Here is a 144,179-nt window from a genome sequence, read left to right on the forward strand (position 1 = left end):
AAGGATATGAATTGAGCATGAGTACCAATAACAAAGCTCATTTGCTTCGAAGTGTAAACGCGGAAGCAAAAGCAAATGAGCATTCCACAAGTGATATGACATATAGATAAAGCAAAGTAGAAATCACACATGTCAAATATCACAATCACATAGATAGCACTATCACATATATATAATAGTATGCATGAAAGTAAACACACGAATGCATAAGTAATACTATAGATAGCTCTATCACATATATATAATAGTATGCATGAAAGTAAACACACGAATGCATAAGTAATACTAGATAACTAGCTCCCCCTGAAACTCGCTCCCCCTAAGTCTACATACTCAAACCCTCTCCCCCTTTGGCGTCAAACACCAAAACCTAGGGGTCGGACGGCGGGGCTGCAGCGGACGAGTCGGGCGCTGAATTACGTGGAGCAAGGTGGAACTGGGCGCCATCATCATCTGACCCTGAGCTCTGAACTGACTGACCCTCTGAAGCAGGAAGTGTCGCTGAAGCGGTCTGGGTCTGAGCTGGTGCTGCCTGTGAAGCTGTAAGTATGTCTGTCGTAGGATCTGACGAGGCGACAGACGAGGGGAGCCTCTGAGTAGTCATGATAGCTGGAGCGGCTGTAGATGGACCGGCAGTATGCATGTGAGGCGGGGTAGGCATACCAGTCAACTCACTGAAAGATGCTCCAAGACTCCTGGAGACTGATGACTCAGGCACGAATAGTGAGGACATCTGCTCTGGTGAGAAACCCATGTGATAAGGAGTGAACTGCGGGGCTACACCAGGTGAGGCTAACCACTGGGACACCTGTACAGGAGGTGACGAAAAGAGTTGGAGGCTGTCCCTGACTTTGAAGCCCGATGGGCTGTACTGCTGGAGTCGTCGAAGTGGTAGGAGGCTGTGCAAGCTGGGGCGAAGTCTGTGGCAGTGGGATCCCAATGGCTGTCACTACATGCTGCATGAATCCCATGAGCTGCTGTTGCATAAGTAACTGCTGGTGCTGAAGGAGCTGCTGCTGCCGCTGAAACTCGTCCTGATGAGCCTGAAACTGTGCGAAGTTTGTAGCTATCTCCTGTGCCTGTCGTGTCTGATCCTGCTGCATCCGCTCAAGAATAGCAATGAGAGCGGGGTCTGTCTATGGAGCAGGTGGAGCAGAGCTGGAGCTACCTGCCTCTGCATCGTGTCTACGTGGAGGCATCTGAGGTATAGGCTGGTAGTCGTCGTCGGAGCTGTCACTGTACTCACTCACCTCCTGCTGTGCCTCTAGCTTCGCCTCCTCAGTGGCTGCAATCCCTCTGATGATCTCGTCCTACTGAGCTGCGGACTCTAGCATGTTAGGACAACGGCTAGGCTGTCTGGGTGCCGGAGGAGTGGCGTGTCTGATCCTCTGTGACAGGTTGTAAGCTGGGAATTCCGTAGTGGCACCTGTATACTCATCCATCATGCCAGGGGGCTTATCAATCACAACTCTGCAGATGAGAAACGTGATCCAGTGAGCATAGGGAAGCTGCCTGCGACCCTTGAATCCCTCAGCTATAGTATCCTCCATCTCTGAAAGAAGGAGGTCCCAGATGTCAAACACTGTCATCTGTATAATGGCATTGAGAAGCCAGAGCTGTAAGTGAGTCAGGCCCTCCCTGTATCCCAACCTGGGAAGCAGTGTCCTCCTGATGATGGCCTCTAGTATCCTCGCTATAGGAGTCAAGTCACTGGGGTTCCTGCTCGACCCCTCACCAAACGGCTCCTTGAAGCAATGGCGCACTAAGTCTGTAGGGGGCACCAACCCTCTATGAGGACGCCTGGGAGGCTCCTGATGTCCATAGCAAACCTCATGCATTCTTACAGGCTGCTCCTGTAGTCTCAGTATCTCTTTGGCCCTGCTACTCGTCACTCTATAGTCTTTGCCGTTGAAGGCAAAGTGAATGAATCTGTGATGAGGATCGATGTAGAGCGAGGCATAAAACTGACGAACCCAAGAAGGTACATATATCCCTGTCCGTCCAATCAAATCTGACAGTCCTAGCAAATATGACAAATATTGTCGAATCCCCTCTCCGGCTGCTGCCACAATGGACTCTATCTGACAGACCCTCTGTGATCTAAATACTGCCCCACTGTTGAGATATGCATTGTAGAAATCCTCCTGCAGTGGCGTGTAGAACCCCTCAACTGCTCTCTCATCCCTCCTCGGAGGAAACCAAACCTCAAACTCAACAAACTGCAGCTGCTGAACCTGCCTGGCTGTAGCGGCCCTCAAGTCGAGGTGAACCACTAGAGGCGGACCCTGTGGTCTGGGTGGAGGGCGTGAACCCCTGCGCTGTGTAGCTGGCCTCGGTGGAACTGCAGCACTGGTACGACTCGATCGGCGTAGCTGAGGTGCCGGCTCAGTCTCCTAACTCTCCTGAGTCTCCTGGGCTGGCTGAGGCTCTGCTGGTGGAGGCTGCTGCTGTGCTGACGGACCCTCCTCAATGGCAACCCATCGTCCTGCAAGCGTGGCAGTCCCAGCTGGACTACCGTGACGACGCTCAACCTCCTCAATTGTAGCTCTAACTGCGGGTGAAACTAGCTGATCTGCAATGACAACTCCGCTGCGGGTGCCACCTCTCTCGGCACGCTCTGTGGCCTCTGCAACAGCTGCTACTCTAGCTGTCTCTGCGTCAGGATACTTCCGCTTCTTGGATGTTACCTGCTTGGTTGACTTGCCTTTAGATCCGGCTGGCTGGCGAGGCGGGGGCCTCCTATCATCATCACCTGGGCCACCACCAACATTCTTGGTGCGAGCCATCTGAACTGACAAGATGGTGAACTGACGCTGATGAAGATCAACTGTCAAACTGCCGCTTTCGAGGCTTGGCCTCGATCCTTACTCGCGAGCTTGGCTCCGAGTTAACTGTCAACTGCCAGACGAAACACAACGGAACCGACTCGCTGCACGATAGAATAGATGGATATACAAATAAATACCATATATCTAATAGATGCGAAATCCTAATAGAGAAAGCAATGTAGATGTGAAATTGAATCGAGTGGCTTTCTACCTGACGACCAGCGATCCGAGAAGAGATAAGATATCACGTGGGGGATCCTCGGAACCAGGCTAGGGTTAGGTCAAACGCCCTTAATGCAATGGGGAATCAGTGCATTTAGAATTGATCTAGATCACAATTGGAGATCAAGATTGAAACGCAAAACTCACCTTACCAAACAATGGGAGGATAGGGCAAGAGCACTTGGTGAAGATTTTCAGCCTTGGCACCGATGGAACGACGAGCTTGGGCGCGAGGAGGCCGGCGAGGAGCTGAGCAGGCTTGGATGGCCGGGGTGGCGAGCGTGGGCCGCGGAGGCGGCGGCTGGCGCAGTGGAGGCCAGGCGCGGAGGGGGCGCTGGGCGTGCGCTGCGGGCTGGCCGATGCACGGGCGCGGGTAGAGTGCGCGGGCGGCTGGCAGGGTGCGGCGGGCGGCTCGGGCGTAGGTCGAGGGGACGAGGGCGGCGTAGTAATCCCCAAACGTGACAGAAAGGAAACAGGAAAAGAGTCCTTAAGACGCGCGAGATCCACTGACCGGACGCTCCGGTGGTAGCGACCGGACGCTACCACCCAGCGTCGGTCGATTCCAGAGAGGTCCAAATCCTCTGGAATCGGACCGGACGCGTTCCGGTGGTCCATGACTGGAACACAGTTAGGGTCCGGTCAGTACAATTTGATCTTCCTCAGATCGACCGGACCACAGACCCTTTCTTCTGACCGGACGCACAGACGCAGCGTCCGGTCACTCCTTCAGCAGCAGTTCACCTCCTGTGGAACTGATACGAACGCTGGACAGCAGCATCCGGTGCAGCGTCCGGTGCACCTTTTCAAGCAAACCTTCAACCTTCCTTCGCGCTGCCTATTCCCAATCAAGTCCCAACTTAAATAAGATCCAAATAAACACCAATTAGGACTGATGTGAGTGACCTCTCTCAAACCCTCATATTTTTCAAAGTATTTTGCCTTAGGCTATAATTCTTTTTAAGAAAATAGGCAACAAGAGGGCAAATGGAACAAAACGACAAAACAACAATCATGCATATGTAATGCTTGTAAGTAAATCTAGTTGCTTGTCAAGTTTGATCCAAGGTTAAGCTTCTTCACATGCTTTTCGGCGGTTATCTTAACCATGTTAGACAAGCCCTATATGCATTTCCACAAATTAAACATGTTGTATATTACAATGAATGCAAGGGACAACACAAGCTCAATTTTTTGTGAAGTTACTAAAATCAAGTACATTGAGCTCGTTCCATAATCTACAAAATGTAGCTTCATCTAGCGGTTTAGTGAAGATATCCGCTAATTGATCTTCGGATCTTACACCTTCTAGTGATATATCATTTTTAGCTACATGATCTCTTAGAAAGTGATGGCAGATATCTATATGCTTGGTGCGAGAGTGTTGAACCGGATTATTTGCAAGTTTTACTGCACTTTCATTGTCACACAAAAGAGGTACTTTCTCTAGAACTACTCCATAGTCTAGTAAAGTTTGTTTCATGTATAATATTTGTGCACAACAAGCACCCGCGGCAATGTATTCCGCTTCGGCGGTGGACAAAGCCACACTATTTTGTTTCTTGGAGGACCAAGACACAAGTGATCTACCAAGCAAATGGCACCCTCCGGATGTGCTCTTTCTATCAACTTTGCATCCGGCGTAATCCGAATCGGAATAGCCAATTAATTCAAATAAAGCTCCTTTGGGATACCAAAGGCCAATGCTTGGAGTGTGCTTAAGATACCTAAGGATTCTTTTTACAGCAATTAAATGTGTTTCCTTAGGACTAGCTTGAAACCTAGCACACATACACACACTAAACATGATGTCGGGCCTAGATGCGGTTAAATATAACAAGCTACCAATCATAGAACGGTAGAGAGTTTGATCAACTGAGTTACCTCCCTCATCTAGGTCGAGATGTCCATTGGTAGGCATTGGGGTCTTGATTGGCTTACATTCATCCATCTTGAATCTCTTGAGAAGGTCTTTTGTGTATTTCTCTTGAGAGATGAAGATGCCTTCTTTCATTTGCTTGACTTGAAAACCAAAAAAGAATGTAAGCTCACTAATCATTGACATCTCGAACTCCTTAGACATCAATTCACCAAATTCTTTGCATGAGTCTTCATTTGATGATCCAAAGATAATATCATCAACATATACTTGACAAATGAAGATATGCCCATCAAGCTTCTTGGTGAATAGTGTGGTGTCGACCTTCCCAATGGTGAAGCCCTTCTCAATAAGGAAATCCTGAAGGCGCTCATACCAAGCTCTTGGGGCTTGCTTAAGCCCATATAGTGCCTTGGACAACCTATAAACATGATTAGGATATCTAGGGTCTTCAAACCCGGGAGGTTGATCAACATAGACTAGTTCATTAATAAAGCCATTTAAGAATGCACTTTTCACATCCATTTGATATAGTTTCATTTCATGATGTGATGCATATGCAAGAAGGATACGGATGGCTTCTAATCTTGCAACCGGTGCAAAGGTTTCTCCAAAATCTAAACCTTCAACTTGAGAGAACCCCTTTGCCACTAGTCTTGCCTTGTTCCTCACAACAACACCTTGATCATCTTGCTTGTTGCGGAACACCCACTTTGTTCCAATCACTCTTGCACCTTTTGGTCGCTCTTCAAGATTCCATACTTCATTGCGAGTGAAGTTGTTCAACTCTTCATGCATGGCATTGATCCAATCCGGATCTTTTAGAGCTTCTTATACCTTGGTAGGCTCATAGCAAGAGACAAAAGAGTGATGAGCAATAAATAAGGTAAGTTTTTGAGATCTAGTCATCACCCCCTTTGTTGGACTCCCTATGATGAGATCTTGTGGATGATCTTGTAGGAGAGGTGTATTTCTTCTATTGACCACTTGAGGAGGAGGTTGTGGAGCATCAACATCTTGTGCTTGTACCACCATTTGCTCATGGGAGACGTGAGTATCTTCATTTTCTACTCTCCCAACTTTATCACCATCTTGTGGTACATTTGATGAAGAGGGTTGGTTAATAACTTGTACATCATCTTCATCATCTTTTGGCTTGATGTTTCCCACCAGAATATTCTTCATAGCCTCCCTCAATGGTTCATCACCTACATCATCAAGATTCTCATGTGCTCCTTGGGAGCCGTTAGATTCATCAAATTCCACATCATATGTTTCTTCAACCAAGCCGGTGGCATGATTAAATACTCTATATGCTTTGGACTTCGATGAGTAACCAATAAGAAAACCTATATCACAACGCCTTTGAAACTTCCCTAGGTGTTGCCGCTTCTTGTAGATGTAGCACTTGCAACCAAACACCCTAAAGAAGGAGACGTCCGACTTCTTCCCATTGAGCAACTCATATGGTGTCTTGACAAGGAACTTTTGAAGAAATAGGCGGTTGGATGCATAATATGCGGTGTTGATTGCTTCCGCCCATAGAGCTTCGGGGGTGTTGTACTCATCTAGCATTGTCCTTGCAAGAGTGATCAAAGTTCGGTTCTTCCTCTCAACTACACCATTTTGTTGAGGAGTATAGGTTGCGGAGACTTCATGTTTGATTCCAACTTCATCACAATAAGCTTCTATGTTTGTGTTGTCAAACTCTTTGCCATTGTCACTTCTTATCTTCTTGAGCTTCACTTCAAATTCATTTTGTGCTCTCTTGGCAAACTTCTTGAAACAAGACGCAACTTCGGACTTGTCATGAAGGAAGAACACCCATGTATATCTTGAATAGTCATCCACAATCACAAGACAATAGAGATTTCCTCCCAAACTCTTGTATGTTGTTGGTCTGAATAAATCCATGTGTAGGAGTTCTAGCACTCTTGTGGTTGACATGAAAGCTTTGGTTGGATGAGTGTTTGCAACTTGCTTGCCAGCTTGACATGCACTACAAAGCTTGTCCTTCTCAAACTTCACATCCTTCAACCCTCTCACCAAATCATTCTTCATAAGTTTCTTGAGTGAGCTCATCCCAACATGAGCAAGCCTTCTATGCCATAGCCACCCAAGTGTTGTTTTGGTGAATAGGCAAGTCTTCAAGTTTGCATCTTCGGAGGTGAAGTCAACTAGATATAAGTTGTTGTATCTAAATCCATTGAATATCACTTGATTGTCATCTACCTTAGATACAACCACCTCCTTCTCGGTGAACAAACATTGGAAGCCAAGATCACACAATTGACCAACGGATAGCAAGTTGAAACTCAATGAAGCAACATAGAGCACATTTGAGATGGAATGATCATTTGATATTGCCACTTTGCCCAATCCTTTGACCTTGCCCTTTGAATTATCTCCAAATGTTATTTTCTCTTGTCCATCTACCTCTTCATCTAGTGAGGTGAAAATACAAGGATCACCGATCATATGTTGAGTGCAACCACTATTAATAACCCAATGACTTCCACCGGTCTTGTAGTTCACCTACACACAAGAGATTCAAGCTTTAGGGATCCAAGCTTGTTGAGAGCCCTTCACTTTCTCAACAAGTGACTTAGCCACCCAAATTTTCTTAGGCCTACTCTTGTTGGGGGGACCTAAGAACATGACTTTCATCTTTCCACTCGAATCTTTTCTAAGCATGTAGTGTGCATTGAAAGCAAAGGGTCTAGCATGCTTGGGCAAGGGTTGTGGTGGTGGAGTTTGATACTCATGAGCAAAATGGCCTTCTTGTCCATATTCAAAACATCTCTTTGGCTTTGGCTTTGGCTTTGATTGTTGGTGTTGAGCTTGAGCCTTCTTCTCTACACTTGCCATATATCCAATGCCACTTCTATCCATCTTCATGACGGTATTCATGAGTAGCTCACTTTGGAGATGCTTGCCTCTAGCAAACTTGCTCAATCCCACCTTGAGATGCTCTTTCTCCATCTTGAGCTTCTTGTTCTCTTCCTTGAGAATATCATTGTTCTTCTCCTCCTTGAGTTTCTTGATTTCTTCTTTTAACTTCTCATTCTCAAGGATCACCTCTTTGTCATGATCAAGAGTTTCTAGCACAATGGTGTTGTGACTTTTCATCTCTTCAAGATCTTTCATGAGCTTCTCATTGTTACTCTTGAGCTTGACATACTCATTATAGTCATTGCATTCAACCACTTGCTTGCCCTTGCTACTAGATCCATGCTCAATGCTTTCATCAATTAAATCATCACATGAGGTAGCTATATCAATCTTAACAACATGGTTAGTAGCATCATGTGGCTCATTTGGTAAGAATTCTTGTGCAATAATAAGGGTATCATAATTGATCTTTAGAGTTGCATATTCATCTTTTAGCTTATTGTGACTAGTGATAAGCTCATTGTGTACCCACTCAAGTTTATCATTTTTATCTTTAAGCTCTTTCTTAGAAGATTTGAGCTCCTTGAGTTTGGATGATATAGAATCATTTGTTTCCTTGAGCTCATCATTAGCCTTTTCTAATGTATCACACTTAGCTAAGAGTGAATCATTTTTAGCATCAAGCTTTTCATTTGTAGCTCTACTCTTTCTAATGATCTTAGTATATTTTCTAAATATTTTGACAAGATCATCATAAGTAGGTGAGCCATCATCATCGCTATCACTATCATCACTAGCATGTTCATCATCACTACTATCATCACTCTTAGTTACCTTGCGTTCACCTTTGGCCATAAGGCATAGGTGTGTAGAGGATGATGGCGATGGTGGTGGTGAAGATGCAAGATCAATAGCAATGGCGGCCACCTTTTCATCGTCACTATCATCATCGGATGATCCACTTGATGAATCAATGTCCGTGAGCCAATCACCGACAATATAGGCCTTGCCACTCTTCTTCTTCTTATAGAACTCCCTCTTTTTGCCATCTCTCTTCTTGTATGGCTTGTTCTTCTTTTCATCTTCATCACTTGAATCATCTTTCTTGCCCTTGTTCTTGAACTTGTCTTTCTTGGGATTTGTGCATTGATGAGCTAGATGACCAAGTTCGCCACAATTGTAGCAATCCATCTCAGAGATTGGCTTTCTTCTTGAGCTAGTGAAGAACTTCTTCTTTTTGCCATCAAATTTGATGCCACTCTTGTTTAGCCTTTTTAGCATCTTGGTGGTCTTTTTCACCATGAGGGCAAGGCTTTCTTCATCATCTTCATCACTTGAGCTCTCATACTCAAGTCTTGCTTTGCCCTTGTCTTGGCTAGCTTTGAATGCTAAGTCTTTCTCTTTCTTCTTTGTAGAGGATGAGCCATCTTGTGGTGTGATGTGCATGTACATCTCATGAGCATTGATCTTTCCCAAGATTTGTGTCGGTGTAGCGGCGGAAAGATCACCTTGATGTAGCACGGTCACAATGTGCCCATATTTGTCAATGGGGAGGACACTCAAGATTTTTCTCACAACGTCGGATGGTGACATTTGAGTGAGTCCAAGCCCATTGACTTCCTCTACAAGAATATTTAATCGAGAATACATCTCATTAGCACTTTCTTTGGGAAACATCTCAAAAGAATTTAGCTTTTTAATCACAAGATGATAGCGTTCCTCACGCTCACTCTTGGTTCCCTCATGAAGCGCACAAACATCCGACCATAGTGCATGGGCGTCTTTGTGGTTCCTTACATGATTGAACACATCTTTGCAAAGGCCTCTAAAGATGGTGTTGCGAGCCTTTGCATTTCATTTTTCATAATTTACTTCATCACCTTGAAGTTGTGCGGCATTCTTAGGTGCGGGGAACCCTTGAGAGGCGGCTCTAAGAATTCCAATATCTAGAGCTTCTAAGTAAGCCTCCATGTGGATTTTCCAATATGGAAAATCATCTCCCTCAAAGATAGGAGGAGGACCATCCTCGTGAGACATCTTGCTCTAAGCGATTAAGCTTAATAACGTGAGCACGAGGCTCTGATACCAATTGAAATGATCAAGATGCCCAAGAGGGGGGGTGAATTGGGCTAATTCTAAAATTTCTTGCAATAATCAAATCCTACGGATAGCCCAATTAACCCCTTGTGCCTAGAAAAGTGTTTATATCAAACTAATGCACAACAACCTCTCAACCTAAGTTCCAAACTTACTCTAGCAAGCAATTCTTATAGAAATAAAAATAAGTATTGAATTGCTCAAAGTAAATGCTCAAAGTAAGTGCTCAAAGTAAATAGAGAGAGAAAGGAACGCGGCGATGTTTTGCCGAGGTATCGGAGAGTCGCCACTCCCCACTAGTCCTCGTTGGAGCACCCGCGCAAGGGTGTAGCTCCCCCTTGATCCACGCAAGGATCAAGTGCTCTCTACGGGTTGATTCTTCGAAACTCCGTCGCGGCGAATCACCCAAAGCCGCTCACAACTTGAGTTGGGTCACCCACAAGTTCCGCCAGGTGAACACCAAACTCCTAATCACCACCAAGCCGTCTAGGTGATGGCGATCACCAAGAGTAACAAGCACGAACTCTCACTTGACCACGCGAAGCCTAATGAGAAGATGGATGCACACTTTGCTACTCTTGATTTGCTAGTGAGGCTACTCTCTTAGATTCTCGAATCACAAACACCTCACTAGGACCTTGCTCTTCTTGGCACTCACAAACGTGTTTCTCAGCTATTGGAATGAGCAAAAGATACTCCACTCACGAGTGGAGCTTCTATTTATAAGCCAGCCTGAAAAACGAACCGTTATGAGCTTCTGCGGGATGACCGGACGCTCCGGTCGTGATGACCGGACGCTCCGGTCAGTTCAACCCGCGAACCAGTTTTCAAGTGATGACCGGACGCTGTTAGGGTCCGATCAGTACCGACCGGACGCGTCCGGTCGCTCTTGGATGCTTACTGTAAACGACCGGACGCTGGATACACAGGGTCCGGTCACACTGACCGGACGCGTCCGGTCACTCTTTTCCAAGTCTGGACCCTTACTGGAGTCGACCGGACGCTGGCCCTCAGCGTCCGGTCACATGACCTTCCAGCGTCCGGTCACACCAGACTTGATCTTCATGGTCAAATGAACTGACCGGACCCTGCGGCCAGCGTCCGGTCGCACCGGAGCCAGCGTCCGGTCAGTGTTTGACCCTCCATTCACTTCCAACTTCCGAACATATGTGAATGAAGTTTGCTCCATAAGATCTTAGGCATTCATAGGAGCTACCTAGAGCTAGTTTTAACAAGTGTGCACCACACCTAACTCACTAGACTTAACTAGGTCAAGCTACCCGTTCATACCCCCCTTCATAGTACGGCCAAAGGAAAAAACAAAGTCCTAAACTACTCTAAGTGTCTCTCCAACTCCAGTTGACACTTAGAACTAGTTATCCTTAACCTTGTCGTCCAACCTTTGAAAACCGAAACGATTTCCATCGTAGGGGCATGACAACCTCGATTGCCCAATCGATCTCTATTACCATGACCTAACTTAATTGTCTCTGCAAAACACACGTTAGTCATAGTAATCTTGTATTGACATTAATCACCGAAATCCAACTAGGGGCCTAGATGCTTTCAATATTCATATATTGATGTGCAAAACACATTGTGTGCACACAAATAGATGAACTTTTCTTTAGATAACACATATATGAAGCATACAGATCAGTACGAACTAAGCAGATCATATAGAAGAGTGCATAATGATCAGATATGAAACTAAGGTCACACATAAGAACTTTTGTGTCAAAATATCCTACATCTCCTAGAAGCCAAGAAGACGACAAAATTAGGCAGCACGCTAAAAGGTTCATGCGCCTACCTGTTTACCTCATGAATGAAAAAAGGAATTTGGGCATAGCCTGTGAACCTATTTATCGAGCCATAAATCACAGAACAAACATCAAGGAAGCGAGAAACACACCAAACTATGGTTCTGTTTGGTTTCTGCAGTGTCTCATAAAATTCCTGTCACATTAAATGTTTGGACGCATGCATAGAGTATTAAATATAGACTAATTATGAAACTAATTGCACAACTTATGACTAATTTACGAGACGAATCTTTTAAGCCTAATTAGTCCATGATTTGGCAACATGTTGCTACAGTAAACATGCGCTAATGATAAATTAATTAGACTTAAAAAAACCGTCTCACAAATTAGCCTCTATCTATGTAATTGATTTTGTAATTAATCTATATTTAATACTCCTTATTAGTATCTAAACATTCGATATAACATGAATTTTAGGATCGACTGAAGAACCAAACACCCCTGTATAAGAATGCACGTTCCGCTCAGACAGTTAAAACAAAGGAACTAGAAATTTTAGATAACAGACCACTTGGTCCAGCTTTTATTGAAATCCAACATATGGTAGCTCAGAACTGGTGATACCAGCAGTTTACAGGAAATGAGTTCAAAACAGTCACACCGGTTTCAACCAACTCCAAGGACCACTAACAGCCATAGCTAAAACATTCCTCCGAAGAAATGACAACGACCCACCATGAGCTGTCCCTCTTTTTTTTTAAGTAAAGGCATCAAAACAAAACGTCAAAACGTCCGGACATAGAGCGCATCACACAAGAGCTGTCCCTCTAAAACAACACGACGACTAAAGCAAGTTTAGACGTCAAAACAAAACGTTGGCATGCCAGTAACTTCTCCACCGTCCGAAGGAACTAGAAATTACTGGCTAACTAAACGAACAGGCGACGTGTAGTCATCTCCATATTTGGGAAACGCCTACCCAATCGCATCAAAATCTGTTGCTGAGATCAGCAGGGCAAGGAGAGGGAGGAAGAACCCAGCGCCATACCAGAAGTAAGAAGAGATCCCGCTAGGTCTCTTTTGGGGCGGGCGGAGCCGGTTGTGCCGCTAGTAGGCAGGCGGCGGCGGCGCCATGAGCAGCAGAGAGAGCGCTACCGGACCGGGAGAAGAAGAGCACAAAACCCCCGGCTCGGGCTGGGCTGGGCTCCGCGGTAAGCAGAGAGGGAAAGTGTTCAGCCAGAATGGGCCTGGGCTTGGTCTTGTTCTGGGCCTGTCATTCGTTTCATTTCGCGGCCCAAACGAGAACTACCAGGCGAACGAACGAGAACGAGCTGCGCTGCGTGGCGTGTGTGTGATTGGCGCCACGCGGCTTATCTTGGGAAATCCCGGCGGCCAATCACAGCCACCACCTTTGCTTGCCCTGCACGGCTGCACCTCCATCATCGCCAGCCAGTCAGTCCCCCAGCGGCCGCTACTGTACCCTCCTCAGCTAGCTCCGCTCCGATCCGTTCACCAGCGAGTACGTACGGACCAGACCAATGGCCCTGCGCATACCCACCATCTCCTCGTCCCACGGGCTGGCCTCCTCGCCGGCGCCCATCTCCACGACGTGCCGGCCGGCTGTCTTGGCGGTTGGCAGCAGCTGGGCGGCGGCGGCGGTCCAGAAGAGGAGCCTGCTGCTGGCGATGACGGCCTCCGAGACGAGGGGAGTCGCGCCGTTGAGGTCGAGCGGGATCGAGACGACCTCGGTGGGAGCTGCGGCTGAGGCCGTCACCGGGCAGGTCACGGAGGTCAACAAGGACACCTTCTGGCCCATCGTCGAGGCCGCCGGCGACAAGGTCGTCGTCCTCGACATGTACACCGAGTGGTACGTGCAATTTTTTTTACTACTATAAGAATCTGAGACTGTAAATTGTAGAATCTGAGACAGTATTAATTCATTTGCAGGTGCGGGCCTTGCAAAATGATGGCTCCCAAGTTCCAGGAGATGTCTGAGAAGAACCTGGACGTTGTGTTCCTCAAGCTCGACTGCAACCAGGACAACAAGGTACGTCAGCTACCTACCTAGATTACTTAGCTTTGATTGACATCTATGATCTATCTCTTCTCTTCTGTGTCTGTATTTCATTCATCACTGCCACTGCTAGTTGTGTGGAATATGTAATGGCATGCATGAATACTGAAAAAAAAACCCTGCTGGCCACTGTATTTGTGTGGCACTTGCTTCTTGTTGCAGCCGCTTGCAAAGGAGCTGGGCATAAAGGTTGTTCCAACGTTCAAGATCCTCAAGGGTGGGAAGGTCGTCAAGGAGGTCACCGGCGCCAAGATCGAGGAGCTAGCGCATGCCATCGACACAGTCAAGTCAGGCTGATCAGAAGACAAACAAAATGGCCTGAAAGTTAAGCAAGATCGATCCATGTGCGCGAATGAACTAGCGTACGTGATGCATGTAACTAGTGTAGACTGTGAATGAATGAGCCCACCACATTGCACCGCCCCTTTTGTGGGAGTAGATACTCATCAAACATGCATGCAGAAAACAAGCTATTCTAGTTCTTCTGCTTATGATTTATCGATCGATCGGTCATCAAGACCGGGCAAATACACAATTAATCATTATTCATATGGATGGAGTACAGTGCTGCTAGCTCGTTGTAAATAACCATCATCAGGTTATCATCTTCTCGATTTCTTTTGTCTGTCTGATAACTGTCTGCTTCAGAGTTCAGAGCATTTGGTTTTCCGATCCTTGGACAAAAATTGGTGTGTGTGGTGCATGATCTGATTATCGATACATTGTTGCTCTGTTATGCGATGTCAGCTTCTAATGGAATCTGAAAAACATTTATCCTGACTCATGCATTGACTCTTGGGAACTGCAAGCATACTGCGCATATATGATCTTTTCATTCATCCAATAACAACTAATAACTTGTAGTAGGCACAACTAGAACGGTTGATGCAGCAGCGATAATCCCCCAAAACTTAATTCAGACAGCTTTTCCATATCATAGCTTCTAGTCTTCTACCATGCAAAAACCCCATCGTGCACTGAAGCTTGGCTTCAGATTCTAGTATCAAATTCACAAAAACAAGTTATTCCAGAGGCATATAAGCATATTCCTGCACCGAACTCGAAAAAACACTGTCATCCCACGATGCTCCACGTTGCAAAAGCACTATAGAGGTTTTGAACTTTTGAAGGTCCACGTAGAAAAAACACGTAGCGTGCAGGAAGGAGCACCAAAGCTTTTAAAAGAACCAATACACCAAGCCAACAAAGGTCCTGTTTTTTTTTTTTTGTCTTTACAAGCTGTCAGTGCACAAGCATCGCCTTCGTCCTCTCAGGTGGGTATCTGCAAATATTGACATCACAAAAAATCTAATAAATTCGGGATTCAGCAAGACATCAGTGGTTGCATCGACCGTGGAGAAAAAAGCAAGCCCATAATATGCCAATGGACGTCCACTAGGCCACCAGATGGACTCCAGTTGGAGTTCTTAATGTCCTGCTCAGGCCTAAGTCAACCTAAAAGACTAGTCTGAAATATGAGAGCTCCTTCATCATCAATTTTCAAAGTGGGCTAAACCTAACAAATGCAAAAAAACTCAAGCATCAACTATTGCAATGGTAAACCTCAATACTTAGAGGAGAATATGCTACAAGCTTGTGAATATTCTTTTAACGAATATGCTAGGAATACTTGTTGAGGCATCGATGAAAAAACAACTTTGTGGCTATTCTAAGAGCCTTTTTGTTTAGCTATGAGCTTTGAGATGTGGAAAAGCTATTATAAGTTATGTGTTGTGAAAAGGTTATAAGTTGTTTGGTTAAAACAATTATGAAACCTGCTCTCTCTCTCTCTCTCATTTGAAATAGCCGTAAAACATCTCTTTGTTTGCATTCATTTGGAAAAGTAGAAATTTAAAAGTTAAAAGGAGGGAGAGAAAATGATATTAGTATGCTCTATGCTGCGTAGAATCTTAGACCCAAGATATAACTCAAAACCACCTATCAACATATGTTCTAACTACAGAGAAAAAACTTGAGCAATTGTTCCTATCCTCCTGCACTACGGAGATAAGCCCATGAAACTATGTCATCCTCTTGCAAAAAGGTATTTAGAGCATCTCACATGTCACATAGAACAATAGTTGCATAGTTCCTCGTTTCATCGAGCGCCTTGGCTAGCAGGATTCCAGAAAGAAGGTGCCAGCCCACACCTTGGAAGACGCTCATGGTGAGCAGGTGTAGGTGGAATACATTGACTAATTGACATATCCTCCTCTTTTCCCTTAATGCATTGAGGCCCTTATTTTCGGGTTTCAGTGATTGGTGAACATATGGCTAACTTTTTGTTTTGCGGTGATAATGGCAAAGAGTTAGTCCAATTGAGGCCATTTTGTTTTCTTGGCCCTCCGAGTTTGGATTTGGCATATTTTGCAACTTGCAAGGTTTTGTGAAGGCTAAGTACATGATAGTGTGTCTTAAGTGCAATTTGGATTTGATGATGGGAGCACTTAGATGTAGTGCTACGAGACTAGTAGCTTATCAGTGTTGTAGTGAGAGCGCTTTGATGCACACATGACTCCTAGCAAAACTGATGAAGAGCGACCGGAACAGATGTTAGAATTTATGTAGGATCTCTGGTACGCCTAGAGGGGGGGTGAATAGGCCTGTAAAAATTCAACTCAAACCGAAGTCAAATTCACCCGCACCGCCACTCTGTGAGTGCGGCACTGCCAGTGCCGCACCTGCAAGAGAGATTAGTTCACAGTTCAAAATCTACCCAACAAAATTTAGATCGGATAAATTTCTTAGCTTCCTGCAGGGTAGTAGATCATAGATCGACAACTGAAAGTGGTGGGAACACCACACATAAGTAGATCGGCCTCAAACCCTATAAATCACCTCAACAACAACAACACAAGTGTAGCAATACAACCACAAGATGACACAAGGATTTATCCCGTGGTGCGGCAGTGCCTCTCTCCAAGTGCGACACTGCCGCACCTAGCAAGACAGCAAGGGTGAAGGAGTTGTTAAGTTGGTTGTCTTGGCTGAGGTGTGAAGATGTTTTGTGCAAAGATTGAGCATTTGGTTGCACACTTTTAACCAGTTGTAGTGTCTCCCTTTATAGTACGGCTTTTTTCCATACTCAATTCCAAAGACAAAAGAATTCAAAACTCCTTTGAGCGCGATGGCGTCCTTATTTATAATTGGGGGCTCCTCCTTTCCATGTGACATCTTCTATAATGAATTCCCTGCTTGTCATCTTAATAAATCTCATTAGTTCTTTAATTAGGTGGTCATCAACACCAAAACCCACATTAGGGCTTGATTGCACTTACAATCTCTCCCTTTTTGGTGATTGATGACAACCCAATTAGAGCTTACAAAAGATATGAAATGAATAACTGAGATTTTTTTTGAGCCATGGGTGTAGAGCCTCCCCTAAATATATGAATAGAGAATTGAATTCTCAACTTGGCATAAGAGGCCAAGATTCACACTTTAGTGAAGTGAAAATTGGGGCTCCCCCTACATCTATGCCTTTGTGGGGTGCTGCACATAGTGTCAAGAAAATATATACGTGATGCATATGACAGATCATGCACATATGTGCTTGCTGCTGCAGCTGAGTGCGGCACTGCCGCACCTGACTGTACGAGCAAGACAGAGTCAAGCACCACACAACTAGCTTAGATAAAAAAAAGATATTCAGCCTAGCACAATAAGATGACTTCTAATCCACACAAACGATACATGTCCATATCTGATACACAAAGAGTCAAATAGTAGCATTATTTCACAATTTAGAGTTTTGAGCGACTTTCAAACTTTCCACCTAGCGAAGACTAACACTCATCGAATAGGACATGAAGTGCAGCTGCTGACCATGGTGTCAAAAAGTTGTTGACCCCTCTAATTTTCTCCCCCTTTGGCATAAAGCACCAAAAAGAGAAAAAAAGAAGAAAGATCAACACCTACTCGTTATCTCTCAGGATGTCCATCCTATTACTATCATCATCTCCTGCTGCCCTAGCACCTCCTGCAGCAGTCCTAGCACCACCATCACCATCATCGTCGTTGGAGTCAATACGTGCATGGCCCTAACGGTGAGTAGTGGCGGTGTAGAGAGTGGAACGAGTGGAACATCTTGGCTCCTATCTCTGACAGTATCCCTCTAGGGTCTCATCCCAATCTGTTGCTTGTCCCTACTGCTCCTCTCATCATCATCCTCATCATCTAAATCTGTGTCGAAGAGTCTCGGAAGGTCATAATGTGGAGGAGGTGGAATAGGAGGAAGTGGTGGAAGGTCCTGTCCACGCTACGACACTGCTCAAGCTATGTCTCATATGCTCTATCAGCTGCATAGGTGCACTTGCCAAAGATTGCCTTCAACCACTTGCCAAACTTCTTCATCTTGCCTCCTCTATGAGACCTAGAGCGGGAAGACTCAGGGATATCTACATGAGAATGAGAGTTCCCCGCTCCCTAAGTAGCTATAGCTGGCTGGGTCTTCTCAATTTTGTAGACGGTGTGCATCCCATCCTTTGGAAAAATAAAATCCAGTGACCCTCTCAATCATGAACATGAGTTAAGGGGCATAGGGCAGCCCCCTCCTCCCATCCTCCACTGCAAATCTCAACTTAGTCCACATAAATCTAGGGACATTGAACCTATCCCCACCTGGAGCAAATCTAGCCAACACATTTCTCACATAGCCATTAATATCTGAGGCTGCTCCATCCTTTGGGTTGATGGTGTTCCTGATAAGGTTGTTGAGGATGTAATAGAAGTTGTGTAGACCACTCCTCTTGCCATATGCAATCCTTCTATCTCTCCACATGTAACTAATGTTATGGATTTCAGCTTGAGGCTCATCATGAATGTAAGTGTAACCTCTATGCTCCTCTCTAAAGCCAAGAATCCGGCTAAAAGTGACAAAGTAGACTCGATAGTGCTGACCATCAGTCATCCAGTGAATCTCATCAGAGGTCGGGTCATAGAAGTATGTGGCATGAAATTGTGCAAGGACCTCCTCATTCCAGTTATACTGGAAACCCATGATGTCTGAGAGCTAGAACCTATCACAAATTTTAATTACCTTGTCAAACTCAGGCTCCTTCTCCTACATCTCATCCCAATCAATATATTGCATCTTGATGATCTTGGTTTTCTTGGATGCAAGAATGGCAGTGGCATAAAAGTTGGAATGAAACTCATTCCAGAATCTGTAATCAATGCCCAAATCCTTACGCACTGCATAGGGATTGATCCCCCTTGCCTCTTCCACCAGCTTCCAACTTTTGGAATAGTTGACAACTGCATGCTGGCAGGAGTCATCTGGAGGTCTCATGATGATCTCACCCTCAAAATCTCTCATGTATCTGCCATCAAACTCAGAGAGATGTTGTGAGGTGTTAGGAATGACATCAGTGGTACAACCTATCATCTCCAGCCTCTCCTCATCTTCAATGTATTGCTCGCACCTCCCCCTATCACCAAGTCCCCTTGGAGCTGCACTACTGTGTGCTGCTGTTGACCTCCCTCGACCACGGTGAGGTGGATCCTTGTCTCTTTGCTCATTCATCTTCCTTTTTCCCCTTCGGTCACTATCTCCGTGCTCCATCTATGCATAGAATGAACTAGATAAGAAACTATGCAAATGGGACATAGAAAATCACTTGAAGAATAGTCTTGATAAGAAAAAGGACTTAGATCATGAACTTGAGAGACACTATGGACAGTGCTACCCAGGCAGTGCGACACTGCCACACCCTAAGAGCGGCACTGCCACACTCAGTATCTCCACAAGCTCATGACCTCCTTCTTCTTTCTTAGCAAATCCATTTTTCAAATGTCTTCCCACATCACCAAACAATTTCTAGAGCATAGTTCAAGATAAAAACACATGATGTCATGTAATAGATGGGAATAGTGATAACATTTTGAGTGGGAGAGAGCATGTGGTGAATAAATCCAACCAATACATCGATTTATCTAGGGAAAGTCACAACTAGACGCAGTCTCAAACTGCGGGGTGCGGTACTGTAGCACCTTACCGTGGCACTGCCACACGTGCTGTGTAGCGCCCCCAAATGAATCAACTTATTGATTTAATTTATCCATCAAATCTCCCTCCTACTCATTCATAGTACCACTAAGAACCCAAATCCATCACAGAAACACTCACATTGCATAGATCGAGTAGGTTTAGGGTTCTACCTTCTCAAACGAGGATTAGAGAGGAGAGGGAAGAAATTGCTCGGGCCAGGGGCAGTAGCAGCCATCAGCGACATTGAGGGAGGGCTGGCAGCTACCGTGGTACTGCCAGAGACTAGCAAAGCATGGCCAAGCGATGGCGATGGTGCGGGCGCGAGAGGAGAGAGAGGCACGGGTGTTGGTGTCGGGGGGAAGAGAGAGGGAAAGAAGTTACTATGGATCTGAGGATAAGAGGAAGAATATAATGGGCCCTGCAGTAAAACTATTTGGGTCGAATCTCAATTGAAATTCAAAGTGCGGCACTTCCGCATGCCTAGCCCGGCACTACCGCAGAGTGGCACTTCCGCACGGCAGGCGTAGCACTGCCGCACTCCCCAAAATAGTGGGAGTTAGCTATAATCTATATGACTCTCTCTGTATAAGATATGGACACATATCACATATATACCATGACCAGAAACAAATAATCAATACAAACCATGATCATGATACATAAGTTGCCTTTTATAAATCATTTTCGTGCACAATATGAAAATTTTCAACTCTTTTACCTAGATACTAGTTTTTCAAACAGAGGCATGCTAAAATTCAAACCATGTTATAAGAATCAAGTATATTTAGCTCACTATGTAAAGCACAAAACCTTGACTCATCGAGGGGTTTTGTGAAGATATTGGCTAGTTGCTTTTTGGTGCTCACATAGTGAATTTTGATATCTCCTTTGGTTTTGTGATCTCTTAAGAAATAATGATGAATGTCTATGTGCTTGATTCTAGAGTGGCTTACTAGATTGTTTGCAAGCTTAATGGCACTCTCATTATCACATAATAATGGAATTTTGGTAAAATAACATCTAAAATCACGAAGAGTTTGCCTCATCTAAAGTAGTTGCGCACAACATACACTGGCTGCAACGTACTCGGCCTTGGTAGTGGAAAGGGCTACACAATTTTGCTTTTTAGAACTCCAAGATACTAGGGATCATCCAAGGAATTGACATGTCCCCGAAGTGCTTTTTCGATCTACTTTGTAATCGACGTAATCGAAATCCAAATACCCAAGTAGATCAAACTTAGAGCCCTTAGGATACCACAAACCAAGGTTAGGAGTGTGTACTAAATATCTCAAGATTATCTTAACGGCCACCAAGTGACACTCTTTTGGGTTAGCTTGAAATCTAGCACGCATGCACACACTAAGCATAATATTAGGCATAGATGCACACAAATAAAGTAGAGAGCCGATCATGGAACGATATACCTTGGTATCCATGGCTTTCCCTTCAATGTTGAGATCAAGATGTCCATTGGTTGGCATGAGAGTTTTGATAGGCTTGACATTCACCATGTCAAACTTCTTGAGCATATCATGGGTGTACTTTGTTTGACTAATAAAAGTTCCATCCTTCACTTGCTTGATTCAAAATCTGAGGAAGAACTTCAACTCACCCATCATGGACATCTCAAATCTCTTCGTCACGATCCTACTAAATTCCTCACAAAAAGTATGATTAATACTACCAAATATTATGTCATCGACATATATTTGGCACACAAATATATCTTTACCAACTTTGTGAGTGAAAATGGTAGGGTCGGCTTTGCCTATTTTAAAGGCTTGTTTAAGCAAGAATTCCTTAAGACATTCATACCATGCTCTTGGTGCTTGCTTAAGCCCATAGAGCGCCTTTTGGAGTTTATAGACGTGGTTGGGAAACTTGGGATCTTTAAAACCTGATGGTTGCTCAACATAGACAAGTTCTTGAATGGGGCCATTGAGGAATACACTCTTTACGTCCATTTGATATAGATTGAAATTGTGATGAGTGGCATAGGCGAGAAGCATTCAGATTGCTTCAAGTCTTGCCACTGGTGCATATATTTCCTCAAAGTCCAAGCCCTCTACTAGAGTGAAACCTTGAGCAACTAATCTTGCCTTGTTTCTTGTCACCACGCCATTTCTCATCTTGCTTGTTGCGAAAGACCCACTTAGTGCCAATGATATTAGTGTTGGGTCTCTCCACCAAGGTCCACACTTGATTTCTTTTGAAATTGTTGAGCTCATCTTGCATGGCCATCACCCAATCTGGATCACCAAGTGCTTTCTCAACCTTAAGAGGTTCCAAAGAGGAAACAAATGACTAATATTGGCAAAAGTTTGCTAAATGTGAACGAGTTGTTACCCCCTTTCGAAGACTCCCAATGATGTTGTCAACGGGATGATCCTATTGTATTGTATGCCTTAGCCTTGGATGATCAATGGCCTTTTGTCCATCTTCTGGATCTTTATTATCTTCTTGCTCAAATATGGGTTGTAGGTTATGTCCTTGAATCGGAGTTGGACTTGCTGCTGCTGTCAGAGAGAGTGCGGCACTGCCGCTCTACTGATTTGCCACAGGGGTCTGCTCCCCCTCAGCATTAGGTACGTCAGTGAAACTTTGTTCATCAGCAGCTTGAGAAACCTCCACTTTAATGACTTCATCTTCTTGTGGTCTTATATCACCAATAGCCAATTGCTTGATTGCTTCACATAGTGGATCCTTCTTTCCTACAATACTTGAATCAACTTGCTCCACTTAAGAGCCATTAGATTCATCAAATGTCAAGTCTACCGCTATTTCAACTTTCCTAGAGGTTTTGTTAAAAACATGATAGGCATGCTCATTTGATCCATAACCAAGAACAAAACCTTCATCAACTTTAGATGCAAACTTAGAGGTTTTGAGTTTCTTATTAAGTATGAAACACTTGCACCCAAACACTCTAAAGTAGGACACCTTTGGTTTGTTATTGGTTAGAAGCTCATATGAAGTTTTCTTCAACTTCTTGTGTAGGTAGAGGCGGTTGATGGCATGGCAAGCGATGTTGACGGCTTCGCACCAAAAGAGGTCTGGCATCTTGTACTCATCTATCATTGTCCTTGCTATGTCAATTAGTGTATGATTCTTTCTCTCTACTACACCATTTTGTTGAGGGGTGTATGGAGTTGAGAACTTATGCTTGATGCCTTCTTCATCAAGAAACTCCTCAACTTGGGTGTTCTTGAATTCGGTCCCATTGTCGCTTCTCATTTTCTTGATGGGGAGACCGAACTCCTTTTGAGCTCTTCTAACAAAAGTTTTCACTTTGTCTCTAACTTGACACTTATCAAACAAGAAAAATACCTAAGTGAAATGGGAATAATCATCAACAATAACAAGACCATATTTGTTACCCCTGATACTTAGGTAGTCGACCGATCCAAAGAGATCCATGTGTATGAGCTCTTATGGTTGCGTCGTGGTCATAATGCTCTTTGGTGGGTGAGGTACGCCAACTTGTTTTCTGGCTTGTCAAGCGCTACATATCCTTTCTTTCTCAAAGTAAACATTTGTTAGCCCAAGGATGTGTTTGTCCTTTTAAAGTTTGGCCAAGTTCCTCATCACAACATGGGCTAGTCGATGATGCCAAAGCCACCCCATGCTAGATTTTGCCACTAAACAAATCTTAAGATTAGCTTTACTTTTGTTGAAATCAACTAGGTAAAGCTTATTCTTTAAATGACCTATAAAGATAATAGAGGAATCCTCCCTTGTAAAGACTTCCACACCCTTATCCGTAAAGAGACAATTGAAGCCCATCTTGCATAATTGAGAGACGAACAACAAATTATAAGCTAACGAATCAACATGTAAAACATTTGTAATTGAATACTCAAGGGTCATAGCAACTTTACCGAGACCAATCACATCCCCCTTAGAGTTGTCTCCAAAGAGAATATTTTCATTTGAGTCCATCTTTGGGGTATATGATGAGAACATACTCCTTTCTCCGGTCATATGATTTGTACATCCACTATCAAGCACCCAACTTGACCTATCGGAGGAGTATGCCTGCAAAACAGATTTAGTTACTTGATTTAGGTCCCCAATTAGACTTGGGGCCTTACATGTTAGTCACAAGAAATTTAGGAACCCAAATAGAAGTATTCCTATATGTGTTGGCTTCCTTTCCAACATATTTTGTAACCACTTTTCCACTACTATTGTTCCTTAAAAACAAAACACAAAGTCAAGCTTTGTCGAGGTGGTTGAAACTTTGGTTGGTAGGCATACTTGTTCATAGTGCCCCACACAGATTCCTTTAGCTTTTGTTGAACTTGTTTCTGCTAGGACACCTTCTTCTTGGGCTTAGTTTGATCAGGAACAGAATTGGTAGCCTTCCCATTTTTACGGGGAGCGGCACAACCAGCCTTCACTGCAGCACTGTCGCTCTAGACTATGGCACTGCCGCTGTCTGTGTAGGCTGATCTGTACCAACTCTTTCCTTCCTCTCAAACTTGACACACTTATAGCTATTTATGATCTTTCTTCCATTTGTCTTGGCTCCTGTAGTGTGCCCAAGCCCATGCTTAATTGAGGGGTGTCTCCCTTGCTTGAATTGAGGCACTTTTGAGTCATTTGCCTTCTTGTCACTTACTTGAGCCTTACCACTCAAGAAGCCCTTGCCAATGATCTCATTGAGTCTAGCAATTTCTTTTCTCATTGCCTCCATGTTTGCAAGGTTAGTGAAATAAGCATTCAAATCAATATTATAACATTTTCCACAACCTTGACTAGTGAAGGTAGTAGAGGCATCCTTTGTATTAGAGGGATGTGAGTTGCTATCCCAAAGAATGTTATATTGCAGCTCAAGTTCTTTGTGCTTTTCATCGAAGTCACAATACTTTTTCTTGAGAGCAATATTTTCTTTCTTTATGATAGCATGGTCCCCTTGTTCTTTGGCCAAGGCCTTGCTCAAGGATTCCACCTCACTTCTCTCTAATGCAAGAGCTTCCTTGCTAGCAATGTAGAGATCCTCTTATTGGATAAGAGTTTCCTCTCTAGATTCTAGCTCGGCTTGGACACTCTCTAAGTCCTCTATTAGTTTAGTGATGAATAATTTGGTCTTTTCATCTAAGTTCTTAGTTAATTTATCAATTTCTTCATCACTAGATTCATCCTCACTAGAGCTATCACTAATATCACTACTAGAGATATCACTAGGAGGTGGAGGTAGAGGAGCTTTGGCCTTGGATTTAGATTTTACCTTCTCACCCTTTGCCATAAGACAAATCTAAGGGGAGTAGTAGTCATCATCGGACATATTGGTGAAGAGTCTTGGTGAAGAAGATGGCTCATGGATAGCAATGGTTGCAACTTTCTCATCTTCTTCACTTGAGCTTTCAATAGATGTATCCCATTCATGCCCAATGTGAGCTTCTCCCATGTTTTTTCTTGCTCTTTCTTTGGTTGGCCTTGTCCTCCTTCTTCTCTTTCTTATACTTGTTCTCCTTGATCTCATGTGGGCACTTGGCAATGAAGTGATCAGTGCTTCCACAATTGTAGCATGTCCTCTTCTTCTTGTTTGGAAACTTCCTCTTTACTACCTTGTACCCTTGCTTCTTCAACCCTTTGTGAAACCTCCTCATAAAGAGAGCAACATCATCCACTTTCTCATATTGGTCATCATCATGTTCACTCTCACTAGAGGATGAGGTGATCTCTACTCTTTCTTGAACTTGCTTGATTGCTTTGGGCTTGCTAATTAAAGCTTGCTTGTTGGTCTTGGACTTGCTAATAGAGCCTTGCTTGCTTGATTTGTTGGCCTTGAGAGCTACATCCTGGTTAATCTTGATGCCTTCTAGCTTTGCTTGTAATTCTCCAAGCTTCTTCCTCTCATTTGCTTCTTCTCTTTGCATGTCAAAGGTCAAGATCCTCCCAAGTACATCATTTGGTGTGAAGTACTCAAACTTCTTCTTGTCTCTAATTAGAGTTACTATGATCTCATTTCTTTGTGAATAAGCTTCCAACATAATCTTGACAACTTTGTGATCATGTAGCTCATCACAACCATAGCCTCTAATCTTGCCCACCATGGTCATCAACCTATCAAACATCTCTTGTGGCCCTTCTCCATCCAAGATAACAAATCAATTGAGCTTGGACATCAACAAATCAATTCTTGCCTTTCTCACTTTGTTAACCCCTTCATGTACAAGATGCAAAGTATCCCAAATTTGGTTGCCAACATCCACACCAATCACTCTATTGTACTCATCACCATCCAAGGCACTAAGTAGCACACTAGTAGCTTGACCGCTGAGGTGGATGATTCTCATTTCTTCCATGGTTGGATTCTTGGGATCAACCGGTGGCTCAAATCCATTGCAAACCTCCCAAATGTCGGGATGAAGACCTATAAGATAGGCTCAAATCAAGTGCTTCCACTTGGCAAAGTTAGTCCCATCAAAATGAGGTAACTTGCCCACGAGCACATTGATGAAAGACTTGCGATCATGGTTAGTCATAGATATAGAAGAATAGTTAAATGATACGACGGCATATTTGTTGTTGTCGTTCTTCTTGCCCATTCCTTTCTTGTCCTTCTTGATATGCACTTTGTAGGATTCATCATCATCACCATCTTTGGAGCTGTTAGATAGCTCACTTGAAGATGCATTGGAGGCTTTTACTTCTTGTTCCTTCTACTTTCTTGCTTCTCTTCTTTTTCTTCTAGCTTCTCTCTTGAGTCTTCTTTCTTCTTTTCTTGCTTTCTTCTCTTCTAACCGCTGCTGCTCCTTCTTCTTCTTCTCTCTTGCTTCTTTTTTCTAGCTGCCCTTCTTCTTTCTTCTTCATTTTGAGCTTTTTCGGCATCGGTTGCCTCTAGCTGTAGGAGCGTGGAGTTGCTCGCTATAGAGGCGCTAAGCTCATTGTTGTCGGTGTCATGTAGCCCAATGTCCTTCGGATCGACGTTGATGGGCTTCACAACACCGGATCCTCCCCTAGGCTCCATACCTCATGTGGTGAAGCACACACGAGGTAACCCGCTCTGATACCACTTGTAGGATCTCTGGTACTCCTAGAGGGGGGTGAATAGGCCTATAAAAATTCAACTCAAACCAAAGTCAAATTCACCCGTGGCACTGCCGCTCTATGAGTGCAGCACTACCGCACCAAATAGCGGCACTACCACACCTGCAGGAGAGATGAGTTCACAATTAAAAATCTACCCAACGAAATTTAGATCGGGTAAATTTCTTAGCTTCCTACAGGGTAGTAGATCATAGATCAATAGCTGAAAGTGGTGGGAACACCACACACAAGTAGATTGGCCTTAAACCCTAGAAATCACCTCAACAACAATAAGAACACAAGTGTAGCAACACAAGCACAAGATGACACAAGGATTTATTTCATGGTTTAGCTCGCCACCAAGGCTTGCCTAAGTCCACGTTGTTGAGGTATACCACTAAGGCTTAGGGCTTTGCAACCCTACCTCGTTCTCAAGTCAAGAGAGTGAACTATTGAGATGGGGGGTGATTTTACTCGCTGGAAGAGGTGGTTACAAACCTTCCGATGCTGCCACAAACTTGACAAGCACACCGAGCGATGCTCTAGCTGGCTAGGAGCCAAGCTCCAAGAGTAACAAACACAACCGTTGGCCAAAACATGAACCAAATGCTCTTTAGGCTTTGGGAATCAGTAGAGCTGCTCTCTAATCACTTTTGGCACCTTTTTCTCTCAAGGATTGATGGGGAAGTCAAAGGGAAAGCTTGAGAGCTTGAAGGGCACCAATGGAGGAGAGAGAGGAGATGAGCACCTGCTGATTTTCATCGGTCTGAACCATTGGGGAAGAAGAGAAAGATGTTATGGAGGATAGGGAAAAGTATAAATACCCCTGCCTCCCAACGGTTACTTAAGTGCGGCAATGCCGCCCTAAGTGCGGTAGTGCCGCGGTGTGGCAGTGTCTCTCTCCAGGTGCGGCACTGCCACACCTAGCAAGACAACAAGGGTGAAGGAGTTGTTAAGTTGGTTGTCTTGGCTGAGGTGTGAGGATGTTTTGTGCAAAGATTGAGCATTTGGTTACACACTTTTAACCAGTTGTAGTGTCCCCCTTTATAGTATGACTTTTCCCATACTCAATTTCAAAAGACAAAATAATTCAAAACTCCTTTGAGCGCGATGCCGTCAATATTTGTAATTGGGGGCTACTTTCCATGTAACATCCTCTATAACTAATTCCCTGCTTGCCATCTTAATAAATCTCATTAGTTCTCTAATTAGGTGGTCATCAACAACAAAACCCACATTAGGGCTTGATTTCACTTACAATTTATATGGATAAACTTCCCTAAATCCATATGAATATATTCTAATAAATCTCAAAAGCCTAATATATATGTTCCTTAATGGGCTTTATTGTTTAAGTCCATGAGTAGAGGTGGAAGGTGCAACATCAATTAGTACCATATTGCTAGTCGATGTGGAGGTAGGGAGTTCTTCTCCCTATATATATGTACCAATCTTCCTAAGAAAAGACATAACAACAATAGAACTATCATTGGAAGTTCCTAGTTTGGCAAATCCTTATATAGTCAATTAATGTTTTCCACTTCTCACTACTACATTGCCTTCTAAGTTTCCCTGTCCCGATCCTCTATGCACATGGAGAGTTGGGAGAGCAGGCCTCCAAAACCACCATCTACATCTGTGACATCTGCTCGGGTGTGTGAGCAATCAGGTTTTTAGGGAGCGTCTTCGTGACTGCTTGCTTCTTCCTGGTGACGGCCGACGTCTTATTCTTCTTTCTCGGATCATCTACTTCTCAGTTGATGTTTGAGGGACTGCATTGCGTATATCTTCCTGCACCGACTGTGATCCATGACTTCGAGTAACTCACCATGAGTGGGACTAGAGCCACTGGTACTTTGAGCATGGGTCCCTCCACATGGTACATCTCTATTCTCAAATTGGTTAAATTCAATCTCATTTTTGCTATGATCAGTATGTTGTTTAAGAACATATTTGCTACTAATCCGAGCAGTAGTAAAATCACACACATGCACATATTTATCATCATAAATTTATTATTATTTTTCTAAATTAATTTTAACATAAAAATATCTAAATTTCTAACAATCCAAAAATATGATATTAGGCAATTTTTCTGTTAGTGGTTTTGCTACTGCTTTGAAGCCAAATGATTTTAATGGAACAAATTACAAGACATGGCGTGCTAATGGTGCTGTGGCTTACTGCTATGAACTGCTATCACGCCGCACATGGGAAATATGAACAATTTACTCCTGAGGAGGTGGAAAAGTTCAAGGTAGCCGATAACCTGTTTTGAGGCGCCATGATTAGTGCACTTCATAGCAAGTATGAGGACAGCTACCTTCATTACATGCCTAGCAAGTAATTATGGGATGCACTTGAACTATTGTTAAAATCTATTTTTGGTTATTTATATTGAGTAAAATAGTTAAATGGTGCTTAAATATTTTGCTCCTATGGGTTAGTATAAGGTATAGACTATTGCATGGAGTATTTATTGGTTGAAGTTAACAAGGTTTAGACCTATTAAAAATTGCGATAAAAGAGTTAATGTTTACTTAGCCCCAACTGAAATCCTTAACTTTTCTAAGTATGGAAAAGTAGTAAGACAATGCTATTTTGACATTTAAATTCTAGCTAAAATGTTTAAACACTAGCTGCATGTTTTGGTATTGTTGATTGCATCAAAGTGAGTATATGAGCATGGTGTAGGTTGAAGTTGTGTGGGATGTCACGTTGCTCTCGTAAAAATTGCCCAAACCTGATTAGAACACGCTGTAACCGCGTTGTTGGCACTCTGTTCGTGAACCGGCACTCCAGCGACGAGCCCATGTTGGCATCCTTTTATCTCCCTCTATGGTTACTCTATGGTCATGACGATTGTTTCGCTAGGTGGCTGGCAGTGTTGGCTCTGGGTCAGCGAAATTGGTTGAGTTTTAATCAAGGTAACCAGCCATCTTTGCTTTGCTTTAAAATTCATGAACGACCTCACCTCGGGCTGGCTGGTCCGGTGTGCATAGTCATTGTGCTCGGGAGTGCGGCATCATGCGCGGGTGCATGCACTATTGCACGTGTGCACCGCGTGTGACCTTGCCGGTGGCTATCTAGTCACCGCCCGTGCTATGCATTGGACCGAGCGGGTCGCGACCACCTTGTATCAGGCTGGCCGAGCCGTGCCTTGGTTCACGTGCTCACAAGCGCTACACCGCACCACTGTGCTATGCTGATGTGCTGCCACTGCGCTATGCACCACACCGCTGCGCTATGTCGACGTGCTGTGTGAGGCGCCATCGTCGTGTGGTTATCACGTGCATCCACTGTCGCTGCGAGCATGTGCCATCTTGACTACTGAGCCGCGTGTGGGGCTAGGCTGTGGCCGCGACCATTGTTGTTGTGAATACATGGTAGCCGCCCTACCCTACGATTCAACTACCGCAAGCCGTGCCACCGCCGTTGCATCTAGGTCAACCGACCCCAATCATAGGGTGACGGTGATGCCTCTCTGCTCACCCTAACTTGCTAGCCGCCATGGGAGGTCCTTGCTCGAGTGGGGCCACTCTAATTCAAAAGCATCATGCCAAATCTGTTGGTCTCATCGTCCTTGCACGTATGCTCGTACTGCTGCCATCAATCGGGGCTGCCTTGTCTTAATCCACTCGAGCTCACTTGTGTGACCTCCCCACAACCGCGCTGAGCGTAGAGTCACCGCTCCTCCTTTCCTCCTAGCGTCAGCGGCTTCACCGTTCAATTCCTTACTCTAGTGGGTAGCTTAGGAAGTAGGCTAATTGTCTCCTTCCCCTCAAGCTCAGCCATGCCCTACCGACTGATAATTTGGCCTTTTGCTCGTCGCCGGTCATGGGTGTCACCGAATCGGTAGGTTAGGAGGTAAGGCATGCAGGAGTAGTAGCAGTTCGATTGCTCGTAACCCTGAGCTCGCCTTGACTCCCTCTATCTGGTGCTCACGCCATTTTGCTAGGGCACTTGCCAAAGTCATGGTGATGCAAGGGTGTCCCTCTTGGGGCACCGCAGCCCCGATGGCTCGCACGTGGCCAGACCGTCGTAGTGCTCCCCTGCTTCCACCATCAGTAGGGCGTACACCACGGTAAGCCACTAATCCTTATCGACCACTTCTACTCTACCGAGCATATGTAGGTTCATTAGAACAAGCATGCCACCACTGTGGATAGCCGCTCGTCGCTGTAGCTCACGACAGTGCGCCTCTGAGTCACTAACCGCCACCCATCCTTGCGCGTTTAGCTGTAGATGCTGGTTGGCTCCTTACTCCTGTCAAAGCGAGCCTAGGTTGCTCGGTGTAGATGACTTATGCCATGGGCCACCACGCGTGGCGCGCGTGGGGTTTCTAGGGATCTCCTCGTGGTAAAGGCAAAAATTTCTGAGGGTTTGGTTGCAAAGTTACTAACGATAGGAATAGTGTGCATAGTAGTCGTATTAATCTTTGAAAAAGCTTGGGGGCCTTTTTGCAAAATAGCCAATGCACGTAGGCGCCCTCGGCCTTGGGTCATACTAGGCCACCGCGATGCGTGCGTAGCCACGCCACGCTGGGCTATCAGGCCAGAAGGAGTTGCTGCCGGCCCTTTCCTTTTTCGAATGCATTTTCTAATTTAATTTCTAAGATAAACTTGTAAATTCAATATAAAATTGTGTAGTTAACCAAAAATCGTGAAACCGATTTTGTTAAGTTCCTAAAATCATGATCTATCTACTAGTATATTTTGTTCACATAGTTTTATAATATTTTTAGGAGTTATCTAATTAATTTAAGATGCTTAATATTATAAGATATAAACTTGTAGGAATTTTTGTGATAAATTGGTGATAGTGTTGGCTCTGAAACTTTCACAGTAAATTCCTAACATTATTAGGTGCTCACTGTAATTTTTGTAGCTCCATAATAATTAGTTTGCTAAGGTAACTAAATGAGCCCTAGTTCAAAAATATATGTTTAATCAATAAAATACCGAAACACCTTGGGATTTTAAAACTAGAATATTTTTCTGGAGGCAAAGCCTTATTTGACGATGTGGATACGTAGACTAGTACGTTAGTCATTTAAGGTAGCTCATTAGCTTGAGTAGCGTAATATTATTTTTAAGAGTTACGGTTACCGTTGATTAACTACGTCTCTACGTTGCATCACGTATATCATAATAGGAACAATGATGGATCATGGAGTTGGCTGATGTAGCAAAAAAGATGGTGCCTTGATGATCGTGTCACCAGGAGAATGCTAATCCTTGGTTATATCTTACCCAGTCAAGCCCTGGTGCATAACCCCTATTATTCTGCACTTTATTTTATACTTGTGCCTTAAGTTTTAAGGAGTTGAATGAAACCACTTGCATATATATATATATATATATATATATATATAGAATGATAATTGGAGACCGGGCGAAATGGTACTTTAGATCTGAACATGGTTAGACATTCGAGCGAGGCTCGGATTGCACTTGTTCCGCCTATGTCGATTAAGGACCGTCCGTTGCTGTGGATGGTAGTCAGGTCACACACTTATTACCCTGAGCACATACTTGCTTATGGGGGTGGGAAGGCTCGTTATACTCTTGTCGTGGGTTCTGACTCTTTCTAGATCGACTGATTGGAGACAGGGAAAGGTGGAGGTCTAAGCATCATACTGAGATGGGTCTCAAGTGTGGGGGCTTGGAGTCCAAGTTTGGACGGGGACCTAGACCCTGTGACAGGAGTGAAATGGGTTGGTCTTGTTTATGCCTGGGGTACAAACAGGGCATGTGTTTCAGGGTACCCAGATGTGATACAATGATTCATGAATTGTTGTTTCCATGAGACGGTACGACTTAGCTATGGTTTAGCACCGTAGTAAGAATTGGAACTTGAAAGGTGATACAATGGTTTTGATTGCTCACCACCTGCTTGAAAGTAGCATAGGTGCTTACATAGAATGGTTAGTTAACGAACTAATGATGACTGCTAATAAAATTGACTATAAGGATGCACGTTTAGTAATGCTTTCTACAGATGCAATAACCCATAAGCCAGATAACCTTGCATATCCTTGGAGTCTTTTATTTTCCTCCTATAGGGTAAGTCTTGCTGAGTACAATCGAGTACTCAGGGTTTTATTTTCCATGTTGCATGTGATCGGAGGATACTTAGAGCTGACTCTTGTGTGTGGAAACCTCCTGGTGGGCTCAGAGAGGATTCCTTTTATGCTATGACCATAGTGTTTATTTATAACCCTCACTAAAGGTTTTTATAAGAAAAGATATAAAATCTACTAGTATCTCTTGTATAAAAATGTCTACTATGTTAATACTCTACCATGTTATTAAATTAATCATGCTTTTTCTGTAACTCTAATAACATTATTATATTTCGCTGTTATAATCAATTGAGGTAATATTCTGGTACTGTAATAAAGTGATGTAAGAAATGACTTAAGAATGTTGTAAGCTTTATTCTTTCATTTATGACCCTGATGGAAAAATATGGATTTTTAAGTTCTCCCTTGGGGTGTGCTCGATGGAACTACGTAGTTTAGTGTCCTCTCTTGGGTACTTAGTGTCTAATGGAAGATAAGTACTCCTGTGTGAGGCATTAGATTAGGCGGTTCTACCTCAACTTTTACGTCATTGTCATGTTAATTTTGGTTGTCTATCATAGCTTGTAAATCTGAATTTAATCCTAAAAATTAATTTGGTCAAAGGTTCTAAGTGCCATATATGTGTGCAATCTAAGCAACCTCGTAAGCCTCATAAGGCTGCAGAGGCGAGGAACTTGGCGCCATTAAAACTAGTCCATTCCGATCTATGCGAGATAAATGGTGAATTGACTAAAGGTAGCAAAAGATATTTCATGACTTTTATAGACGATTGTACTAGATTTTGCTATGTGTACCTGTTAAAAATAAAAGATGAAGCGTTGCATTACTTTAAGATCTATAAAGCTGAAGTAGAAAATCAACTTAAGAGGAAAGCTAAACGGTTAAGGTCTGATCATGGTGAAGAATACTTTTCAAGTGAAATTTCTAATTTCTGTGTAGAACATGGAATTATTTATGAGAGGACACCGCCATATTCACCACAATCCAATGGATTGCCGAAAGAAAGAACTGCACTCTAACTAAGTTGGTTAACGCCATGTTGGAGACAGCGGGTCTATCTAAGGAATGGTGGGGTGAGGCTATTTTGACAGCATGCCATGTCCTGGATAGAGTTCCTACAAAGAATAAAGAAATCACACCATTTGAGGAATGGGAAAAGAAAACATTAAATCTCTCATATTTGCGTACTTGGGGTTGTTTGGACAAAGTGAATGTGCCAATTAATAAAAAGCACAAACTTGGACCTAAAACTGTTGATTGTGTTTTCCTTGGTTATGCTATTCACAATGTTGGATATAGATTCTTGATTATAAATTCTAGGGTATCTGATATGCATGTTGGTACTATCATGGAGTCTAGAGACGCTACATTTTTTGAAAGTGATTTTCCTATGAAAAATGCGCCTAGCACGTCTAGTCATGAACCTATAATTCCCCATGAGCAATTTATTCTGATAGAACATTCTGAGGAACCTCATATGTAATCCTAAGGAGGATGACATTGTAGTCACTTGAAAGAGTAAGAGACAACGAACTGCAAAGTCTTTTGGTGATGACTACATTATGTACCTTGTGGATGACATACCAAGAATCATTGAAGAGGCATATTTCTCTCCTGATGCTGACTTATGGAAGGAAGTAGTACGGAGTGAGATGGATTTAATTATGTCTAATGGAACTTAGAAAATTGTTAAACGTCATTATGGATGTAAACCAATAGGATGCAAATGAGTGTTCAAGAAAAAGCTTAGGCCCGATGGTACAATTAAGAGGTATAAGGCAAGGCTTGTGGCCAAGGATTATACCCAGAAAGAAGGTGAAGATTTCTTTGATACTTATTCACCTATTGCTCGATTGACCACAATTCGAGTGTTACTTTCTCTGGCTGCCTCTCATGGTCTTATCATTCATCAGATGGATATAAAGATAATTTTCCTAAATGGAGAGTTAGAGGAGATCTATATGGATCAGCCAGATGGATTTGTAGCAAATGATCAAGAGGGCATGGTGTGTAAGTTATTGAAGTCCTTATATAGCCTGAAACAAGCTCCTAAGCAGTGGCATGAGAAGTTTGACATAACTTTGATATATGCCAGCTTTGTTGTAAATGAAGCTAATACATGTATGTACTATCGGTATGGTGGGGGCGAAGGAGTGATCTTGTGTTTATATGTTGATGACATATTGATCTTTGGAACTAGCCTTAATGTGATTAAGGAGGTTAAAGACCTGTTGTATAATAATTTTGAGATGAAAGACTTGGGAGAAGCTGATGTTATTCTTAATGTCAAGCCGTTAAGAGAAGGCAATGGTGGGTTTACACTTTTACAATGCCACTATGTGGAAAAGGTATTGAGTTGCTTTGGGTTCAGTGACTGTCAACATGCTCCTATGCCTTATGACCCTATTATGCTATTAAGGAAAAATCAAAGAATAGCAAGGGATTAATTAAGATACTCCTAAATTATTGGTCCGCTTATGTATCTGGCTAGCACTACGAGGCCTAATATCTCGTTTGCTATGAGCAAACTAAGTCGATTTGTGTCAAATTCGGGAGATAATCATTGGCGTGCTCTTGAGAGAGTACTGCTGAAAGGTCCTTGTTTAGTTTTGATAATTGAGTGATAACTTAGGTGGACTAATTGTGTTTATGTGAGATACACAGGTGATTAGTCTACAGGTACATGTGTATGAGCAACATATGCCATGGAGGTGAAAATGGCTTGGAAATGTTGCAAAGCTCACACATGTGATGATGAAGGAGCTTATTGCACATGAGACATGACATTGAGTCATGTGATCAAGGTGGAGAAGATCAAGACAAGACTTGGCTTGATGGACCGGTTGCAAGCGTGAAGGGCAAGTCGAAGGCTTTGGAGTGATGGACCGCGTGGCGGTGAAGCTTGAGCAAGACTTGGCGCCGATGGATGATGGCAACGGTGAAGAGCAAGTAAAGTCAAGATCGATGAACCAATATGATCACATGGTGATATAAAGTGGATCATATCATTGTTGATCGTGTTGGTGCATATGTTGCATCGACGTTGAAGGAGATGGAATGGAATGCGCAAAGCAAAGGTATAACCTAGGGCATTTCATTTCATCGGTCATAGGTGTGTAGAGAAGTTTATGACCGGATTTAGGATAGATGGCCGTACTATCAAGAGGGGCAAACTTGTTTGCATATCGGTCATCTAGTGCCACTCGAGTGATCTAACTTTGCATCGTCGCTAGGATCGAGTGGCGTGGCAAGTTGAGTGGCTAACATCCTTTGGGAAATGATTGTGAAAAGCTAACACACATACACATGGTGGTGTACACTTGGTGGTGTTGGCGCATTTACAAAGGAGGTGGTGTTTGCAGGGTTGAGATGGGTTTGGGTCGCTTTCGGGAAAATGGAATGCCTATTTTCTATTGCGCCGGATGCAAAATTCTTGTGGTTGGCACATTGGAGCAAGGGTGAAGAAGTTAGAAGTGAAAACAAGTTAATCACGAAGATGCTGGCGTCGGTCAACTGATCGAACGTTGGGTCTGAAAGCATCGGACGCTGGCAGGGTGCGTCCGGTCAAGCTGACGTATGGTGACGCAGAAGCTGGAGTGTGACTGGACGCTGGGCTGCGTCCGATCACGTGCGATCGGACGCGTCTGGTCGAAGAAATACGCCTTGGGTACCTTACTAGAAATGACTGGACGCTGGGGTCCAGCGTTCGGTCAGTTGAAGCTGCTGCGTCCGGTCAGGACAAGTGATCGTTGGAATCGGGACACGTGGCCGTCTGCGGGTGATCGGACGCTGAGGTCCAGCGTCCGGTCAACACGACCGGAGCGTCCGATCGGCCCGTTTTTTGCCCAGTGAAGGGGTAACGGCTAGTTTAGCCCTTGGGGCTATAAATAAAAGTGACCTTTGGCCATGGCTTGTGTTGAGCACCTTGGGGGACTTTGTGTCCATGCTTGAGAGTGCTTAGGAGCCCTCCATCTCACACATACTTGATAGCGATCATCTGATTGTGTGAGTGAGCGATTCTAGTGCGATTGCATTGTGAGGTTGCATCGAGTGGCACTAGGTGATCGAGTTGCAAGCTGGTGGTGCTTGTTACTCTTGGAGGTTGCCACCTCCTAGACGGCTTGGTGGTGGTCTCCATCAAAGCACGCAAGAAGCTTGTGCGATGCTCCAGAGAAGTGCTTGTGAGGGGCATTGTGCTCGCCCCACGGAAGCCGCGAAGAGCAACTCTAGTAAAGCGTGTCATTGAGCTACCCTCACTCAAGGGGTAGGTTCTTGCGGCGCCCGACGTGCGGGCTTAGCGGGTGATGCTAATTAGCCATCGAACCACCAAGTGAACGGTCGACACAACGGGGACTAGCGTGTTGGCAAACACGTGAACCTCGGGAGAAAATCATCGTGTCAACCTTATTCTTCCCATTGGTTTGCATCCCCGTTACATAAGCTTGCAATTACTTTTATACATATTAAGCTTGTGTAGTTGCTCTTGTAATTAGATAGCTTGTGTAGCTTGCTAATTACCTTCTTGCTTGTGTAGCATAGAAGTAGCTCCCTTGTGTGGCTAATTTGGTTTTAGTAACCTTGTTAGTCACATTGCTTAGTTTGTGTAGATAAGTTTTTGCGCTCTCTAATTAGGCATTGGTTGCCTTGTTATTGAGCATTGCTAGTGAGCTTAGTTAGCTTTGTGTTTTTGCTTACTAGCATGTGTAGGAGCTCCCTTGTTGCTTAAAGTACTAGTGGCAAGGTTTGTATAACTTTGCTCCTAGAATTGGTTAGGTGAGCTCTAGCTAGCCCGGCACCTTTGCTGCTTGATTAGTATCTTTGGAAGGTGCTAGAGAACATAGATAGAGGGGTGTAGTCTTGGCTAGACCAATAGTTATAATTCTGTACTTGTTTCGGTTAGCCGACGCGATTATTTTTAGAAAAGACTATTCACCCCCCTCTAGTCCGCCATCTCGACCCTTCAACTGCACTATCTCAAAGGTACTATGAGTTATGTCATTCACTATAATAGGTACCCAAAGGTACTAGAGAGTTTCTATGATGCTAACTGGATATCTGATACTAATGAGCTTTATGCCACAAGCGGATATGTGTTCTTGCTTGGAGGTGGCGTTGTTTCCTAGAAGTCTTGCAAGCAGATCGTTTTAACAAAGTTAACTATAGAAGCAGAACTCATAGCATTAGACACCACTAGCATTGAGGCCGAGTGGTTTCGTGAACTCTTATGGATTTATCGGTTGTAGAGAAACCTATACCGGCTATTTCTATGAACTGTGACAATCAAACTGTGATAACTAAGGTAAATAGTTTTAAGGATAACTTGAAGTCCACAAGGCATATTAAGCAGAGATTAAAATCTATCAAAAAATTGAGAAACTCCGGAGTGATAGCATTGGACTATGTCCACACATCTAAAAATTTGACAGATCAATTCACTAAGGGACTATCACATAATGTGATAGATAGTGCATCGAGTGAAATGGCCTTGAGACCCACATGAAGTCTATCATGGTGGTAACCTATTCTATGTGATCGGAGATCCCGTGAAGTAGGATGGTGAAATAAGCCACTGGTAGACTGTGAGGAAAGACCCTTAACTTGGCCCATGTCATATGCACATCTTTCCTTTACTATAAGGCATGTTGGTTTTTACTTTAATGTGTTCCAAGTGGCTTGTTGAAGCAAAGATATTGTCCTACAAAACATCTTTTGAGGAATACACCTATATGAGTTCGACTACTAGTCACAATCTATGAGATTTGGGTGATCTCTAGATACTCATCAAAGGCTCAGGAGTATGACTTATATGCTCCAACCAGAGAGGATGCTTTGGTAACCTAGTATCAGTAAAGAGTTTAGGTGAAACTCATTCACACAAAACTTGCAATTCAAGGCGTAGTCCATTGTTTAAGTTGTGGATAGGTGTAGCATGAAGCTCTAGGCGGATGTTCAACTTAACAGTCTCTGCTAAAAACACTAGTATATAAACAATAGTGGGAGAAAGAAAATATCTATACTAGGCTTTTGAGATCTGGTGGAGACTATTATAATTTATATGGATAAAATTCCCTAAATCCATATGAAGAAATTCTAATAAATCTCAAAGGCTCAATATATGTGTTCTTTAATGGGCTTTATTGTTTAAGTCCATGAGTAGGGTGGAAGGTACAATGTTAATTAGTACCATATTGCTAGTTGATGTGGATGTAGGAAGTTCTCCTCCCTATATATATGTACCAATCCTCCTAAAAAAGACATAACAACAATAGAACTATCATTGGACGTTTCTAGTTTGAAAATAATAAGATAGTCAATTAGTGTTTTTTTGAAAGGGACCGTGACGCCTAAGAGGGGGGTGAATTAGGCAACTTAAAAGTCTAACTCTAAACTATGGCCTCTTTTTCTATTCTTAGCAAATCCTATGTAAAAGATAAACTATCTAAATGTGCAACTATGGTTTTACTAGTGTGTTGCTATCTCTACCGTAAAAGGAGTTATGCAAACAATGTAAATGCAGAAGCTAAAGAGTAAAGTAGAGATATGCAAACTCTCGTCTATGACTCCGATATTTTTACCGAGGTATCGAGAAGCGCGCAAGTTTTCCCTTAGTCATCGTTGGAGTCCCTCGCAAAGAATCCCTCGCCAGGGCCAAGCTCCTGGTCGGGTAACTCCATGGATAGCCGATAGCCCCGGGCCTTTCCCACGCGTAAGTGGGTCTCCGGTATGCCTTTCTACAAGTTTTTCCTAGACCGCTCCCCGCCATCTTCACTATCAAGCTTGAGGCCAAACAACCGTGGGCCTTGTTCCCTTCGGTACACGGTGGCGGCCACACCACAAACGCGGTTGATATGATCTCGCAAGACTACAAGCCCCTCTAATATATAATAATGGTGTACACAAGCACCGAGTGGTAAGAGGTATGCAAACCTCACTAAACACTAGGCCTAAACCTAGAACAAGCGCATAAGCGGTGGTCTAATCAACATAAGCACTTCGCAAAGCACCTACGCTAATCACCTAATGAATCACTAAGCACTATGCAAGTGGAGATCACTAAAATGGTGTATTGACACCCTTGGTATGTTTTCTCAGCTCCACACTACTCAAATGACCAGTTATGGGGTTTATTTATAATCCCAACTGAGAAAGTAGCTGTTGGGAAAGAAACCCACTTTTCTGCTACTGATCGAATGTTGCTGTCGTCCTAACTGAACGCGTCTGGTCACTCAAAATGGTCACTTGGTCTTTGGCGCGATCAACTGATTGGACACTGATGACGTCCGGTCATATGTTACCGGACACGTCCGGTCGCAACTGCGCCGCTCTAGAACCTCTCAGGACTTGATCGGACACCACTGTTCCTGCGTCCAGTCGATCACCCTCCAGCGTCCAGTCAGTTCTCAGCTATTGTCGCGATAGTGAACAGTGTCATTGGCGCGTCCGGTCACTGCTACTTAGTGTCCGGTCAGTACTGTAGAGCTCGTTTCTTCGTGATCTTGCGTCCGGCTTGGTTCCTATCTTCGTGCTTAGACTTTACTTGATATCTTGGGTCTTCTCTTATGCTTCTAGGGTCTTGCTTATGATGTTGATCATCGGATCATCATGCCGCCTTCATCCAAGTCACGTCTTGCACCATATTGAACTACAAAACAATCACTTATAAATTCATTAGTCCAATTTAGTTGTGTTGGTCATCAAACACCAAAATCCAAAATAAATGAGCCTAGGGTCCATTTTTCTTATATTTTCCACTTCTCACTACTGCGTTGCCTTCTAAGTTTCTCCTTCCCGATCCTCTGTGCGCATGGAGAGTTGGGAGAGTAGGCCTCTGGGCATCTGTGACATCTGCTCGGGTGTACGGGCGATCAGATTTTTGGGGAGCGTCTTCGCGACCGCTCGCTTCTTCCTGGTGACTACCGACGTCTTCTTCTTCCTCGGATTGTCTACTTCCTGGTAGACGTTTGAGGGACTGCACTGCGTACATCTTCCTGCATCGACTGTGGACCACGACTTTGAGCAACTCACCATAAATAGGACTAGAGCCACCGGTGCTTTGAGCATGGATCCCTCCGTAGGGTACATCTCTATTTTCAAATTGGTTAAATTTAATCTCATTTTCGCTATAATCAGTATGTTGTTTATGAACATATTTGCTACTAATATGAGGAGTAGTAAAATCACACACGTGCACATATTTGTCATCATAAATTTGTTATTATTTTTCTGGATTAATTTTAACATAAAAATGTCTAAATTTCTAACAACAGATATACAATAAATCGTGGATTTCAAAGAAATTAAATTGGACAAGATCAAACTTCAAAATTCAAATGGAGCTTGAATTCAAGTTTTAAGTACGTTTATCGGATCAGTAGGAAAGAAACTATGCTATACTGTAAAAACATGGATCTGATTCTTAACAGAAAGAAACATGTATTCAGTAGGAAACTGTAAAAAGATCGTTCTCGTGGATTCTCTGAAAATTTATTCACTCTCGTGCGAGATACAGAAAAAAAAAAGGATGATAGCCCATCAAGACATATCGTCCATTCGTCCCGGCCGAGCTTACCACCCTGTTACCCGCCCGGCCCAGCCCAATACTCGAGAGCCCACCGAACCACCACAATGCAAGGCGATCTGGGCCGTCGGTCCGTTAGATCACGAGCCATCCATCCACCACCGCCGAGAGGGACTCCGAGGGAGGACGGGGGAGAAATGAGCGCGGCGGCGGGCCGGCTGCTGGCGGCGGCGGCGACGGCGGGGGCCGCGGAGGTGCGGGCGTCCATCTTCGGCCACGCGCTGAACCCGACGGGGAAGCGCGCGGCGACGAAGCTCCTGCGGAAGAAGATGGTCGGCGACCAGGTAGCGCAGTGGTACCCCTACGACATCAAGCGCGACGACCCACTCGTCATGGCGCGCGAGGAGAAGGAGTAAGTGCTCACATCCTCCTCCTCCCCCTCCTCGGCCTCCGCTGGGGGATTGGGTTTGTAGTGATTCGCATGTCTCGCTTGCTTTGCTACGTAATCCCTGTGCCGTTGCCCGTTGGTTGTTCGTGCTCGGTGTGTGTTCGTTGATATGCCTCCGAAGCAGTGTGTCATCTCGCTGACGCCCGGGGATGCATCTGTTGGCTTCAACTACCGACGCAAATTGATGGGCTCACCGACTTGATGTACTAGTCGTTACTTCTTAGTTGTTGCAACCAGGATGCCGTAGTGCCATTCCAGCATGGTGTTTCTAGGTATGGGAATACGGTGCTTTCACCTTCGATGTATATTTTCGCTGGAGGTTTAGATCAATTAGTATCTCTGGCACCTCTGGTGGCTGTCCAATTCATTTTCATTAATCTTCGGTGGTTGTTGATGACTTGATGTTGATCTGGCACGATGTTGTGTTGTGTTATTGTGAAGCAAATGAATGCCCTCAATTGCATGGCTGTTCATATTAAATTCTGATAGCAAACAGGCTAGGGTGAATTTTGTTGTTAGGGAGCTAGTGATGCTGGATGATAAGTTGGCAGCAGCAAGCTGGGTAGCAGATTCTGCTGATTGTGTTGTGGCACAAATGCATTTGTTTTTGTCAAAGTTCAAGAAGGCGCTTTCTAGGCGCTGACCCATAGCCTAGCGCCTAGGCTAGCCTAGGCCAGTCTAGGCGCTTCAAGGCGTTTTTCTAGGCGTTTTGCCAATTTAGCACACAACATATTATATATATATATATATATATATATATATATATATAGCAGAAAATGCTGAATAAATTAGTTAAATAGAAGTATAGAGTAGCTGAATACAATATATAAAAGAGAGGGCAGTAGACATACCTTAGTGGCTTACTGGCTTAGGCTCAATAATCAATAGACAACTTGTTCCTAGTTCCTACAGCAAGGATTGACAGCTTGTATACTCAATAGACAGCAAGCAGTTCATAAAAAAAAAGAAAATAGCAAGTTGACACTTATCTAAATGATTTCAGCCATCTCCCATCCATGAACAGACCATATCAGCAGCTAGTAATTACAAATTTTAAAGTACAAACAAGTGACAGGACAGCAATACAAGTGCACAACACAATTTATAAATAAAGGTCTTGTTCAGAGACCACATAGTTCTCACAAAAGAAGAAAAACACAGTCACACAACAGCAGTTCATAAGTTTCAGACATACATGAATGCATCATAAAAGATAAACCATGACATGATAAAAAGGCCCCACTACCATATCATCTTTCTTCTTCAATAGGGTTCCACATAATCATCCTCATCTTCATCAAACTATTCTTCTTCGGAGTCAAATTCTTCTCCTTCATAAAGTTGTCTCACTCTTGCACTTCTACACAGCTCAAGTTGTTCTTCTGCTTCCACTGCATCTCCAATAACAGACAAATGTATCCCTATACCTTCCATCTCATCTTCCTCATCTCTATAGACAACTAATGCACAATCATCTCCATTCTCATGCAGAAAACCTTGAGCTTCAGTTGTATCATTAGACAAGAGAGCACCACTGATCTTCTTTGACTTGATCTTTTCTTTCTTATTAATCAGCTTGGAGTTGAATTGAATATAGACCAATTTGTTCAGGCAGGCTGTAGTAAGCCTATTTCTCTTCTTAGTGTGTACCTATAAATTTAAAATAAGAGCATTTTCAGGTCTGCAATTTAATTGTAATGCTGCTGCAATTTTCAGGTAGACAGGTACTAACCCCTTCAAACCCGCTCCAATTTCTTTCGCAACCAGAAGAGCTTGATGTCAAAGATAGGATCCTTGTAGCCATCTTCTGTAAAGCTGGTGTTTCAGTTCCATACAGCCGCCACCATGATGCTGAAATAAATGAAAAACACCTCTATTAGTTAGTAGCCATTTATTGTTAGATGAAAACAGCAAACAACCATGTTGTAATCAAATTTATTGTAAATCCCTCCTTGCATCACCTTGTCACAGAGTTTGCACTTCACCTTGCCCTTGTTGTTAGCATCAACAAGAACCCCATATTCCCATCCCACATCATCCGAATTCCTTCTCAGGAGATTCGCTCCCTCAGTGTTCGCTAGGCATACATTCAGATCCAGAGCACAGATCAGGCTCTCTAACATTCAGGCATTCACAGTAGTTATTCAGAGCATTCAGGCATCCAGAGTATTCAGCTTCAGAGCAGGGGAGAGGAGCAGGGGAGGGGAGCAGCGAGCAGGGGAGGGGACTGACCTTGGGGCTGCCGCTTAGGGAGGACCGGAGGACACCGTCGGGGAGGGATGCGCCTGCGTGAGGGGTGCGCCGACGGGAAGACTGATATCCGGTGGGGAGGAGCTTCCAGGCGGGGAGCAGTGCGACCGGTGGGGAGGCGCTTCCAGGCTGGGAGGAGCTTAGGGACGGGCCATGGGGAGGAGCTTCCAGACGGGGAAGAGCGCAGCCTGCGGATCCACCTGCCCCGCGCTGGAAGGGAGGAGCGCGGCCGTTGGGAGCAGCTTCCCGGAGGGGTCGTAGGCGGAGGCGGGTGAGCGGCAGTGGCCGTTTGAGAGCGGGAGAAGCACGAAGCAGGCAGGCGTGCGTCCTTTCCCCCCCTTCTCCCTCTTATCCTTTTCGCACGAGGCTTCTTTTCCCATGCCTGAAGCCAGCTGCGCGCGCGCGCTTCCGCGGGGGCGGAAAATTTCGCGTGCTCGCCTGAGGCGTCCGCCTCCATGCCGCCTAGAGCGCCTGCGCGCCGCCGAGGCGCTGCACCCGCCTAGGGGTCCGCCTATCCCCGTAGGCCAGGCAAAGCCCGTCGCCTCCCGTCGCCTAAGGCGTCGCCTTTTTGAACTTTGGTTTTTGTCAGAGGGTAGTCTAGCAATCACCAAGTAAAATACGGAACTATGTCACTAATTTGCCTTCTCCAGCTAGTCTGGTGCTCCGATATCTGGATTTGGTGTCACCATAGGATATGTTGGCTTTTTTTCTGTCCTAAGAATGCATCTATTGTTTGATAAGGGGTCCTCTCGCACAACTTAATATTGGTTGAGAAATGTGAGATATTGTCTGGAATATCTGTATTGAGATGATTTGTACTACAGTAAATCTGATCATTCACTCTTTGACCATGTTGAACTTAGTTCTCTTTCGGTTTATCGCAAGGCTCATGCACATGGGCATATTTCCACTTAGTATCTAGGAATGGAAAACTGGTTGGCACAGACCCATCTATAATTTATTTATTTATTTTTGTAATTTTTCTGAGGTAATGCTGACAGTTGAAAAATGTGTGAAAAATATGCAAGAATCAGTGTGACTACTTGACCCTCTCTTTTTGTTTTCTGGGTTTCAGTTGAAACCATAAAAAATCATAATTTGATTCTTCTTTCCTGGGTTTGAGTTGAAATCATGAAAATGGTGCGAACTCCCAGATGTGTTTTGTTAATGGCATTAGGGTTGCATCAGGTTTGTGCTGTGCTGTTTAGCATAGGAGTTCAAGACTGCTTATCGAACCTTAGTTCAGCAGCGAGAACTACGTGAGGAACCTGTGGATTGCCTTGCATCTTTAGAAAGCCAGAAGTCATTATTTTATTCTTTATAAGTATACAAGTCTTTGGGTTTAGTATTCACCCTTGTAAGATAGTAAAGGTATTGCAGATTCCACTGGCATAGGAGTTCAAGACTGCTTCAACCTTAGTTACTGCGAGGACCAAAATGGAGTTTGTGATGTTGTTTATGTATAGTTACATGTCTTTGGTTTTAGACTTTTAGTATTCACCCTTGGAATACAGTAAAAGTATTGCAGATTTGGTAATGAGATGCAAAAAAAAGGAGCATGCTAGCTGAAAGATACTTAAGAAAAACATAGAGCAAGTGTGAATCAAGCATGATAGATATTAGTGTTTCTCATTCTGAACTGCAGCATTGAACATAGCCTGTTGTTTTCTGTTCTTTCTGCCCACATTATCATGAGTTCAAGAAGCAGACAAAATGCACAAGTTACAGAGTACTCAGTAATATTGTCTGATAGAACTTTCTCATTGCTATGACCTATGAGCATTTATCTTACTGGGACATGTCTACTTTCCGCAGGCGTCTGGCTAAGCTGGAAATGCTGAAGCGTCGTGGCAAGGGACCGCCAAAGAAGGGACAGGGAAGGCGTGCTGTCAAGAGAAGCAAATAGTCGTGCTACCAATGCTCAGCTCTGCTTCTGGCGTTTGCCTTGTTTGAATGCTGTAACGTAATGATTTGTTGGGTGACGAACTGACGATAGATGAAGAAACCCACGTTTGCTCTATCAAGTTTTATAGCTTACAACTGTTTTGCAATGAAACCGCCTTCCATGTTGGAAGAATGATAGGATGTGCTTCCAATAGAGTTCATGATCCTGACACCTAAGTGGCAGTTACAGTGTTTTGGTAAAACAATTTCAGGATGAATCAGGCGTCCTTCCGTTAAGAACTCAAGATTAGGATAACAAAAAATCCAAATCTGATTTTTTTTTTGACAAGACAAATCTGAATTAAAGATGATCAAAACTAATCTTGGCAATCGAAGCACATGCACAGCATTGTACAACAACATGGAGGACACGGATGAACCGAAGTCAAACATCGTCGGAGCATGCGTTTTCGTGGCGTGGCGTCTAGAACTCGGTGCGTACGGCGTCGATGCAACTGCCGCCATCGAACACCCCTGGGGCGGCGCCATTGCCAGCGCCACCACCGTCGCGCTTGTGAGGCACCGGAAAGCTCAGCACGCACGCGAAGTCGCTCTCCGTGCTGTCCTGCGCGGCGCGCACGGCGATCTTGACGCTGATCCATCCCTCGGCACGCTCCCGAGCGAGCGCCGCGGCCACGGCGCGAGCGCGCCGGCCAGGCGGCACGCGTTGCACGCCGGCCCACGCTACCGGCAGCGCGTTTCCTCCACCGCTGCGCTGCGTGAAACCCGGCAGCGCCACGGCGGCACCGAGCTCCTGCCCGGCGTAGAACGGCGCGGCCCTGATCCCCGTGTACCGGCGCGCGTACAGGTTCGGCGGGCCGTCGAACCGCAGCACGGCGGAGAGGTTGTACGTGACGGCTGAGGCCGCGGCGTCGAAGGCCAGGGCGCGGAGCTCGCCGGACGCGACGTAGGGGACGACGTGGTGCGGCCGGAGGAGCAGCCGCGGGATAAGGGACGGCACGAGGACGAGCACCGCCAGGAACACGACCAGAGGCGCGAGGCAAGCCGCGGCCGCGGCTGCCACTGCTGCCGCGCACTGCCGTCGCCGCTGGCTCGCCGGCGACGGCGTCTCCGTGGACATGGCTCGCAGGATGGGGAATGCAGCTGCTGGATCGTCACTCCTCAGTGTGTGATACAAGGCTCCGATCATTGCTGCGCTTAATAACCCTGGAAGCTGCTTTGGTACGCTTTTTGCTCCTAAAAGGAATAGACCACCACCATTGCTAAAGGAAAAAGGAAATCTAGCAATGCATATTTTTGTTGCAGTAGAGTTACCTGACGGAGAGCAAAGCATCCGATGACTCCATGATTAGCCCCTTTTGCTTTCACGAATAAACTAGCATTTAACAGAAAATAGAACTCAAAAGAAAGGATTACTGGATATTTTGATGAAAGTTCAATATTTTACAGGAAGATACCAAGCAAATGGCCATTAATAACAGCACGAAAAGTATATCAGGAGGGCTCTAGGGCCTCTGACGGCACAAAATCGGCAATAGAGCCTTGGATATTATGCATTTGCTAACTTTGTTTGCTAAGCTTCAGATCCAGTTGGACTCCCGTGGTTGCTTAAATCATCATCGAGAGCTCTCCTCGTCGCATCCCACAGCTGAGACTCGATTCCCAGCTTCTTCAGCTCGTGGAGTCCTCGCTCAACTTTTTACATGTTTGCAGGAAAAGAAAAGGATAATCAATAATGATCTCACTGACGTCAAGCTTGAAATTCAGCTTGCCAATTCCTCTATGTTTTTATACATGATTATGGGAAAAATCAATCACAATGAATTCATTGTGACTTCAAAATTTAAATTTAGCAAGGTTCAGGTGGAGAAAACCTGCATTAAACTAAAATAATTGATTTCGAGAAAAAAAAAACTATGGGAATGGATGAAAATTATCTACCTTCTATTACATCGCTTGTAGTAACTGGGTGATTGCTTTGTTCTATCCAAAAATGTAGTCGCTCATCAGCTATATCTTCTTCTACGTTGTGATTTTTGGCCCGCCTCCAGAAATAGGTCAACCATGCCTGTAGTGTGTTGGAAATCAAAATAAGAGGACACTAAACATGAAGCTTACCAGATAACGAAAAGCAAAGCCATGAAGTGTTTTCACATAATATTTATTTTACATTTCTCTTTACTAACGTAGTCAAGTTTGTTAAGCACATAATGGACACTAATATGGAATTAGGAGATTAGGTTCATGATTATATATAAACTGCACTAGCAATCCTTAAACTTGTACCATGGTGTCATTCATTTCCCTAAACTCTTAATATTGCAGATCACAGTCTGTGCCACTCAAGGTTCAAATCCCCCTATCAGCATGTGATTAGACGGACATCTCTCTTAGCCAAGAGTAGCACATAAACAAACACATGCTGATTTGGACCTAGAGTGACAAGGTATTTAAGAGTTTAGTTATCTTGATGATACCATAGAATAAGTTTATCGTTTGTTAGTGTATTTCATTCTATATTATTAACAATGGAACAAAAAAGAATATTAATGCTGGCCAGAGCGAAATAAAAATTGAGTAACATAACATAATCTGTTACCTGCTTGAAGCGTACATCTTCTCGCTCTTCCGCACTTAACTCTAGGACCAGGAAATATGTCAGACACATAACTAGGAAAGTGAATTGACATTGTGTTCGTCAAAGGTCATGGATACAAAAGTACTGACAGTGCCACTAACCTAATGACTCAGAAGGGCTCCGACCCTCAGAAGCTTGGCCTGTAATGGAAGTTCAATCCTTATCAAAAGGTAAAAATTATTCATCCAATGACATTAATTCATACAATAACACTTTTTACAGGCAAATTATGCATAATATTTCTCGGAAGTGGCTCAACATTGTGCAAGTTAAGCTACATGCTACACATGCAAATATTATCATCATCACAATGAGTTAAGATCTATTCCCTACTATGTTCTTGTTATAGTGAATAAGAGAAATCAAGATCATTACTTTTATGGTTTATCTTCGTTAACGAAAAGAACCAGTTATGGCTATCTATTGGTGGTCCAGGGAAATATTGTACATAAAATATTAGTAAGATGAAAGTATAAGAAATGAGTACATTTTCGAAAAGCCACCTGAGAGAGGTTTGATATGTCGATTTTCAGCCAAAGTAAGCATGATTGCATCCTCTACCTTCAAAGGAAATATGAAGTTATTATTACAGCACTATGAATAAAAGCAGACGAGTCGCGGTCTCCTCGCATTGCACAGGCGAGGGTAAGGCTTGCCACTGACACCCTTCCCCAGACCCCGCACAGAGCGGGAGCTCTCTGCACTGGGTATGCCCTATGAATAAAAGCAGAAATATAGTAATGCCATTTTCTGAGAATATGCAAAAGCTAACTCAATCTCATATATGTTGCATTTGCTATATACTTTACAGAGATGGACCAGTCACTCTAGTAGCAGTAGGATTCTGAAGTTGGATAATCCATTTTTCCATATCACCTGATGTGGCACAGCAAAATCCAAAATATTCTGAACAATTAACTAGAATAGAACTGTATGAGACGTGGCAGGCAATAGGTTTCACATTCTAGGAAATCATGTACATCAATTAATACACGCAAAGCGGATTTTAAACAGTGTGAATCATGTCTCTGAGTTAAATTGATCATGCTGACATGCAGTTGAAACTTTGAAGTAGCATATATGTCCCATACACACAATTCAAGTTTGAGAAAAACCTTGAGTGAAGCCAATTCACGCAATCCTTTCTCAACTGAAAGCATGGTCTCAATATTGCCATCACTAGATATATCGTTTACATCAGACATTTTGCTTCTGCTCTCCATGTCAGCATTATCTGTCACCACATGAACTATGAGAAAAGAACAGGGTTATGTGACTAAGGTCATGCATGAAATCTGATACACTTAGTAATCCTTCATCATCCGAGACTATTTTAAAAGCAGTAAAACTACTAACATTAGCCCTTCAGATGAGATTTTTTTAGTACACATAGCAAAAGGCTCCTTTTACACTGCACAGTACAAATGTAAAGTGCAAATGAATCCTATTTTGCAGCCAGAAGATGAGAATAGAGAGTCAAATCTGAGCAACTCAATTGAAGTTTCCAAATTTCTAGCATGTAGAAATTGGCCACGTTGTTTCATTTTGTTACAATCAAATCACTGCATAGAATAAGAATACTACTGAAGGTTTTTCATTTGTTACTTGTCAAATTGTGTCATGACCTGTGGGGAATCTGGGTCTCATCTCCATGATTAGCCAATAGAGATAATGAAGTACTTGCATAGTAAGTGGAACATATTATTCTTGTATCAACAGCTTCATAGAAGTAAAATATCAAAACAAGAAGAATTAAAGATAGCTTTTGATAACCTGATAAAGTTCCATCTCTTGCCTTTTGCCCAATTGATAGGACTGCTTCAAGTGCACGCGGTGCAAATGAGGACCAGTATTCTTTTTTTTCTTCAGCAATATCAGAATGTATCCCTGGGGGGGGGGGGGGGGGGGGGGGGGGGGTGCTCACCATTAGCCAAAACAAGACACTATATAACAATTTATATATTAAAAAATCGTCTGTTTGCTTATCGACAAGACACATTTTTTTCATGGAACATACAAAATTGGAAATTGGCATTGATCTTTTTAGGGGAAATATTGTGTGAATTTATTATGAAAAAGAACAAAAGAGAGATTACAAGTTCAAACTTTATGAATAATTGACAGCACTAGTGTTGAAACGCAAACTAAGTTAAACAGTAGGAAAAAAAATGTGTGGTGTGAACACGAAAGGACAAACAGGGTTGGATAATTATGCATCCTAGCCCATGGTCCTAAGGTTGACCTAGCAGTTACAGATTACAATGGTTACTAGTTGCTGTTCCAATATGTTAATTCAAGAACACATAATATTTGAAACATTATTTAGGCAACTGGGAATACTCCCTCATCGTAAAGGAGTACAAACAGTGCAAAAGTGATCTTGGTACCAAGTTTAGAACATAATGTCCAGTAGCGGGCCAGCCAACATCTCTTTAGCACCACCTCCTCCTGATTAAGGAATTTCATGAAAAATTACAATGATAAGCCAGACAAAAAGTGCTCATATTGTGATTATGTAACCAACGTACACACCAGCTCTTCCTGTGACAGCATCATTCTGTTGGCTGTTGCCTGAAGAGATCTCAGTTCTGATCTAGCACTTTTCACTCTCCGAGACACAGATGTAACCAAATTACTAGTAACCTATCACAAATTGCAAATAAGTTTATGATTGCAAAATATGACTCTGGAAAATTCGTTCAGCAATGGATAACCAGATTCATGGAAAAATCCAATACACCTTTGCTTCTGACTTAAGGGTTGCAATCTCATTACAGCTTGCACTGCTGGACCTTCGCGAAGCAATTCGCATAGCAATCTAAGAGCAAAACTGGCATCAAGCTCGAACAAAACTAGTATGCAAAAATTGATCACAAATAACTGTATAGTGCACACAGTAATAATCAAAAGTGACTCAAACAAAAGCAAACTTCTCTCTCTAGTGCTCCCTCAAAACTTTGAGCAGGAGAAGCTTTCTATGGGAACATACCTTTCTTTGTTCTAGTGCTGCGTCTTTCCTGAGAGCCAAATTGAAAATATGGCTTAAAATACAAAGCAGGCATCGACAATAAGTAGCATATTTTTAGTAACTGCCATACCTGCTAATCAAAATTGGCTCTGTTTCTACTGCATCACCAATATCAGAATCCTGAAGTCCGGAAATAAATATGGTAAATGCAAAACATGAAAATTTCCGCATGGTATCCAAACAAATCATACTAGCATACATCCAGTTGTCAAGTTAAAAACTAAAAAATAGGACAGTCAATCAAGTAATATCAGAAGCAAAGATTTAGTCAGCATTTTATCACAGAAAAGACCTCTCTCTCCATGTGCATGGATTTGGCATCTCCATCATCAGACCTTTCTTCTGCAAGCTGAAGATGGGAAGATGCAGGTAAGATAAAAACAAGGTTGATTGCTTCCAACATGTTAAACTATAAAAGAAAATAGAATCATGATATCTCACTTTGTCATACATGCTTTCATTTTCCACTTGAAGTGTGTTAATCTGCAAAGCATGGACATAAAAAATTAAGAACCACAGCTGCACTCCAGATTAAGAGAAAAACTAATTTAGGTAAATGATTGACAGCTGTTTTGACAGTGTCCATAACATTGGTTAGACAAGAATTGTAGCATGGAGGAGAGATAACTCATATTGAAGGTTAACCCCGCAAGCAGTAAACAGAATGTTACACAGATCGTAGAATTAAGATTCTATATAAAACTTGAATTCATGAAAGAAATTACCTCATCATTAAGAGAAGAAGATGTACGACGAGCTCTCAATGAGCTTCCAAGATCAACTGATCTCCTAAGAATGATGTAGCCTATATTACTTAACAAGTGATCATTGAGAACCAAGAATACAAAGGCAGCAAGTATCAAAAGGTTCTTTTAAACAAAAAGCAAATACTTACATAACTAACACCGATAGATAGAATAATTTTCTAAAAAATGTCTTAAGTCAAGTGTAATTCAATCAATGAGTGTTATTCAGTAATGTGGCATGTCAGTTGCAAAGGTTTGTACTTCTATTATCCTTAATATAATGATACACAGCTTTCCTATGCATTCGAAAAAAAAGTTGCGAAGGTATGCTTGCTATTTGCTAATCGTTGTAGACAAATGCTGTCTCAGAAAACCCCAGTTTTGGAGTTTCAGTTATCCAATGAAGACTTATCCTATTTACAAATGCTCAAATGATTAGTTCATATTAAACGTGGTGGTGCATTTGAATCCACCATATTATTGGACCTTTTGGTAAGTTTCAGAAGCAAGCAATGCCACATAAGCAGAATCATGATTTGCGACTTCTGTTGCAATGCTCATGGTAATATGGCACCAACATCTCAAATTTAGCATCAAGTTACTCCACTATCAAAGTTGCAGCATCACTAATAACTAGCTGAAGAATTAACACACAATTCTACTGCTTTGATATTTATTTAGCACAGTTTCTGCGTCTGGGAAACTAGAACACGCTGCATAGATAGTGTGTTATGTATGGCAGGACCTAAAGCCAGCACAACAAGAAGCCTATCGCGGCCTAAAATTTTGACTTCAGTTATCTTCAGTATTTTAGGTGATTATTACTTTGGAGTTTGCTTTGGATTTGGATTAGGCAATCCAGGTATATAGGCTTATTAGTTTAGCAAAACTAATAGGTGTTTCGGAAGGAGAACAGTCGGTGTTATATAAACCAAACTGATGTATTCCTAGTCCTCAAAGCCAGCAATGAGAACAAATATTCTTCCTATCTTCCTCTCTACCTCTCTCTCAAGTCCACCATAGCTCCAGCGAGGTGAGGCGAACAAACTCAGCCGACCGTCAGTCGCCACTATCAACTCCGCAGTCTTTGATCCACATCCACCATGCCACAACATAGTGCTTGGAAGATAAGTCGTAGCCTCAAAGCAAACTAGCAACCAAAAAACACGAAGAAACTAATCATCTGCCTCAAGCGCAGACATGGAATCCAGATAATACACTAAATTGAGATAGCAGAACTTTTGGATAACTGGAAAAACTCCACAGGCCCACAGTGAAGATGCTCGCAAAATGTATTAACGTATTGCACCACGAAATCTGTCTTCTGTCATGCATGGGGACATGGGGCACAATAATTAATACTTGAGAGCAGGACAGTCCTTACCTCTGCTCCCTTCGGTTCGGCATGGGCGACTCTGAACCAGCCCCGGCCCCCGCACCGCTGGTCGCCGGCCGCTTGATCGACGGGATCATGGGGACCGACTTCCCAGCCGTGTAGCGGTTGGTCAGCGACGGCGGCCGGCCCACCTGCGTCTGATCCGCAAGGTAACGGCCTATCTAAAATGCACAGAATTGCACGCCACCACTTAGCACATCGCACAGGTCGTATTGAGAATCGAGGAGCATTGCAGAGTATGCACTAAAAAATCACATGCAGAGCCAAATGCCACCGCATGGACACGATGGTTACCGAGGGGGAAGGGGATCGGGTGGAGGTGCGGCGCGGGGTGTTGGAGAGCTCGATGGGGGGACCAGAAAGCTCGTAGTCGTCGTCGTCGTCGCTCCCGCTGCCGGCGTCCCCGCCCGCGCCGCCGCCCATGACCCGCGCGAGACGCTGGGCGGCGGCGCGCGCGGCGCTGTTCTGCGCGCGGGCGCCGGCGCCGGCGCCGACCCCCGCGCGGCGGCCCGCGGTGGAGGCCGCGCCGGCGCCACCGAGGGACCCTGCCCGCGCGTGGCGGTGGACTGGGGACAGCTCCTTCGGGGATCCGCCGGGCGATGTCTGCGCGCTGCCGCCGCCGGCCTGGTGGTGATGCGACGCCGCCTGCACGTAGAGGCCCCGCCGCGACGCGTACCCCAGCCCGCCGCCGCCCGGGCTAGCCGGCCGCGACAAGCGATCCATGGGAGTGTGAGGGGGATTCGGTGGACGGATTCGGTGGGGGAGGAGGAGGAAGAACGGGAGAGATGAGCGGGCGCGCGGTTCGCTGGTTCGTCCGCTCCGAAGGCAGGGGAGGGGGAGAGGCGAGGCGGGGGTGTAACGGTCTCGTCTCTCGAGACTCGAAATGGTTGTGGTCAGGGGGACCGAGGATCTTCTGCGGCGTCTGTGCGCAGCCACTTCCGGGGTGCATTTCCAATGTTTTCCCTTTTTGATTTTCTTTCCCTTCTTTTTTTCGTAAATGCTTCCTGTAGCGTGTCTGCGGCGTCTGTGCGCAGCCACTTCCGGGGCGCATTTCCAATGTTTTCCCTTTTTTATCTTCTTTCCCTTCTTTTTTTCGTAAATGCTTCCTATAGCGTGTCCATCTGTCCGCACGCGGGCTTCTCCGGCCTGCATACGTTCGTGTTGATAGGCCACGACGTCCAACGGCTCAACACTCGTATCCACTCGTCCACTTGCTCCAATCACATCCGCTCGTCCAGTCCGCAACGCCGCGACCGTGCCACGACTGCCCTGCGTTCTCCAAGGCGTCTGGGTGCCGGCTAGCCATCCCGCTTGCTTTTTATGTCATCACTGTCGTCGCGTTGCCCCCACCTCACCCTCTATGCGCCGCCACCTAGCTCCACGACTGGGCTCCACCGCGACCGTGCTCCCTCGGTGTTCGGGCACCCACCGGTCATCCCATCCACCCTCTACTCGTCCGCCGTGCCGCGCCCACCTTGCCCTGTGTGCGCTGCCACCCAGCTTCGTGTTGCTGGCGAGCTCTACACCGGTGAACTCCACACGCTGACAAGCAGCAAGGTGATGTTGCGCTGAAAGCGCATGTTGCAAACATATGTTTTGAGTGTTTCAGGTGTTTTCAGATATATGTTGCATGTGTTTTATATGGATGTTGTAAAAATAGATCTAGATGGTGCATATGTTGCAATGGCTATACACGTATGTTTCAAAGTGTATGTTCTAAATATTTCATTTGTTTTAGACGCATACATTGCAAGTGTTTCATCTATGTGTTGCAAAATTAGATCTGGATATTACATTCTACAATGGCTTTACACGTATGTTACAAGTATATGTTCTAAATATTTTATCTATTTCAGACATATGTTGCAAGTGTTTTATCTGGGTGTTGCAAAAGTAGATCTGGGTGTTGCATATGTTGCAATGACTACATTGCAAGTGTATGTCCCAAATATTTTATCTGTTTCAGACGTATGTTGCAAGTGTTTCATCTAGGTGTTATAAAAGTAGATCTAGATGTTGCATATATTGCAATGGCTATGTTGCAAATGTATATTTCAAAATGTTTCATCTGTTTCAGACGTATGTTGTAATTGTTTCATCTGGGTGTTGCAAAAGGAGATCTAGATGTAGGCATGGAGGAAGCCCAAGCCCTCGGTGGTCGTGTTGATGCCCGAGCAGTGTCGTGACAGCTGCTGGTCTGCCACGACGGACGACCATAGAAAGCGGGAGAAGGGGACCTCTAGCGATGACGGCGGGTCGCCAGCAGGTAGAGGTTGGACTCCCACAGGGGAGTGAGAGGCACGGTAGACGCCTCGGTGAGGCCCGTGGATACTGAGAAGGTTGGCTGCTACGGCTCCCTATCGTATGGGCCGACGGCAAAGATAGAGGCCGTGGACCTGGGAGCGACGGGGACGGGATGCTGTGGGTGATGCGGGCACGGTGGGGATATGAAAGTGCAATCAAGCCCTAATTGTAGGTTTTGGTGATAGTGACCACGTAATTAGAGAACTAATGAGATTTATCGAGATGACAAGCAGGAAATCTATATTCAAGGATGTTGCACAAAATGAAGGAGCCCCCAATTACAAATGTTGATGGTTTCAAACTCAAAGGAGGTTTAAATTCTTTTATATTTAGAATTTGAGTATAAGAAAAGCCATACTATAAAGGGGGACACAATGCTTAAGCTAATATATGCTACCAAGTGCTCAATCTTATACATACATCCTTAGTTATTCAGCCAAGACAACCACTCTTACTCTTGCTGTCTTGCCTAGTGCGGTAGTGCCTCACTTGGAGAGAGGCACTACCATAGTGTGGCACTGTCGCACTTGAGCCGCGGCACTGCCGCGACTTAAGTAACCGTTGGGGCTGGGGTACTTATACCTTTCTCCTTCCTCCCCAACGTCTCTCTTCTCTCTCCCACTCATTTAGGTCGTCTAAGAACAGAAGAGTGCCCTTCTCTCTCTCCTCCATTGGTGACCTTGAGCTCCCAAGCATTCTCTCTTGATTTCCCCATCAATCTTTGAGAGAAAAAGGTCACAAAATCAATTAGAGAGCAGATCCTTTGATTCTCTAACTCAAAAGAGCACTTGGTTCACGTTTTGGTCGACGGTTGTGTTTATTACTCTTGGAGCTTTACTCCTAGCCGGCTAGAGCGTCGCCCGTGGAGCTTGCCAACTTGTGTGGCAGCTCCGGGAGATTTGTAACCACCTCTTGAAGCTAGTAAACTCACCCCTCATTTTAAGAGTTGAGTCTCTTAACTTGAGAACGAGGAAGTGTTGCAAAGCTCTAAGCCTTAATGGTTAACCTCAACAACGTGGACGTAGGCAAGCCTTGGTGGCGAGCTAAACCATAGGTTAAATCATCATGTCACCTTGTGCTTTAGTTACATCATTTGTATTTCATATTGTTGTTTAGGTGATTTCTAGGGTATGTGGTCGATCTACTTATGTGTTGTGTTTCTACCACTTCTAGCTCTCGATCTGTGAATCTCATACCTACAGGAAGCTAAGAAATTTCTCCAATTCAAGTTTACATTCACTGATTTTGAACTATGACTCGAAGTTGTCTACAGGTGCGGCAGTGCCGCTGTTATGGTCCAGCAGTGCCGCAAGGTCAGAGCGGCAGTGTCGCAGGTTAAATTTAATAAAAGTTTGAGTGTTTATTTTAATAGGCCTATTCACCTCCCCCTCTAGGCTAACTAGAGATCCTACAAGTGGTATCAAAGCAGGTTACCTCATGTGCGCTTCACCACGTGAGGTATGGAGCTCGGAGGAGGAACTAGTTTCATGAAGCCGGTGTATGTCGACACCAACAGCAGTGAGTTGAGCGCATCAACAGCAAGCAACACCACGCTACCACATCTTGAGGCTACCGATGCTGAAAGAGCTCTCAATGACAATGAGAGAAGAAGAAAGGAGACAAGAAAGTTCAAAAGAGAAGCAAGAGAGAGGAAGAAGGAGCAGCAGCGGTTAGAAGACAAGAAGCAAAGAAAGGAAGAAAGAAAGCTCATCAGAGAAGCAAGAAGAAGAAGGAGAGAAGCTAGGAACAAGAAGGAAGAAGAAGAGAAGGCAATAAATGCATCATCAAGTGACATATCAAATAGTTCCAAAGATGGAGATGATAATGAGTCCTACCAAGTGTCGAAGGGGGACAAGAAGGAGAAAAGAGGAAAGGGCAAAGCCAACAACAATAAATATGCCGCCATATCCTTTAACTACTCTTCTATACCTATAACTAACCATGATCGGAGCTCTTTCATCCAGGTGCCCATGGGCAAGCTACCCCATTTCAATGGGACTACCTTTCCTAAGTGGAAGTACTTGATGAGAGCCTATCTTATAGGTCTTCATCCTGGCATTTGGGAGATTGTTTGCAATGGATTTGAGCCACCGGTTGATCCCAAGAACCCAACACTAGAAGAGACAAGAATCATTCACCTCAATGGTCAAGCCACAAGTGTGTTGCTTAGTGCTTTGGATGGTGATGAGTACAATAGAGTGATTGGAGTTGATGTTGCCAAGCAAATATGGGACACTTTGCACCTAGCACATGAAGAGGTTGACAAAGTGAGAAAGGCAAGAATTGACTTAATGTCAAAGCTCAACCGGTTTGTAATCTTGGATGGAGAGGGCCACAAGAGATGTTTGATAGGTTGATGATAATGGTGGGCAAGATTAGAGGTTATGGTTGTGATGAGCTAGATGATCACAAAATTGTCAAGATTGTGTTGGAAGCTTATTCACCTAGAAATAAGACCATAGTCACTCTAATTAGAGACAAGAAGAAGTTTGAGTACTTCACACCAAATGATGTACTTGGGAGGATCTTGACCTTTGACATGTAAAGAGAAGAAGCAAATGAGAGGAAGAAACTTGGAGAATTGCAAGCAATGCTAGAGGGCATCAAGATCAAAGATGTAGCTCTCAAGGCCAACAAATCAAGCAAGCAAGGCTCTACAAGCAAGTCCAAGATCAACCAACAAGCTTCAACTAGCAAGACCAAAGCAAGCAAGCAAGCTCAAGAAAGAGTATAGACCACATCATCTTCAAGTGAAAGTGAAAATGATGATGATCAATATGAGAAGATTGATGATGTTGCTCTCTTTATGAGGAGGTTTCATAAGGGGCTAAAGAAGCAAGGCTACAAAGTAGCGAAGAGAAGCTTTCCAAAAAAGAAAAAAAGGACATGCTACAATTGTGGAAGCACTGATCACTTCATTGTCAAGTATCCATATGAGATCAAAGACAATAAATACAAGAAGGACAAGAAAGAGGACAAAGCCAAATGTAGGAAGAGCAAGAGAAACATGGGAGAGGCTCACATTGGGCATGAATGGGACTCAACTAAAGAGAGCACAAGTGAAGAGGATGAGAAAGTTGCAACCATTGCTATTCACAAGTCATCCCCTACACCAAGGCTCTTCAACAATATGTCCAACGATGACTACTACTCCCCTCACAATTGTCTCATGGCAAAGCGTGAGAAGGTAAAATCCAAATCAAAGGCCAAATCTCCTCCACCCCCTAGTGATCTCTAGTAGTGATATTACATATTAGTGATAGCTCTAGTGATGATGAATCTAGTGATGAAGAAATAAACATGATAACTAAAAATTTGTATGGAAAGACCAAATTATTCATCACTAACCTAATGGAGGATTTAGAGAGTGTCTAAACCGAGCTAGAATCTAGAGAAGAGACTCTTATTCGACAAGAGGATCTCTACATTGCTAGCAAAGAAGCTCTTGCATTAGAGAGAAGTGAGGTAGAATCCTTGCGCGAGGCCTTAGCCAAAGAGCAAGAGGACCATGCTATCACAAAGAAAGAAACTAAAGCTCTCAAGAAAAAAGTATTGTGACTTAGATGAAAAGCATAAAGAACTTGAGATGCAATATAGCATTCTTTGGGATAGCAACTCACATCTCACTATGGCAAAGGAAACCTCTACTCCCTCTACTAGTCAAGGTTGTGGAAAATGTTTTAATCTTGACTCGAATGCTTATTCCACTAACCTTGCAAACATGGAAGCTATGAGAAAGGAGATTACTAGTCTCAATAAAGTCATTGGAAAATGGTGAATAAGTGTGACCCAATCCAATGACAAGAAGGTTGATGAATCAAAAGGGCCACAATTCAAGCAAGAAAGGCATCCCTCAATCAAGCATGGGCTCAGTCACACAAAAGGAGCCAAGACAAATGGAAGATGGATAGTGAATGGCTATGAGTGTGTGCAGTTTGAGAGGAAGGGCAAAATTGTTATAGATCAGCCTGCACAGACCACGGTAGTGTAGCGTCCTAGAGTGATAGTGCCGCATAGCAGTAGGGCCATAGTGAAGGGCGGCAGTGCCGTGCCCCGCAAAAATGGGAAGTGTCAGGTTCATAAACCCAGGGTCCCTAATGGGCCTGCTGCACAGACCGCGGTAGTGCAGCATCCTAGAGTGACAGTGCCGCATAGCAGTAGTGCCATAGTGAAGGGCGGTAGTGCCGTGCCCTGCAAAAATGGGAAGTGTCAGGTTCATAAACCCGGGGTCCCTAATGGGCCTGCTTCTCAGTAAAAACTCGGCCCAGCAGACAGTGTAGCGACAACAGGTGCCTCTTGGGCCAGCCCAGTTACCTAATGATAGGCCAGGAGGCGATCCGGTTCCCGACCGGAAGGCTTGACCAAGGAGGGGACATAGTCCGACTCTGAGGTCCTTTTTCGACCGAGAATGCGTCGAAACCTCTACTTGTAGCTCTTCCCCGACTGACACGATCAGGGCCGGCCAGGAATGACCAACCAGGGATGCCTGCTCAGTAAGGGCCTGTGGATCAGGTGGAGTAGATAAGGTACGACACTCAAGTCAAACCGCAATACCGAGGACCATACCCTGTGCACCTGCAGGATGGTGCCACCAGGCCATACCAGATAGGCACTATGCAACCTTCTAGGCCTGTCAGAACCCAAACAGTATTGTGGGCATTGTCCTTTGCCACACCCTGCCATGCCCTGTGCACCTGTAGGACGGTGCCATCGGGGCATGCCAGGCAAACACGGTAGAGGCTGCCAGATGCGTCTAGGAATAAACAGTATTGTGGGGGCCGACAATCGTCTTGTACCCGATGGCGTGAGCAACAATACTAGGTAGCACACATACGCACTCTCTCTCTCTTTCTCTCTAATTTGCATGGCTATCCCCTTCACCTATAAAAGGGGATGCACTCTCTCCCAATAGAGAGAGACTCTCTCGAATCTAGCTCTAGAGAACCTGAGCATTCGAACAGCTTCACAGCTCTAGAACTCAATAGCTACAAAGAGCATACGCTCCAAAACTTAGCGCATGTTAGAGCACCTGTCACTCTTAGCCATTTGGTTTAGAGTCCGACCAGGTCTCTAACACCCCCTTCTCATTCCATACTCGTTTGTAACCCCACAACAAACTTTGAGCACCTGGGCTTAGGAATAAAGTCACCGATCGACTGAAATTGGACGTAGGGCATGTTGCCTGAACTAGTATAAATCCTATGTCATTGAGTGCTAGGCCACATCCAATCACAACGCATGACAAAACTATAAATATTTACTTGTTTGTCACTTTTCGCAACGATAGTTGGCGCTGTCCGTGGGGAAGACGCCGTGTGTTCACGCTTTTGGTCATCGGATGGCCCACCTTTCCACCATCTTCAGCATGGCGGGCTTGAGCAATATGATTTGCTTTGGCTCACTAGAGTTTCCTACACTCCCACCTATTGGGATGTGGGTTCCTCCCATCTTCCAGCTGCTCTAGACTTTCCTTTTTGGGAGTCTGGACTTCGTTGCCGACCGGCTCGGCGTACTGTGCCTCCATAAAGAGGCGCTCCTCCCAGCGTCCATCGGAGGAGAAGCGCTCTCCATCGGCCCTGGGCCACTCAACGACCTCAATGACAAGACACGCGCTTTGCCTCGAGCCCATGCTAGAATCAAACTCCATGGTGAGTAGCATACATATTGTTCTTTATTGACTATTTAACACTTTCCGCCGACTCTCTGGAAGGGCCTCGTTGTCCCCACTGCGACCGCCGTGCGACCGGTTCCCCTATGGCTTTGCGTCCTCTAGGGATGCATACGCCAGGGGGCTCTAAAGGATGCTAACACTGCCCCCTCTCACATTTGAATTTGTGGGGATGACAGGCTACGCTCCCGCCTCCTTTCATGACCTCGTAGATGACGAGGTCGAAAGCGATGGCTCTAGCATCGACAATGCCATGGCATATGGACACCCTCTGTCCTAGGAGTGCACTATGGCGAATGCCTTGGGATAGCCACCAGTGGTAGTGGAGTCTCTATAGACTCACACCCCTCCAGACCCTCGTGCAGAGGCCCTCGCGTGTGCGCAGAAGCATGGTGAGGAGTTGCGACAAAGGCGGTAGAGCCAGCCGCCACCTATGCTGGTGCACTCGGCGCAGCACGCTATGCCACATGCGCATAACCTAGTAAGTGGCTCCTAGGGTCATGCCCATTAGGTCCAGCGCAACATCCTATACGGAGGGAATGACCCCCCTCAGTTTGCTCGAGCTGGCCAAAACATCGCTGCTGCGGTGATGCTTCTGCGCGGCCTCCCCGAGCCGGCCGACCCCCAGGAGCAAGCAATCCACCGGAACCTCTGGGTGCTGGTGGAGACTACCGCCATTCAATAGGTGGAGAGCTCTACGTCATGACACCAGCTCGCGGCCTCTTGCCCAACCGGAGGACTAGGGCCTTATCAATCGAATTGCTCCATCCACTCACCACTACTATTGCTCGGAGTGGGGCAGGAGGCCATGGCTGCACCACAGCCTGACCCGGTGCCTGCTCCACACCGACTATCTATGCGCGAACATCTTAGGACAAACCATGATGCTCGCAGCAGCATCAACAATTGACGCCATGCCCGGCATGATGATGACGCCTATCGAGTGGCTGTGAGAGCAGGCGATACAGGCCTTGGCCTGACCATTGAGGAGTGCAGAGACACACACCCAGGCATGGTGGCTAACCAAATAGTAGGAGTCCTAGGCCAGATGACTTAGGACCATAGGCCTTTGGTTGTCGCATCTAGAAAGCATCGTTCTTGCAGCGCTTCCGACCACCCACCAACATAGCCAGATACACCAGGGAAATGAACCCTGGTATATGGCTCAAAGACTTCTAGCTTGTGAGCCAGAGGAGTGGATGATGACCACTTCATCATTCAGTATCTCCCCATCTACATGGGGGAGCATGTTTGAGCGTGGCACAAATTCCTCTCGCCTGACAACATCTGCGACTAGATGGATCTCAAGAGGGTCTTCGTCGGGAATTTCTAGGGGACATATGTTCGTCCTGGGAATTCCTAGGACCTCAAGAGCTACCATCAGGAGCCCAATGAGTCCCTATGGGATTACATCCGTAGGTTCTCAAAACGATGCAACTCCCTTCCTAATGTCATTGACATAGACATCATCAGCGCATTCCTCTCTGGGACAACCTATGAGTCCTTGATCCACAAGCTTTGCTGTCTGAAGCCCCGTATCACCCGTGACCTACTCAACATGGCCATGAACCATGCCTCCAGCAAGGAGGAGGTTGGGGCGGTCTTTAGCAATGGTCGAGACAAGGGCAAGGCCAAGCACAAGGGCCAAGACGAGGGCCCCTCCACGCAAAGGGGCAAGAAGAACAAGAAGGATTGGCGCCGACCGGCCAACCCAACTTTGGCCGCCGCAGTCAATCATGTGGGCAAGCAACCCTAGCAGGGCCAGCCCAACCACTTTGACAAGCTCATGGAGAGTCCATGCACCAATCATGCCTACCCCGTTAAGCACCTCTACAAGGACTACGAGCTCCTCAAGCGCTTTCTATGATAGGCCGGCAAGCCAAAGGAGGTGAAGGGCAAGGAGGCGGCTAAGAAAGGAGGCATGGCGGGCAAGGATAATGATGGCTTACTCGACCCCAAGCAATGCCTCATGATCTTTGGGGGATCCGATGCCATCCACTCTAAGCGCCAGCAAAAGGTACGCTACAGAGAGGCATGTGCCGCCGAGATGGCCGTCCCCTCTTTCCTTAGCTGGTCAGACTCTCCGATCACTTTTGATCAGAGAGACCATCCTTCCCACCTTGCCCGACCATGTCACTACCCGCTCATCATCGACCCCATCGTTCGCAAGAAGTGCCTCACTAGGGTGCTGATGGACGGAGGCAACGGCCTCAACATTCTCTACGTCGACACCCTCGACGCCATACGCATCCCCCGGTTGGAGCTCTACCTAGTGAGCTCTCCCTTCCACGGTGTGATCCTAGGGACACAGGCATACCTGCTCGGGTAGATTGACCTGCCCATCATGTTTGGTGACCGAGCCAACTTTTGCTCGGAGGTCCTCACCTTCGAGGTGGTGGACTTTTCGGGGTCCTACCATGCCATCTTGGGGCAGCCATGCTACGCCAAGTTCATGGTGATCCCCAACTACACCTACCTCAAGTTGAAGGTGTCAAGACCGAACGACATCATCACCATGGGTAGCACCTTTTCGCACGCCTACACGTGCGACCGCGAGCATTACGAGCTTGCCACGGCCGTCATCAACTTCGCTGAGCTCCTAGGGCTTAGGAATTCATTGACTCCAACAGTCCTAGACTATAACGAGCCGACCTCCTTGAGTGCCTTCCACCTGATTGAGGAAACCAAGGTGGTGGGGATCGATCCCACTGACCCGACCAAGACGGTACGGATTGGGACCAAGCTCCTAGCCAAATAGGAAAGCGAGCTCGCTGACTTTCTATGCACCAATCATGATGTCTTCATGTGGAAACCTTCTAACATGCCAGGCATACCAAGGGAGGTCACCGAGCATGCATTACGCCTCACCCCGGGCTCAAAGCCCACCAAACAACGCCTGCTTCACTTTGACGATGAGAGGAGCAGGGCCATAGGTGAAGAGATCACCAAACTTCTAGCGACTGGATTCATCAAAGAGGTATACCACTCTAACTGGCTAGCTAATCTAGTTCTTGTGAAAAAGAAGAATGGAAAATGGAGAATGTGTATTGATTATACTGGCCTCAACAAGGCGTGTCCAAAGGACCATTTTCCTTTGCCACACATTGACCAGATAGTCGACTCCACCTTAGGATGCAAAATCCTCTCCTTTCTGGATGCCTATTCAGGCTACCACCAGGCCACGATGAAAAAATCTAACCAGGTCACGACTTCATTCATCACCTCGTATGGTTCATACTGCTACATAACTATGCCTTTTGGTCTGAAGAATGCAGGTGCCACCTATCAACGGTGCATGCAACGATGCTTCACCGACCAAATAGACCCGCTCAACCAACCTAACCAAGTCGAGCGGCCAAAACCAACAATCATCATCTATGTAGATGATGTAGTGGTAAAAACGGCTCAAACTAGCGACCTGATCACAAACTTGGCCATAACATTCACGAACCTCCGAAGGTTAAGCGTCAAATTGAATCCTAAAAAATGTGTTTTTGGAGTTATGAAGGGGAAGCTGCTCGGATACATCGTGTTCGAGCGCGTCATCAAAGCCAACCCTAAAAAAATCTTGGCCATCTCCAACATGGGCCCTATATGCAATGTCAAGGGCGTATAGAGGCTCACCGACTGTTTGGCCGCCCTAAGCCAGTTCATCTCCTGACTATGGGAATGGGGGATGCCTCTCTATAAACTTCTCAAAAAGACAGACACATTCGTTTGGATAGAAGAGGCATAGTAGGCCTTAGAAAGACTCAAAGCTACACTAACATCGGCCCTAGTCCTCATCGCTCCCAAACAGGGAGAAACCCTCCTGCTCTACATTGTGGCAAACAACCATGTTGTGAGTGCCGCCCTCGTCATCGAAAGGGAGGAGCTAGGACACCCCCTAAAGGTTCAACGGCCGGTGTACTTTGTCGGTGAGGTACTCACCAACACCAAGGCTTGATACCCCCAGGTGTAGAAGCTTCTGTACGCCATACTGATGTCGACCCGAAAGCTCCTACACTACTCCACCAACCACGAGGTCATGGTCGTCACCTCGTACCCACTAGGAGACATCATCCGCAATCGCAACGTCATGGGATGAATCTCTAAGTGGGCTCCTCGAGCTCATGGGTAATGACATCAGGTATGTCCCTCGCACCGCCATCAAGTCTCAGGCTCTTGTCAACTTCATCGCCGAATGGATGGAAGTCCAGCTCCTGACCCCAGACATCACCCATGAGTACTGGACAATGTACTTCGATGGGTTGGTGATGGCACCTGGCTTGGGGGCTGGAGTAGTTCTAATCTCCCTGGATGGGAGCATGCTCCGCTACATGATCCGTCTTCATTTTTTGGCCTCAAACAATGCCACGGAGTACGAGGCCCTCATCAACGAACTCTGCATCGTCATCGAGCTTGACGCTACATGGCTGTACGTCCGTGGCAACTCGGAGTTGGTCGTAGACCAAGTCATGAAGGAGTACTCCTGCAAGAGCCCTCTCATGGCAACATATTTCTAGGAGGTGCGCAAGCTCGAGGGCTAGTTCCAAGGGATCGAACTGCATCATGTCTAATGGGGACGGGGATCCCGATCTTCCGTTAGGTAGAGGTAACTATCGTTGTGGTGGAGAATGACACACCGATTCGGCTTCAGATTGAAAGATTGAACCCTGCAACCTTAGCACCACAACTCCTCTAGTTATCAACCGAGACACGGATCTAGTTGACCTCACTAAGAAGGCTAATCCCTGCCTACGCAACGAAGAACACAAGCAAGAACAAGAAAGAAAGCAACCAAATTGCAGATGAATGATTAATCTCACAAAGTTGGGGTCTCACAAACCGATGAACGGTGAAACTGTTCTTGACAGATTAATCTAAGCAAAACCCAAAACCTAATGACGGCAGCGGTGTATGATTATAAAGGTCTTAGGGTCGTCGCCTACCCTAGATGCGCCACCTAATGGGCCTAAATACGATACATGGTCCAACAGACCAAAAAATAGTGTCACAGCACCCTAGTAGATTCTGGATGCTGACTTGTTTCAACGATTTCCATTGATTCTGAAGCGATTTTGATGTGATACCACTTGAATTGGCTTCCTTATCAAATTAGCTTTCCAACCATATATGGATCATCGAAAATGGAGTCTGGATGCGTCTTGGGTGACCAGTTTAAGGCAGACTGATCCTGGAGGCCGAGGCAGACTCGAACTTGAGTTGCTTTGGGCCTCCACCTCGGGGACTTGAACCGAATTAGCCTCGGGCCTCTTTCTTAACTTGGACACCCTTGCTAGCCTCCTACCCCTCCATACCATGCACCAAACATGGTCATATGCATGGGTGTCATGTCCTCATCAATGTTCCCCCAAAAGGACAACGGTGTCACTGATTTCCTCGCAAAATTGGCTGTCAGGCGGGTTCCATCTCCAGATGGGGTCTTCATCAACGATCTCCACGAGCTGTCTACCCACATTCTGGAGGATCCAATCTAGACACACTCTGATACCAATCTGGCACTCAGGGGCTCTGACCTCCCGATGTGCCCCGACCCCGATCAAGTGCGCGGGGGCTCCAACCTTGGCGCCTCCATGACAACGTTGCCTACCAACGTCGCCATGGTGGCACTCGATCAAACTGACTGGAGAACACCACTACTCGCCTACCTCCTCGAGGAGGTTCTCCCACCAGAAAGGACTAAAGCACGATGAATCGCTCGATGCATCAAGACGTTCATCGCCCTCGGTAACGAACTTTATAAACGAAGTCCGTCGGGAGTACTCATGAAGTGCATCCCGTCCGACCAAGGGAAATGGCTCCTCCTCGAGGTCTATACCGAAATCTGTGGACATCACGTGGCCCTGAGGTCACTGGTCGGGAAAACCTTTCACCAAGATTTTTACTGGCCCACTACACTACGAGATACAGAGGAGGTTGTCCGTAGGTGTGAAGGATGCTAGTTCTATGCTCAACAAACTCATCTGCCAGCACAAGAGCTTCAGACCATCCCCATCACCTAGCCATTTATAGTCTGGGGCCTCGACATGGTCGAACCCCTCAAAAAGGCCCTGGGCGGCTTCACCCACCTGCTCATAGCGGTGGACAAATTCACCAAGTGTATAGAGGTGAAGCCCATCACCAATATCCGCTTGGAAGAGGTGGTCAAGTTCTTCCTCGACATCATCTATCGGTTTGGTGTTCCAAACTGTATCATCACCGGCCATAGAACAAACTTCACTAGGAAGAAGTTCCTGGACTTCTATGATGGATATGGCATAAGGATCGATTGGGCCTCGGTCGGACACCCGCGTACCAACGGTCAGGTCGAGTGGCCCAATGGCATGGTCCTCCAAGGACTCAAGCCCCGCATCTTCGACCGACTCAAAAAGTATGCCGGGCGATGGGTTGCAGAGGTCCCAACAATCCTTTGGAGCCTAAGAACAACCCCAAACCAGTCCATGGGGTTCACCCCTTTGTTCCTTGCATACGGAGCTAAAGCAGTGTTGCCCTCCGACCTTGATCATGGTGCCCCAAGAGTAAAGGCCTTCGACCAAGACCGAGCCACGGAGGCTCAGTAGGATGCGGTCGACTTGCTCGAGGAGGCTCGTGAGACGACTGTCATTCCGCTCCGCTCATTACCAGCAAACTCTCCGCAAGTACCATGAAAGAAAAATCAGGGGGAGGATCCTCGAGGTTGGTGACCTTGTACTTCGAAGGACCCAGTCAACCAAAGAGAAACATAAACTCTCTCCACTATGGGAAGGACCCTACACGGTGACCGAGGTGATCTGGCCGGGCACCTACCGGCTGAAGGACAACAACGGCAACGTTCTCACCAACACATGGAACATCAAATAGTTATGTCGCTTCTTCCCTTAAAACTCTGTCTTACCATTTTTCTTTCCATTCAAACGTTTGCTCCTACAGCACCCTAGCCCGATCACTCTTGGCCTAGGATCGCTCGGGGGCTCCACGGGGGTGTGATACCACCCTCCTTTTTTACTATCATATAGTAATACTTTTTGCCCAAATGAAAGGGTGTCGCCCAAACGAAAGGGCATTATGTTCCTTTGATTACTCTATGTAACTTGCGTTTTAACCTCCTGATCAATCACATCCTGCCTCGACCTACGATTACGAGCAGCTAAGCCTCGCGGGCCACGCCCAAGTCCTAAAGGTTGCAGCCTATGGGTCAACGGGCAGGTGTGAAAAAGAAAGGACAAAAAACAAAGCTATACTAGGGTAAAAACAAGGATGGATGGGGCAAGCTTCCCCTCATGAGTGATTTCATCACAAAATGAACTTAGAATATTCACGAATGTAAAAGCTGTTCGCATGGGGGCTTCCCCACAAACTCATCAATTACATCAACTGACTATTTCTACTCTAAACTCTATTATGGCCATCTGGCGGCATTGGCTAATGGTACGGTCGACGAGGACGAAGGCAGCTCTCTTATGGCCGGGACGACATTTGGCTCTGTTGGGGGCAGGACGACGCTCGCCTCTAACCCAGTCTCCACTCCTTCCACAGGCAGGATGACATCTTCCCTGGTGCAAGTCTTTAGCCATGCTCGAACGATGAGCCTCCATCACCCACTATGCAGTGACCTGCTCGGCGACCATCTATGCATATGGCACCAAACTCTCCCCCATCACATGGATTTCATCTACGCTCCACCCATCGGCATATCCTCTGTAGATGGCCGTGAAGTCCTAGATCAGGGTGATGGGTCACCACTGAGGTCAGCACCCCCTGACATCCCATAGAACATGTCATCGGAAGATGAGCTGCCTAAACTTCATTCAGGACCTACACTAGCTGGACGACGGGCAGTACTAGCGCTCGGTCCTAACCCAAACACCTCAGAGACGACCACCTATGCGATATTGCGAATCTGGTCAAGCTACCCCTCGAGAGCATGTTCGCTCTTCAAGGGACTAGGCTAGCACCTCCTGTGCCCCTGACCAACTGCTGCTTTGACCATCTCTAGCTCATGCTCTAGAGAGCCAATCTTTCCACCCAGTTCTAGAAAAATACGACAAATTTAGAAGTAGAGGAAAGAAAAAATCAATGCATCAAACAAAGGCGGAATAGACACATACCATGGTGGGTGCTTTCGAGAATTGAAAGCCCTTCCTCTTGCTGGGCCACCCTCTCGAGTAGTCGAGCGTTCGACTCCTCTGCCCTGAGCATCTGCCCCTAGAGCACAACCACTTCTTGATCAGTGTCTAACCAGGACTTCCGCTCCACCTCTAGAGCCTCCAAGGACTTCTGAAGTGCCACCTTTGTCTCCGCCAAGTGGACCTTTGCTGCATCAAGTTCTTGCTCGGCAGTAGTTGCCCGCTCAACTGCAAGCAGTTCCGCCGCCGTGCTCCTGTCGTCTTGGCCGCCTGGTCTTGGGACTCACAATGGGTGAACTCTAGCTAGTGCCTGAGCTCATTGACCCACCATGACGCTGTTGCTTCCACCTCCATCTGACCATGCTCCTCTGAAAGAAATTAGGACTTATGGATCGACATCATCTCTAGATCCTATGAGGCAAGAAGCAGGCATGCTGAGACAACCATTAAAAGGCCAAGAAGTTAGGGACAACACCAAAAACGAAGAGAACTTACCTCCGCAACACATGGTAGGTCGACTGTCATGGCCTGATGGACGAGCTCAACCCTCTCCAAGACCTCCTTGAGCCTCGCCTTGGTAAGGGCGAGATCGGACTCCATCGATAGTCCTATCTCCCCAAGTAGGTGCCAGAGCTTTGCCTCCTCCTCATCATGAAGGACGAACCAAGCCTTTCTCGGCTCATCGGGGCAAGGCCACACCAGCTCGCAGGTCACCCCCGACCACCTGGAAGATCCAGCCATCATAGTATCATGCGATGACCAGATCATCACTAGCTCCTTGGACGACGGGATGGTCAGCGGCTCCACCCTAATATCTTCCTTGCCAGAGAAGGGGATGTCCACTGCTAGGACTCCATGGCTTGCCGGTAGATGTTCTACCTCTAGCCTAGCCGTGTCTCCTCCCGACCCCTCTAGCTCTGACCAGGAGGGCGAATCGTGTGCTCCTCCACCGAGCGAGGCAGGGAGCCCAGTTTCCCTCCACTCCTCCGCAACTATTGGGGAAGGGATCACGAGGGTCACCTCCAACCCAATCTTCGCTGTTACCATGAGGATCACTGCCATCACTGCCACCACCGCTGCCGCCGTGCTCACAACCAACTGAGAAGACGCAACCCCTAGTAAGGAAGGTCGCACCGCCGCTAGTGTGCTTCCTCCACCACTCATCGCAACCCACTGCAGGCTAGGTCTCCACTCTTCTTGCATGGGAGGTGGGGAGACTCCCAGTCCTACCAGCCCCTGGCTACTGTCAAACAAGCATAGGTTAGTCACACTCAAAAACTCTTCTATGAGAACAAGAGGGAGCATGAATGCTTACCTAGACAAAAGCGATAGAGCCCTGATGCCCTGACCCACTGATGGCGAGCCGACCGGACGAGGACCGCTCATGGGTCGCAACCTATGCCCCCTTACATCAGCTGAGGGAGGGGCTAACCCGGCCGATCCTCGATTGGCCCATGAACGGCCGTGATCTCCAGCCTATGGCGAAACCACCAGAGGAACTGCATGGGGCATCCCCCCGATGGGAGTCATGCACGTGCCCCGACCTAAAAAATGTAGGTGAACGATCATGTCCCCCTAACCGACCGGCGTGCTCCACCACACTCGAAGCAGGGTGGTGCGGAGCCAACGATGCCTCTAAAGGGCATGACGACCGTGCCCGCTTCACCTCTCATTCGATGGTGGTGTCTTTGCTTGTGGCACACTTCCTTGACTCAGGAACATCGCCGTGTGTCTCCATATCACGCCCGCCATTGACAGATGCGGCCGCAGGCTCACGGTGCTCCACCGAGGTCACGATAGCGCCCATGTCTCCTTCATCCTTAGAGGCACTCGCGTTGCCACCCATCTCCGTGGGCTCCTCTGACTCAAGCTCTACCTCCACATTGCTTCGGCTCTCACCCCCCCTAGACCCACCAGATGATCTCCTTCTCCTTTCGAACCTCCTCTAGGCCTTCTCGGCTTTTTTCTTCTTCTTGGCAAGCGCCACCTCACTCTAGGCAGCTTGTCAAGCCATGCCCTTTGGCCCCCTTGGAAGATGCGGCCGGGATTTATATCCCGAGAGTCCCTTCGAAATAGACAACTCAAAATCAATCAAAATATCAAAACAAGGAGGATAAGGTCATGGGAAAAGGGGGCATACCATATTGGACAGCTTCACGACGTGAAGAGGTCCGGGCATCCCTTCAAGGGAGTCTTTATCCCTCAGTTGCAGCACCCGATCAAGTCGACTCCAGACTTCATCCTTTGGCAACTCCTCCGGCGATGCGTGGCTGAGATCCATCGGGCCAGAGTACTCCCACATCGGCCGCCTTCTCTCTACCAACGGGGCGACCTGATGGCGGAAGAAAGTGTGTAAGACCCACAACCCATCGAGGCCATGCTACACAAGCCTCTGAAGCTCCGTCTCGATAACCTCCAGCTTGTTCTACCGACCAGCGGGACCCCATGACCAGCTCTCCCTCCTCTTCGGCCTTCTTTCGGTGAACGTCGGAAATGGTGCTTTCACCGGGTTCCTAATGTAGAACCACTCACCATGCCACCCCTAGTTGGAGTCACAGGGGGAGTATATAGGGTAGGGGACCGACAGTTTTGGCTTCTTCTACAAGGCGAATCCCCCAACCGATGTGATTCTAGGTGGCTTCCCCTCGGACAGGGCTCGCCCGCTGAAGATCCATCGGAAGCGGTCCACGTGCGGCTTCATCCCAAGGAAGGCCTCATAGATGGTGACAAAGCTGGCAATGTGTAGCACCCCAGTTCGGTTGAGGTGCTGCAGCTCTAGGCCCCACTCATTGAGGAGCCCACGCAAGAACCAGTGCATGGGATACCCAAGCCCACACTCATGGAAGGCGAGAAAGGAGACGACCTCATCGACCCGGGGTTGCGAAACAATTTCCCCTAGCTTAGGAGCCCTCCAATGCGCCACCTCCTTTGATGAGAGTAGCCCCTTCTTGGTGAAGACGGCCAGCACCTCCTCATCTACATTGGAAGGCCTCCAGTTCAACATCACGCTTCGGATTCACGAACGGTTCTGTGAGTCTTCTCCCTCGCTCTACCCTCCTCTCTCCTAGAAACCGCCATGACACATGAACAGATTTGGTGAAAGGGAGGAAGGAGGAAACGATAGTGGTTGAAGGAAGGTGAAAGAACAGGAGGAAAAACCTCTCCCTTCCCCCTATTTAATGGGGAAAAGCGTGCGGCGGGGCATGGCCCTAACTGATGGGACACGGCCTGCCCACCGAAACATCGCCCGGTTAGTGGGACATGGCCTAGGCAGGGCCCACCACTACTACAACCTAGGCACAGGAAATAAGGCACAACTACATGCAAATGATCCTTCGCCTTCCTGGGAAGGATTTGGAAGGGCCCACCAACAAAATCTCCATCGAGGAGAGACCAATAGGTCACCCGAGTTGATCGGATAGCTCGGGCGACTACCAAGAGATAGGTAAGGAGCAGCGGGATGCCACATGCAGGCTATACCGACCCTGTCATGATCGACAAACATGGACCCCATTTGGACATATCCGATAGGAGCTCTCTAGACCCATCACTCGAGCCATTGAGGTAACCTTACCAAAACCCTTTTTAGTTTTCTAGTGTATAATCATTCATCCATTCTCTTGCATACATTCATACATTCATCCCATACATTCAAGCATTGCATATGCAGTTGTTGCATCACAACGCTTCGTGTTGCGTCACGGAGCGCTAGTCACCTCATTCGATATGAGCAACGACCGACCGAGGTTCGAAGACTGGCCCACAAAGGGCTCGAGGCCGCCTCATGTCAAATAGAGCCAGGGGAGAAAACACAGATGAGCCCATGCAGCCCTTGCCCGGTCTGCTCAGAAGCAGATAGGGTCATCTCGACCTTCTCATTTGATCCTGACCTCGAGCCATGCCCACAGAATCTCCATCGAGGTGAGGCCAGTGGGCCACCTGAGTCGATCTCTAGAATAGCTCGGACATCTGTCGAGAGGCAAGTTAAGGAGCAGTAGAATGCTACATGAGGGCTATGCCAACCCCATTACGAATGATGGACCCGGATTCCACTCAGACATACCTGTTATTAAGCTCATCAGGCGCGTCACTCGAGCCATTGAGGCAAGCGACGTTAGCTCAACCCCTCCGGTTGTGGAAACCATGGATGGGGTAACACACGAAACTAGACTGACCCCTTGGCCATGCTCGATGCTTGGGTTGGCGCTCTGTCTCGCCCGACCCCTCGGCCCGATGCTTGGGTTGGCACTCCATCTCGTCCGACCCCTCGGCCACGCTCGACGCTTGGGTTGGTGCTGCATCTCGCCCGACCCCTTGTCTAGGCCTGACGCTTGGGTTGGTGCTCCGTCTCGCCCGAACCCTCGACCGGGCCTAACGCTTGGGTTGATGCTCCGTCTCGCTCGACCCCTCAACCAGACGCTTGGGTTGGTTCTCCGTCGCGCCCGACCCCTCAGCCATGCCTGATGCTTGGGTTGGTGCTCCATCTCACCTGACCCCTCGACCGCGCTCGACGCTTGGGTTGGCGCTCCGTCTCACCTGACCCCTCGGCCATGCTCGATGGCAACCCATGATCTGACACCCACCAGGTGCGCTTGTAAAACAAGTGTAAAACAACCCCTTCATGACTTCATAGAAATCCCAAAAGGGTTCGGGGGCTCCTATCAGGTTCATAAACCCGAGGTCCCCAGTGGGCCCACTTCTCAGCAAAGACTCAGCCCAGCAGATGGTGTAGCGACAACGCTTGCCTCTTGGGCTAGCCTAGTTACCTAACAACAAGCCAGGAGGTGATCCAGTTCCTAACCAGAAGGCCTAGCCAAGGAGGGGACATAGTCTGACTCCGACCTCCTTTTTCGACCGGGAATACGCCGAAACCTCTACTTGCAGCTCTTCCTCGACCGACACGGTCAGGGCCAACCAGGAACGACCTATCGGGGATGCTCGCTCGGTAAGGGCTCGTGGATCAGGTGGAGCAGATAAGGAAAGGCGCTCAAGTCAAACCACAATACCGAGGACCATACCCTACGCACCTGTAGGATGGTGCCACCAGGCCATACTAGATAGGCACTATGCAACCTTCAAGGTGTGTTAGAACCCAAACTGTGTTGTGGGCTCCGTCCTTTGCCGTACCTTGCCATGCCCTACGCACCTATAGGACGGTGCCATTGGGGTATGCCAGGCGAACATGGTAGAGCCTGCCAGACATGTCTGGGAATAAATAGTATTGTGGGCACCGACAATCATCTCGTACCCGATGACGTGAGCAACAAGACTAGGTAGCACATGTACGCACTCTCTCTCTTTCTATCTAATTTGTAAGGCCATCCCCTGCACCTATAAAATGGGATGCGCTCTCTCCTAACAAAGAGAGACTCTCTCAAATCTGGCTCTAGAGAACCTAAGCATTAGAATAGCTCCACAGCTCTAGAACTCAACAGCTACATAGAACATACGCTCCAATACTTAGCGCACATTAGAGCACCTGTCACTCTTAGCCACTTGGTTTAGAGTGCGACCAGGTCTCTAACACCCCCTTCTCATTCCATACTCGTTTGTAATCCCACAGCAAACTTCGAGCACCTGGGCTTAGGAATAAAGTCACTAACCGACTGAAACTCGACATAGGGCACATTGCCTGAACTAGTATAAATCCTATGTCATTGAGTGCTAGGCCACATCCAATCACAACGTACGACAAAATTACAAATATGTACTTGTTGGTCACTTTTTGCACCGATAGGAAGGCTACCAATTCTGTTCCTAATCAAACTAAGCCCAAGAAGGTGTACCAGGAGAAATAGGTTTTTCAAAAGCCTAAGGAATCAGTGTGGGCCACCAAGAATAAGTATGCCTACAAACTAAAGACTTATGCACCTCGACAAAGCTTGACATCATGCTTTGTTTTGACGAACAACAGCAATGGAAAAGTGGTGGCAAAATATGTTAGAAAGGAAACCAACATATATAGGAATACTTCTATTTGGGTTCCTAAGATTCTTGTGACTAACATGCAAGGCCCCAAGTCAAATTGGGGACATAAATCTAGCAACTAAACTTGTTTTGTAGGCATACTCCTCCGGTGGATCAAGTTGGGTGCTTGATAGTGGATGTACAAATCATATGACCGGAGAAAGGAGTATGTTCTCATCATATTCCCCGATGACGCACTCAAATGAAAAGATTATCTTTGGAGACAATTCAAAGGGGATGTGATTGGTCTCGATAAAGTTGCTATAACCCATGAGCATTCAATTACAAATGTATTACATGTTGATTCATTAAGTTACAACTTGTTGTCCATTTCTCAATTGTGTGAGATGGGCTACAATTGTCTCTTTACGAATAAGGGTGTGGAAGTCTTTAGAAGGGAGGATTCCACTATTGTCTTTATGGGTCAATTAAAGAACAAACTTTACTTAGTTGATTTCAACAAAAGTAAAGCTAAGCTTGAGACTTATTTAGTGGCAAAATCTAACATGGGTTGGCTTTGGCATCGTCGACTAGCCCATGTTGGGATGAGGAACTTGGCCAAACTTCTAAAAGATGAACACATCCTTGGACTAACAAATGTTCACTTTGAGAAATATAGGATTTGTAGCTTTTGTCAAGCCGAAAAGTAAGTTGGAGCACCTCACCCACCAAAGAGCATTATGACCACCAAGCAACCATTGGAGCTAATACATATGAATCTCTTTGGACCGGTTGCCTACCTAAGTATCGGGGGTAACAAATATGGACTTGTTATTGTTGATAACTATTTCCATTTCACTTGGGTATTTTTCCTACATGACAAGTGCCAAGTTTAAGAGAAGGTGAAGATATTTGTTAGAAGAGCTCAAAAGGAGTTTGGTCCTCCCATGAAGAAAGTGAGAAGCGACAATGGGACCGAATTCAAGAATACTCTAGTTGAGGAGTTTCCTGATGAAGAGGGCATCAAGCATGAGTTTTCAACTCCATACACCCCTCAACAAAATAGTGTAGTAGAGAGGAAGAACCATACACTCATTGACATGGCAAGGACAATGCTAAATGAGTACAAGATGCCAGACATCTTTTGGTATGACGCCGTCAACACCGCTTGCCATGCCATCAACCGCCTCTACCTACACAAGAAGGTGTGGTGTAGTGCTATAATTTGATTTAGGAGTTCCATATGCCATCTTGAGTGTAGTGAAGCTAGTTTAGGTTTAGGAGCAACGGTTTGGTCATGATCAGCGCTTTAAAATTCATGCGCGTACTTTTCTCATGTTCGTTGGCATTGGGTGCGCGGTCACCGCACAGCCTCCCCACGCTGCGCACATGGTCATGTCTCACGCTGTCACCCTGCGCTGCCACGCTAGGTCGGTCGGGCCACCTGGGCTTGGCCGAGGCCAGCCGTAGCGAGCTGTTGGCCCCATGCCCTGCTGTCCTACCTCGTGCTGCCGCCATTGGTGCCGTCGCGTCTGCCCACTGCTGCCTCACATCGTGATGCTACCGCTATCATTGTGTCACTCCCATACTCGCATCTGCTCGCCGCATCATGCTGCCCTCTCCCTAGCCCGGTTGGGTGCCATCTGCACAAGGTCGTGCACACCGTTGTCACACTATTAATGGAGCTGCGGCGTGCGGGCCATGGCCGATCGCAAACGCTCATGCTCGTCCCCTCGTGCTTGGATGCAGGTCCCTTGGCCACAACCACTCATGTCTTGCCAAGGCAAGGACGAACCGAGCCCACCTATCGGGCCCCATTTCTCTCTTTCTCCCTCTGCTTTCTGCCGCCATCGAGTCATAGTCATGATGAGCCAGAGAGTGAGCACCTATTATCAATTCCTCATGTCCATGTCTCCGCCTTTACATCCTCTTGCCAATCCACCCCACCCTGCCTTGATTACGGCTAGGCCGAGCTCTAATTTTGGAGCTTTGCTCCCGCCACCGCGCCATTAAGGCCTAGCCCGCCTCATCGTAGCTAGCTCCAACCTCGCCATCTCACGTTGAATTGACTGCACCACTAGCCCTGCCTAGAACCCCTCTTCATTGTGTGCACGCTAGTCATAGCCCTAGTGCTGCCTCCTCGCTGCTGACGCGTCTGTGCCTTTGTGGTCCTTCATTCACCTCACAGCACGCACATGGCCAGCCTTGCTCAGGTCATCTCTGGCTGAGCCAGCACCTCTGTTAGGTCACTGGTGAGTCATCGTTGCTCACCCACTACCCCTACTGCCTTGTTGTTGTTGTGGCTCACCTGAACACCATCGCCATTGTCGTAGGGTGCCCGCCGTTGTGGAGAGGTCCTTCTACGGCGTCCTGGCTCATGCAACCACCGCCCATCGCCTCGTGTTGACCCCTTGCTGAGATTTGGTCTCTTAGCTAGGTTAGCATGGGTCCCGGGTGGCCGGTGCTATCGCCAGTGCCACCACTCGCTGCGTGGGAGCACGCGGGGGAGGCCAGGGAACATGTTGTTGTAAAGAGGAGAGAGTACAAGGGTCTTTTTGTATAGGTGTTGTCTCTAGGAATAGTAACGTAGACTATGGGTTGTTTTGTTCATAGTCTAGGGGCGCTTTTGCTAATATGCCAGCACGCGCGAGATTCCCTCGCCGCGGACCGCCTCGCGCTGCAGGCCGGCCTCGCGTGGGTCGCGTCGCATGGGCCGCCACGCGCTCACACGCGCGCGCTGCGTTGCATGGGCCACGCGTGTGGGCCGCACGGGAGAATTCATTTTCTTTTTCATAAGGAATTAGAAATAGTTTTCTGATTTAATTTTAAGCTGATCTTTGGTAAATCATATAAAATCATGTAGGTATCCAAAAATTGTGCAACAAATTTTGTTAAGTTTCTAAAATTGTGCTCTATCTATTAGTACATTTAGTTCATATATATATGTGTTGATACTAGGAGCTATTAAATCATTTGAGAGTGATTAATATTATTAGGTTAAAAATTGTAGGATTTTTTGTGGTAAATTGGTGATAGCTTTAATCCTAAAATTTTTATGGTAGTTTTCTAGTATTAGTATGTGCTCACTGTAATTTTGTAGCCCTAGAATAGACTACTTAATATGGTAGCTAAATACCCATTAAGGCTAAAGGAATAATGGCATGATGTTGGTTTATAAAAGTTAAGCACTTGTAGGGTAAGCTTGAAATCTATTTGGTAGAGATAATGATTAGCTTAGTATCTTAGTGAATAGAGCTAGCTTAGTAGCTTAGCATGTGTATTCTTATTTTAAGAGTTGTTGTTGCCAAAATACTAAGTGTTGCATTATCATTGCATGCATGTAGAGAATGAGTTGGTGGAGTTCATGACCGCTGGAGAGCAGGAGTACGAAGAGGTGATCGAGGAGTACGAGGAGGAGGTCCTAGAGCCATCACTAACTGACTTAGCTGACACCCCACCTGCCCAAGGCAAGCCTCAGTGTATAACTCTTATTTTGAATGATCACTGGATATATATATGTGATGTGCATTTATGTTACAGGATTTATATTGAAACTACATACATAGATAACCTACCTATGAGTCCTACTAGCATAGGTCAAGTAGCCGCTATGCTTGGGCTATCAGTAGTGTGAGTAACCTACCGTTACTCACAATAGGTGATTATTATTACTCTCATGATAAAATGGTGAAAGGAAATGGAGACTGGGCAGGGATATGGTACGGGTATTGGTGGGTGTAATAGGTTGTGTCCTACGACCAACGGGGCATAGCTTGGTTACACTATTTTCCCTGTCCATGTCAGTTAAGGACCATCTATTGCTGTGGATTCTAGTCAGGTCACAGACTTATTATCCTGAGCACATACTTGCTTATGGGAGTGGGAAGGCTCATTGCTCTCTTGTCATGGGTTCTAGCTCTTTCTGGACCGACTGATTGGAGGCGGGGATGGTGGAGGTCTAAGCACCACACTGAGTCTGAGACTCAGGAGTGGGGGCTTAGAGTCCAAGTTTGGATGGGGACCTAGGCCCCTTGATAGGAGAGTGGTGGGTTGGTCTTGCTTGTGCCTGGGGTACAAGTGGGGCGTGTGTTGGGTACCCAGCTGGGATACATTGGTTCATGAATCGCCGTATGATACGGTATGACTTGGCTATGATCTAGCACCATAGTAAGAACTAGAAGATGAAAGGGGATGAATGGATCTGATTGCTCAACTCTTGCTTGAAAGTAGAACAGGTGCTTACATAGAAGGGTTAGCTAATGAACTAATCATGACTGCTAATAAAACACATACATAAGGATTCACTACTAGTAATGCTTTTCACAAAAAGGAAACCCAGCAAACCATAAAGCTTATCATATCCTTTGGAGTCGGAAAATTATTCCCACTAGTCAGATAAGTTTTGCGAGTACATTGTGTACTTAGGATTTATTTACCCCTATTTGCAGGTGTAGCTTGAGGAGTGGCTATTGTGTGGAGGATTCTTCTGGTGGGCATAGACGGATCCTTGTATCTTATTGTTAGATGTTTATTTCAATTCCGCTGTTTAAATTCCATACTCTAAACTTGGTATTGTTATAATGTATTTCCGAGAACTCTTGTTGTATGAAATGGACTAAGTATTGTAAACCCGTTCTCATTATTGGATTCTGGATGAAAAACATGGATTGTTCGAGTTCTCCCTTGGGGTGTGCTCGATGGAACCGCCTACTGTAGCTTACTTTCGAGGTACTTAGTGTCTAGTGGAAGACAAGCGCCTTCGAAGGTATGTTATTTTGGGCGGTTCTACCACACTAGTGTCTTGGAGTTCTAAAAAGCAAAATTATGTAGCTCTTTCCACCACCGAGGCCGAGTATGTTGCAGCCGGTGCATGTTGTGCTCAGCTACTTTGGATGAGGCAAACCCTTTAAGATTTCGGATGTCACTTCACTAAAATTCCACTCTTGTGTGACAATGAAAGTGCCATAAAGTTAGCCAACAATCCCATAAGACACTCAAGAACTAAGCACATAGACATCTGACATCATTTCTTGAGAGACCACGAAGCCAAAGGAGATATTGAAATTTGCCATGTGAGCACCAAAAAGCAACTGGCTGATATCTTCACTAAGCCCCTTAATGAGTCAAGGTTTTGTGCTTTGCGTAGTGAGCTAAATATTCTTGATTCTCGTAACGTGGATTGAATTATAGCACACCTTGATTGATAAACTAGCATGGATAAGAGAAATGAATTGCAAAAGTATAAGTATTGTGCTTAAAATGTTTTATCATAAGAAACAAGTGCATTATGATCATTGTTTGTATTGATTATTTGTTGCTGATCATAATGTGCTTGAGATGTGTCCATATCCTATATATATAGAGGTATTTAGTTAGTAGCTAAATTTGTTGTACTGGGGACTGCGGCAGTGCCGCGTGTAGACTACAGTAGTGCCGCACTTTGAATTTCAACTAGAAATTTGGCTCATATCAGCTGTTATCGTGTGGGCCATCTTTTCTACCTATTTTTACCTGGTCCCAGGTAACCCTCTCCTCTCCTATCTCCAGCCGCCGCCTCTCTTCTCCTCCACGCACGCACAGTGAGCCACCGCCGCTGCTCTGTCTAGCCGTGCTGCCACCTCTGGCATTGCCGTGGCCTGCTGCTGTTCTTCTACGTCGTCATCAGTAGTAGCCCTAGCTCGTGGATAGAGCCGATTCATCTCTTTCCTCCTCAATCCACGTGAATCAAGGTGAAACCCTAACCTAATCCCGATCTATGCCATGGAGTTCTATATTTATTGCAAGATGGTTTCTAGTGACTGCATGATTAGGGTAGAAACTAGTTTGATGGATGAACTGAATCAAAACAAATATTCATGGGTTGAACCTCATCTATACCTGCGGCAGTGCTGCACTCAACAGATTGAACATGCAAATACAGATGTTGTTCATCGATGACTCTCTGTTTCGGTTGAATTTGTGCACCAGATTTGTTTCTATCTTAAATATGTAGCTACTTTACCTACATTATAGACAACTCCATGTATTTGTTTAGGTCTACTCATTCTGAGATTGTCTAGTGGTTTAGGAGAATGATTAAGAAATAGTCTAAATAGTTGAGAACAAATGAATCGTGGGAGAAGTGAAGCACTAGGTGTGGTAGTGCCGCTCCTAGGGTGCGGTAGTGCCATACCCTCTGACCTGATTAGTTCAGAGTGCTTTCCTAACTAGAGATTTGAATCATCTCATCTACCCAGAGTGTTTTACAAGTATTCTTTTATACCCCTTATGTACAGTTTCTTATTTGGACCTATATTTATTTGCATAGATGTCCACTGGAGGTGATGATAACCCGAGGGGGAAGAGGAAGATGACCTAGCCTCGGGATAAGCAAATGCCTCATCATGGTCATGGTAGGACCACAGGGGGCAGCAACAGTGTAGTAGGCAGAGATGTTGCCAGAGATAGGGGGAGGAGAGATCAGATGATCTAGGATGAGGAGAACCTAGAGAGGGTTGGCCGCACCATTCCTCTAGGTGCTTGCCCAGATACTCCACCTCATCTTGAGGAGTTTGATAGGAGCTACATCAAAGAGTATTATGAGGATATAGTCATGAGGCATCCTATTGACACGCGTGCTCATCCCGTGCTCAATTATGCAAGAAAGCTGAAGATGGTGGAGGAAGCACGTGAGAATAATCCCTATGAGCAGCCAAAGGATTTAGAGATAGACTATAGGTTTTGGAATGAGTTTCATTCCAACTTCTATGCATCTGTGAACTTCAACTCTAAGAAATCCAAAGTTTTTCAAGATGCAGTATGTTGATTGGGAGGAGATGAAGGCAAAGAATGAGCTAGAATTCAATAAAGTGATCAAAGCTTGTGAGCTATTTGACCTCACTGATATTATGAGCTTCAGATATAATTGGAATGAGGAAGTGCTAGCCTAGTTCTATGCCACTTTCTTCTATAGTATCTACACTGATGAGATTCACTGGATGATTGAGGGACGGCATTATAGAGTTGATTTTGTGACTTTCAGCTGAATCCTTAGTTTTGGAGAGGAGGAGCGGGGCTTCACTTACATTCATGATGAGGCTAGAGCTGAGATACGTGACATTGCATATATGTGGATTGATAGGAGAAGTGCAGATGGAAAGGTCAGTGGCCTAAAGAGCTATTATTATATTCTGAACAATTTGATAAGGCACACTATCAATCCCAAGGATGGAGCAGCTTCTGATCTTAATGGATATGTGAGGAATGTGCTTGCTAGATTTGCTCCTAGAGGTGATAGGTTTAATGTCCCTCGCTTCATGTGACGTGAGCTAAGGAATGCCATGGAGGATGGGAGAAAGGGGAGCTAAGGTTTAATGTCCCTATGCCCCCTATCTCATGTTTATGATTGAGAGGGTCTCTGGCTATAGATTTGAGAAAGATGGTCTTCACATCGTCTACAAGATTGAGAAGACCCGAGGAGCAGGAGCTAGTAGAGCAGTGAGACGCTCTCCATCAGTTGAGGACATGCCTGAGTCATCCCGATCTAGGCCTCGCAAGGAAAAGAAGATGGAGAAGTTTGGGAAGTGGATCAAGGCTATTTTCACCACATGCACCTATGTAGCGAGGACCGCATATTAGGACCAGTTGGAGAACCATGAAGCCAACCGAGAGGCTAGAGAGCGTGCACGGCTGCCACCTCTTTCTCTAGTTCAGTCACCGCTAAGGTTTGATGACCTTCCTAGTCTTTTTGAGATAGATTCAGAGGATGAGGAGGAGGAGCAGGAGCAGCCAGAGCTTGATCCTCACACAAGTTTGAGGACCACCGTGCAGTCCATGAGGAGCACCAGGCATGAGCGCCACACTTGGACCACTCATCGCCAAGGGAGGAAGGTGGTGTCTTCTTCTTCCTCCTCCGATGACAATGATGGTGGAGAGGAGGACGTTGCATGTGCTAGTGGAGCTGCTAGTGGGGATGATGTCGATTGGGACACCATCCAAGAGGATGAGGAGTGAGTGTTGGTCTTTCTTTTCTTCTCTTTTCGGTGCTTTATGCCAAAGGGGGAGAAAATTAGAGGGGTTAACAACTTTTTCGTCGCCATGGAGAGGAGGTTGCTGCAGCTAGAGCTTCATGTTCTTATCCGTTTAGAGTAGACTTCGTTAGGTTGAGAGTTTGAGAGATAATTCAAAACTCTATTTATGTAATAATGCTACCTAAGTACTTTATATGTGTGGTATATGGACATGAATTAATCTATGCTGTAGCTCGTGATAAAATTATGCTAGAATGTATATCTTTATATGTGTTACATGATGTGTGGTGCCTATTCTTATTTGTGTTGTTACAGCAAATGCGGCAGTGCCGTACCCAGGAGCGCCAGTGCCACACCCAGCTGTTACAGCAAAACTTGTTATGCATGAACTGTCATTCGCATCACGTCTACATACCTGACACAGAATGCAGCACCCCGTAGGAGCATGGATGTAGGGGGAGCCCCATCACTTTCACTAAAATGTGAATCTTGGCTTCTTATGCCAATTTAAGAATTCAATTCTCTATTCACACATTTAGGGGGAGGCTCTACACCCATGGCTAAAAAATCTCAGTATTCATTTCATATCTTTTGTAAGCTCTAATTGGGTTGTCATCAATCACCAAAAAGTGGGAGATTGAAAGTGCAATCAAGCCCTAATTGTGGGTTTTGGTGATAATGACCACGCAATTAGAGAACTAATGAGATTTATCGAGATGACAAGCAGGGAATCTATATTCGAGGATGTTGCACGAAATGGAGGAGCCCCCAATTACAAATGTTGATGGCTTCAAACTCAAAGGAGGTTTAAATTCTTTTATATTTTGAATTTGAGTATAAGAAAAGTCATACTATAAAGGGGGGCACAATGCTTAAGCTAACATGTGCTACCAAGTGCTCAATCTTACACATACATCCTCAATTACTCAGCCAAGATAGCCAACACTTTACTCTTACCCTTGCTGTCTTGCCTGATGCGGTAGTGCCGCACTTGAGCCGCGGCACTGCCACGACTTAAGTGACCATGGGGGCTGGGGGTACTTATACATTTCCCCTTCCTCCCAACATCTCTTTTCTCTCTCCCACTCATTCAGCTCATCCAAAAATAGAAGAGTGCCCTTCTCTCTCTCCTCCATTAGTGACCTTGAGCTCCCAAGCATTCTCCTTTGATTTCCCCACCAATCCTTGAGAGAGAAAAGGTCCCAAACTCAATAAGTGAGCAGATCCTTTGATTCTCCAACTCAAAATAGCATTTGGTTCACGTTTTGGCCGATGGTTGTGTTTATTACTCTTGGAGCTTTGCTCCTAGCCGGCTAGAGCGTCGCCCGTGGAGCTTGCCAACTTGTGTGGCAGCCCCGGGAGGTTTATAACCACCTCTTGAAGCTAGTAAACTCACCACTCATCTCAAGAGTTGAGTCTCTTGACTTGAGAACGAGGAAGGGTTGCAAAGCCCTAAGCCTTAGTGGCTAACCTCAATAACGTGGACATAGATAAGCCTTGGTGGCGAGCTGAACCATAGGTTAAATCATCGTGTCACCTTGTGCTTGATTTACATCATTTGCATTTCATATTGTTGTTGAGGTGATTTCTAGGGTTTGTGGTCGATCTACTTGTGTGTTGTGTTCCTACCACTTCTAGCTCTCGATCTGTGAATCTCATACCTGCAGAAAGCTAAAAAATTTCTCCGATTCAAGTTTACATTAACTGATTTTGAACTGTGACTCGAAGTTGTCTATAGGTGCGGCAGTGCCGCTATTCTAGCCCAACAGTGCCGCTGTCCGGCAGTGCCGCAAGGTCAAAGCGGCAGTGCCACATGTTGAATTTGATGAAAGTTTGAGTGTTTGTTTTGACAGGCCTATTCAACCCCCCCTCTAGGCTAACCAGAGATCCTACAGGATGGGACCTCGTGGAAGCAGCCAGGGGCCGAACAATAACAGACACCGAGGATCGGGTGGGGCTCAGGATGGGTGCGGAGCTAGCCTGCGGCAATGTCCAAATGATTCAGCTACGACCTACAGCAGCGTCCGATGCTAGCTTCTCGGAACGGATGTCCAGACGCTAGTAACTCCTTTTTTCTCTCTTATTACTCCTTATTTGGGAATACACTTTCTTGATTTGGGTAGTGGGAGTCTAGAGATTTTCATGTAATGTTGCGAAATATATGTTCATAAGTCGCTTATACTTTTCTATGTAAGACGGTATTCCCAATAAATATGTCGCTTTCTATAAAGCAGGGTCAATAGTCTTTGATTAAAAGATACTTCCTATGTTCAAAAAAATGTCACTACGTGAATCGTGCTGGTCTATTTAATGATTTATCTAATGATACTGATTATGCATCATATTTTTTTGCCAAGGGAATGGGGATTATATTAAAACTCGGCATAGTATATCTCCAAATTACACATGAAAAAATCTTTAATAAAAAATACATAATATTCTATCCAGATTCTTCCATCGTCTTCCTCGAACGCCGAAGTCAAAGTGTAGTCTTTATGTCGAATCCAACGACCAATCCAAAGACATTGGACATGTCGCAAGATCCAACACTTTGAAACTAGTCCAAAACGCATTTGAATCCATGAAATAATATTGGTAGTTGCATCATCAGGAACAACATAGGATGCGGATACATCACCTCCAAACATTGATTTTCTCTCCACGACCATCGATGAAGAGATCGATGACCCAAAGTACCCGTCCTCATTGGGAGCGCCCAGAAGCACCCCTCCTCTTGCAAATAAAAACCACAAATTGGCCGCCCGTCGATGAATCGACGCCTGCAACGGCGATCTCGTCGTGGGAATCACCTAATTCATCGCAGGATCCCGACCTAAAATCATTTGATTTTGCTGAAGAATTTATTTGGACTAAACCCTAAGCAACTACATATGAAACTGCGGGAAAAAGAATGGGTCCCCTCCCTTCTTATCCCCGGCTGATGCATTGGAAAGGAAGGAGAGGGGACCTAGGCACGGCGGTGACGGCGGCGGTAGCTAGGGAAGAGTTGCCGTAAGCGGCGTATCGGTGGCGGTGGCTGCATAGGGTTAAGTCCTGTTTGATTATGCATCATAAATAAATATATATATATAATATATATATATATATATATATATATATATATATATATATATATATATATATATATATATATATATATATATATATGGAGAGGCTATTCAGTAGCCGGCTACAAAATAAGTTATTCTGTAGCCACATCCATTTACGATAATTTTATACACTAATTTACGATAATGTCAATACATATTTACGATAGTTGGGTTACTATAACACATGGGGATATTTACCATAACGTTATAGTAAACCATTTAGTAAATTAACATAGTAATTATCGTAACTCAAAGTTTCCTGTTTGCTGATGTTGAAAATTGGCTTATGCTGATATTTATGCTGAAATATTGTGAGAGAAAAATACTGTTCCATGGCTGAATAGCATTGTTGTTGCCTCGTAGAATAGTACGAAGAAACTTGATCACGGATGAAAGAGAACAGTATTAAGTGAGCTTAGCACGGTGAAGTGCATCGTGGCCAACTGAGGCGTGGACGTACTCGGTAGTCGGTACTCCCAAGCGGATGGTGCAGATACTGACTTGCTCTGGTTGATATTATAAATTGTTTTAGCTTTGTCTAAGTCGAATCTGTCCAATTTTTATAAAGTCTATAAAAAATACGTTAATAGATGTTTATGTATTTTTTTATAAATTTGGTCAAAACTAAATAAGTTTGACTTAGGACAGCTAAAACAACTTACCATCAAACTATAAATTTGGTCAAAACTAAATTATTTTTTTTTCATTTCATCGGCTGTTCCACCTTTTGCCAGTGGAGATGCACCAGATGTCAAACGAGATGGAGTTTGCTTCTCTGTGATCTGATGAACAGGCAACCAAGGCTCCTTTTTCACCGCATGCACAGTAAATCCAGGAGGATCTTCCATTTTAACAGACCTTGGAATATTTAGAGAGAACCTAATGAGAGGCTTCGTTTCAGTGCCATGGATAGAAACACCAGCTTCTGGTCTAGCAGAAGAAATTGCAGGGAGCTGGCGGTGAACTTCAGTAAAGCCAGGAGGAATATCAATAGGAAATCCTGGAGGACAGTCCAAGACTAGACTGGTAAAAGCATCGGCATAAGACACTGGAGTATCTTTGATCTGAAGCTGACGGTGGTGAACTTCAGTAAAGCCAGGAGGAATATCAATAGGAAATCCTGGAGGACAGTCCAAGACTAGACTGGTAAAAGCATCGGCATAAGACACTGGAGTATCTTTGATCTGAAGCTGACGGTGAGCTTTTGTGAAGCCAGGAGGCACATCTAGAGAAAACCCAGGGGGCATGTCCAGCATAAGCTCTGAGCTAGCCGAAGAACTGTCAGCAGGTTGACATGCAGAATCTGTAAAAAAAATGGAAAGTAAGAAGCTTAATCAGAAACTGAGGATTGATCAAAACAAGACTTAGAGCAATCAGTTGAATAGTGTAACCTTCTAAACTAAAATTGTTCTTGTTTGCAGAGTCATGACTGCAGCATCTGTTAAGAAGTGAAGCAGCAGGAGCTGTGCAACTGGATGCAGGGTTTGAATCAGGAGTTCTGAGCACTGCCACGCAGTCATTGTCCCTATCAGTCTCCTTGCCACCTGTTAAATCCAATGCCTCTGCAATCCCCTCATAATTGTCCCTCACTATAGCGCTGTCTTTTGCGACATGCATTGTATTGTCTATTTCTTCACCTTCTCGTGCATCCAATGTCACACCAATTTCAGATATGGCATTCTGTCTCTCCCTGCCTTTTATTGCATCCAATTTCATGCCTATCTCCTCAGATCTGTCACAAGAAATTTCATTTGGTGGACTGGAATTTCTGTTAACGTTTTGTATATGATTGTTGGGTTTACGCCACTTCTTCCTCAGATGTTTCCCGAAGACACCCCAAAAATACAATTCATCATTCTTCCCTATTATGGTAATAATTGTTTAGAAGTCAGATGACAAATTTATACCTGCACACTAGTTTTCCAAAGATATAATAAAAACTCTTTAATATTTTAAACAGGTCCATGCAAACTCCATGTGCTGTGCAAGTCAAGTGATAGAAACAAATCCACCAAGTACTATATTAGCAAAAAAAAAATGCAAGCAAGCAAGAAAGAAGCTTGGGAGAAGACAATAACAGATTTGCAAAAACACTCATCTTGTTAGAACAGTAAAAGGATGAGTGATGGAAACAGAGGTTTGCAAGAACATGCAGACATTCTCTTCAAAAAAGAACATGCATACATACTCTGATAGTCTGGTGCAAGCAGCTTGGATGAAAATATCGCCAATTCAGCATCACCAATGCAGGTCAACAGGCCAATATGAGAAGAAACTTTGTCAACAAGATGATTAAAACTCCTGTGTGGCCTGTAATAAACGATTGTTAAGCTAATCAGAGAGAAGATACATGCATGACATGTGCACAGGTTCAGAGAGATTCCTAAATACCAAGGTTTTGATTTTTTAAATATATAGACACTTGCATGATTTTTAAGACCAGATTAAACGTTTTACCATTTATTATAGATGTGATCACAAGCCTTAAGAAACTTAATCACTGACACAAGTGTAACTGGCATATATGCAACTTGAAAGTTACTTAACCAGAACTGTTCCTGGCGTTCCTTGCAAGTAGAAACTACACTTACTAGGGCATATATACCTTTGGTGACTGCTTATAAACCATAGTCTAATATCCTGATCGTCCGGGGGTTTCATCCTGAACTTTTTTGGCCACAGCTGGTCAAGAGGTACAGCCTCTAAATTTAAAATTTCAGGCATTTGCTTTGAAGCTTCATAAGCTCTGCAGTCCATCACAGCTGGGCAATGGGCTTCAAGTCCATCACAAGTATGTGTCAACTCTCCAGTCACATGAAATTTGCCCCTACATGAAACATGGAATCCTAATATTAGTGTTTGACTGAAAGAAAAGTATGCAGATAGTAAAATAGCATAATATTACAGATTTCATAACATATCACTATTAGAGCAAAAGGATTGACACTTACATATTACAGAAGAAAACATAATCGCATTGCTTCAACGTTCAGGTCATAGATTATTACATCTCCCTCTTGTTCAAAATAGATGTCATTTTAGAGTTAGGGCCTGTTCGGTAGTAGCCTAAGGATGCCTAACTTTATACCCTCATTTAATCCTTCCTAAAGTGTGCCTATTAATTTTGATGCATGCTTGGGATACATGGGAAAAGTAGTTAGTTAATGATGAAATCAAGGAGGGGCAAAGTAGGAAAAGTATACTAAAGTTATATAGAAGTTGTAGAGCCATATGTATTTTGAAAATTAAAAATAGCAAAAAAGCCTAAACAACATCTATTTTGAACCGAAGGAAGCATGATGTAGACAATTAATGTTCTAGGAATTAGCTTCTCCACCTGTTACAGTCATGAGATAGCTCCAAACAATCACTGAAAATCATGAGACAGCCCCAAACAGCTCAGTAATACTATAATATACAGTGACGTGTTACCCTCACTCAGTCAGTGATTATGTTCTTATTGAAAAGTATAAGAGTTTATGCCATTGGAATATCAAATTGTCTGTGGGTTAAATATTATTACTGAATGACTGGCTGGCTGGCTGCAAGATATACTCAGGGACTGCAACAAGTAACAGTGCAGTAGAGAAACGAAATTTGCCTATGCTCAGGTGAAAGGACAGATCAAACATGCATAACCATCCATAGAATAATTGTGGCTCCCCATACATATATGCATACACAAAGCAAGAAAGAAATGCACAATAAGCCAATTCCTTACATCCAACGGGCCTCTGATTGATAATGCTTCTTGTGCTCTCCTGCGTATTCTACAAAAAAAAAAGGATGAAATGAACCTCAACAACATAGCACGTTCAAATGTGCAAGTGAAAACTATAGGTGAGAGCGCATATCTTCACAAGAGTTACGCTCAATAACATATTAGGATCCTTAGTATACCTGAAGATCTGTCACAATTAGTTGAGGCTGCTGAAATCTCTTTTGACAGTGAAGTAAGTTGTGTATGAATCATGGACTGGCTGTGTGTCGGAGAAATGTTTTTGTCCACCATGTTTCTTTCTTTTGACAAAGCAGTATGCTCTGTAGAAGCCATAGACTGTGGCCTATGTACTGGAGAAATATCTTTGCGCTGCAGCGTGGCCAGATTGCTTTTCTTGTTCAACAAATTTGTGCTGGGATTAGGGCTTGATCTACTATTACAATATACATCGGTGGAAGTTTCACTGTGAACAGGTATTGGGGTCAGCAATACAGGCTTCACACTTGGTTCTTGCCTGATTGGAGCTGCAGCTCTTGTATCTGGATACACCTCCATGGGCTTTTGACTAAGCACAGATGTTGGGCTTAACAAAGCAGGCTCCACAGTTAATGCTTGCAAGACAGGACCTGCAGTACTTGCAGTTAAATTGATGATTCTATTACAGAACTTTCCACTATCAGGTGTGCCTACACTCTTAGAAGAAGGTTCTGCCTTTGTACCAAGAGGATCCTTAATTGGATGTGGAGCACGCACTTGCTTGGGACTAGGAGACACAGGATTTACCACTGCCTCTTTTGGTAAACTAGCAGGCAGCTTTTGACTACTCTGGTCTTGAGAATGAAAAATACTCGAACCATAACTCCCGGCGAGTGTCTTTGTAATGTCCATGCTGTCAATATTTCTAGGAGTAGCATCAGTATTCAAACTAGCACTGGAAGGTTGTGAAGATTTGCGATTTGGTGATGCAGGGTTCTTCAGAGATGCGATTCGGGGAGTGACAAAGCTACTTATGTGCTCCCCAGCAGATGGGTGTCCATTTTCAGTTTGCCCAAGTCTTTTAGGAGATAATAAACACGGGTTCTTGGATGAACCAGATGGCACAGGTTTTTGAGTGAGTGGTGTCGATCCCACAAGAGATACTTTACGTGAACTTGGCGGTGGTGTTACACTTCGTCTGCAATGCCTTTTTTGTGACCCAGCTGAGCCAACAGTTCTACCATATGGTTTCCGATGTTGTACATAAGTAATGGCTTCTGCAGGAATCAGCTTCACTCGTGCCTCGGGTTTTGAATATGTACCGCCAGAATATCTAGGAGTCTTCAGCTTATCAGAAGAGTCTGGTCTTAGAATTCCCTTGGCTCTGGAAGTCGACCCATTAGTGTGATGAATTTCTTCCTGTCTGGAATGAACCAAAACAGAAAAAAAAAAATCACCGTTCTCATATCGATACAGCTATAATTAAGATAACAGAATTCAAGATCTGCCAATGTACAAGAAATGCATGAAAATTTAACATAACTCAGGCCACAGAATTATTTGAATGATCCGCTTAGAGCCTACATAGAAGAAAGATGTGCACATGGCTACGATGCAACAGTTCCCAAGTTCGGATGTAATGCACTGAATTCCTCTACTTTTGGAGAAATATAGTATGAAGTATAAAAGCCGGAAGATGCTAATATTTCACATGTCAATATTCTATCTTCCAAAATAAGGAATCAGGTACATGTAGAGTTTTGGAGCTACATCCACAGATCTTTTCAGACTTATGCACCAAAAGAAAATGGCAGACATTCAGAAAACAATATAATAGTCGTCTTTGCACTTATATACAAGCATAAACACAAATCACAACTGATCAAGAGGATATCTTCGAGAAAATTGGCAACCAAACCGCAAACAAGCACCAATGAAATAATTAAATCGCCTGTGCAGAATACAAGCACGAAATTCAATAAGAAGAAAGGGACCTACGAATACCTTGGGTACTGCTTGCACTGACAACGGGTAAAGTTTCCTGAACCATCACCACATGTTGCACAAGGTGTGTCCTGAGTAGTAGAGCGAAGCAAATGAAAGGCCATCTCAATACAGGATAGGGTGTATGTGTTCAAAACATGATAGAAGATAACACAAATATTGACACCAAACATCTGTGTAATCGAGTCAAATCTAACTTTACGAGGTGAAAGTAGCACAGCATTTAATTCATCAGTTAAGTAGTACATGCTAAAAATCATATGGAGCGAACGAGTGAGACAGAGGCGCTCTGCAGGTAGACCTCATCAAGACAATAATGTGCGAGGGAAATCATCATAACATAAACGTGAGAACAGAATCACACCAGAGACGCTGTCTACCTAATGGAACAAATTATCTCGCATCAGTAAATTTCACAGCAACGAAAACAATCCACAGAAACTATTACAAATAAAAAAGATCAAGAACCCAACAGAAACTTGGTGAGCCACTCGATCGCAGCAAAACACCACTCCACTTGGTAGCTATTAGTAGTACACAGCACAACGTCACATAATAAAGCCAAGCGATACTGCGTGAAGTTTTGGCCGGGGCCATGACGAACAACAAGATGCTCTGCTTCTTTTCTTTTTAATTTTTTTCCCCTCAGAATACTAAACCCGCACGAGCAGGCGCCACAAAACCCGCCCGGAGCACAGAAACACCAAAATCATCTCAAGAAAAACCCCCATTTCGCTCCACCCCAACAAAACCCCATAATAGACTGCAACCGCGATCGCCAGGAAGATTTGGGGAAAAGCGGTGCCCTCACGCGGAGTGGGGAAAGAGCCGATCACCTGCGCCGCCCTCCGCGGCGTGTTGGGGCGGCGAGCAGCCGGCGCCGGCCGGAAGGTGCCGGCTAGGCTAGGGTTCGGTGGGTGCCACGACGGTGGCCTCGAAGCTTGCGCCATTGGATTCCCCGATCGGCAGGGGGAGGAAGCGGCGTGAGAGGGTTCTGCAGTGTGCGCGGCGTGGATGAGTTTTTTTATTATTATTTTAATTCAAACCTACGGCTCTAAGGCCCTGATATTAAACCGCGTGTTTGACAACATCGAAAGCCACGAAAGGAGGGGGTTAGTCCATATAAAAGACACACCCGAGTCCCAACTTAAACCAAGATAGCTGCGGATCCATGGAAAATTTCAGGGAACTGAACAAAAAATATGATAGTAACGTATCTTCAACTGCTGTTTGATCTTAAATCTTAGTTTCATCTATACGATAGAACTTTGTCTACGGGGCTCCGGTATCGGTAAGGAGCTCGAGCCCCCGTCCCACCCCACCGTTGAATCTGCCGCTGAACCAAAGCTAGCCAAATTATAGGCTACCGAATTACAAGTTGTTGGGACTTAAAAAGATATCGCTACATACAAAACAATCGCTAAGTAATTCACGAACATCTCTAGTCACCATACCGTAGGGAGCCAAATCCATACATGACGAAAGGAGAGCCTGTTGCAGCACCGAAGAATCAACTTCCTCTAAAATTCTTGATATACCAAGATCCGTCGCCGAGAGGAGGGCTTTGGCGCAAGCTATGGCTTCAGCTGACAAAGCATCGGGCACGGCACTTAGTCGCTATCTCATCAAATATTTAGATATATACATGAAGTATTAAATATAGACTAATTATATAGTTTGTGACTAATTTGCGAGACGATTTTTTTTGAGCCTAATTAGTCTATGATTTGACAATGTTTTGCTACAGTAAACATATGCTAATAACGAATTAATTAGGTTTAAAAAATTCGTCTCGTAAAGTACTGACGAATTATGTAATTTGTTTTTTTATTAGTATCTAAATACTCTATACAACATTCTCCCCATACATCAACTAAATTTTAGTCGCCCATCGAAACACGCCCTTACATAACTAGCTCCCGCCACGGTGGTGGGTGCCCGTAACGAAGAGAGAAGAAAAGCAGGCATGCGGTTGCTCGCAACGGAGAGAACGGCTTCCCCTCCAGCAGTGGGGCCCACTCCTATTTCTACCCGCCTCTCCGCTCCAGGTGCTTAGATTGATTGGCAGGTGGGTTCGGAAGTACCGGGCCTACGTGTCATCAGGACGCGTGTGCTGCATGAGGGTGTTTGGTTTCCCTCCTCAAATTTAGCCTCGGATACGTGGATACTAATTTAAAGAAACATAGATTAATTATAAAACTAATTGTATAGATTGAGACTAATTTACGAGACAAATCTATTAAACCTAATTAGTCCATGATTTGATAACGTGGTGTTACAGTAAACATGTGCTAATGATGAATTAATTAGGTTTAATAGATTTGTCTCGAGGGTGATGGTAGCTTCAATAGTGATGGCAAATATTATTTAAAAAAACAGTGATGGCAAATATGCGTAAGTTGATGGGTTCCAAGCGTTTGGTTTAGATGATAGACAGCCACTCATCCATCCTCATCTCCGAAAGTTTGATAAGCCCCAATTGATAGTTTGTTGTCTGTCTACTATACAATCATGTGTTTTATGCAGTTTGAACATAGGAATTTTTTTGCATCATAGATCACAGATCACAATTTTTTTCTATGGAAGGACAAATCACAGATCCGCCGCCGCCGCCGCTGCCGCCATTGCCATGGCATCACAGATCACAGATCACAATTTCATCATGCTACCGTATATGCCGCCGGAGACGAAGACCGCGAGGAGCAGGCACGTGGCGACGCTCGCATACGTGAAGATGGTGGCCCGGAGCATGTCGTTCCACAGTGCCGCGACGTCCGCCTCTAGACTGACGTAGAACATGTAGAAGATGCGCACCTCCGACACATAGCGGCTGTAGGTGTCCTCCGCGTTCTCCACGTCGACGTGCACGATCACGTCATGTAGGCCCAGGCTTCCCACGATGATCCCCGCCTAGAAACCGAACGAACACAAATTATTAAGGGAGAGATAAAAAAATACATGTGTTTTTCGGTGCTAAAACACATGTGTGTTGTATAGCATTTCTGTTGTTGAAAAGTTAAGTTTTGTTTGACATCTCCCCCTACAATCCTAAGGTGAACCCCGGCAGAGCAACCAGGCCACGTCACCCGAATTTTTTGATTGGCCATGTCTTCCCAAAGGGTCCTTTGCTTGGTCTCCCTTTAGCCACGTCGCCCCAGAATCCTTGTCCGTGTAATTATCTACCGCTCCCTTCCCTTCTCGATGCAAAAAAAAACACCAACGCACAATTCTCCTCGTCCTCTCTCTCTCTCTCCGTCGCTCCTGAGGCGATGGCGAGCAGGGCGACGGCGCCCCCCCGCTGTCGGAGCACCGGCGACCCTCCCCTCTCTCCTGCCTCCGCTCCTCCCTCGCATCTCTCTGCCTTCCCTCCATTTCTCTCCCTTCCCTCCCGAAGCGACGACGGGCGCGACGCGACGACGACGGCACCTGCTACGGCAGCTGCCTCCCTTCCTCCCACCCCCCGTGCGGGCGGACCCCCGTGGCACGGCGTGCGCGCTAAATGGGGCGGCGCGGGTGGTCTGGGCCCCGCGCGGCCGCGGCTGCCCCCCTATGCGCGACCTCCTGCGGCCGGTCGGCGTGGCTCCGCTCTCCCTCGGTCCGTCCGTGCTCCCGGCCACTCCGATGTTCCTCGGGTCGTCCCCTCGTCGGTTTGGTTCCTCCCCTCTCTCTTCTTACCTCTCCCTGTGGGATCTGCCTCTCCCAGCGCTCGCGGAGGCTCGCTCTCCTTCGCTATGGACGACGATCTATATGCAGACGAGCTGTTCGCCTCTAATAGACGAAACCCTACCTGGGTTCGTATTGATCAGTTTGGCGTCAACAGATTGGGTCTCTGTTGCTTTCGCCTCTTACTAATAGTTGATTTCTGCTCTCTGCTGACAAACCATTCTCCTGCCCATAAGATGGCCAAGCCACGATGAGAAGGTTCAGCATCCCCACTCTAGCAGCTCTGATTTTTTATTCAAAATTGATCCTGCTACTGTATTAATTGTGGATGTGACCTGTACATGATCTATATGTGCAGAGTATCTCATTTATCGGATTTGTGGACATTGGTTCTAATTTTTTTGGGGGTTCTGGTTGTAGTGGTGGCTTTTTTAACCAAAAAAAAAAAAAGCTCAGCATACTGGTTTAGGGTTGCGCGCTATTGCCTTTCAAAGCTTACGGATTACATTTGTTACATAACTAATAGTCCGTTGCCTAATTCAAAATTTTGTTGTACAGCCTGTAGCATGATTTCTTTTATTAGTCTAAACTTCACTCATGAAAGGCAACATTCAGGTGCTTTGTATTTCCTACTGTTTTTGTAGCCTGCTAATGACCACTTCGATTGGTAACCATCCTTCAATCTGGCCACCATCACCATTCCTTCTTGCTGATCCATTTGTTCTCATGCCTATGATCAGATTCTTCGTACCCATGCTGATCTGCACTACCCAGCGATGATCAAGGTCTTGTGATTCTGATTCTGATTCTGATTCTGATTCTGATTCTGATGTCTTATACTCCAAGACCTTGAACAAATGATGATTCATGCGTTTTTGAGGCCTCTAAAATTTTTAAAGCTTCCCTTTGCAATCTTCTTAGTCTATGATCTGGCCCTTTGTATTGATTTTACTTTGATTTTCGTAATTTTGTTTAGGCGAAATCGATAACTGGTTTCGATCTAGGCGCCATTATCATTCCTTCCTACTGATCCATTTGTTGTTATGCCTATGATGAAATTGTTCGTACCCATTTATGATCTACAATATAAGACAATGATCAAGATCTTGTGAGAGACTCGACATTTTTCATCTATTCTGATGTCTAGATACTCCAAGATCTTCATCACGTGATGATTGATATATTTCTGAGGCCTTTAAATTCTTTAAAGGTTTCCTTTGCCTATGATCTCGGGCCTTTGCCTTGCAGTCTTCTGTGGTTGGTATACAACAGATCATGCTCTTTCTACGTTTTGCCGAGGTTTTAAGATATATTGCCATTCCTGTTGTCAAGTCTGGGAAACAAAACTCACCTATCTGGTTAGTAGTAGCATGTCTGCAAATCTGTTCATGATGCCATATTAAACCATAATACAGTTTTCTTAAACACATTTCACAACATCATAAAAGAGGTGTTTCATAGATTTCCAATTGATCAGGTTGGGCCGGCTTATTACAACATTCCACATTCGTCGACTCAGAGGACTAATCAAGCCGGTACTAGCCATCAAGAAGCAGCACTAACTGGTAATGATGATGTCCTGGCAATTTAGAGCTCATCTGAGCAAATTTAAGGTGCCACCACCAATCAAGTACAAAATAATCCTAGATCAACGGATTTTGGCACATCAGGCCAAATACCGTCGTCGGCTCAAAAAATAGCGCCATCAATTCAAAGGATTCGTAGAGATACAGATCACAGCATCTACAACCAGAGACTTCAAGCAGCAAACCAGCAAAGGACCCAACAGATAGAGATTCCACAATGGTATCATTATGGCACAGATTACAATACCCTTCATATGATTCTAAATTCGGGGTATCAAGGTATCCAGAATTTTAATCCACAGATGGGTCAGCAATTGCAGAGAAATTCAAATTCAAATGCTAATGAGTTGTTGCTTAGAGTGACTGAGATGATGAAGAATCAGTTCGGTTTAAAGCCAAAACGGCAGACCTTCTCGTACAAACGTCCTATATCCAGAATGGTATGATTTGGTCGCTCTTTCTATAAATTACAAGCTCCCGAAGTTTTCTAAGTTCACTGGTCCAAGATAGTATAAGCACAATAGAACATGTCAGTCGGTATCTTACATAGTCGGGCGAAGTATTCATTGAAGATGCCCATCGAGTTCGTTTTTTCTCCTTGTCCCTATTAGGACCAGTCTTCACTTGGTTTTCATCGTTGCCAGTTAACTCCATTGCTAATTAGACTGACCTAGAGAAAAAGTTTCATACATATTTTTACACTGGGATAGGAGAAAAGAAAATTATAGATTCGACGACTATAAGGCAGAGAAGTAATGAATCGGGCACCGAGTTTCTTTAGAGATTCCGATAGACCAGAAATTTATGCTTCTCATTGAACTTGACCGATGATCAGCTAGCTGCATTGGCCGTTCAAGGAATATTGCCAACATGGAGAGAGAAGCTGCTGGGATAAAAGTTTGACAATTTAGGTCAGTTGACTCAACGAGTGGCAGGGCTCAATAGCCAATTCTAGAATATACGCAGAGATACCCGATTTCAGAAGAATGCCGTAATTATCGAAACCTATAATCCATATTCAGTTGATGACGGCTATGAAGACGATGAAGAAGAAGAGGTTGCCGCGGCTGAATAGAATTGGGGTAAGAAGATAATAATGGTGCCAAACCCTTGGGGAAGAGGAGTCGAAGAAAGCTATGATTTCGACGTCACAAAATCGGACAAGCTCTTTGATTTCTTACTTGAGAAAGGACAGATCAAGTTGCCCGATAATCATGTTATGTTGCCTCCCGATCAGTTGAAGAATAAGAAGTTCTACAAATTTTACAATGTTACTTCTCATTCTACTAATGAGTGCAGAGTTTTCCTGGCAACATATACAGACGGCTATTCAGCAAGGAAGGCTCAAATTTGATACACCTCAAAAAATGAAAGTTGATGATAATCCTTTCCCAAGAGATTAGAACATGGTTGATGCTAGGCTGCTTAAAGGGAAGACTTAAAGTCCTAACATCAACTAGGCCCAAAGAAGCCGGAACCATTGACCCAAAGATGCAAATATTGGCTAATGAATATAGAGAGATTAAAAGACATCGTGACCAATAGAAGAGCTGATATGAGCCAGGAAAGACGTCAAGGGATGGGGTGATAAGGCCGCTTGTCACATCTCAAATTTTGTTGGAATGAAGGTCTGAAATTGCCTAGAGTGCAGTGAGCAATATTGGGAGTTCAGACAATCTCAAGCCAACTACCGGTCTATCCATGCTCGAGATGAGTATCATCATAATATGGATCGGTGCTTAAAAAATAGAAGTGTTTATGATCAGCTTGGGAAGTGAGTTGTTGATCAAAACTGGACCGATTATGAAGAAGAAGATAATGAAGAAGAATACATTTGGCAGGAAGGACAATGGTGTCCAGGAGGTTTGATAAGAAGCCAGAAAAGGAGGGTGCAACGCCTAAGGAACAGAGAGTTAGAACAGGTTCAGGCATCTAGTAGACCTCAATGTGGCGTGCTAAACAAACAGTCAATAGGGGTCAACCATCGGCTAATATTCAAATGACTTTTCTATTGTCATTGGAATTTAGAGCTCCAGCAGACCAAGAAGTCTATTTGGATTTTGATGAATCGGAGTACGAGGAAATAGTTGTCAAGTTAACAGTGATACAACAGGCTATATTCAATAAGCCAATCAAATATTGGCACTTAAAGACTCTATATGTAAAAGGTTTTGTTGATGGGAAGACGATGAGCAAGATGTTGGTGGATGGAGGTGCTTCTATCAATCTTATGCCATATATCACTTTTCGCAAGCTTGGCAAGGGACCAGGAGATTTGATTGAGACGGACATGATACTTAAGGATTTTGGGGGTAATGCATCTAAGACCAGGAGGGCAATGAATGTCGAACTGACAATCGGTAGTAAGACTTTACTCACCACATTCTTCATCATTGATGGAAAAGGTTCATATAGTCTACTCCTTGGTCATGACTGGATTCATGCAAATTATTATGTACCATCGACCATGCATCAATGCTTGATTCAGTGTCATGGAGACGATGTTGAGCTAGTTCGTGTTGATGATTTTGTAAGTATCGCAACAGCTGATCCAATGTATTGGGAGCTAGAAGACTTCGAGTTCTTTTTCTAACAAGCTATGGGAAGGAGGCTTCATTAAAGTCAATGATGAAAGCCAACAGTCAATCCAAGCAGTCGGCTTTGAGAATTTGTTTTAATGGATAATCCAATAGATGGTACAGATGGTAAACTAGGACATGACTTTACGTCGGCTGATGAATTAGAAGAGATAGATATTGGTTATAGGGATAGGCCTAGGCCGACATATGTAAGTGCGAAGTTGGATCCTGAGTATAAGCAAGAGTTAGTAGATTTATTAAAGGAATTTAAAGATTCTTTTACTTGGGAATACTATGAGATGCCTGGTCTAGACCAATCGATTGTTGAACATCGATTGTCAATCAAACCTAGATATCGGCCATTTAAACAAGCTCCAAGGAGATTCAACCCAAATGTTCTTGATGATATAAAAAAGGAGACTGAAAGGTTGCTAGAAGCGAAATTTATCCGACCATGCCGATATGCAGAATGGATATCGAATGTTGTTCCTATGTATAAGAAAAATGGGAAGTTAAGAGTTTGCATCGATTTTAGAGATCTGAACAAGGCTACACCCATGGATGGTTATCCAATGCCGATAGCCGATATGTTGGTAGATGCAGCAGCCAGGCACAAGGTTATTAGTTTCATGGATGGCAATGCAGGATATAACCAATTTTTCATAGCTGAGGAAGACGTAGCAAAAACAGCTTTCAGATGCCCTAGCGCAATCGGTTTATTTGAATGGGTTGTGATGACATTTGGTTTGAAGAATGCCGAAGCAACTTATCAGAGGGCAATGAATTATTTTTTCATAAGTTGATCGGTAAGATTGCTGAAATCTACATTGACGATGTGATGGTAAAATTCAAGGGGTATAAGGAACATCTAGCTAATTTGCGGGAGACTTTAGAGTGCACAAGAAAACATGGTCTAAAGATGAATCCCAATAAGTGTGCCTTTGGAGTATCAGCTGGATAATTTTTGGGTTTCATGGTCCACGAGAGAGTAATCAAAATTGGTCAAAAAATATAAAAGCAATTGATGAGGCAGTGCCCCCGACTACTAGAACTAAGTTACAATCTTTGTTTGGTAAGATTAATTTTATCATAAGGTTTATTTTAAATTTGTCGGAAAGAGTTCTGTCGTTTTCTCCCTTGTTGAAGTTGAAAAATGATCAATAATTTAAGTGGGGTGACATACAATAAAAGGCGTTTAAGGAGATAAAAGAATATATGAGATGTCCACATGTGTTGGTCCCTCCTTAGCAAGGTAAGCCTTTTAAGTTGGGGTTATTTGGATTTTTGCCATTACAATTTCTCAAGTTTTTAAGAATGTCATTACTATTCGTCTTATTGGGAACTTGCCATTACTATTTTGCTTTCTCCTCATCCTTGGCCTTTTCTACATCTGGAGCGTAGCTAGGCCCACCTGCAGGTGCCGTATTTTTATATGTGCCTGTATTGACCTATACGAGAGGATAAGGCTGAGCAGTCCGCTGCTAGTGCCGCGGCGCGTGCCGCTGCCTGGATTCCCATGACTCCGCCGCCCGTGCTTGCACTTTGCTTCATCCGTCCATCCCCAGTGTGGGCATTGCCATCCCCTACTTCGTCGGCTTGGTTCATTGCGGCGCACTCTGGTCTCCAGCTCTCCGCACCGCACGCCAATGAACCAACCACCCGACTCCTCCATCGCCGTAGCTCTGGTGCCCGCCACCGCCACCGGCGATGCGGATGACCTATCCACATTCTCGACATGGGCGCAGTTGGTGTCGAACTGCGAGGAGCGGCTGGGGGTCTCCATCACCCATGGCCTCTCCTCCACCAAGGCCGCGGCGTGGCTACGCGTCCACAGGGTGAACGAGCTGGTGAAGCACCTGGGCCCGTCGCCACTGCGGCTACTGCTGGACCAATTTGAGGACATGCTGGTGCGCATCCTACTCGTGGCCGCCTCCATCTCCTTCCTCCTCATGCTCTCCTCCTCCACCTCTTCAGGCACCACCCTGACGCTCATCACCTTCATCGAGCCACTCGTCATCTTCCTCATCCTCATTGTGAACACGGCCGTCGGGGTGTGGTAGGAGGCCAACGCGAAGTGGGCACTAGACACGCTGTGGGAGATCTAGTCCCACCATGTCATGGTCCTTTGCAATGGCGGCTAGGTCCCCGCGCTGCTCGCACGGGACCTCATCCCGGGCGACATCGTGTAGCTCCGCGTCGGGGATAAGGTGCCCGTTGACATGCGCGTCGTGACCCTGCTCACCTCCATGCTCCGCCTCGAGCAAGGGTCGCTGACCGGGGAGACGACGTCCGTTAACAAGACCTCTTGCACGTTGCTAGTGGAGGACACTGATATACAGGCTAAGGAGTGCATGGTGTTTGCCGACACCACCATCATCAATGGCGCCGTGCTCTGCATCGTCGCGCGCACCGGGATGGCCACAGAGATCGGCGCCATCCATGCATAGATCCACTAGGCATCGCAAGAGGACGACGACACACCACTCAAGAAGAAGCTCAACAAGTTCTGGGAGGCGCTCACTAAGATCATCGGCCTCATCTGCATGCTCATCTGGCTCATCAACGTCAAGTACTTCCTCACCTTCGACCTCTAGGGGGGATGGGTGCCTAGGAATGTCAGCTTCTCCTTCGAGAAGTGCACCTACTACTTTGAGATCGCCGTCACTGCCATACCTGAGGGCCTACCCGCCGTCATCACCACCTGCCTTGCGCTTGGGACCAAGAAGATGGCTGCCAGAAATGCGCTCATTAGGAAGCTGTTTCCAAGGCTGATGTGATCAAGCACATGCTGTTCATGCCAATGGGGAAGTGGATTCGTGCGTTGTTGGAATTTGACTTGAGGTACGAATCGGTTAAAGCAGTCAAAGGGCAAGTAATAGCCGATTTTGTCACTCAACATCATAAGCCAAGTATTGGCTATGTAGAGCCGATACCTTGGACGTTATTCTTTGATGGATTATCATGCAAGCAAGGTGGTGGCATTGGTATTATTATTATTTCACCTCGGGGGCAAGTTTTGAGTTTGCTTTTCCAACTAAACCAATGATTACCAACAACCAAGCAGAATATGAAGCTATTCTTAAGGGACTTCAACTTCTCCATAAAGTAAAGGCCGAGGCAATTGAAGTATTTAAAGATTCATAGTTAATCATAAATCAGTTGATCGGCCTATATGAATATAAAGAAGATACTCTAAGGGGGTACTATGATGAGTGCCAAAGGTTGCTCAAAGAATTTCCTTATGTCTCTCTTCAGCATATTCCAAGAGCACAGAATCAAGAGACTAATCGTTTAGCTCAAAGTGCGTTAGGTTATCGAGTGTTTCAAGAGGTCTTAAGTAGTGAGACATCAAATAATGATTGGAGAGTTAAAATAGCGGATTACCTTAAGAATCTATCACAGAAGGTTACCAGGAGGCTAAGGTATAAATCGACTAAGTATGTTTTGCTAGATGATAAATTATATTACAAAATAGTCGATGGGGTGTTGCTTAAATGCTTAAATCAATAAGAAGCTAAGGTGTTGATGGGTGAAGTATATGAAGGGATATGTGGGGCTCATCAGTCGGCTTATAAGATGAAATGGATTATTCATAGGACTGGATATTTCTGGCCAACAATACTAGAAGATTGTTTTGAATATTATAATGGATGTCAAAATTGTCAACGTTTTAGTAATATTCAAAAATCGCTCGCATCGGCTATGAATCCAATAATCAAACCATGGCCGTTCCGAGGTTGGGGAATTGATTTAATTGGCTAGATTTTTCTGCCTTCAAGTAAAGGACATAAGTTCATATTGGTAGCAACGGATTACTTCACTAAGTGGGTTGAGGCAATTCCTTTGAAGACGGTAACCTCAAAGAACATGGTTGATTTTGTCAAGGAGCATATTGTGTATCGTTTTGGGATTCCTCAAACTATCACTACCGATCAAGGGACAATGTTCACATCAGAAGAGTTTAGAGATTTTACTGCTAGTCTAGGAATTAAGTTGTTAAATTTTTCTCCTTGCTATGCTCAAGCTAATGGCCAAGCAGAGGCGTCCAATTAGATTATGATTAAGCTGATCAAGAAAAAGATTGAAGAGCAGCCAAGGAAGTGGCATTCAACGCTTAATGAGGCACTATGGGCATATAGGATGGCCTATCATGGATCAATTAAAACATCACCTTATGAACTTGTGTATGGTCATAATGTAGTCCTTCCTTGGGAGATTTAAACTGGATCAAGGCGTGTCACATTACAAAATGATTTGTCAGCCAAAGTCTACAAGAATCTTATGATAGACAGCATAGAGGACTTGAGTTGCCATCAGCTACGTGCTCTTGAGAATATCGAAGCCAATAAACTAAAGATTGCAAAGTATTACAATAAAAAGGTCAAGAGCAAATGATTTTTTGAAGAAGACTTAGTCTGGAAAGTGAAATTGCTGATCGGGTCAAAGGACAGCAAGTTTGGTAAATGGTCACCTAATTGGGAAGGACCTTATCGGATTAAACATTGTACGCCTGACAATGCTTATATTTTGAAAATGCTAGGAGAAGAAGAAGAGTTTAATAGAGCAATCAATGAAAAATATCTAAAGAAATATTATCCTAGCGTTTGGATTAATACTTGATAGCCAATTTATTCGGTCATTGGTTCTAATAGCCGATACCAGAAGGGTATCACCTCTAGTTCAAAAATAAACCCGAAGGGGTAAAAGCCGGTACGATATGTATCGCATATAGAGCAAGAACAAACATAGATTGGTACATGCAATATGAGTACAAGAAACCACCATTAAAAATGAAGAAATTGTTTGCTAGCTTCTCCTATTACAAGCTAAAGGCCGGGAAACACTTTATTCACTATGTCTTTGGCCTAGGAAGCAAGGGCTACGGAGTTGGCGGTGTTGAAGAAATCCTTGACCAGGCACTCATGATCCTCAGGGTGTTTGATGGCTAGAAAACCATGGGGAAGAAGTCGAAGCTCATGGCTAGAGCGAGCTTGCGCAGCAGCCAATGCCATGGCAGCACCATGATGAACACCATGGAGAACAACCTCTCTGATGTGGTTTGGGACATCATACAAGCGAACCACTGGCATGACACCCCTAGCATTGACGAATCCTACCGCATACTCTGTAGCTGATCAAAGGCTTTACAACTGGGACGATAGATCTAGAAAGATTCGAGGAAGGGATGATCAAGATCTTGAAGACAAAAACTAAGAAGAGATAGAAAATTGTGGTAGGCATCTCACCCATGATTCTAGCCTTGGCCTTGGCCAACCTCTCCACCTGGTGAAAGGACCTAGGATGCCGCCTAGAGGGGGGTGAATAGGCATTTATGAAAATTAACACCTTTAAATGCGGAAATAATTAGAAAAGGGAGTTTCCAAAATGGAAACTCCAAATTAAGAGTAATACCACCCCTCACAAGTTAGACACAGGGTAAACAAGGTATAAAGCATATATCTAGAAGGTACAACCCTACAACACAAAGTTAGAACAGAGATCAAACAATATTCAGCCCTGAGTTCTAATATCGGACGTGTCTGGTATGAATACCGAACATGTCCAGTATACACAATTTCTACAGATCAGACCCAAACTTGCTCCTTTTGATTTCTATCTTCAAACCAAATTGTAGGCACCAACTAGAGATGACAATGTACATGGAGAACCTGCACAAGAGCTAGAGTAGCACAAATACCAAATGAAATGCGAATTGAGACACGGTATTTGTTTTACTGAAGTTTGGACTCGTTCGAGTCCTACTCTCCGTTGAGGGGGTTGCGGGCGACCCAGCGAAGGTCAGCCCTAGAGGTTACCACAAAGGTCACTCTAGCCGGAGTCTTTTCCAACTCCTTTTCCTCCTTCCACTAGTTGATTCCAAGGCAGCGGAATCGACCGCTACAAACTTTCCGACGCACACCACAATCTCTCAGGTGCTCTCCGGTGATGCCTAATCATCTAGGACCGAAGAGTCCAAGAGTAACAAATGCAAATCATGAAATAGACAATATGCACAAGTGCTTAAGTGGATGGATTGCTCACTTTTTGAATTTCTCTCAACCCACTAATTGATTTGACAATTTGGATCACACACTCACTAAGAGAGGGTTTGTGAGAGTTGGCAAGGCTCAAAAACGTGTATGTGTATCAGCAGAATCAGCAGCCTCCAAAGGTGGACGCTTGGGGGTATTTATAGCCCCCTTGGAAAAACTAGCCATTTTATAGCCGTTGCCATAATGAACACGTCTAGTATGACTTACACTATGCCAACGGTAACTAAGTTACAGTGTCAATGTGAGGCGTCGGAACTCCTGATCAATGCCAGAACTCCTGACCCTCAGTATATTTGAAAACTAAGTAACTAAGTTGAAGTTTGTGAGTTGTCGGAACTCTCGACGCATGCCGGAACTTCCGACCGTCGGAACTCCCGACTCACGTCAGAACTCCTGACCCTCAAGGCATTTGAAAACTAGCCGTTGGCCTATAGTCATCCATACCGAACATGTCTGGCATGACCAGTACAGTGAACCATCTAAGTCAGTTAAGCGTGACATGTCAGAACTCCCAACCGTCAAAACTTCTGACTCACATCAAAACTCTCGACGAACCAACCCAAGAACAATAAGAATTTTATTGTTGCTCGGCACATACCGGACACGTCTGGTATCCGGTATTGCTAGACCAGCAAAAACAGATTAGCTCTTTTGTCTCTCAAACACTCAAAACTCACATGGGTTGGCTTGAACACTTATGGAACATTATCTATCAACATGATGTATCCCTTTTAATAGTACGGCATTCCTATTAACTCAAATTTAAAAGCATCACGAATTTAAACCTTTTGAGTTGATCTCTTTCAACCGAAGTCGTGTATTCCAATCTTCATCAGGTGAGGGTGCCAACATGTTGATATTGATCTTTTCACTTGAGCATAGCCATCTTGAGCACGTGACTTGATTTCATTCATCAATTTTGAATAATCCTAAATGTATCAAGTCACTTCCATCAAACACTCCAATAGTGATTTGATCCTCCACATTAACATGACTATCATAGCTTGATTAGTACCTCAACTAAATGCAAGTACTTCCTTCTTCACCCTAGCTAGGTTCTTCGACCGCCAAGCCATCGCTTGCCCTTCACCCTTGCTTAGTACCTCAAAGCCTTTCCTTGCTATCTTCACCATCTTAAGCCATCAAGTCACATCTTATGTTGAATCATCCATTCATATGTATTGTTATCTTTTTCATTTCAATTAGGCAAGCTTCAAATATGAGACCATTCCATATGTAATCCCTCATGTCTCATTAATTAATTCTTACGAGCTTGCTTTCACATAGTACATGGAAATCCCACAATAAATAAGCATTTGCATGAATTCCATTTGTATTGTTGTCTTGTGCTTGAACTAGATTGTTTATACAACAACACATTATTTTGGCTTTTATTAAGTACCTGTGAGATAACCAATTTCCTGTCCACACTTAGCAAACGGATTAGACCTTTAATCACGTTGTCATTCAATCATTCAAAACCCACTAAAGGGCTAGATGTACTTTCAATCTCCTCCTTTTTGGTGATTGATGACAACTTAATTAAAGCTTACAAAAGAATATAAACATTTAAGCTTTTGGGTTTAATGATTTATGAGAGGCTCCCCCTTAATATGTGCTTATGATTAGAATTCACAAAATGACCTCAAATGTCAATTGCACACATTAAAACATATAGGAGACTCCCCCTAAATCATTGCATCCGTGGGGTGCATGTGTGTGTGACAAAGTAAAACCGTGATGCATATGACAAGATATATCACACAAGAATAAATATAAAGACATCAAATCAAATATTTTCATTCTAGCATACATAGTCCTTATGAAAATAAATATAACACATGTATGTCACTCATAGCACTCATTACAAATTTTCTCAAGTCCACAAGCCACTAATATATAAATGAAGATCATGTCTCAAGAGATACATAGATAAAGCATAAGTAAGTCTCATCTCAAACTCAAGATATATTAATGAAGCTAAAAAAACTACGGCCTATAGTACATATCTTCAGGTACAAAGATAAGCAAATGAAACAAATCCTAAAGCTTTAATCAGTCTCTCTCCCCCTTTGTAATCTATCACCACAAAGGTCCAACAATGACAAACTAAGGACAAAAGGGGCTGCAAGCTGTCTCTAAAAGCTATGATCACTCATCATCATCATCATCTCTGCCAGCATCCTTATCATCTTGAGCATGTAGCACTAGCTAGATGAGAACCACCCGCACTAGACGGGTCATAGAAGCTACCCATGAGGTCACTCCACCAGTCTAAAGCATACTCGTCTATAGCACTGGGACGTGACTGAGAGTAAGTAGGCACCCGAGCCTATAGTGGTAAAGTGTCAGGGTGCTCTGGAGCCTACTACTGTCGCTAAAGGAACTCAGCAAACTCTACGTCGTACCTACCTTGCTGCTGCTCCTCAGTCTTAGGCTCACTAGCTACCTCATCTGATAGTGGAGACCTAGAAGGATCAAGCTCAAGTCTAGAAGTAATCTGCTTCAAAGTCTGAGTATTCTTCCTCCTAGCCTCCCTCTCCTTCTGCTAACAGGTCCGTATGTCCTTGCACATCCCAAAGATAGCACTGAACATCTTGCAAATAGGAGAAGGAGGGCTACAGTGACGTGAAGAAGAATGTGAAGGAGCATGTGGTAGAGGGAAAGCTCATCCTGCTACTGCACCACCTATAGGTGCATTTGCCTCTAGTGCTGCTGCTGCTCCTCCTAGTCCTACTAGAGGTACCCCAACCTCAAGTAAGTCTACAATAATCTTCAGGGCCTTATGTACCTTGTCATACTCAAAGGTACACCATGTAACCTGCTCAATCATGTGCATGATGTAGGGAGCAAAACCATAGCCCTTGAAGGGCCTCTCACCGACACTCCTGATCTCGCACCATATGAAATCAAAGATGCTAAAAGGTCGTGCATCAGGTGCCATCCTGTGGAGCAGGTTCCTAGAGTAATCTACAATGTTTCCCTTATTTCCACCCTTGCAATCAATGGTCTTCCTGAACATCCTATCTAGGTATCTATAAGTAGGGTGAAGACCTAGAACCTTCCCCACTGCTCCTCTCTGACCCCCTGGTGGATACATGTAGGCCAACTGCTCTGGCGAAAGTACCTGCTCTGTATGGATTCTGTCCCTTTGAAGATCCTCCTCTGAAAAACCAAGCAGGGCGGCGAAAGCATCATAATCCACACTGTACCACTAGCCCTCTAGCATCCAGTGCATGCGCCTCTCATCCTCCTCAACATATAGGGTGGCGTAGAATAGAGCTACCACCTCTGTGTTCCAGTCATGTTGGAACTCCATAATCTCATAAACCCCTATATGCTCACAAATGACAATAGTGTGATCAATGGAGGCCTTCTACAAATCTCTAATGTACTGTCAGTCAATCCACTGAGACTTGGCAATCACTGGGTTCCTAGTGAGGATCACACTGGTATAGTAGTCCATATGAAAGGTTGTCTGAAATCAATGATCAAGCTGAATCCTAGACAAGCCCCTTGGATCAATTCTTCTTTCATCTCTGGCCCTTCTGGTCATGCCTTTCCCTCGATAGTCAACTCTAAAAACATAAGAGGGTACACTAGGTGGATATGGCTCAAGTAAACCATAGTGCATACCCTGACCTGGTTGGTGCTGAGCTAGAGGTACTGCCTGCTCCTCCTCAATCTCTTGCTCATCATCTGAGCTGCCACCATATGAACCTCTATCAGTGCTCTTCCTCTTTCTTGTACTAGGCTCCACTCTATACTCCTCTATATCTATGTTAGAGGAAGAACTATTGTCTCCCTCTTTGTACTGTGGAGCACCTCTAGCAGCCCTAGAGAGTCCCCTACTGCTCCCCTGCTCCCGCTGACTATATCTAGGATGCATTTCCTATCTCGCCTTCTTGTATTTCTCCAAAGCTAGATCATGCCTATGCTTGGACCTAGGCTCCTGTCTTCCACTCATAGCCGTTGTCCTGTATCCAAAGATTTGCAAGGAATTTTAGATACATGCCCAAACGATAGCTTATTTTAGGTGATATATAGAAATAAGAATAATTATCCTATGCTTTGTAATCACCTCAACCAAACTAGGTCAAAAGGTTCACAAAACACAATAGACAATTAAACTTAGTCCTAAGAATCAACCATTGAGAAGATTGAAACAAGGGAGCAAAATCTGCTCTGCTGTCCCATACCGGACAGCGGATAGCAACCCTAACCAGGGTCCTTGGCTCAATCTTCAACCAATCCAATCCAAACTCTGGGCATTGCTTCTAGATAGGTAATGTAGTATCTCTACCGAAGGGATTTCAAAATCATGCCCTAACCACTTAGATCGGATGAGGTCTAAGATTAGGGTACCTTGAGAGAGTGAATGAAGATATGATTGGAAATCCAAGTCCCGGAGCCTTCGATCTTGATGCAAATCTCCTCTGATTCAATCTCCCTCTCTTCCTTTTCATAGTGGAAACTTGAAATCACCAATGAAGGTCGAGGGGAGGCGGCTGGGTTGGCAGGAAGAAGAAAAACCTAACTTGGCCAAAGGGGTACCGGCCATTTTTATAATCCCGCTCATACCTTCATACCGGACACGTCCGGTATTTGTGGGCTGGCTATTCTTTTTCCAAATTTCATTCACTTAATTCCAATCTCCTTCTCTATCATTTCTTGATCCAAAAACATGTATGTCCTTGATCCAAACAAGGTGTAAATACTTTTCTTATCCAAATGCCATGAGTATCACTTCTCTTTTCCAAATATTTGGCATATATAGATTTTGATTACTTGAGAGAGAGACTGTGAGACATAGTAGATTGTGGACTTAAGAAAGTCATGTCATGTGTAATTAGCCAATCAAACAATCAAGGGGAGCTATAATTATCACATGACAAGGCTAGATCACAAAGATCAAGATTCAAATAGTTTTTCAAATTCACACCACCTACACATGCTAGTTATGGGTTTTGAAAAACATCTCTCCTATGTCACACAAATGCACATTCTAACATATAAAGGGCCTTAGATGCACTTACAATGCATGTATGTAAATACATACCTTTGTCTTGAGCCCACAAGAATACCACTAAGAAGATACATAGCATGATAATCTTTATGTTGACCTTAATTGCCAAATAATCATTCTAGATACATTTTCATTCAAAGGACTACAAATAATGTTAGATAAATGTGTTAGTCCACAAAGGTGCAAAATAGAAACTAAGCTCCCCCTAATTAAGTGCTTTAAGTAATTTGAATGACTTTCAACTAGCACTTTATTCTATTAAGAATATGGGAGACAATTTTCTATTTTGAACCATAACCAAATAATTTGCCATATTTAAATTTGAGTTCAAGAGATGCTCACAATCCACTTAGATTTGGTAAACCACAAGCTTCTGAGTAAATTGAGGATATATGAAAATATATGGATCAAAGACTCAGTTGTAATCCTATTAGTGTTCTGGTTCTAGGTATACCGAACACATCCGGTAGGTATACCGAACACGTCTGGAATACGTAGAACAGAAACACTTTATTTTTGTCCCTGGCCATACTGGACACATCCGATAGTAATACCGAACACGTTCGATAGGTGCAGGACAGAAACAAATAACCCACTGCTTGTGATTCTTTGTTTTAGCTATAATATTTAATTTATGCCCTGCATCTCAACAAATGAATTTCTCTACTAGAGAGCTATTAAAAGCACCATACGACAAACATGATAATTATCAAGTAAAACTAATTAGCCACTTTCAATTTTTCACAAATATGCCTATTTGTGAGTCATTGAGCACAAAACAAATAAAGTGGCTATCCTATAAGGTTTAGGTACTTGTTATCAATGGTGAAGATGAAGTAAATGATATATTCATTTAATTATCTTCGGGTCAACCATATAAGAGATTATGATAAGAATTGGTTGATAGATTGAGTGAGTATTATCAATTTGCTTGCTCAACCACCCCGAAGCCTTCATCTCATCACCTAGTACCTACATCATTAACCTAAGCACACTTTGGTACCCAACTCTTATTGGGTCCTTTTGGGTTAGTCAACAAGTGCTTAGGCACCCAAATGGCTTTAGCACTAGTTTATGGTGAACACATCACCTTGCTAGTGCTAACTCCATTTGTGGTCTTCCTAAGCATATCATTATAAACAAATGTGTTCGGCTTAGGTGTGTTACCATTTGGGCATTCATAGCTTAAATGCCCCTTTCTTCTACAAGCATAGCATATGCGGCCTTTGTTTGCTCTATGCTTGTTTTGCTTGTATGGACATGTATCAATCTTGTGGCCCATCTCATTGCATCCATAGCATCTTCTTGTTGCAACTTGGGATTCCTTTCTTGCCTCTTTATATATTGGGCATTTCTTGGTAGGATGCCCCAATTTCTTGCTTATGAGACAAGCGCTTTGTCCATCACTTTTCATTTGGTTGGCCAACTTGTTTGAGGCCTTTTGTTTGGCCACTTCACACTTGTCGGCCCAACTCTTATGTGGACACATGGCCCACTCATGTCCATATAATCCACAACCATAGCATAACCTTTTTCCATGTTTCTTGCTCTTGGTTGTGTTGGCCTTGCTTGAGATGTGATTCTTTTGTTGGGTTTTGGAGGAAGCAAGGTTTGGACCCTTCTTAAGCTTCTTCACCATGTTATCATGGTTATCTTGAGAAGGTTGTGCTTTCTCCTTACCCTTCAACCGGATCACATCTTTCTTTAATCTTTTCACCTCTTCTTTGAGCTCTATGTTTTTATGAGATTTAGCTCAATCGATGATTGGCTTGCTTGAGGAGCACATTCATTAGTACAAGAAATATTTAAGTGAGATGGTGTACTAGTAAGTGAATGTGTGAGAGGTTGAGAAAATTTTACCGATGTGATCACAACCTCATGAGCCACCTCAAGCATGATGCTTGATTCTACTACTTCATCATGAGAGCACTTTAGATGAACATAGTTTGCTTGTAGCACATTATACTTGCTTGATAGTTCACCTAGCCTTGCCTTGAGCTCAAAGTTTTCCTTCTCTAGTTGTGAAACACTAGAAGAGGAGTTAGTAACTAAAGCATGCTCAATTGACAATTTTTCATACCTTTCACTTAAAGCCTTTAGTTCTTCCATCTTAGAGATGAGAAACAATTCTTGCTTTTGAAGTGATTGCTCTTGCTTCTCAATCTCTTCTTCAAGCTCATCATTCTTTTCAACTATCTTCATGATGATGAACTTGTCCTTGCGGTTGAGATGATCAAGGTTGTAGTTGTCTTCAACTTCAACATCACTCTTATCTTGATCATCCACTTGTACTTTCTCCTTTTCTTGATCTTTATTATTACTCTTCTTCTTGCTTTTCTTGTCCATGAGACACAAGTGATGAGTATCATGAGATACTAAGGTTGACTCATCACTTGGTCGCCACCAGGCTTGAGTATCATTACAAATAGCTGCTTGCTGCTCTGCTGCCTCAGCCATACCAAACACGTCCGGTAGGCGTCCAATATGTGTAGGCAGACAGCAGGTCATGCGCTGCTTGCACTTCTTGCTCTGGCTCAGTGCTCTTGAGGTCTTGTGTGGTTCCTTCGCTGCATGAAGACACAATGGACATACTTTCCATTGACTTGATCTCAAGTGCATCATCACATTTGGATTTTTCATATAAATCAAAAAGTCTAGTCTAAATGAGATAAGCACTCTCTGGAGGTGGTTGTCCATTGAAGATTGCCTCATCTTGAACCTCTGCACTCAATGTACTCAATATGACATTAATAGCTTGAGCATTGAGTTGCACACATATCTCTTCCTCTTTTGACAAATTTTTGTAGTTACTCAAATCAACTATAGGAAGAGGTATGCTTGCATCTACAATATGCTCAATAAGGGGACTAATATCCCTAAAAGCATTGAGTACATGAATTGACCAAGATAGAAAGTTTGAACCATCATTTTGGAGAAGCACCGGCTCTAACTCGATAGGCGTTGACATCCTTTTCTCACGGTGGTGAAGCTTTAGGTGAGAACCTCGCTCTGATACCAATTGAAAGGACCTAAGATGCCGCCTAGAGGGGGGTGAATAGGTGTTTCTAAAAATTAACACCTTTAAATGTGGAAATAATTAGAAAAGGGAGTTTCCAAAATAGAAACTCCAAATTAAGAGTAATATCTCCCCTCACAAGTTAGACACAGAGTAAACAAGGTATAAAGCATATATCTAGAAGCTACAACCATCCAACACAAAGTTAGAATAGAGATCAAATAATATTCAGCCTAGAGCTCTAATACCAGATGTGTCCGGTATACATGATTTCTGCAGATCAGCCCCGAACTTGCTCCTTTTGATTTCTATCTTCAAACCAAACTACATGCACCTACTAGAGAGAACAATGTACACAGAGAACCTGCACAAGAGCTGGAGCAACACAAATATCAAACAAAATATGAATTGAGACACGATATTTGTTTTACCAAAGTTCAGACTCGTTCGAGTCCTACTCTCCATTGAGGGGGCTGCGGGTGACCCAGCGAAGGTCAGCCCTAAAGGTTACCATGAAGGTCACTCTAGCCGGAGTCTTTTCCAACTCCTTTTCATCCTTCCACTAGTTGATTCTGAGGTGGTGGAATCGACCGTTACAAACTTTCCAAGGCACACCACAATCTCTCGGGTGCTCTCCGGCGATGCCTAACCGTCTAGGACCCAAGAGTCCAAGAGTAACAAATGCAAATCATGAAATAGACAATATGCACAAGTGCTCAAGTGGATGGATTGCTCTCTTTTTTAATTTCTCTCAACCCACTAATTGATTTGACAATTTGGATCACACACTCACTAAGAGAGGGTTTGGGAGAGTTGGCAAGGCTCAAAAACGTGTATGTGTATCAACAGAATCAGCAGCCTCCAAAGGTGGAGGCTTGAGGGAATTTATAGCCCCCTTGGAAAAACTAGCCATTTTATAGTCATTGCCACATACCGGACACGTCTGGTATGACTTACACTGCACCAACGGTAACTAAGTTATAGTGTCAATGTGAGGTGTCGGAACTCCCGATGAATGCTAGAACTCTCGACCCTCAGCATATTTGAAAACTAAGTAACTGAGTTGAAGTTTGTGAGTTGTCGGAACTCCCGACGCATGCCAAAACTTTTAACCGTTGGAACTCCTGACTCACGTCGAAACTCCCGACCCTCAAGGCATTTGAAAACTAGCCGTTGGCCTCTGGTCTTCCATACCAGACATATCCGGTATGAATACCAAACACATCCAATATGACCAGGACAGTAAACCATCTAAGTCAGTTAAGCATGACACGTCGGAACTCCCGACCGTCGGAACTTCTGACTCACATCGGAACTCCCGATGAACCAACCCGAGAACAACAAGAATTTTATTGTTGCTGGGCATATACTAGACATGTCCGGTATCATCCGGTATTGCCAGACCAGCAAAAATAGATTAGCTCTTTTGTCTCTCAAGCACTCAAAACTCACACGGGTTGGCTTGAGCACTTATGAAACATTATCTATCAACATAATGCATTCCTCTTAATAGTATGACATTCCTATTAACTCTAAAAGTATAACGAATTTAAACCTTTTGAGTTGATCTCTTTCAACCAAAGCCATGTATTCCAATCTTCATCAAGTGAGCGTGCCAACATGTTGATATTGATCTTTTCACTTGAGCATAGCCATCTTGAGCACGTGACTTGATTTCATTCATCAATTTTGAATAATCCCAAATGTATTAAGTCACTTCCATCAAACACTCCAATAGTGATTTGATCCTCCACATTAACATGACCATCATAGCTTGATTAGTACCTCAACTAAATGCAAGTACTTCCTTCTTCACCCTAGCTAGGTTCTTCAGTCGTCAAGCCGTCGCTTGCCCTTTACCCTTGCTTAGTACCTCGAAGCCTTTCCTTGCTATCTTCACCATCTCAAGCCATCAAGTCACATCTTGTGTTAAATCATCCATTCATATGTATTGTTATATTTTTCATTTCAATTAGGCAAGCTTTAAATATGAGACCATTCCATATGCAATCCCTCATGTCTCATTTATTAATTCTTATGAGCTTGCTTTCACATAGTACATGGAAATCCCACAATAAATAAGCCTTTGCATGAATTCTATTTGTATTGTTGTCTTATGCTTGAACTAGATTGTTTATACAACAATACATCATTTTGGCTTTTATTAAATACCTGTGAGATAACCAATTTCCTGTCCACACTTGGCAAATGGGTTAGACCTTTAATGATGTTGTCATTCAATCATCCAAAACCCACTAAAGGGCTAGATGCACTTTCACCTGGTCAGCCTCGGAGGGTGATCGGTGCTGAACCAAGGTGGTGAGAGCCGATTCCACGATGGAGAGGCAATCGATGAGCTTCTGGCCAGCCCGATCGATGTATGTGATCCAATCATCATTGTCAATCCGCTTCCTCGGGTAGCAGGGGAGCGGGTGGCGAATCATTGTTAAAGATGACCTCAAAAGTTGAGTGGAGTCGGCCCCATGATCCAAGATAATGGGAGCATCCTGAGTTGCATCCTCCTAATGACGAAGACGCTGGCATGGTGACACAGACCCATCAAAGGCCTCTTCAGCAGACCTCTTGCCATTCTCCATGTCTTCGAGCCTATGGGAAAACAAAATCACACCAAAGAACATGGAAGGTTTGGGATGAGGCGGGTTGTTTTTCAATCCATAGCCATGGCTCATATATATAGCCCGGGAGGTGAGAAGATAGGCTTCATCGGGGTTATGGAATTAAAGTCAGTTATGAAAATGGATCGACACTCTAGAAATTTAGGGGACAGATCACAAAGAAACACTAGATTCGAACTTATTGCTTCCCATAATTACAAGATACCAAAGGTTTACATTAACTGACGATCAATCTGCTAGGACTTCTATGGATTGAAAGGAGTCTGGATCCCCACAAGGCCAAACATCATCATGGACCGAGCCATATCAGCCCGCTGATAGGAGTGCATCAGGGAAGAGAAAAGGTCGCCTACTTTAAAGATACCCATATATCCAACTATAACACCCTGGTGTTATATTGTAACGTTTTGCTGAAACATTTCGCAAGCATCTGATTTATGTGCATTGGTGTAAGATAGGCTTTATAATCCATATTTGGCTTGGAAACATGTTTACGAAACGGGAAAGCACAAGGTTATGTTTCGTGTCACATAACGTGTTTATTACCTTAATCGAATTATTGTTAACGCTAAATGGTGTAAAACGTTTCGTGAATGATGATAAAAAGGTTGCGGCCGATAACATTGGATGGCTAGCGCGTACGTCCCGGGGGTCGGGTTTGGTGATTCGACGCGAAACCTTTCTAATCGATGTCCTCCGCGTAAGTATTCGAAGTGGTTGACGAAGCCATCTTTGGCATTAGTTGTAGAACAATTGGTCTAAGAAGGAGAGCAATGTCGCGACTGATGGTGACGGCTAGGTGTACCCATATTCGCATCGAGAAATTAGATTAACGATTGGAACATGGCGTACGCATTGTCGAGCTGCTTTAAAAGTCGTGCACATCACCTGGCTGGGCGCTGGGCGCGGTCACCACCCGGTCGGCTTGCCAGCGCGCTGTGCCGCGCGGGCCTGAGCTACTGCCGCGCTCGGCTGGGCTGACGACGCCGTTCACTCACACTCCCCGCGCGTCTTGACCCTCTGCCTAGCTGCTGCCCGCCTGCGCGCTCTACCTCGCTGCTGCTCGCCTCGCCAACCGATGTGTCGCGCTCGGACCGCTGGCCGTGCTCTGCCTGCCTTGCCCTGCCCCCGCTATGGCCGTGGTCGATCGGGGTCCCGCGTCCGCGTCGCTAGCGGCTGCGCTCGGTACCCCTAGTTGACCCCTTGGCCGCCTGCGCGTTTAGAAACCTGCCGCTGCGCTGTCGTCTCGGCGTCGCGTCCGCCATGTCTTTTTCTGGCGCTGTCCGCAGACATGCCATGCCATGGCTCGTCGTTGCTGCTGCGGCCGTGCGAACGGCTGTCAGGAGCACGCCCTGGAGTTCCCCATGGCCAGGCAAGTCAGTACCGAGCGTTGACGTTGCTGGTGAGCCATACCGTGATGGGACCTCCTCTGTATCCGTTGTCTCCTAGCCGTCGCGACCTTTTCTTCCAATTCGCCGTAGTGGGTGCACCATTTTCAAATTGACGTTGCTTGCAGCTCCGTTAGACAGCCGGTCATCTAGCCTACCCCACTGCGCTGCCATTCTCGACTCACTGCGCTTCAATTTTGGACTACCGCGCCACCGGGTCCATAAGGCCGTGCCGACGCCCTCTAGCGGCGAGCCAGTCCCGCAGTGCGCCTCGTGGCGATTCAGTGCACCCACAGACTCGCCATGTCCTCCTGAGCACCCCGCGCACCTCAGTCCTAGCATAGCAGCAGGCCAGCCCCACCGCCACGGTAGTGCCCCCGTCGGTCATCACGCACCGCCGCGAGCTCACGTGGCCAGCTTTGCTCAGACTGCCTCCAACCTAACCGTCAACGCAGGGGTGTCGGTGAGTGCTCCCTGGGGCTCGCTAGCTCGTGCGCTGGCCTCGCTTTCGATGGTGCTCACGGGAACGCGCTCGCTCTTGCAGGTCAGGAGTCACCGCCGGGGAGGGAGGTTGTGCCTGCATCTCTGCTCGTCGCGTCGCCTCCAGTAGCTTCTACGTGCTATCCAGGTACCTATCGACCCCTTAGGTAGGCTGTAGGGGTTCAGGTGAGGCCGGCGTGGTCGCCCGGTGCCGTGCCGTCGCGCCGGTGCGCGCCCTGGGGGGGGCCAGGGACTTCCTCGCGGTGAAGAAGAGGAGGTGGGAGGGTGCTGGTGTAAAATGGTAGAGTAGAGAAACAGTACCGTAGAGCCCGTAGTAAATGCCGAGTTCGTCGGGGGTGTTCGTGCAAGTTTTACCGCGCGCGCAGGCTTTTCCCTTCGCGGGCCGTTGGCCATCTGGGCCGCGCCTCCGCGTGGGCCGCGCGCCTGGCTGCTGTCACGCGCGGGCGGGATGGCGAGTTGGGTCGGGCCGCGCGTCGTGGGCCGGTCAGGGAGGTTTCATTTTCTCCATTTCATGGTATTAGGAATTGTTTATCTATTTAGGTTATGAACTGAACTTCAATAATTAGTAGTAAATCGCATGATTGTCCAAAAATAGCGAAACAAAGTTTGTTAGGTTCGCAAAAATGTCGCCTACCTGTTAGTACAGTTGGTTCACCATTAGTGGTCAGGATGGTAGGCTCATAAGCTTGAAGTAGAAGCTTAGCGGTATATCGATCCTTAATTGCAAGATTTGTTGGGACAAACCGACGATTACTTTAGTTTTGAAATCGTTACCGTAGGTTCCTTAGGCATGTATATACTTGCTGTACTGATGATAATCATAGAACGAGTCGTTAGAGGACGTAGCTGTTATCCTTGCTTTATCATAAACTGACATTAGGAGTATGAATATCCGTAGTCATTGTAAGAATATAGGACACGGTCATACTTGTTAGTAGTACTGGTGTATAACTTAGACTTTAGTAGGAAGACCTCGCTTAGTAATGTAATAGAGGTACTTTTGCATTGAGAATTTCTGTTGCCATAGTGTAATCATTGCCTCGTCATTTCATGTAGATCACGAACAGGTAGACTTCGTACTCATCGGCGATCCGGAGTACGACGAGGTGATCGAGGAGTACGAGGAGGAGCTTTTCACGCAGGAAGGAGACCAGGAGCCTGTTGGTACTGACTTTGCTGACTCGGCAACTGCCCAAGGCAAGCCCCGGTGCATAACCCTATTTTTAAATGATCACTGAATATATCTATATGATATGCATTTACGTTACAGGCATTTTATGGAAGCTACATGCATAAATATATCCACCATGAGTCCTACTAGTACAGGTCGAGTAGCTGCTATGCTCAGGATGTCGGTAGCATGAGTAACCTGTCGTTACTCGCAAATAGGTGATTAAACTATGATATCATGATGAAATAATGGAAAGGAAAATGGTGACCGGACAGGGATGTGGATTTGGTACTGGTGGGTGTGAGGGGTTGTGTCCTGCGGCCAACAGGGCATAGCCCGATTACACTTTTTCCCTGTCTGTGTCGATTAAGGACCGGTCGTTGCATATGACTCTAGGCAAGTCACAGACTATTGTCCCGAGCACATACTTGGGTATGGGCGCAGGGAAGACTTGCTGCTCTCTTGTCGCGGATCCGGCTCTTTCCGGACCGACTGATGGGAAGAGGAGGTGGTGGAGGTCCTTGCGCCGCACTGAGTCCGGAATTCAGAGGCGGGGGCTTGGAGTCCAAGTTTGGACGGGGACCTGGACACCCGGGACAGGAGAGTGGTGGGTTAGTCCTGCTTGTGCCTGGAGTACAAGCGAGGCGTGTGTCTTCGGGGCACCCAGCTGGGTACATTGATTCGCGAATCGCCGGGTTATCCGGTACGGCTTGTCTGCGGTTTAGCACCGTAGTAAGAACTGGAAGTGAAAAAGGAGAAGGAACAATATCGATTGCTCAACTCTTGCTTGAAAGTAGCACAGGTGCTTATATAGCTTGACTAGATAAAAACTCAATACGGCTGATGATAATAATATATAAATAAGGACTCACTATTAGTATTGCTTTTTGCTAAAAGAGAACCAGCAACCATAAAGCCTAGCATATTCCTTGGAGTCGGGAAAGTATTCCCACTGATCGGATAAGTCTTGCGAGTACATTGTGTACTCAGGGTTTATTTACCCCTATTGCAGGTGATGCTTGAGGAGTTCCTTGTGTGGAGAATCCATCTGGTGGGCTCAGACGGAATCCTCGTTATCTTATCGCTAGATGTTATCTTTTAATATTCCGCTGTTTATCATTTCGCACTCTGTATTTGGTATTGTAATAATGTACTTTGAAGAAACTCTAATGTATGAAATGGACTGGTGTTGTAACTCGTTTTCATTATTGGATCCTTGGGATAAATGTGGATCTTTCGGGTTCTCCCTCGGGGTGTGCCCGACGGATACCGCTCGTGGTAGTGGCTTTCGGGGTGCTTAGTGTCTGGTGGAAGACGAGCGCTCCGTAAGTACGCTATTCCGGGTGGTTCTGCCACACCAACCGATTCCTCGATGGATGGGAAATAATGGGAAAGAAAGCTGCCTGCTAAAAGACGCCCATATCTCGGTGGCTCAGAAACCGTGGGAAAGAAGTCTATGGTTTCCCCGATGAGCATTTGACAAGGCAAACAAGGAAAAGGTGTCCACACATTTTAGCTCTCGTAAACACTAGAACAACTCTACGATCAGGGTGAGAAAACTCAGGTAATGTCATAAGAGTTCTTCTAACCATAGTGGCTGATCCTCTTGCTCGACAAGGCACTAAAATGAGCGACACAATCACCCTGTGCACAAGAATTCTTCTAACCACTCAAGACCCTCATAGCAAGGAATTAGACCATGGAGGGTCTAGCGGAGCCAAAGGCACTCAAGGAAGCAAGCAAAAGAGAAACATAATTGAGTTGTTGAGTTGCTCTTGCCAGAGTCAGATAGACATTTATAGTCGATCTGGAAAGATGGATCCAAGCGCCCATGAAACAATGGTGTTCTCGTGAAGCTTTGAAGCATGGGCTCATAAGCAGGCAAGGACGGTGATAGATAGTAGGCCCTAGATCAAGATTCTTTACCCGTGACCATGGACCTATCAGGGATACAGACGTGGTAATTTTGGAATAAAATTACTTTTATCCTAAAATTGGGGGGTATGTGTTTACACCAAAATTTGGGAAGAAGAACGTGGGAACTCGAAGCTTCCAAGATTATGTCATCAAGAAATCGATTGCATAAGGGTCGATATCAGCTGATTCAGATGTGGCACTAGAATCGGCTCTCTTCGAATGACGTCAGTAGATAACGATAATGAGCTACGGTTGTCGTCGGAAAATACATGTTGGTCTCTACAAAAAGGGAAAGATTAGAGTCCAAGTTATCTTAAGTTAGGAATGTTTTCTTTTATACCAAAGATTGTAATGAGTCAAACTTAAGTAGGATTCATGCTTAGGCTCCGGGTATAAATATTGGACCCCGGCTATTGTAAAAGGACATCCAATCAATCAATACAAATTATTTTTCTGGCTTTATGCCAACCCTTAGGAGTAGGAGTAGTGTAGATCTCGGTGAGTTCTTCAACAAGCAGGGCTGCATTGGTCCGACCAACCTCTGGCTTGTCTATAAGTACCGTTATGGCTTATACTTCTGTTTGTACGGCTGCATCGTTTAAGTTTGACCTCCACTGCGAACTCTAGTATAAGCTAGTTATCGACTCTTATCTAGTTCAAATACGGCTGCATCGATTAAGTTCAACCTCCACTGCTCAAATTAGATTAAGGTCAAGTTATCGGTTCTACCTAAGGGTGGTATCCTTCAGGTAGATTCATTAAGTTACCGATCTTGCTGATGTTCTTATTGTTATTAGTTTTTAGCAACATCAATCTACCCGATCGAGATGGATCTAGATCAGCCTCACATCCTTTTGGTCCGTCGGTTGCTTTGTTACAATATGATATTTCTTAATTTAAGCAACGGGTTATGTTTTATCGATTGTTCTACCTCAATTTTGATCATGCATAGTACGCGGTTAAGGCACGTGTGATCTTGAAGAGGCTTATGGGCTAGTTAAATCTGGTCTATAGTTCGCTATTATGGCTGTAATGATCTGGTCGATCCCCACTGATGGCACTTTAGATCGGAGGATGCTAGTTGGTAGATTTGTTATTGATCAAGCGTGACCTTAACTATTTGCTATGCCTGCATCGTTAAATAGCCAATCGCCTATGCTTTAACGCCTATAGTGTGTCTCCATGATTCTGTTAAATGTGAATAGATCTGTGTACTTTAAAGGTTTGATTTGTTGTCTTTATCACGACTATCATCGATCTGGTCGAACCCCACTGTTAGAGATAACATGTTAAGTCTGACGAGTTCATAGATTTGTCCATGTTAAATAGTCGATGGTTCACACGTTGTAGTCCCTTTTCACCTGAATCGGCTATTTCAGTCGATTCGCCTGAGCGTCCACACATATAGCGTGTCTTTCGAAAAGCCTATCAATGTATAGATGGTTTTACGGATTCTTCGGTTTTGGTTTGTTATTATCATCATAGCAGCCATCGATCCGGTCGAACCTCACTATTGATGGTAACAGATTAGATTCAGAGCATTTATAGATCTATTTGTACTAAACAGTCGATTTGTTCACATATTATATCCTTTCTCGTTAGATTCATCGGCTCAACGTGTTACACTGGTAATACTCACCTAGCTGATGATTTTACTTAAATCTACATGTATTGTACTTGTCAACATAAAATCAATCGTGATCCACGAGCTTTATAGTCCATAACAGTCGATTTCTGTGCGTATAGGTTATTTAGTCAATTTTTCCGTCTAGCTGCTCCTGAAGCAGCACACTTGGAACTGTCTGGGCAAAACCGGCATGTTCCACCTTAAATTACTGATAAACTTTCTCTCATTGTCAATTGCAGGTCAAATTGACTGGCACACATCGGGAGGAATTCGTAGGATCGGTTAGCCCTATGTTGAAGCCAAGCAGATCTCTAGCCTTGCTCCATCAAGCAGATCCTTCTGCCTTATTGTGTGCCCGACGTATTGACACATTTTTGCGCTGACAGTTCTTTATATATGAATGAATTACAGAATTAGTAATTAAAATAAATTGAAAAATATTTGTAGGGGTGGTTAACTCAGGAACCGACCCTATAAATCGATTTGTAGGGGCGGCTAACTCAGGAGCCGCCCCTACAAATGACCTTCGATATATAAACTAGACCCCATGGGAGGCTGAAATTTTTCTAAGCCTGGGCGCTATTCTTCCCCTACGTCGCCGGCAGGCTGCCAAAGTTTCCTTCGACGCTGCCAATGCCTCCTCCTCCCTGATCTCTCCACCGCTAACGCGGTCCATGAAGTCACCGCACCGACGCCGCCGCCCTATCTCCATGTCCTCGACCCCATCCTTGGCAATCCCTGTGCCGCCACATGGCTAGGGTTTGAGAGCCTCCTAGCCGGCCAGCCCGCCACCGTCCCATCTCCGACCCCGACCTCCCTCGCTCTAGTCGTTGGCTCATCGATCTATGACCTCAAGCTCTCTCGGCCCCCTATGCCAGGGTTTGAGGGCCCCGACCCACTATGCCACCACCGTCGCCATCCCTTGGTGGCTGTGTGCATCGGCGTCCGTGCACGCTCCCCATCTCTGACCTCTGCTTTTGATGTAGGGGTCTTCTCCAACCTTGGCATCCCTACCCCATGCTCGCTGCCATCGCCATCCCTTGCTTGGGCAGGTCTTCTGTAGGTATGCGCCCCAACCTCGCCTTCTCCTCCATTCCTGCTGCACTAACTGCCAATTTGGTACTAGTCTATACATTTCACACCGGTGCATGGAGCTTTAATTGGTACTGACTACTGAGTACTCTACTTACTGAATTTGTAATAGTTGCCTTGCTGGAAATGGAACAGGTGTGAAAAGTATCTGGTCTGCACTTTGTTTTGGCACTAGATGAGATCTCTGTGTGGCACTTCAGTGTTTCCCTAATTCATTAGCTAATGTTCTATTTTAATGTTTGCGGACTAGTAACAGTTCTGACTGTCATTGTAGTAAATAGTTCAATAACAGTACGTCACTATTGTGTGCTTAGTGATTCAAGTTTCAATGTTCTTTTTCAATTGTTGCTGCCACACATTGTCTAATTTGAGAAATGCTGCTGCCACAACTGCATGATGTTAATTCAGACCTAAACATAGATAGTATGTATGACTAAAGAATTCCACATATAACAGGAGTGGCCATCTTTCGATGTTTATCAATTGCTCACAAGAAAACGAGTCATATTTTATCTTGTGCTATATTGTAGGAATCCACCTTCAGTCATATTTGATTATTTGAGTTTTGATGAATTTGACCTTGAGATTGTGTCAAATCTTACTGGAAAACAGTTATATGAGTTGTTTGATGGAGTACTAGTGGACTGAAATGGATGGTTTGCTGCCGATTTTTTATCAACTAACAGTAGATTTTTAGTTTAATTATATACATGCATCTGAGTAGATGATTTGTTGTGATGTCATGATACTCTCTTATTGAGCTTCTTTGCTAGTAGAATTTTTATGTCAATAAATATGGTGTGAAGAACTTTTGTACCTAGTACTGAAATTGAAGATAGACCTTGTATTGAGAGTATCATGCATGTGCCTATGATATCAGTTTGTAGTAGATACCATAACTACTAGAACGGTATATCCGTTTTTGTTGGAGCAATTTTTTTCTGATGTAATGTAAGTGACGCATGCACTTCCTTCTTCCATAGTCTGAAACTTGTAGGAAATGTTAATGTTGAGGCACGAACGATTCGAACCTGCTACTGGTAAGGTGGGTGCATGAAACTTTAATTGGTATTGAGTACACTACTCACTGAATTTGTAATTACTGCCTTGCTGGAAATGGAATGGGTGTGAGAAGTATCTGGTCTGAATTTTGTTTTGGCACTGGATGAGATCCCCCTATGGCACTTCAGTGTTTTCCTGATTTATTAGCTAATGCTCTATTTTAAAGTTTGCGGACTATTAGCTACTTTGACTGTCAATATAGTAAATAGTTCAATAATTAACAATACATGACTATTGATTTAGTTTCAATGTTCTTGTTCGATTGTTGCTGTCGCAAATTGTCTAATTTGAGAAATACTGCTGCCATAACTTGCATGTTGTTAACTCAGAGCTGAACATAGCTAGACAGTATGTATGACTCAAGAAATTCCACATTTATCTAGATTCCAAAGTGCCCAGGTTTTCGACTGCTCACAAGAAAATGAGTCATATATATTATGCTATATTATATTGTAATTAGGAATCCAGTTTCAGTCACATTTTACTATTTGAGTTGTCATGAGTTTGATCTTGGGATTGCGTCAAATCTTACTGGAAAATAGAAATATGAATTGTTTGAGACTAATGGGCTGAAATGAATTGTCTGCCCAATTGTTTATCGACTAACAGTAGTACATTTTCAGTCTATATACATGTAGTTGAGTAGATGATTTATTATGATGTCATGGTAACTCTCTTACCTGAGTTGCTTTGCTAGTACATAGAATTTTCATGTCAATATGGTGTGAATAATTCATTAATTCTACACGTAGTAATAAATATTGAAGATAGACCTTGTATTGAGAGCATCATGCATGTGCTTGTGATATCAGTTTGCAGTAGATACTCCTAACTGCTAGAACCCGATGACATATCGACAAGCCTCATTAGCTTATATGTTTGTATACATACTTGTAACGTTTACTTTTGGATACTAACAAGTTGCATTTGTTAAAATAATTTGAACAGGGCATTCAGGTTCTATGTCAATAAACATCATGGAAGGTATGATCCAGAAAGAAATGAAAGACTGACTATAAAAACACTATGTGCGGTAAGTGTAACTTACTTTAGTACTCTATTACATGGCTGTCAAAAGCATTACTTAACATTTTCATATGCAAAACACACAGTGCCCCAAGTAGAAGCCTATGAGTGTACATTGTGGATACTATGTATGTTCTATGATGAGTAACATCGGTACCTACAGGAGACACCCCTTAAGGGTAAGTTTGAACCTCTTCACCCGTAGTATAAAAACTTCACACATGATATGAAATACTAAACCAAAACTTGTTCTCTTATAGTGGAAAGAAGAGAAAGAAATAAAAAGAGACTCATACAAGGATGACCAACTCTTAGAGCTCATCGGTGACCTTTGCAACTTCATATTGGACCAGATTGTACACGTCAAAGGCACCTACCATGATTGAGATCTGACTTAGGTAGAAATTCTCAGTACCAACACCTTCGTGAGACTAAAAGGCTAGCTCTAGACTGTTGATAACAATGTGTATAGAATTTAACATTGGTCTTACCTTGTGGGACGGTCTGGACTTGTGGAACGAATTAGACTTGTGAATCATGTCTATTTAATGATGGATTGTATATATTCTTGTGAATTGGACTTGTAATGGTAGTTTATATAATGCTCTTGTGCTTGTGGTCAGATTTAAATTATATATGTTCCGGTCAGATTTGAATTATATATGCATATATATATACTGTTTTGCTATAATACACCTGGGTACATCCTGTATATAGAATGCACCTAGGACGGCGGGCGCACCAACTTGGAGCAACCAGCGCGCCCAAGCGAATACATGCATGCATGGAATTTTTTGTTGGTTCGAATCTTTGAAACAATTTTTCTCCTAAACCGTAACCCCGAGTGATAACCTGTTTGTTGTATCTGACTCAAAAAAATATTCTGAGCAAAACTAGATCCAATATGGATATATTTTTTTTATCCTTTAAACAAGTTACATGTCAATTTACTACCGATTGCAACTCTGTCTACCACCTAGTTGGAACTAGTTATAACTCTGTGTATTATATGCATCTAGTCACTATAATCACACCAAGTCGCAATTCTGAGTTGCAATCATATCTGAGTAGCAACTGTGTTGCAATTGAGTAGTAACTAGTTGCAATCAGTAGTAATTGGTTTACAATCGGGTAGTAATTTGTTGCAACCAATAGTAATTGTGTAGTAATGAGTTGTAACCAGTACTAACTGGGGTTGCAACTGGACAGGTGCATCTACCAACTAGGTTGCAAGTGAGTACTTGCTAGCTGCAATTGAGTACTAACTGGTTGCATTTCTATTCAGTAGGAGTTGCAATCATACCTGGTTACAATCAGAATAATAACTGTGTTGCAACTAAGTAGTGAATAATTGCAACCAGAAGTAACAAGGTTACACTAGATTATAATTAGTTGCAACCAGTGCTAAATACGCTACAGCCAAGTTGCAATTGTGTTGTGGAAATGCTTGCAACTCATAGTACAACATATTGCAATTATGTATTTGAAAAAAAAACAACTTCATCAAATACAACCTTTATTGCAACCAGTGCTAAATACGCTACAGCCAATTTGCAATTGTGTTGTAGAAGTGCTTGCAACTCATAGTACAACATATTGCAATTACGTATTTGAAAAAAAAAACTTCATCAAATATAGCCTTCATTGCAACCAGTGCTAAATACGCTACAGCCAAGTTGCAATTGTGTTGCAGAAGTGCTTGCAACTTATAGTACAACATATTGCAATTACGTATTTGAAAAAAAACTTCATCAAGTATAACCTTCATGGATCTTGTTTTGTTAAGCATATTTTTTTCAACAACCTACTTCAAACAGAACTAAAATCGGATATATGGTTTAGAAGATATCATATTTTTTCATTTGGAATCAACAAAAGATTCCCTGCATGCATGCTTCCCCGTGGGTGGGTTGAGCTGTTAGGTGGAATCACGTAGTTGGTTGTCTCCATTTATTTTTGCATGTAGGAGCATGGACTTACCTCGTGTTCGCCGTGCTCTGCGCGTCTCGTGGCTTGCGCTCGCGTGTCGGGTGCACTCGCTTCACAGAATGCACCCAGGTGCATTTTAGCCTCGCCATATATATATATATAGTGTTCTGATCGAATTTGAATTATAAATTTAAATTTTTTTTACGAAAAAATATACTATGCGGTTCTAGACTGAACCGCCCCTATAAACAGGTATTATACAAATCAATTTGTAGGGGCGGCTGATAACACCAGCCGCCTCTATAAATTGATTTTTAAGAGCGGTCTAGAACCGTTCCTATAAATACATAATTTGTAGAGACAGTATGATAAGGACGGTTGGCCGAGCTGCCTCTATAAAGGCTCACCAGCCGCCTCTAGAAACCATTCATGTAGCAGTGGCCTATGACCGACGACGACAGGGCGGAGGCAGTGGGTAGGAGCACCTCGACTAGACCAACAGTGACGCACGTTGCTGGAGATGTGCAGGGGAGAAAGCCGGTGGCGCACAACACATCCAAAAGTTTGGGAGAGAGGATGGTTTGCTCTCCCCTTGGGTTGAGGAAAGTATTTCTCTCAATTGAGGAAAAATAGAAAAAATAAAATAAAATGAAAAGACAATGAGATAATTTTGTCTATTCAATCATCTTTCTTAAAAAAATGGTTAGTTGGAATTGCTCTAATGTAACAACCAGAATAGACAAATAGTTTTTCATGCTCCCTACACTACAGTGCCCAAAAAAGGAGGATAATTCTAGCGAGGAAGCAACGTGGCCATAGCAGTTAGGCGCATGTCGATGCGGGACCCACAGGATACCCTGCAAGGGAGAGAGAAGATCTAGTCTAACTAGGATTCTTCCCATGTAATCTTAGTAGTAGTACTATTCAGTAATCCTACTTGGAACTCTCATTGTAAACCGACTAGGACTCTGGCCTCCTAACTATATAAAGGAGGGCAGGGCTCCTGGGGAAGAGAACAACAGAACGATAATTGTACGGCACTTCATAATCAATCCAACGTAGAGGCTAACGCCGGTTGGACGTAGGGCTGTTACTCAATCAACGATCGAGGGTCTGAACCAGGATAAGTCGTTTGTCTCTTGTGTTCACCATTGAGTTCTGCATACGCTGAAGCCCGAACAATACTGCCCCGGGGACCCCCGTGACAGGCTATCGGTGGTAAAACATCGACAGCTGGCGCGCCAGGTAGAGACTTTCGGTGAATTTGCATCCAAGAGCTCGATGGACCTCAACAACATGATCTTCTCAACAGGATCAACTTTCATCTTCGGCTCATGGATCTACGAGGTGGACAACAATGGCAAGCTCCAAAGTCGTCTCCTCGAGGATTCAAAACACCATGAAGACGATTCTATTCCGACGACCACGACAGATCAAATCTCCAGAGGATTCGCGCAGCTCATAGTGTCTGATTCAACTCAGGTTCCGCAGCTTTGCGCATTCGACTCGAATTCGAGCTCCGCATCCGAGTTGGAGTCTTATCCGAGTCCTTTCGGGAAACCGAGTTCTTTTCCGATGGGACTTAAGAACGCGGCCCTGACCTATCAAGAATACAACTCGGAGTACGCGTAGAATCCCTTCAAGAAGTCGGATCTTCCTCCACTCAGACTCCTAAACATGGCAACATCTTATTAGGCACAGCTCAGAGAAGTCCTCGATCCAGTACTAAGAATGCCACTGAAGGGAGCTCAGGAAGGTCTCGTCCTGGCTGTAACATCTCAAGACTGCATCGTTCACTGGCCGGACTCCGTTCCTGAGGATAACAGTACCCGATTGGACAACACGACGACGATGGCTATTCTACCTTACCAAGAAGGAGACTCGATCTGCGACATTGAGGCATCTACTAAAGTCATCAGCAACTCCGACAGTATGAAAACTAACGCCAATAACAGAACAGCTCACGCACGGGAAGTACTCATGGTTTGACATCCTCGGTCACCATTAAATCCCCCAGAAGCACCCGATGTCAGGTCATCAGATGAATCAGAATCCAACATATCACCCTTTGCCCAGGGCTACGATGGAGAAACCGAGAGTCAGAAACAAGCTAGAGAAAGAAAAACAAGTTGAAGCAAGGGCGCCAACACCGTGCTAGGTAGCGTAGGGAAGCCTGGATCAGATATGAGTCAGAGTTGGCTGAATACGACAGAAGAAAATTACAACGAGAAGTCGAAGAAAGATGCACAGCAAATACGCCTTATGATAAGATTCAAGAAGCATTAGAAGAACTCAGAGCAACTTCGCATCCCGGTGAGAAGTATGAACAGCTCCAAGACTTGCTTCGGTCGACGATCCTGAGAACACATGAAGAGAGAGACCAATCAAGACTACCTGCTAGATCAACAACCCATAGGCAAGAAGATCAAAATCAAAGGAAGTCCGCTTTCGAAAGACTTGGGCCAGGTGGAAGCCATAACGGAGGAAGTAGGAAGGAACATAATCAAGGCCACCAATTTGAGCAACCAAGAAAGACCAGGAGTAGGGTGCCTACCCAGATAGCCTCACAGAATTATTCCCATCAAAACAACAGTTGACCAGAAGGAGGTGCTGAATCCGAATTCAAAGAAGCCGGAACACATGACAGATTTCCCTGTTTCACGAACAGGCTTGCATCGAATATATTCACAATCAATTGAACTAGCCAGAGGAGATGATGATATCAAGACCCTGTTCTTTCCCATGGCACTAGAAGCCATGCCCCTCCAATGGTTAGACAAATTAAATCCAGGATCTATCAGAAATTGGGAGGACTTGCAAAGAGCTTTTTGTGAAAATTTCGTAGGAATCATTACACACCCAATCACTCATGCAGAACTGAAAGGACTCAAGCAAAAGGGAGGCAAAAGTCTCAGAAATTACTATCAACGATTCGGCGAGCTACGGGCTCAAGTGCATGACATCACCGAACGAGAAGTAATTGAAGCTTTCTCTCACGGAATCATGGCTAGGTGGCAATTTCAAGACTTCTGCAAAGAAAATCTGAGAAACAATGAAGAGTTCAGACGAACAGTAGAAAAGATCATTACTATAGAAGAAAAAACACAAGAGAGGTTCCCGGATAGAAGCAACCAGGACAACCCGAACAAGCAAAATCATCGAAATAGCAGACATCAAGAAAGAAAACGTAGACCAGACAATACCATAGCAATGGCCGACAAATCAAAGAAGTTTTCCAAACCCAGAAGATATGATGACATTGAAAACATACGTTGCCCGTTGCACCCTAATGGGAAGCACACCATCGGAAATTGCTACACTTTCAATGATCGATACACAAGAAAACATAATAAGGAGAACACCAAAGAGGACAATCAGAAAAAAGATGAAGACAACCACGAGGACAAAGGATTCCAAAAACCTAGGGGAACGGTAGCAGTGATCTTCTCAGGGGCTCCAGATTGTAGAAGCAAACATCAAGAAAAACTAGCACTACGGACTATCATGACAGCAGAACCGGCTACACCAAGATATCTCAATTGGTCACAATATCCTATCCAATTTACCAGAGAAGACCAGTGGACTAGCATGGGAAACGCGGGCCATTATCCACTGGTTCTAGATCCAACTATTGCTGGTATGACTGTCACCAAAGTACTAATCGACGGGGGAGCCGGACTCAACATCATCTTTTCAGAAACACTAAGGAAGATGGGACTACAACTCGCTGGGATGATTACACCAACAAGTACACCTTTTTATGGCATAGTACTAGGCAAGGTAGCCATGCCACTTGGACAAATTACTTTACCCGTTACTTTTGGAACTCCTTCGAACTACCGAATAGAGTTTATCAAATTTGAGGTTGCAAACTTCGATTTGTCATATCATGCAATCCTCAGACGCCCAGCTTTGGCAAAATTCATGGCAATACCACATTATCCGTACTTACTGCTTAAGATGCCAGAACCCAACGGTGTCCTTTCTCTTCGAAGTGATTTGAAGCGTGCTTTTGACTGCGATGTTCAGGCAATCCAAATCGCAGCCAAAGCACAAGCCAACAATGGAAGAAAAGAAATAGCCACAATTGCTGCAGAGATGAGCCAAGAAGAATTAGAAATATCGGCTAAAAAGCCCAGCATCATCGCACCACCAAAAGAAGCCGACGTCAAGCAAATCGACTTGGGCACTAGCGATACCTCCAAGACAGCAACCATCAGTGCTCACCTCTCGGCAAAATAGGAACTCATGCTCATCAACTTTCTTTGGGACAACAAAGATATCTTCGCTTGGAAGCCGGCCGACATGCCAGGTGTCCTAAGAGAGTTGGCTGAGCACAGAATTGATGTTAATAAAAGCTCCAAGCCTGTAAAGCAACGGCTACGATGATTCTCACCTGACAAAAAGGCAGCGATTAAAAAGGAAATCACAAAACTGATGGCAGCCGGATTCATCAGAGAAATCCTTCATCTAGACTGGCTAGCAAACCCGGTCCTTGTGCAGAAGAAGAACACGGACGAGTGGCGCATGTGCATCGACTACACAGATCTCAACAAACATTGCCCAAAAGATCCATTCGGGCTACCATGCATTGACCAGATAGTTGACTCAACAGCAGGGTCTACACTATTATCCTTTCTCGATTACTATTCAGGGTATCACTAGATCGCATTAAAAGAACAAGACCAGAGCAAGACGTCTTTCATTACTCCGTTCGGTGCTTACTGTTACAAGACCATGTCGTTTGGACTAAAGAACGCTGGCGCCACATACCAAAGAGCTATCCAAACTTGCCTTGGGGATCAAATCGGTGAAAATGTGGAGGCATACGTGGATGATGTAGTGGTGAAAACAAAGAACCCAGACACTCTGATTGAAGATTTAAAGCAAACCTTCGAAAACTTGAAAAGATGGAGATGGAAGTTGAACCCAAATAAATGTGTATTTGGAGTTCCCTTAGGACAACTACTCAGATTTTTGGTTAGTCAGCGTGGGATTGAAGCCAGCACCAAGCAAATTCGAGCTATAGCAGAAATGGGCCCACCTAGAAGTATCAAAGATGTGCAGAAACTGACAGGATGCATGGCGGCGCTCAACCGTTTCATATCAAGACTCGGCGAAAAGGGGTTACCTTTCTTTAAACTACTAAAGAAGACAGACAAGTTTGAGTGGACAAAAGAGGCCGACGAAGCTTTTAAAAAACTTAAAGAATACCTCACCTCGTCGCCTGTCCTGACACCTCCAAAGAAAGACAAAGATATGATGCTATATATTACGGTGACTTCTACCGTGATCAACACGGCGATAGTCATAGAAAGAGAAGAACAAGGGCACGTGTATAAAGTGCAACGTCCCATATACTACATCAGCGAAGTACTGTTAGAATCCAAAATTCGGTACCCGCATGTACAAAAACTACTCTACGCTCTACTTATCACCTCACGCAAGCTTCGCCACTATTTCGAAAGCCACAAGATTACCGTGGTGACAGATTTTCCACTCGGAGACATCCTACACAATAAAGAGGCCACAGGGCGCATATCTAAGTGGGACAGTCGAGCTTGGTGCTCTCAATATCGATTTTACCCCACGTAAGGCAATCAAATCTCAAGCCCTTGCTGATTTTGTTGCCGAGTGGACAGAGATTCAACAACCTATATCAAATACCATCTTTGACCACTAGAAGATGTATTTTGATGGGTCACTCAAACTAGGCGGAGCCTGGTGCAGGCGTTCTCCTCATTTCTCTAGAAGGAAAACAACTCAAGTACGTCCTTCAGATATTATGGCAAGCTACAAATAACGAAGCAGAATATGAAGCCCTCATCCACGGGCTACGAGTGGCAATTACCCTTGGAATAAAGAGATTACTCGTATACGGCGATTCAGCAGTAGTCATCAACCAAGTCAACAAAGATTGGGATTGCACCAAAGAAAACATGGGTACTTACTGTGCTGAAATACGGAAACTTGAAAAACATTTCCAAGGATTAGAAATTCTACACGTCCTGTGCGATTCCAACATTGCAGCAGATGTCCTCGCCAAGCTCAGATCAGACAGAGCGAAGGTTCCACCCGGTGTATTCATAGAAGAGCTATCAGTTCCTTCTATCAAACAACCCGGTGAAACAACCCCTGAAATTTAGGCTAAAGGCGTTTAGATCTTGGTAATCAACACTTCATGGAGCCAAGTTTTCATCGACTATATCAAAGAAAATAAATTGCCAGCAGATAAAGCAGAAGCCACCCAAGTTGTTCGCAGAAGCAAAAACTACGTTCTAGTAGGAGATAGACTTTACAGAAGAGCAGCATCATCAGGAGTACTCCTAAAATGTGTCTCATTTGAAGAAGGCAAAGAGATCCTAACGAAATACACTCAGGTTGCTGTGGAAATCATGCCGCTTCAAGAATACTGGTTGGCAAAGCATTTCACACCGGATTCTACTGGCCAACTGCTTTGAAAGACACAGAAGAACTTGTTAGAAAATGCAAAGGTTGCCAAATGTTTGCAAGACAAGCTCATGTGCTAGCTCATAATCTTATCTACATCCCACCCACTTGGCCTTTTTCCTGCTAGGGGCTGGATCAAGTATGACCTCTGAAGAAAGCAAAAGGTGGCTTTGAGTACATCTTTATAGCAATCGACAAGTTCACCAAGTGGATTGAATACAAACCACTTGCGAAATACAACGCAGCCAAAGCAGTCGAGTTCATCCAAGACATTATGCACCGCTTTGGCATGCCCAACCGAATCATCACAGATCTAGGCTCCCCCTTCATAGCTACAGAATTCAAAAGCTGGGCACAAGACTGTGGTTTCAGTATAGACTACGTGTCTGTTGCACATCCAGAAGCCAACAGACAAGTAGAAATGGCTAATGGACTCATACTAGCCGGATTAAAACCAAGGTTATATGAAGAACTAGTGGACTATGGGTCCAAATGGATTGAAGAATTACCTAAAGTAGTATGGGGGCTACGAACTCAAATAAGTAGAGCAACAGGCTACTCACCCTTCTTCCTAGTTTATGGGTCAGAAGCCGTACTGCCTGCCGATTTGATCTGGACATCACCAAAGATAGAACAATACGATGAAGGAGAAGCAGAACACATAAGAAGATTAGAACTCGACAGCTCAGAAGAAGTCAGAGTAAACGCTACCCTCCAATCAGCCAGATACCTACAAGGTTTAAGATGACACTACAATAAGAGTACCCATCCTCGATCATTACAAGTCGGAGACTTAGTGCTAAGAAGGATACAAAAAACTGATGGACGACATAAGCTACTCAGTCCATGGGAAGGTCCGTTCATTGTCACAAAAGTCACCAGACCAGGCACATACAAGTTAATAACCGAAGATGGAAGAGAAGTCAACAATACATGGCACATCAGCCAGCTAAGAAGATTCTACGCGTAAAAACAACTCAAGAAAAAACAGATATGCAAGCCACAAGGGACCAACGTTCACAATCGACAAAGGACAATATTCCTCGACAACATATGTATTAGTTTATATTCATGATCAATAAAGATGATATTCATCCACAGCATGTCTTGTCATGACTTTCAACGAGTTGTTTTCATGAAACAAAAAGCAAAATGGCTGAAAACATGCCTAAGCATCCCGGCCGAGAGCAAAATAGCTAAAAAGACGCTTGAGCCCACCGATGAGGGTAGCTAAAAGCTAACACCCGAAACAAAAAGCAAAATGACTGAAAACATGCCTAAGCATCCCGACCGAGAGCAAAATAGCTGAAAAGACGCTTGAGCCCGCCGATGAGGGTAGCTAAAAGCTAACACCCAAAACAAAAAGCAAAATGGCTGAAAACATGCCTGAGCATCCCGACCGAGAGCAAAATAGCTGAAAAGACGCTTGAGCCCGCCGATGAGGGTAGCTAAAAGCTAACACCCGAAACAAAAAGCAAAATGGCTGAAAACATGCCTGAGCATCCCGGCCGAGAGCAAAATAGCTGAAAAGACGCTTGAGCCCGCCGATGAGGGTAGCTAAAAGCTAACACCCGAAACAAAAAGCAAAACGGCTGAAAACATGCCTGAGCATCCCGGCCGAGAGCAAAATAGCTGAAAAGACGCTTGAGCCCGCCGATGAGGGTAGCTAAAAGCTAACACCTAAAACTAGTCGACCGAAATTAAGCTTAAAAAGACCCTCCAGCTCTTCGTTCCGAAAAGCAAGAGGCTCGGGGGCTACATCCAGATAGGAATACTTTTTCCTCAGAAAAGCACAAGCGCCACTCAAGAAAGCACTCGGATGCCGAAGTTTGTCAAGGCAACATTCTATGCCGAGTCGTTTTACATAGCGCAGACGAAAGGTTGTCAACACAAAGATCTACATCTAACAAGTCATAGCGTGGACAAAGCACTCGACGGATCACGAAAGAGGAAGAAAAGAAAAGTACTCGACAAATCGAGGGATTTCGTCAGGATAACGCACAGAGTTGTTTACAGGGCAGAGACGAAAATAGGGACAAAGTACTCAGCAAGTCAAGTAACTCCGACCACACCTGGGCAAAGAATACATCAACGAAAATAAAGAATCTTCATTTGAAGAGGAGTGTAATATTACAAGAGGCTGGTCAATTGGATCGGGCATTGTCATCAGGAAGGGAAATATCAATATTAAGACTATCTACAACCCTACTGGCTAAACCTTCGACCTCAGGCTCCATGCTCTCAACGGCATGAAGGTATTCTTGGCTATCAGCTTCCTCTGCTATCTTGGACAGAGGCACCTCTGGAGCAAGGATCCGGACCTGGGCCAGCACATTCTTGGTACATACTTGAGCGCACTTCTTCACGAACTCTTGGAAACGAGTTAGAATCCGAGGAATGAACTGAGCCCAAGATTGCCCGTCATCCGCTGGAGTCCGGAGAACATCAGCTACTGAACGAAAGGATTTCCACAAAATGTTCCAATTTTCAGTAGCCGTCGCCAGCTTCCCAGACAAGTCTTCAATAGTTTTTTGGGCCTGCACAAGATCTTTATCAGCTCCATGCCTGATCAACTTAGCAAGTGCAAGTTCTTCTTCAGCATGAGTAATTACCTCCTCAGCCTTGTTATGACTTGTACGAACAAGAGTCTTCATTTCATCAATGCCCTCCGAGAGCTTTTTTCCTTCAACTCGGAGAGCTGGACAAGACACCAAACAACAAGTCAGCAGGAGGGAAAGGTTTGAATACTGAAAGAAACAAAGAGAACCCGGAATACCTTTACATTCTTTCTTCATGGCTTCCAAGCTCTTCATGGCCTCCGAGTTCTTTGAAGCCTCCTGGATAGCAGCATCTTTCTATTTCTCCAACTCCTGGGCAACAGTGTCTCTCTATTTCTCTACCTCTACCACCCGGGCACAGAGAGCCTTTTCCTCTTTTTGATGCGACTTACGCTCAGTCTCCAACTTAGCCCGGAGGAGGTCAAGGTCAGTCTTCAGAGAACTTACCTCGGAGGACAACTTCTTCTCGGTTTCAGACGAAAAGAAGAAGCCAGTATGGTCACGAGAGAAAGTCTAAACAATTAAAGATAGAGAAAAATAAGGTGTAAGGACGAAGGCAAAACAAATGGCCTAAGAAAGAATCTCAGAAAACTTACGTGAAGCTTCTCCCCGAAAGAAGTCACAGAGGACGCCAAGCTCCCCCAGGCTGCGGTCAGCTCCGATAGCCGATGGGTGGCATCGAACTGTTGCACCACGTCATCGGTAAAAGAGGGACCGCCGAAAGCAAGAGAAGGGGAAGGAGAGGCCAGCTGGGGCAAAGAAGGAACGACCAAAGCAACCTCCCGGGAAGCCGAAGCCAATCCCTCAGAAGGACCTGATGCGACGGCCACAGTCACCTCTGGGGCAGCCAAGTCCACAACTTCGCCAGGTAGCTCCGAAGCCCCCGCAACAACTTCACCAACAGTATGTTGCGAGTCCTGAGGCTCGAACTCAATGGCACAGCAGAAGGCTGAGAAGAAGTCGATGAAGAAACGAGAGAAGACGAAAGACTGAAAATTGATAAAAGAAATCACCGATGAGAACTAGAAGAAGGAAGACAGAAGCAAAGGGATGAAGCCAGAATCTACTCACCCAACCACTTTCTTCTTCGTGAAGCCAAAAGAAGGCCTCGCAGGGGGACCACGACGGCGAAAACATCCCCGCCACCCGACGACGGGAGCGGGATAGCAGATACCGGAGCCACAGAAGAAGCCAGGGCTAGAGCCGTGGAAAGAACTCTACACTGGAGGAGTGGTAGAGCTCAATACCAAGGCTACCAAAGAACTCGACACCGGAGCTTCAGAAGAAGTCGGTGCGGGAGCCTCAGAAGAGCTCGTACCCGACGTCCGGTTACTTCAAAAAGTTCAAGACTAAAAGTCAAGACAAAGAAGAGAAATTCAATGCAACAGGAATATGAAAACAACTCACCGCCGCATGATGAGGGGTACTTCATCATCCTCCTCTCCCTCAACCAAGGAAACCAGAGCACCTGCTAAAAAAAGAATAAAAAGTACTCAGTTCAAGAGAAAAACAGGAAAACAAAGGAACAAAGAGTATTAAATGTGCTCACCTAAGAGCATGCTAGCAACAACTAGAGTACCTGAGAGACTACTTGGTTTGCGAGACTTCTTGGAGATAGGCAGGCCAGATGAAGACCCATCCGTTCGCCCCCTCTTTGGGACACTACGAGGACCGTGAGGGACTAGACGAGGAACATATTCTTCATATACATCAACAAATCCGGAAGAAACTCCAGGAAGCGCTATGGAGGTTGGGAACTTACTAGTTACGGAAGTTCCAGCAAGTTTATCCCCAGTCTCCACCATGGCAGGGAGAACATCAAGAAGGATCGGGTCAACAAAGTTCTGCCCAAGCTCCTACGAAAAAGGATAAAATAGCAAGACAAGGAAAAGCTAAGCAAAAATGGATGCAGCAAGAGTACATAAAGTACCCAAACAAAGAGATAAACAACTCACAGCTGGGGGTGGGTTGTTGGTAGAGAACTCGGAGACAGCAGGAGGAACAACGCTCACTCCTTTCAACATCTTCTAGAGACGCTCGAGTACCTCCTCATCGGTCAGCTCAAGAGCTGGGACCATGCGTGAAGGATCCTCGGCCCCAGAATACTCGAAGCTAAGGTGCTCCCGCTCTTTCAAAGGCTAAACTCGACGACGAAGAAAACTCAAAACAATACCGAAACTGGTTAAACCCTGCTGTTTCAGCGTGCTAATCCTATTAAGGAATGGCTGGATCACTTGAATCTCAGCAGGTGACTCAAGTTTCTTATCCCATCGGTCATTCACCACAGGACTAGATCTAGAGTGGACGACAAGGGAAGGGATCAAATTAGCAGCATAAAACTAGTCGACATGCCAATCTTTTATAGAATCAACCAGGTCATAATCAAAGAACTTGCTCTTAAGACCCTGGCAAAACTGAATCCCGCAACCGCCAAGAACGCTGGTTTCCTCATGGCGGGGTTGGGGTTTTAGGCGAAAGAAGTAACAAAACAGAGAAAGAGAAGGGGGAATTCCAAGGAAAGCTTCGCAAAGATGAACAAAGATAGAAAGGTGAAGAACTACATTAGGAGCAAGGTGGTTTAGGCAAATCCCAAAATAATCAAGAAATTGGTGAAGAAAAGCGAAGGCGGGAAGACAAAGTCCAGCGCGAATGAATGAGACAAAAAGAACAATCTCACCAGGAACTAGAACAGGAACTCGATGCTCGCCTAGAACTCTCCATTCAGCAAAAGCCTAGCCCTAGATCAAGTCGTCGCTGACAAGCTCACGAAGCTACGCTTCGGTGGTTGTCGGAGCCGGCCAAAACTTCTGGGCGGCCCTCATGGCAACATACTCCTGATTCTCGATCAAGGAGAGTGAAGACTCCTCATCCACGAAAGAAGACTGGGACTTACTGGCGGTTTTCTTCTTGCCCATGTACTAACGAAGGCAAAAAGAAATGAGAGGAAAAAGAAAACCTAGATGGCGGTGCTAAGGACGGCGGCGGCAATAGCGACGGCGGATGATTAAGAGCTAGGGTTTGAAGGCAAAAGAAAGGCAGTAAAGAAAAAGAGGACGAAGGGTCTATAAATAAATTTTACAACATTAGAAACAGCCCACCAGGCCCGTTAAAACACCGTGTGAGAACACAACGGTCCATTTATCGATGCAGCTAAAACGACGGAGGGCACAAATCCACACAACGGTACAATCCAACGAGCAGATTTCAGACTTATTCATCCAGCACTACTGTAGAGCCATCAGATAACTGCAAGAACAACCCATCCTCAAAGAAGAAAGGGAGGGTAACTTCTGAAGGAACAAAAGAACCTGGTTCTTGATAAAAAGAACTCAGAAATTCCATAAGCAATACAGCAGGAGAAAGCATGGCAACTAAGAAGGCAAGAATCTTTTTTATTACAAATGAAATCAAGAAGTACAAGATTACACATCTTACAAGACCCGACGAACTTGATACTACAACAAGCAAGGTAGCAAAGAGGAACCCGGACACAGCTAGGCTCTAGAACGACTACGTGTTTCAATTTGCTGCCAGGTAGAACAAACCGCCCTCGGATACACTGTTTTCTTCATAGGACGAACACAGTGCATCCAAGATGGAAATCAGCAGCATAGCAGGAAAGCATGGACCAAAGGAGGCTGGCAAGCATCTGTCTACCCAAGCCCGACGTGATGCAGGATCAGGTGTTGATCTGCACCGGACAGCCGCAGGACAGACAAAGAGCGCCAGCCAAGAACTATCGGATGAAGGGACGAAGCCCACATCACAAGACTTCCTCCAACTACTGCCACTAACTTCCTGATGCAACGCCACTGCGGGATTAGTCTACCTCTAACCCCTATCACAAGACTTCCTCCAGCTACGACGAGATACACAACAACTACAAGATACGCCCGGGGGCTGCTCAACTTCACAAACTACCATATCTATGACTACAAAGACTTTAGGCCGCACAACAGAATGCTCAATGATTCAAAAGCAAGCACCACAGGAGGGTATTTATAGACCAAAAGAGCGGTGCACATGAACCGGGAGCACCAAAGGTAAAGACCTGACAAAGGAAACAGTGAAAAGATAGAACTCAATGAAAAAGGACTCAGGCGTGAAGGAACAGTGACCAAGGACAAGCATATTCGGAAGGATATACCACCACGGTACAACCCGTCAACAAACAGCATTTACACCCAACCAACTCCACACAACTACATCCGACAAAAGAAGACTAGCGGAGAGTATGCCAAGGCCATGTAACCGAGTTCTTTCCGAAAAAAAGAAAGAACCCGGACATAAGCTCGAAGGCTGGATGCCGCGAAACTACTCGGATGATGGTTTAATCCAAGACTAAAGGGCTGCTTCGGAAAGATGCCGCAAAACTACTTGGATGATGACATAATCCAAGTCTCGGGGACTACTTCAGAACACAAATTTTCAAACAACATAAAGATTCAAGACCCTCCAACTTTTTATTCCAAATAGCAAGAGGCTCGGGGGCTACACTCAGTGAGTGCCCTTTTTCTTCGAAAAAGCGCACGTCACCAAAAGACTTCCTCAACGCAGACCACTTCAAGACATTATGACAAAAAGAACCCGGAACGAGCCATATTCGAGTTCTTTTTGATAAAACTTCAACGAACAATCAGAGCAACTTCAAGACAAGATCCTCCAGCTCCTTGTTCCAAATAGCAAGAGACTCGGGGGCTACAACCAGATGGATGTACTTTTTCTTCAAAAAGCACTCACCACTCGAAGATCCCAAGAAGCGCTACAAGGTTTCACTCCAGAAAGCACTCGGATGACGTTTGTTCCTACTCAACAAGACCTAAAGGAGCAAAACAAGACTTTCAGAGCTCAACCTTGAAGTGCTCGGGGGCTTGTCGATGCGGGACCCACAGAATACCTCGCAAGGGAGAGAGAAGATCTAGTCTAACTAGGATTCTTCCCATGTAATCTTAGTAGTAGTACTATTCAGTAATCCTACTAGGAACTCTCATTGTAAACCAACTAGGACTCTGGCCTCCTGACTATATAAAGGAGGGCATGGCTCCTGGGGAAGAGAACAACAGAACGATAATTGTACGACACTTCATAATTAATCCAACGTAGAGGCTAATGTCGGCTGGACGTAGGGCTGTTACTCGATCAACGATCGAGGGTCCGAACCAGGATAAGTCGTTTGTCTCTTGCGTTCACCATCGAGTTCTGCATACGCTGAAGCCCGAACAATACTGCCACGGGGACCCCCGTGGCAGGCTATCGGTGGTAAAACATCGACAACGCATGAGAAACGAAGAATAATTTAAGCGACAAAGTTGGGTCACTGTAGCAGTTAGCCACTTGAAAATGAAGAAAAATTCAAGCCATGAAGAACCACCATCATAGCAATTAGGGCCTTAGATGAGGGCTTCTTCTTACTTTGGTCAATTGTTTCACACGCACCCGCTCACTATTGCTCACTCTCCTCTCATCTCTGGTGGTAGCAATACCACTACCGTGCCACCTTTCTCTCGGCCTGACCCTCTCCCCGCTTACTAGTTGTCCCCCACCGTTGTGGCCACGGTGCCTCCACATCCCCTTGTCTCTCCCACCACCATTGTTAGGCCTATCTACTCTCATCCAACAGCGGCAACTCTTTCCCCTAACCTCTTCCCGTTCAATAGAACAAGAAGCTTCTAGAGTCATCAGATTTTGATCCAATAGATAGCAATCGTTGTTGTCTGTTTATATACCAAAAAAATCAGATATATACGATGATAATTATTATTCTTGCAACAACAAGCAAACTATACAACACTTGTTTTCCGATTGTCATATTGCAAGTATTATTTGGAGGATTGTTTTGCATTTGGTTTACAGCCTCCGAAGGACTTATTAGATTTTTAGGGGTCATGGGCTCAACAGGTACATATTAATAAATTGCATTCTCTAGTTTGGCTAGGCGCAATTGCTATTCGCTGGTATATTTAGTTGGCTAGAAATGACACGGCGTTTGATAAAAAAAAAAGATTATTTTTTTATTTACAAGTAATTTTCAGAGCAACCTGCTAGATGTGTTTCTAGTCCATTCTTCGTAAAGGAGGCTTGTCGTTTGCTAGAGAACGTGGCAATGGATATCTTCGCAAACAATGTGTGTCTGTCTTCTAATAGGCTTAGTGCTTAGTTAGTCATTGAGTTTGAGTTTGTCTCAAAACCTTATTTTTAGTTTTTGTGAGTCTTTAATCAATCAAGGCTAGATACGTGATAATAAATGACTGTGTGCAAAACTCTACTAGAGGCCGAAATAAATATTTGTTTTAAAA

General features: G+C 44.7%; 5 protein-coding genes and 1 pseudogene across 7 annotated transcripts; 3 read left to right on the top strand and 3 right to left on the bottom strand.

Annotated features, from left to right (window-relative positions):
* Positions 1-13,129: 13,129 nt before the first annotated feature.
* LOC136517382 (thioredoxin F, chloroplastic-like) lies at positions 13,130-14,299 on the top strand. The gene is made up of 3 exons (XM_066510934.1): positions 13,130-13,548; positions 13,629-13,728; positions 13,918-14,299. The coding sequence occupies exons 1-3, from the start codon at positions 13,220-13,222 to the stop codon at positions 14,050-14,052; spliced, it is 564 nt and encodes a 187-aa protein (XP_066367031.1). The 5' UTR covers positions 13,130-13,219; the 3' UTR covers positions 14,053-14,299.
* A 27,235-nt stretch (positions 14,300-41,534) lies between these two features.
* Positions 41,535-46,128, top strand: LOC136518689 (small ribosomal subunit protein mS33-like). The gene is made up of 2 exons (XM_066512375.1): positions 41,535-41,797; positions 45,899-46,128. The coding sequence occupies exons 1-2, from the start codon at positions 41,583-41,585 to the stop codon at positions 45,987-45,989; spliced, it is 306 nt and encodes a 101-aa protein (XP_066368472.1). The 5' UTR covers positions 41,535-41,582; the 3' UTR covers positions 45,990-46,128.
* Positions 46,129-46,374: 246 nt separating this feature from the next.
* Positions 46,375-47,567, bottom strand: LOC136518688 (uncharacterized). Its single transcript, XM_066512374.1, has 3 exons — positions 47,446-47,567; positions 47,303-47,363; positions 46,375-47,224 (listed from the first exon to the last, which is right to left on the bottom strand). Exons 2-3 carry the CDS (start codon positions 47,319-47,321, stop codon positions 46,452-46,454), a joined length of 792 nt encoding a protein of 263 aa, XP_066368471.1. The 5' UTR covers positions 47,322-47,363; positions 47,446-47,567; the 3' UTR covers positions 46,375-46,451.
* LOC136518687 (coiled-coil domain-containing protein SCD2-like) lies at positions 47,393-54,635 on the bottom strand. Of its 3 annotated transcripts, none has more exons than XM_066512373.1 (17): positions 54,091-54,635; positions 53,785-53,957; positions 52,380-52,443; positions 52,096-52,137; positions 51,947-52,003; positions 51,725-51,774; positions 51,616-51,643; positions 51,367-51,444; positions 51,159-51,269; positions 51,014-51,074; positions 50,400-50,513; positions 49,742-49,860; positions 49,130-49,187; positions 48,728-48,766; positions 48,588-48,628; positions 47,930-48,056; positions 47,393-47,683 (listed from the first exon to the last, which is right to left on the bottom strand). In XM_066512373.1, exons 1-17 carry the CDS (start codon positions 54,517-54,519, stop codon positions 47,562-47,564), a joined length of 1,713 nt encoding a protein of 570 aa, XP_066368470.1. In that variant the 5' UTR covers positions 54,520-54,635; the 3' UTR covers positions 47,393-47,561. The 3 variants fall into 3 exon arrangements, 2 of the variants coding, with proteins under 2 accessions (XP_066368470.1, XP_066368469.1); XM_066512372.1 differs by having other exon boundaries at positions 49,742-49,875; XR_010774594.1 differs by lacking the exon at positions 47,393-47,683 and having other exon boundaries at positions 47,962-48,056; positions 49,114-49,187; positions 49,742-49,875.
* Positions 54,636-87,398: 32,763 nt separating this feature from the next.
* Positions 87,399-93,599, bottom strand: LOC136518539 (uncharacterized). The gene is made up of 8 exons (XM_066512212.1): positions 93,440-93,599; positions 92,604-92,674; positions 90,803-92,022; positions 90,624-90,672; positions 89,508-89,729; positions 89,091-89,212; positions 88,294-88,764; positions 87,399-88,205 (listed from the first exon to the last, which is right to left on the bottom strand). Exons 1-8 carry the CDS (start codon positions 93,551-93,553, stop codon positions 87,595-87,597), a joined length of 2,880 nt encoding a protein of 959 aa, XP_066368309.1. The 5' UTR covers positions 93,554-93,599; the 3' UTR covers positions 87,399-87,594.
* Positions 93,600-102,077: 8,478 nt separating this feature from the next.
* On the top strand, positions 102,078-103,208 carry LOC136515426 (calcium-transporting ATPase 4, endoplasmic reticulum-type-like; annotated as a pseudogene).
* The last annotated feature ends 40,971 nt before the right edge of the window (positions 103,209-144,179 follow it).

This window comes from Miscanthus floridulus, chromosome 17, assembly GCF_019320115.1.
Source record: "Miscanthus floridulus cultivar M001 chromosome 17, ASM1932011v1, whole genome shotgun sequence".
Taxonomy (NCBI): domain Eukaryota; kingdom Viridiplantae; phylum Streptophyta; class Magnoliopsida; order Poales; family Poaceae; genus Miscanthus; species Miscanthus floridulus.

What these genes read in the sequence shown, in the direction of transcription:
- LOC136518687 (XM_066512372.1), bottom strand. Translation starts at nt 54,519, where the DNA reads ATGGATCGCTTGTCGCGGCCGGCTAGCCCGGGCGGCGGCGGGCTGGGG. An exon ending in CCGAACCGAAGGGAGCAGAG is followed by an intron (nt 52,444 to 53,784) that starts GTAAGGACTGTC and finishes CATCATTCTTAG; the next exon opens with GAGATCAGTTGATCTTGGAA. An exon ending in GAGCCCTTCTGAGTCATTAG is followed by an intron (nt 48,629 to 48,727) that starts GTTAGTGGCACT and finishes TCCTGGTCCTAG; the next exon opens with AGTTAAGTGCGGAAGAGCGA.
- LOC136518539 (XM_066512212.1), bottom strand. Translation starts at nt 93,553, where the DNA reads ATGGCGCAAGCTTCGAGGCCACCGTCGTGGCACCCACCGAACCCTAGC. An exon ending in CGCCGCGGAGGGCGGCGCAG is followed by an intron (nt 92,675 to 93,439) that starts GTGATCGGCTCT and finishes TCTACTACTCAG; the next exon opens with GACACACCTTGTGCAACATG. An exon ending in CAGTGCAAGCAGTACCCAAG is followed by an intron (nt 92,023 to 92,603) that starts GTATTCGTAGGT and finishes GGTTCATTCCAG; the next exon opens with ACAGGAAGAAATTCATCACA.
- LOC136517382 (XM_066510934.1), top strand. Translation starts at nt 13,220, where the DNA reads ATGGCCCTGCGCATACCCACCATCTCCTCGTCCCACGGGCTGGCCTCC. An exon ending in CTCGACATGTACACCGAGTG is followed by an intron (nt 13,549 to 13,628) that starts GTACGTGCAATT and finishes ATTCATTTGCAG; the next exon opens with GTGCGGGCCTTGCAAAATGA. An exon ending in ACTGCAACCAGGACAACAAG is followed by an intron (nt 13,729 to 13,917) that starts GTACGTCAGCTA and finishes TTCTTGTTGCAG; the next exon opens with CCGCTTGCAAAGGAGCTGGG.
- LOC136518689 (XM_066512375.1), top strand. Translation starts at nt 41,583, where the DNA reads ATGAGCGCGGCGGCGGGCCGGCTGCTGGCGGCGGCGGCGACGGCGGGG. An exon ending in ATGGCGCGCGAGGAGAAGGA is followed by an intron (nt 41,798 to 45,898) that starts GTAAGTGCTCAC and finishes TACTTTCCGCAG; the next exon opens with GCGTCTGGCTAAGCTGGAAA.